Genomic DNA, 107,639 nt, shown 5'->3' with positions numbered 1-107,639 from the left:
CTTCCATATTCTGTTGCTGCATCTCTAAACATTCAGTATTATATCCTTTACATTTAAATAGATTTTAGCCAAAAAATGCAGATTTCCATAGTCCATTCTCCCCAATTTAATGTGTAATAGTGTGAAGGCATGTGATGTAGAGTATCACGGGAAATGCGTTTTAACAATCTTTTATATTTTCTAACAAGCTAGTAAGGGGAAATTAAGAAAGAATTGTCAAAAATAACAAGCTCACAATTCATTTCTGTCTGTTGTATGGAGTCTTAAGGGCTGTGGACAACTTGGTTTTGGTTTGAATTTTATAAGATTTGTTTGTAAAAACACAATGTAACTGCTCTGTAACCCCCCCATGCTATTTATGGATGGTTTTGTTCTGTTGAATGCTGTTTTGCAAGAATATGTATGAAAAAAATAAATAAACTTTTTTTAAACTATTGAAACTGCATTCACTGTTTTTTTTTTTTGTTTTTTGTTTTTTCTGTATTTAAGAATTACTATGTTTCAGGGATTATGGCATGGCATGCATTGGGATTATTTTTACATCAGATGATCCCTGTGTATTTCAATGTGTATCTTCCTTCTTGTTCTCTACTCTCAATAACAGCGATAAATGTAGCCATGTTTTGCTCAGGGAATCCAGTTCAATATGGTGCACAATAATTAAAGTTTCAGCCTTTAACTTAAAACCATGACATATGGACTTACAGTGCCATCTAGTGACCATAATCCAGAATGAAAGAGGAAAAACTGAAAGAAGCTTTCCTACCGTGCCTGATCGTCCATCATACTGACAATGTCTCTTAAACGGCACTGTCACAGCCCCCCAAATCTTTATGAAATACTTATACTGACTTTGTTTGTTTGAAATTTCACTGATATTCCAATCCAGTCAAAAGATACACTGAGACAAAGTTGGGGCTCAGTATTTTTCCTAGGCCTGAGACTTCTAGACACTGGACAGGGCAAGCCGTCTACAAGTGTCAGTCTCTCATGGGATCCTCAATGCATGCATGATAGTACATCAGTATTGTCGATTCCTGGTGCTAAAGCTCCAGGAGCAGAAAAGGACCAGCCAGAAGAAGATGGCATCTCCCATGAAGGACAGGTTCAGGTAAGTAAAACTCACCTTTCCTGCCCGCTGGCCACTGAACCACCAGAGTCGATGTCACCGTTGGGGGGTCTTTGCAATTCATGATGGTGACAATGCTGCTTTAACCCCTTAAGGACACATGACATGTCATGATTCCCTTTTATTCCAGAAGATTGGTCCTTAAGGGTCCAAGACTTTTTCACTATTAACTCGCCCCCCCTCCCCCCCCCCCCATTTATTTCACTATTAAATAAGTTAATCCAGCATTTTATTGGCCCGATCTCAAAGGTTCAGAGACCATGTGTGGACGAGGAGAGGAGGTCGTGTGAGATGAACTAGGGTGGTAGTCAAAGGGAGGGGACCATAATCCAAAAAAACAAGTTAAATATGTATTGCATGAAGAAGGGGGGAGATAAATTTCATACACAGGGAGAGAGTGCAAGAAAAAAAGGATTGAAAGAGTATATAGGGAGGTGGGTAGGGTTAGGACAGGGGTAGGCAACCTTCGGCTCTACAGATGTTGTGGACTACATCTCCCTTGATGCTTTGCCAGCAATATGGCTGTAAAAGCATTATGGGAGATGTAGTCCAAAACATCTGTAGAGCCGAAGGTTGCCTACCCCTGGGTTAGGAGGACGCTTGATGAGGGAATGGGCAACATTTATTATAGAAATGCAGTCTTATACTTGTAGGCATGTTCATATTGCTGTCTGGAAGTGTGGAAGCTGATTATGTATGCCGCCAGTGTGCAGCACATACTAACATCAGACGTAATTTTTTACACACTATTCATCTTAGTTAGTCCGAAACAGAGTTCCAGGCTGCTTAAATCACTTGTTCCGAGATGACAGACCTCAGCACAAAATCATAGATTTCTCTGTATAGACAGTCTCAAGCTGATACGCTGCACGTACAGATGGTTTGCTCAATTACGAATTCTAATAGCAGAAGTGATCATGGTGGTTGGAGTAACCCTTTAACCCCTTAAGGACACATGGCATGTGTGACATCATGATTCCCTTTTATTCCAGACGTTTGGTCCTTAAGGGGTTAAGTTAGGAGTAAAATATAGGTGCCTGCTAAAGAAGAGGATATATTGCTTGCACAAATGACAATCTTTATAGAACAAATAATAAAAGTAGAAGAAATATTTCAGAACAATAATGATTCATCTGATGTAATACATATCCAGGGGTACCATTGACAACAGTCATCAGATAAGCTACATACAGTCAAAGGAAAAAAGAAAATACAGGTAGTACTCGAAAAATTCGAATATCGTGCAAAAGTTCATTTATTTCAGTAATGCAACGTTAAAGGGGAAACTGATATATGAGATAGACGCATTACATGCAAAGCCAAGATAGTTCAAGCCATGATTGGTCATAAGTGCGATGATTATGGCTTACAGGTCATGAAAACCACAATCTCAGTAAATTAGAATATTACATGCAATCAAAAAAACAAGGAGTGTACATAGAATAATATCAGACCTCTGAAAAGTATAAGCATGTATATGGACTCAGTACTTGGTTTGGGTCCCTTTTGCTACAATTACTGCCTCAATGCGGCGTGGCATGGAAGCTATCAGCCTGTGGCACTGCTGAGCTGTTATGGAAGACCAGGATGCTTCAATAGCGGCCTTCAGCTCTTCTGCATTGTTTGGTCTCATGTATTTTATCTTTCTCTTGGAAATGCCCTATAGATTCTCTATGGGGTTCAGGTCAGGCGAGTTTGCTGGCCAATCAAGCACAGTAATCACATGGTCATTGAATCAGGCTTTGGTGCTTTTGGCACTGTGGGCAGGTGCCACGTCCTGCTGGAAAATGAAGTCAGCATCCCCATAAAGCTAGTCTGGGGAAGGAAGCAATCTCCTGGTAGACGGCTGCGTTGACCCTGGACTTAATGAAGTTCCCCAAATCAACACAGACTGTGGAAACTTCACACTTGACTTCAAGCATCTTGCAGTGTGTGCCTCTCCATTCTTCCTCCAGACTCTGGGTCCTTGGTTTCCAAATGAGATGCAAAAGTTGCTCTAATCAGAAAAGAGGACTGGACCACTGAGCAACAGACCAGGTCAGTTTTTCTTTAGCCCAGGTAAGACGCTTCTGACGTTGTTTGTTGTCCATGAGCGGCTTGATAAGATGAATACGACATCTGAAGCCCATGTCCAGGATCCATTTGTGTGTGGTGGCTCTTGATGCACTGACTCCAGCCTCAGTCCACTCCTTGTGAAAGTCCCTACACTGTGTAATTTGACTCATAACTCTCTGATTGGTTACTTGGTTACTTAAGTAACCAATCAGAGAGTTATGCGTCAAATTACACAGCGTGGGAAAATTCCAAAGAACAATGACACAGAGCACTCTGATTGGTGGATTTCAAACCAAACCAATCAGAGTGCTGTGACAGGTAAATGTAGAGACTTACCCGTCAGTCTCTTCATTTACCTGTCAGAGCACTCTGATTAGATGACTTAAACCCACCAATCAGAGTGCTCTGAGCCTAATTGCAGGGCGGGGCAAGGCTTTATAAGCCTACCCCCGCCCTGCAGAGCTCAGTCTGCGCGGAGACCTCCATGGGTGAAGAAGGATTTTTTTTTTTGCGCTCTTTTTTTTTTTTTTTTATTGCGTCGGTTATTATGTTTTTTTATTTTGCCTTTTTTGGGGCTGCAAAAAAGAAGATTTTAGAAGAAAGAAAACATCGAGTGGTAAGTTTTATTTTTTTTTTACAGGTACTTAGTTAAAGGTCCCCCCCTCATTTTTAGGGTGAGGGGGGTAGGTAGGGGGTTAATTTTTTTGGGGGGGGGAGGGGGTGACTTGGGGTTTGGTGACCCCTAGTCACCTGGGAGGGGGGGTTAACTTTTTTTAGGGCCCCCACCCGCCGCTCAGTAGTGGGGGCCGGGGGGGAGGACAATAGGTTCCCCCCCTATTGGTATTTAGGCCCCCACCCGCCGCTCAGGGGTGGGGGCCAGGGGGGGGAGGACATTAGGTCCTCTCTCCTTATTTTACTGTAGGGCCCCACCCACTGCTCAGGGGTGGGGGCCAGGGGGAGGACATTAGGTCCCCCCTATTAGTATTTAGTGCCCACTGCTCAGGGGTGGGGGCCAGGGGAGAAGACATTAGGTCCCCCCCTTATTTTACCGTAGGGCCCCCACCCACCACTCAGGGGTGGGGGCCAGGGGGGAGGACATTAGGTCCCCCCATTAGTATTTAGGGCCCCCACCCACCGCTCACGGGTGGGGGCCAGGGGGGAGGACATTAGGTTCCCCCCCCTTATTTTACTGTAGGGCCCCCACCCACCGCTCAGTGGTGGGGGCCAGGGGGAGGATATTAGGTCCCCTATTGGTATTTAGGGCCCCCACCCGCCGCTCAGAGGTGGGGGCCAGGGGGGAGGACATTAGGTCCTTCCCCCTTATTTTACTGTAGGGCCCCCACCCACCGCTCAGGGGTGGGGGCCAGGGGGAGGACATTAGGTCCCCCCACCCACCGCTCAGGGGTGGGGGCCAGAGGGGAGGACATTAGGTCCCCCCCTTATTTTACTGTAGGGCCCCCACCCACCGCTCAGCGGTGGGGGCCATGGGGGAGGACATTAGGTCCCCCCCCCCATTAGTATTTAGGGTCCTCACCCACCGCTCAGGGGTGGGGGCCAGAGGGAGGACATTAGGTCCCCCCCCTATTCTGATTTAGGGCCCCCACCCGCCGCTCAGGGGTGGGGGCACAGGGGGAGGACAATAGTTCCCCCCCCCATTATTTTACATTAGGGCCCCCACCCGCCGCTCAGGGGTGGGGGGCAATTGGTCCCCCCTTTAGTTTAAAAGCGTGGGTGGGGGCTCGGGAAGGGGAACCTTTTTTTTATTTATTTTTTACCAGTGAGCAGCCACAGGCTGCTCACTGTTTAATAGACATGCCCCTACTCGCGGTATAATCTTTACTTAGTATTAGTAGATTTGGCTGAAAGACCAATTTAGGTCTTTCAGCCTTTTAGTAGATAGCTCCCTAATACCGTGGGAATTAGGGAGTTATCTACTTATTCATTCCTGTCATTACACTGACTGGCCAAGTAACTTACATTTTATATGAATGTATGTTACTTGATTGTTGTAAGTGTTGCAAATGCTTACAGCTGAATCCTGGCTTTGTATGTTTGTATACTTTTTATTTAAAATTGTATACAGTGTAACATTCTTCTTCTTTCACTGGGTAAGTATATTAGTACTTAGACAATACTGTACTTTGGAACTTCGGTAATTTTGGAACTTCGGGACCTTGGCAATTCGGCAATTCGGACATAGAGTATCACCTGTATACCCCCTTTGAATTCTATGGTTTTACATATCAGAACAAGATAAAAAAAATCATCATCTGTTCAATCATCATAGCAGGTCTTGAAATTAGGTAAATACAACCTCAGATTTACAACAACACATGACATATTACACCGTGTCATGGTTTATTTTACAAAAATAAAGCAAAAATAGAGAAGCCATGTGTGAAAAATTAAGTAAACCCTTACTGCTCCCATAGGAATTAAGAGGCTAAGTAGCAATGTTCATAGAAATTAAAAAAAAACAAGATTTGCATATCAGACTCTACAGGCCTTAGTTAAATGTTATAAGTCATGAAAATGTTATGGTACTTTTTTAGTAAACCAAAATGTTTAAGTGTCTATCTGTTCCTGTCCAAATTAAAGAGAATTGAATTGCGTATATACGCTGAAGTAATTCAGTCTGACACACGGAGTTCAGGTTAAAATAACTTCGAGGAAATTTATTGGCAAGTGCAGAATCAGAGGGCGCGCAGGCCCTTTTAAGAGACATTTTCGTCATCATTGATTATCAAGATATCAGTGAATAAACATCATTAATTGGATTAATTGTTAAGTGTCTGGATTAGTGTCCACCTATCAATATAATTAATTGGATCAAAAACTAAGTGGTTAGTTCCGTGTCCACCCACCAAGAGGTGGTACTTTTTGGACACGGGTGGGGGACAAGGGGTCTTGAGCGTCATTTTACTCGGTCGGTGATGTCAAATCTCGTGGTGAGGTGCAAGGTCTCTTATGAATAGAACATTTCATTACTACTGTGTTCTCATGGCCTTTAAATTATACTATGTTGCGAGTTAGGGGAAATTCAACAGTTCCTGGGTTAGTCATATCCTTATGGAGAATACAGTCTTTGTCTATTGTATTAGATGTGCTGAGAAATACTGTCATGTAATGTAGTTTTCATATGGAGAAGTCAGGTTATGAGGACAAAATGGAGGATTTGTCACAGTATCAGGTTAATACAGAGTTAGAGCAGCAATTCAATATAAGTACAATAAGATTTTTTAATAATTCTACATCAGTCCCCCCTATGAAATGTTAGATTCTAAGAGATAAAAACTTTATTTGTTAATACCAGAAGACGTGTTAGCCCAAAGGCACAGAAACCCCGTGGCCGCTAGCTAGGTGTTAATGCAAAGTGCAAGTCTGTCCCTATTTTCTGACCCTACTAGGCTAACTCATCTGTCAGTATGGCTCTCGAACACTTCACACCCATGGGTGTCCCACGGCAGCTAACCCACCGCTTCTCCACACGGGGCCTTTACCATTCACTGACAGATGCTGTCCCTAAGGTGGTCCCTTCCTAGAACTCTCGCACTTTATCATCAAAAGGGATAGATTGCAGCGGCAAACAGGGTGAGTTGAGATCCTGGAAATCTTGGTCATCAACATCAAGAAGTGTGAAAGTGGGTGCCGCTTGGTCAACAGTCTTCGTGAGAGCTTTCCTCAGACAGGGGAAGACACAACAAAAGAGAAGAGCAAAGATAAAAAGAGAAATTAGTATTGCCATACCAATATGCATTAAAGCCTTTTTCCAACCCGTCATCCAACCAAACCATCTGTCCCAGGGATCTTTTATCCCAGAATTCCTTTTTAATTCCTCTGAGAGGTCATTTAATTTTGCTATGGCTAATGTAACTTTACCATTAGGACCTGTGTTTTCTGGGATGTAGGTACAACATGTCATGGTGTCGGGCAAAATTTTACATACCCCTCCTTTTTCGGCTAGGATCATATCCAGGGCTATCCTATTTTGGAAGGCCATTTGGGATGTTGCCTGCAACTGTTCGGCTAATCCCTGGAGGGCATCTCTGGTGTAATTAACGAAACGCTGTTGATTGTAATAAATGTAGTTTATCCAGTTTAAGTTCTTGTTTGCGGTAACTATGGTAAAAATTGATTCAAATCCTGCAGCAACTTCATCTCTCGCTTTAAATTCATTGGGTACCCCCCTAGGCACCCCAATGGCATCAATGTAAATGTGAGGGTCAAAACTTCCTTTTACTGGGGCTTCACGCTTAGCCTTAGTGTGGCTGGACTCATGGGTGTTGGTGTGTGTGTCAGAAATAATGTGTATAGGCATAATGGCCTTGGCCAATGTACACTCCCCCCACCACTCTGTGTCCATTCTGGATCTTAGCTGTAAATCCCCACACAACCAGTAAATATCCCCCAGTGACCTAATGTGCTGCTGCAGCAAACGTACAGGAACAGTTCTATATGTAGTACAATAACCTGCGGGAAAGTTACCCACAAATTTACCAATCCCATCATGTTTGACATAGCAAGTGTAATTACCTTTATATACGGTAACACCATGAGGAGGTCTTACATTTTTGGCTATAAGAGGATACTCCGCTGTCCATGCTTGACATAGAGACCTGTTGAAATTATATTGGTAGGCAAAAAGACTTAAAATACAATTTTCTTCATCTACTGGCAGGGTTAAAGGTACAGTGCCCAGATGAGGCCGGGCACCTCCACACACATAGCATGCGGTTCGGTTATGTTTGTTGGCATTATATTTCATCCATTCTAACCATAGGTTAACATCATTAAAACCTGTTTCAGCGGCCATGGTATCTTCAAAGGTGGGGTTAGCAATGGCCATCATGTCCTTAAAGGACTGGATGTGTGGTTTTAATGGGTTTGTGACCATGTGAGTAGCTCCTTGCCACTCAGGGGAATTACACATATCTTTAAGGTAGAAATGCCCTAATTTAGTATAGGAACCCTTTTTCCAGTACATTCCCAATACATACTGGTCTGCATCTGTTGGGCTTGGATGCTCAACATTAAGAATTAATTTCATTGGTGTGCCTCCTCCAGGCTTTCTCAGAGTCATTCTTTGAAGGAGGGACCTACCATGATCATCTACTTTAGATAAGGCACTTTTTGGCTTGTAGCCCCAGGAAGGCCCGGCATTCCATCCCGCCGCCCCCCAATGGCCACAATTGTGCCCCCATTGTTTGTCAACTACACAAACATATGGATCTTTTACATGAGGGATATCTCTATAGATATTCTGGATTTGTGTTGTAGAGAATGGGCATTCTACGATGTCACAATAATCAAAGGTATAGGTAGCCACACGGGTACATGATGAATTATACCAGAAGGTGTACCCACTAACATCTTTAGTGATGGCTACTTGCTGGGCCTTAATTAGACTAATTAAGGAGACAATGTACCAGAGGTACATGGTTGTGCGGTATCTGCTTCCTCTGGGGCAGGAGACTTCTTGCAGTGGGAAGCGTGGATCCAATGTGGCCTGCCGGCCAATTTGACGGAGGTTGCGGTGATCAGGAGAACTTGGAATGGCCCGTCAAATCTTGGTTCCAGGGTACTTTTCCGCACGAACTTCTTGACCAGAACCCAATCTCCGGGAAGCAGGTTATGGGTACCTGTGTCCAAATCAGGATCTGGAATTGAAGAGAAAACTTGGGCATGTATTTTGTTCAAGACACTTGCAAGTTCAGTTACATAGTCTACTAAAACATCAGATTGCAGCTGTAACTGTTGCGGATAATAACAACCTAGTCTGGGTGCTGTCCCAAATAGAATTTCATATGGGGATAACGAGTGCTTCCCTCTAGGTGTGTGTCTAACGCTGAATAAAGCTATTGGCAGGCTTTCTGGCCAGGGCATCTTTGTTTCTTGTGACATTTTTAACATTCTGGCTTTTAGAGTGCCGTTCATGCGCTCTACTTTACCACTACTTTGTGGGTGGTAAGGGGTGTGAAAGGCTAGGGTCACCCCCAGAGCAGTCCAAATGTCTTTAGTCACTGTTGCTGTAAAGGCTGGACCCTGATCACTTTCAATGACTTCTGGAAGTCCAAATCTACATACTATGTCTGTAAGTAGGCGTTTTGCGGTTGTTTTTGCAGTGATATTGGTCACAGGGTAGGCTTCTGGCCAGCCTGAGAACATGTCCACTATTACTAGTGCATATTCATGAGGCCCACTCTTGGGCATTTGAATGTGGTCAATTTGAATTCTCTGGAATGGGTACATGGGTTTTGCTAGGTGCTTTGCAGGCACCCTGATTGGTCTTCCTGGATTGCATTTTGCACAAATGACACAGGCCTTACAGAAATTGCTGATCAAAGTTGTGATTCCAGGGGCTTCATAATACTTTTGAATGAGGGCGGCCATTAGGTCTTTTGACAGATGTGCAGGCCCATGTGCCCATTGGACAACTGCTGGATATAAATTCTTCGGAAGGCAAAATTTAGAGTTGTTGTAGTAAATTCCATCTTTTAGGACAGCTCCCTTCTTTTTCCATTTCTGGATTTCTTCAGGAGTAATTGCAGCTTGTTGTTCTCGCAAAATTCTTAGGTCAGTAGGAAGAGTTTGCAAGGTAAAGATAGGAACTTCTTCTTCTTGACCGGACACTTCTTCATCCACTTCCTGCAAATCTCTGGCCGCTTGCTTAGCAGCTTGATCAGCTAAATGGTTGCCCTTAGCTTCATCTGAATCCAATTTCCCATGTGCCTTTACTTTCAAAACGGCCACTTCTTCAGGGAGTAGGAGGGCATCCATTAGCTCCTTGATTGCAGAGTTGTGTTTGACTGGTGTACCGGCAGTGGTAAGAAATCCTCTTGTCTTCCAAATGAGGCCGAAGTCATGTGCCACACCCAGAGCATATCTTGAATCTGTATAGATGTTGGCACGCTTTCCCTCGGAGATCTTGCATGCTGTAGTCAGGGCTTGCAATTCAGCTTCTTGCGCAGACATTGCTGGCGGTAAAGATGATGACTTGAGAACTTCCTCTGTTGTGGTTACGGCATATCCTGTGTGGTATTTTCCTTCTTCATCAGCATATCTTGAACCATCCACAAACAGAGTAAAATCCGGATCCGGTAATGGATTCTCATGCACGGTTGGTAAGTGCACTGTTTCCATTTTCATCTGTTCGAAACAGTCATGAGGAGTTTCTGGGTCATAGTCATTTGTTATAACTAGGTCTTTGAATTCTTTTTCTAGGAAATGGCGTGGCCATGCTTCAAGAAGGTCAGTTGCTGGGTATTTGGCAATGCCATTTTCCTGTAGTTGTGATTCATCCATGGTGGCCCATAATTTTGCCATGGGCCCAAGGTCATTCCATGATCTTGTCTTCAACTTGGTAACAGGAATATGTGGAATAGCAGTATCCCAATGGCGGTATAGGTAATTGAGCTCTGGAGGCAGTTGGATCAGGATCACGCTGTTGCCTTCCGAATCACAATAGAAATCTTGGGCAGTGAGCTTTACTTCAAACCAGTGGTAGAGCTCATCTTCATAGCAAGGTTCAGGAGTAATGTCCGGCTTGTACCACATGGTACAGAAGGCATAATCCGGACCTTCACACAGAGGTGTCTTGTCTTTGTGAAAAGTTAAATGTGGATGCATTTTCTTGATACATCCACAGAGAAGGTAGATGTAGGTTTCATCTGTGACAAACCCATAGTAGATACCCCCCTCAGGGAGTGGAAGAAGAGTGGATGGGTTAAGAACTTGACATCTTTGTATGGAAATGTTGTCAGGCAGAAGAAGATGACATTGCAGACGCAGGTGTCTAGCGGGGGACACGTGCTTGAGCTGGACTTGGTTAACAATGGCAGAGATGTCATGAGGGGCCAAAACAACCAAAGGGTGGCCAAGGACCAGGTCTGAGGTTCTTTCAATGAGTTCTCTTGCAGCAAAAACAGCCCTAAGGCAGGAAGGGGTCCCTCTAGCCACAATGTCCAGTTGGCATGAAAAGTATCCAATAGGCCTCTGGCGGCCTTTTAAGTCATTAGTTTGGGTAAGAACTCCTGTGGCATGGCCTAGTCTTTCAGAAACAAATAATTTGAAAGGTTTGGTGTAGTCTGGTAGGCCCAAGGCAGGAGCAGAGACAATGGCACGTTTGAGAGATTTGAAATTGTCCAAAGCTTCGTTGGTCAGGCCGAATGGGTCTGACTTGAGTGCATCATAGAGAGGTTGCATAAGCAGAGAGGCTTCTGGGATCCATGCTCTGCAATAGGAAATGAGGCCTAAGAAGGCATGAAGAGATTTTGAAGTCCTTGGGGGTGGAATGTCCAGAATTGCTCTGACTCGGTCCCGAGTGAGATGTCTGGTACCTTGAGATAGGCAATGTCCAAGGAAAATCACTGAAGGTTGACAGAACTGCAGTTTGAGAAGTGAAGCTTTGCATCCTTGTTCTGCCAAATAGCAAAGCAGACTAATTGAACTCTTTTCAGTAGTGGGTATATCATCTCCACAGAGCAGCAAATCATCCACATACTGGAGTAAAACAACTTCTGGGTGATCAGCTTGCCATGGGTCAAGGATAGTACACATGGCTTTGGCAAATTGACTTGGAGAATTTTGAGCCCCTTGGGGCATGACAGTCCATGTATACTGTTGCATTTCATGGGTGAAAGCAAACAGGTATTGACAGGATGGATCCAGTGGAACACTGAAGAAAGCATTAGCTAGGTCAATGACTGTAAAATACTTTGCAGAAGGTGGGACGCCAGAGAGCAGAGTGTGGGGGTTTGGTACAAGAGGGGTGTCCAGGACAGTGGCTTCATTGACAGCACGGAGATCCTGAACCATCCTGTATTTCACTGGCTCTCCTTTTAGAGTCTTTTTCTTTACAGGAAATAATGGAGTGTTACATTCTGATTTACACTTCACTAGAGCACCCTTTTCCAGGAGTGCTTTGATGTGAATAGAAATGGCTGCAGCCTGTGCTGGTTTTAGAGGATATTGTGGCTTCCTTGGTAACTTAGCTCCTGGAATAAGCTTAACCACCACAGGTGGGACATTTAGGTGACCTATATCCTCTGGGCCCGAGGACCATAACTTAGTAGGCACCTGAGTTTTTAACTCATCTGGGAAATTGGACCTAGGTTCTGCTGCTTCCTTATTGGATTTTTCTAAATGCAGCATCAAAGGTAAGGAGCACAGGGCTGAAGTGTCAGAAACAGATAGAGGTGTAAACATTTCTACCTGTCCTTCTGGAGTGAAGGTTATAGATGCCTGCAGGCGTGAGAGGACATCAGCGCCTAACAGGTTAATTGGGCATGTGGAGGAAACTACAAAACGAGCAAGTAAGCTTGTGCCAACCCGCAGAGGGGTTGTTAGAGGACTGTGTCTCGGTTGGCCATCCACTCCAACACAGGAGACATCAATACTTGACAAGAAAGATGGGTCTGGCAGGTCTTGTTCTCTGAGAACACTTCGGGCTGCGCCTGTGTCAATAAGAAATGTGGTAGGTTGGCCTTCAATGGGTAAAGTCACTGTGGCAAGTGCCCCCCCCCCCCTTTATCCCCTGTAGACACTGCCATGACAGGGGTTAATGACACAGGTTTGCCAATTTCCTAATCATCATCTGGTTCCTCAACAATTGGAACCGTTTTCTCGGCCTTAGGGGCCGGGGCAGGCTTGGGAAACTTTTTGGGCTCCCCTGAGGAAAACTTTTTGGGCTCCCCCGGTTCCCTTTTGGGTTCTGGACAGTCACTTCTGTAGTGTCCCTTAGCCCCACAATTAAAACATGTTACGTCCTCTAACTTGACACCCTTGGTGCCAGGGGTGATGGGGGCGGCACGGGCCACCATGAGAGGAGCTGGATTGGGTCTTCTGGGGGTTTGGGCAGATTCCAAACCTCTAGCAACTAGGAGTAACGTATCTAGGGGAACAACCTTGTATTCAGGGCGTGCAGCAATGATTCCCTTGCGTATGGAATCTTTAACACCTTGGACAAACGCACCTGATAGCATTTGTGAATGAATTTTGTCAGTGAGATCAAATCCCAAATCTGTAAACATTTGATATAGTCTTGCATGAAACCTTTCCACTGATTCTCCTTTGTCTTGCACAACATCAGTAAGGCCAGCAGCTTGATCTGCAAGTTTATCCTTAGCCCAATCTCTTAATTGATTGCAAAAGGTTACTCCGGAGGGGTAATCAACATCACTTGTAAGCAGATCTGTACTGAGGTGGCGGGCCATGCTAGGCCAATATGCATCCCCTGCTTTAATAGCACAAATGCTCAGTAGGTCACGCCAGGCGGCGGAATAAGTCTTTTGTATCTGAACTATCCCTCGGTAAAAAGGCATAGGCTGCTTCTCTGGGTCAGGGAGAGATTTCATTAAAGCACTAGCTTGTGTGGGATTGAAAGCAACATATTTAGGAGGGGCCCGCTCTCCCCGACCCTTGTGGCCGAAGGGATCTTCAATAGAACGGTGGGTCGAGACTCTTGCAGCCTCTAATGAATCCTGGGACAGCCTGTCATCCCTGTCATCCTCTTCCTCATCTAATTCTATGATCTGGGCCCTTCTGCGTGAGGGGATCACCTGAGGTGACAGGGCCGGGGGATGAGAGGGAGTCCCGGAGGCGGGAGTCGCCATTGGGTCATAATCATGGGACCGGTAATCACCGGGAAGCACCGGCATCAGGGGTGCTGAATGACTGGGGGCCGCCATATTGGAGGCGGGGAAGGAAGTTGCATTGGGGTTAAGGGAAGAAGTGGCAGCCATGTTGGATGTGGGCACATCCGGGGCAGACTGTATCGGACTGGGCATGACCGGAACCTGGGGAGTGGCTTGGGGAAAGGGGTATGGATAATTAGGATAGGGCATGGACATGGGGTATGGGTAGGGGTATGGCCAAGCCATCTGGGTGGGTGCTGGGGCGGAACCTGGAGTGGGCAGGAAGGTTGGGTAGGGGTTGGCAAAGGGGGTGGGAACCTGGGCTGTGGTAGGGACGGACAAGGGAGAGGATGGAGATGAATCAGTAGAGGCGGGTGAAGAAGGAGGAGCTGGAGTGGGATCAGCAAGATTGACAGTGGCAGGGGAGGAGGGGTTAGTGAACTGGGCAGATGCAGATGGGAGGGTAGGATTATCAACGGAGACAAAGTGTGGGGAAGGAATAGCAGATGAGATGTTAGCATTAGACATAGAGGGTGGTTTAGGGATGGATGAGGATGATGGGAGTGTTAGGGAAGGAGAAGGGGAAAAGTAAGATCCATCAGAATTCAGGACCGGGCAAACGGGAGAGGTAACGGGATGGGGGTTGGGAGGATTGGGAGTGGGATACATAGTCAGCTGGCAATCTCTCATTGTTGACTGAACCTTGGGGATAGACATTCCCTGGGCGCCATTTTGGGGCGCTGGCTGAGGACAAGCCCCAGCGACACAATCATTATGGTACACAAACATTTTCACACCCTTGTGAATTATTTCTTCCTCAACCCAACCTTCCTGCTGAATAGCCTTCGCTACTCTGTACCATGCTTCAGCTGTTTTTAATAAATCATAATTTGCAAGCTTGCCTTTCTTCTCCATCAACAATCTACGCCAACTTTCTGGTTGTAATCTACCACATGTCGGCACAGCAATTTTACAAACTTTTGCAATCTTTTCAACACCTTTAACCATCTCCTCACCCTCTCTGTCATCAACTAAATCACATGCTAACCAGCCCTTACTGGGCTTACTTAAATCCTGCCCCATAATCCCTTTTCCCCTACACCAGCGTCCTAGATATAGGGAAAGACAAGGAAAATTGAACCGGAACGTCTACAATGCTCGACTGCCACCTGAGAATCGTGGGTCTTTCTCAAGTGCGTCTTCCCAAAACGTAGACTAGTCACTGTATCCGCCTACCCGGGGTGGTAGACACGGATTGCAGCGAGGTGAGAAGTGTGTGACCAATCACTTCTCTATTAAGAGGAATGGGAGTGGATAGTATAATAGTACAGGAAGTGTAGAAAAGGTAAAGGGTAAGGAAAAAAATCCTTAGAAACAGACACAGGAGTTTAAATGACTCCACATTAAACAAACAACAGTACAGTTGAAATACAGTGCATGCATCACAGTTCAAATGAAATCAACAGTAATCCCTTTCCTTTAATCATGTGCTTACTCCAAAGTCACCTTTCTCAACCCCGTAGTGTCCCCGCTCGGAAGAACGACTTTCGTAAGTCTCACTACCAGCGGCCAAGGATAACAGCTAACACCGGTCCGAAATCCTTTCTAGCCTCCCTCGTTACAGCAGTCCACTTAAAGTGGCCGCGCCACCCTCATTCCCGTAGTGCCCCTATAAAACCCACTTTATAAGTCTCACTACCACGTGATGCGAAAAACAAGCAATGCCTGCCTGAATCCCCCCAGGAAACAGAGTCCCCTGCCACAAGGCTAAGTCTCCTACCACAATTAAATAATCAGTGGACCTTCAACTCAACTAGAGCCGAAGGGTCCGGGTCAGGACGTCCCCAACTCAACTAGAGCTAGATGGTCCGGTTCAGGACGTCCCCAACTCAACTAGAGCTGGATGGTCCGGGTCAGGACGTCCCCAACTCAACTAGAGCTGGATGGTCCGAAAGCGCACAGTGAAGCTAGCTAGGCTATCAAAGTGACACAAAATTGGATCACAGGAAACTATGATTCTACACAGATCCCACAGTTCCACAAACTTCTTTTTCCATACAGCCACAGCCACGAGGCTCCTAAAAGAAGTAAACAGGCAAAGAAGACCCCCAGGAACACATCCACAGGTCAACCCCCCTTTTTCCCTACAACCACAGCACCGTGGTTCCTAAAAGGAGTAAAACAGACAACAGGACTCCAGGCAAATCCCCCGGGTCCACCCCCCCCTTTATCCCAAAAAGGGGAAAACAGACAAACACAGGACCCTCAGGCAAACTACCACGGGTCCACCCCCCCTTTATCCAAAAAAGGGAAACAAATAAACATTCAGCCCGGGCAACCAAACTAGACACACCCAGGCAACAGATAGACTAAATGCAGGTAACAAATGGGTAATAAGACTCCGGGCAAGATATTACCTGTCTTTGATGTCCTCCCGGGAAGCAGTCACAGACACGTGGACGGGTCAATCAAAGGGGCCGGAACATACCGGTGGCTCTGCAGAAGTCTCTACCGTGTACCTGGAGGTGATCAATCTCCTTTCCTTCCCCCTGGATTCCTCCGTCCACCCTTGTCTTCCTTAGGACGGCTCACCGGCCAGACATAGCCCGGAGTCCCTGTTCGGGCGCCAAAGTTGTTATGGTACTTTTTTAGTAAACCAAAATGTTTAAGTGTCTATCTGTTCCTGTCCAAATTAAAGAGAATTGAATTGCGTATATACGCTGAAGTAATTCAGTCTGACACACGGAGTTCAGTTTAAAATAACTTCGAGGAAATTTATTGGCAAGTGCAGAATCAGAGGGCGCGCAGGCCCTTTTAAGAGACATTTTCGTCATCATTGATTATCAAGATATCAGTGAATAAACATCATTAATTGGATTAATTGTTAAGTGTCTGGATTAGTGTCCACCTATCAATATAATTAATTGGATCAAAAACTAAGTGGTTAGTTCCGTGTCCACCCACCAAGAGGTGGTACTTTTTGGACACGGGTGGGGGACAAGGGGTCTTGAGCGTCATTTTACTCGGTCGGTGATGTCAAATCTCGTGGTGAGGTGCAAGGTCTCTTATGAATAGAACATTTCATTACTACTGTGTTCTCATGGCCTTTAAATTATACTATGTTGCGAGTTAGGGGAAATTCAACAGTTCCTGGGTTAGTCATATCCTTATGGAGAATACAGTCTTTGTCTATTGTATTAGATGTGCTGAGAAATACTGTCATGTAATGTAGTTTTCATATGGAGAAGTCAGGTTATGAGGACAAAATTGAGGATTTGTCACAGTATCAGGTTAATACAGAGTTAGAGCAGCAATTCAATATAAGTACAATAAGATTTTTTAATAATTCTACATCAATAATACAATTAGAAAAGACTGAGCAAGTATAGTTTGTTTAGAAGTGCTGCCTGAAGAAAGTCTCTTCTCTCTAAAATTAACATGGCAGCATTACTTACAGGTAGGTTTGTAAAGTAGCATCTGAACAAACCACAAGACTTCTTGAACAATGTCCTTTGGACAGACGAGACCAAAGTGGAGATGTTTGGCCATAATGCACAGAGACACGTTCAGACACTGTTTAAATTTTATCCTCTCTATAGTCCGCTCAATAAAGTTACAGTGTATTACTGTTTATGCTAGGATACATACTTCTTCAGTGTCTCTAATACCTCTATGCTTAACTTTTAGATACCTAGTTTTTTGGACCTACCTACAGGCATATCTCTAAATTATTCATCGTTCTACTTCTCCAACATACCAGGTTGATTGATAGCTTTTCTCTCCCTTTGCTTTGTTTTGCAAGAGGGGGGGGGGGGGGGGGGGGGGGGAGCTTTCTAATCTGTACAGTCTTTTCTAATTGCAAATTATAGATTAGTGTCACTAATAATATACTAGATTTCCTACTTACAACCAGATGAAGATGGTGATGGTCACTGGCTGCAGTTTGGCTCCACTGATCTGGTGTAGAACCGGATCTCTGGAGGCTGTTTGTAACTGCGGTCACAAAATTAAATGTTCTGGGAGAACAGGAAGCAGCTCCATTTTTTGAGGCCCCTTACACAGCTCAAGGTCTGGGCCCCAGGGCCTGATGGTGAGTATGCCCATAAGGCCAACCCATAAGTTCACCTATATGTTCCACCCATTAAATTCGCTCACAGGGAGTGTAGTGTGTAGGGGATGTGTTATGTGTTATTGTAGAGGATCTAATGTGTGTGCTTATGGAATGTAGTGTATAGGCATACCAGTTTGTGTAGGTGATGCAGTGTGTTTGTGTGTAGTGGAAGCAGTGTGTGTTTGTAGTTGTGTGTAAGGGATCCATTGTGTGAATCTGTGTTTGTATGCATAAGGGATGCAAGGTGTGTCTGTAAGTGTGTGCATTTAGTGTGTGAAGGAAATGCATTGTATTTCTGTGTGTATGTAAGAGAAGCAGTGTGTGTGTAAGGGATGCATTGTGTGTTTCTGTGTATGTATATGGATGCATTTTGTGTGTGTGCGCGTAGTGTGAAAGAGCTCTCCCTTCTGTCCCTTAGAGCTCTCCCCTGCCCCTTAGTGGTCTCTCCTCTCCCCTCTCCACCCACCCTCACCTAGGGGTCTCTTCTCACACACACCCACCCTCCCTGTGTTCTCCTCACCTCCCCTTCTCCTCATCTCCCCTTCTCCTCACCCCCTCTCCTGTGTTCTTCTCACCTCCCCCCGTGTCTTCTCACCCCCCGTGTTCTCCTCACCTCCCCCCGTGTTCTCCTCACCTCCCCTTCTCCTCACCCCCTCTCCCTGTGTTCTTCTCACTCCCCTCTCCCTGTGTTCTTCTCACTCTCCCCTCCCTGTGTTGTTCTCACCTCCCCCTCTCCTCAACCCCCTCCCTGTGTTCTTCTTACTCCCCCTCTTCCCTGTGTTCTTCTTACTCCCCCCTCTTCTTCTTACTCCCCCTCCTCCTTTATTCTTACTCCCCCCTCCCCCTTTCTTATTACTCCCCCTCCCCTCTTCTTACTCCCCCTCCCCTCTTCTTACTCCCCCCCACCCCTCTTCTTCTTACTCCCCCCCCACCACTCTTCTTCTTTCTCCTCTCCACCCCTCTTCTTCTTACTCCCCCCACCCCTCTTCTTCTTACTCCCCCACCCTCTTCTTCTTACTCCCCCACCCCTCTTCTTCCCTCTCTCTCCACCCCTCTTCTTACTCTCCCTCCCCCCTTCTTACTCCCCCTCCACTTGTCTTCTTCTTACTCCCCCCTTTCTTCTTACTCCCCCCTCTCCTCTTCTTCTTACTCCCCCTCCCTTCTTCTTCTTACTCCCCCACCCCTCTTCTTACTCCCTCCCACCTTCTTACTCCCCCCTCCACTTGTCTTCTTCTTACTTCCCCCTTTCTTCTTATTCCCCCCTCCCATCTTCTTCTTACCACCCCCACCCCTCTTCTTCTTACTCCCCCCACCCCTCTTCTTACTCCCCCTCCCCCTTCTTACTCCCCTCTCCCCTTGTTTTCTTCTTACTCCCCCACCTACCCTCTTCTTCTTACCCCCCCTCCCCTCCCCCAGTTCTTCATACTCCCCTCCCCCAGTTCTTTATACCCCCCCCTCCCCCAGTTCTCTTCCTAACCTCACCTCCCCTGTAGCGTGGCAGAGCTCCTCTCCGGTCCACGGTACAGGAGTTTGTTTCCTGTACCTGGCAGGACTAAGAGGAAGTGCACACTACCGTCACTTTTACTGGCGATATCATCGTTGTAATACACTTTACTGTTTTGAAACACTAATATTTTAATACTTATGGTGGCTACGCAGTAGTTATGGTGTCTACGGTGCTGATGATCCTTTGGTGAGCGCTAGGAGCATCCTTTCTACAGTCCAACTTCCAGCCAGCCTGGAGGCAACCGTAACATACCCCATTTGCAATACTAAGTGTGCACTTCCTGTCAGTCCGGCCGGGTCGCGGACCGGAGCTCGGCCATGCTACAGGAAAGGGGAGGTGAGGCAGTGCAGCAGCCACCTGAGCGCTCTCTATAGAGCGCTCAGGCGGCTGCAGCATTTAAAGGGCCGGCGATGGGGGCGCAGGGTGCCCCCTCCTATATGGCGCCCTAGGCGGCTGGCTAGTTCGCCTTATAGGAAGCGCCGGCACTGATTTTATATATATATATATCTTTGTGTTTAGTGAAGTCTCCCGAGAATAACAGTACCCCCCATGTACAGGTTTTATGGTGTTTTGGAAAGTTAGAGAGTCACATATAAGGCTTGCATTTCATTTTTTTCACATTGAAATTTGCCAGATTGGTTATGTTGCCTTTGAGAGCGTATGGTAGCCCAGGAATGAGAATTACCCCCATGATGGCATACCATTTGCAAAAGTAGACAACCAGAGGTATTGCAAGTGGGGTATGTCCAGTCTTTCTTAGTAGCCACTTAGTCACAAACACTGGCCAAATTTTCGTTTTTTGCTTTTTTCACACAAAAACAAATATGAACGCTAACTTTGGCCAGCGTTTGTGACTAAGTGGCTACTAAAAAAGACTAAACATACCCCACTTTCAATACCTTGGCTTGTCTACTTTTTCAAATGCTATGCCATTATGGGGGTAATTCTCATTCCTGGCTACCACACCGTCTCAAAGGTAACATTACTAATCTGGAAAATTTCAATTTGAAAATGGAATGTTCTATATTTGACCCTGTAACTTTCCAAAACAAAATAAAACCTGTCAATGGGGGGTACTGTTGTACTCGTGACACATCGCTGATTACAAATATGTGCATTTTTTTGCAGTAAAACCTAACAGTATTATGACATTCACAGTTAAAATGTCAGACGGAAATGCAAATTTAAAAAAAACTTATTTTCTCACATTTTTTTAAAATGTTATTCATAATGATACTGATACCGGAGAAACTGACGGAAGCCAAGCACAGAGAGATGGACACAGGTTTCTTCAGGAAGGAAGAGATTCTTTATTGGATCACCGATCGGGACTCAGAGGGACTAGCGTCACCAAAATACAGCAAAGTCTGAGTACTGAATACATAGAGTACATTCCTTATATAGCACTGTAGCTCCTCCCACAATTAACTACACCCACACATACCCTTAACCTATTTAATGAATAGAGTCTAAACTCATCCATCCGGTCTAACCACGTGGCTCATCTGATACAAAGGAGAGGGACGCGTAATTCCAGTTCTTACATTCCTGCACCTGGTCAGTACAGTGATGACAGTATCTTAGCTACGTGTAATTAACCAACTGATACTACAAACACAAATACATACATATGCCTTGTGGCAATCTTAGCCTGCTAAACTTGTATTTTACTGGAATTACATCACATTCCCCCCTTTGATGCCTCTGATATTTCACAATTACTTGAGGCATCACTTAACCTTGGTTTGCATATACCTCAGGTTACCATGAACCAGACCAGACTTTTCTTATGATGTGAATCTTTTCAACACTCATCTTCCTGCATAGTTTCTCCCTGATCTAAAGCCTTATACTTATATATGGCCATTATCTGTGCAGCAGCCTTCCTCTCTGCTATAGTTCCTATCAGGCTTTGCACAGACCTAACTACTAAGGGTATAAGACACGGCAGGAGTAGACACAACATTAAAATTAGTAGGACTCCACCTACCACTGCCTTAAGCCCTCCAAACCACTCATACCAGCTACCAAACCAACTACTTGGATTGTACCCTTTCCATACCTGAGTAGGCACATGCGCTAGTTTAACCATATGGCTAGTAAGCTCAGCTATTGCTTGCCCTTCGTCATCTATTTGAAGACAGCAATTACTTAGGTTAAACTTCCCACATACACCTCCCTCTACTGCCAAAAGGTAATCCAAGGCTAATCTATTTTGGTAGACTGCTGTCCTCATCCTGGTGTTATGCTTCGCTAGAAGATTGAGCGCTTGTGATGTCTCATTTGTGATAATCTCAACCACCGCCTGTAATCTTATAATACGGTTGAGCATATAAATAGGGGTTCTATAACCAAAGGTACCATCCTCAGCCCACGTGGCTGGCCCATAATAATCTATGATACGCTGGGGAGGCCATTCATCATCTTCCCAGGTGCCTATCTCTATGGGTCCCCTTTTCTTCCTATGATTCACATCATACACTTTAACACCTAAAGTCTCACCTGTTTCAATCGGTAACAAGAAGAAGGATGGTTTGAGCATACCCAACACACATGCCCCTTCCCAGTCCTGTGGCAGCTCCGAATAGGCTTTCTTACCACAGATCCAGTACAAATTTGCTGGGGCTCTCCAAGTAGATGTGATGGATAGATCAAACCACACATCCTTTAAATTGGCATATCTAGCAAACGGGTTAGATGGTTCTGAGACATTTGAAGCCGACCACCAAGTTGTATTCTTTGTATCATCATCATAAGCTTTTTGCCCTAGACAAGTTAATTCTCCTACAGAAGTATTATACATCATTCCTTTCCTTGCTATGCAAACATAACCTATGATGGAGGTCTTTAATCTCCACTCAGATTTACCTCTAACACTCATCTGATAATCGGCTTGTGAAGATATTAATTGGTCAACTGCCTCAGAACCGGACATTACCTCCTTTGCTTCCCAAGGCCATTGGTCTCCCATGTTAGTACCTCCACACACATAGCAGTTGGTAACATTAAGACTACCGGCAATACTTTCAGCTAGATCAATGAACAGGTTTTTAGCATTATGGGGGATCTTATTATCTATACTCATCTCTTCGTAAAAGGAATGGTATACTTGATGAGTCTGGGAGGATACCGTATCAGTCTCTATTCCTATAAACAATAATGTCCCAGGATCTAAACCCGTCCCGTATATTTGAAACCCAAATAAATTTCCATACTTATCTAAGAACTTGTCGGGGTTATTAATGAGTATATGGACTGGGTTGCATTCCATAGACTTACAATAAGGGCTAGTCGGCAACTTAGTCACTATCATGTCTTTGTCTACTGTCTGTCCCCAAGTTGCCCACCCCACACAAGACCAATATGGGCAAAAGTTATAATCTCTATTTGGGCTAGGACTTACATATTTATTTTTGCTACTGGGACAAATATATTTATCGTTAGACCCATACGTCCTCTCCCATCTAAGATCCCCACATACATTCCACGGCTTTCTACCACTCGATATCGCTTTACACGCATCAAATAGCAGAACACCCGAAGAATGTACGGATTCTAACACCGTTTTATTAATTAGGGTCCCCTGAGGATCTCCATTCCTGAGAGTCAACCAAATTGTACGAGGTTGATACTCCGGACTGAAGCACTTAGGTTCTCCTACTCCTAAATGGCACACACTATAATCTATATTTAAGTATCTACATCTCGATACATCTCCTTTACACTCGTATTGTGAATGCCAAATTAGGGTTTGGGAAATATGGTTACCTGTTCTCGTAGTCTTAATGCATACCTCACAGCTAGGAGTGTCGGTACCTCTACCTTCCTGAATATAAAAACACATATAAATAAACACTATCAAAAGCACATCTTTCGCCGTCATCCTCAGTCTTCGTCCGTGCGATGGCGCCTCAGCTTCCAGGATGTGAGGGGCTGCAGGGAATGGAGTTCTGCTCATCTTCACAGGTGTCCCTTCGAGACTTTCCTGGCTTATACACTATGTGATGGTAAGCGGACAGGCTTTATTATGGCCTTCTCACTCACACCTGTAACAATAAAATTTGTAATCCACAATAATTCCTCGTTACTCCGACTGAGTAGTGCGTTTTAACCGGATCTTGCAGGGATTCTCTGGATCTGCTGTAACTTGCCAAGAATCGACTGCTGCTGGTTTAACCCTGGAGTGATGTATCCACGGAGTCACTTCTGCTACTTTTATTGCTGTAGGGGTAGACAAGAGAACAACATAAGGACCTCTCCACTTGGGCCCTAACGGTACAGTATTCCACTCTTTAATCCACACTTGGTCTCCTGGATGATAACTATGAACAGGGGGATAAATATTCACAGGTAATCTATCTTGTACCCATTTCTGTACCTCCTCCATAGTCTTACCCAACTCTACAACCTGCTGCCGGGTAATTCCTTCTCCCAACTGACTCAAGTCCCCCCTTAAGTTACCAAGTACGGGAGGTGGTCGCCCATACATGATTTCAAAAGGAGAGAGGCCCATCCTTCTGGTAGGGGTACTGCGGATTCGCAATAAAGCTATGGGTAAGAGAACGTTCCACTTAAGTTGGGTTTCCTGACACATTTTAGCCAACTGGTTCTTTATAGTTCTATTCATTCTCTCTACCTTACCAGAACTCTGGGGTCTATATGCAGTATGAAGCCTCCACTTTATACCAAGCATATGAGTCAGTTGTTGTAGGCACTGGTGAACAAAAGCTGGACCATTGTCCGATCCTATAGAACAGGGTAGTCCATATCGGGGTATTATTTCTCGTAGCAGGAATCTCACAACTTCTCCTGCTTTCTCTGTACGAGTAGGACATGCTTCTACCCAGCCTGAATAGGTGCACACAATTACCAGCAGGTAACGATGTCCACCCGATTTAGGCATCACTGTAAAGTCTATTTGTAGATCGGACATGGGGAGTCCCCCCATAAACTGAACTCCTGGTGGCTTTACTGGTCCTTGTCTTGCATTATTCTTAGCACACGTTACACATCTGCGTACAATGGCCTGAGTCAAGTTGGGCAATCTTGGTATGTAGAAATGTTTTCTAAGAGATTCTTCAGTACTGTCTCTCCCAGAATGTGTCCCGTTGTGATAATTTTGGACAATTTCTACCGCTAGCGATGCTGGTATAACTATTCTTCCATCTTCTAGCTGATACCACTTGTTCTCCAGATACTTTCCCGGTTCAGTCTTTAACCACTCCTCTTCTTGAGCTGTATAAACTGGAGTCCATTGGGACAGTGGAGTTGGTATAAGAGCAGCTATATGCCCTACATACTCCTGTCTTCCTGATTCAGCAGCACGCTTAGCTGCACTATCTGCCATCCGATTTCCCTTGGTTACATCACCATCTCCTCTCAGATGCGCTCGACAATGTATGATACCGACTTCTTTCGGCTCCCACACTGCTTCCAATAGTTGTAGGATTTCAGCTGCGTACTTGATTTCTTTGCCTTCTGAATTCAGTAGTCCTCTTTCTTTATACAAAGCTCCGTGGGCATGAGTGGTTAAAAACGCATACTTAGAGTCCGTATAGATATTTACTCTTAAACCTTCAGCCAATTGTAACGCTCGTGTTAGTGCTATTAATTCTGCCTTTTGTGCTGATGTTCCTTTCGCCAGTGGCCGAGCTTCTATCACCTTGTCTATTGTTGTCACTGCATATCCTGCATAGCGGATCCCTTCTTTCACATAACTACTGCCGTCGGTGTAATATTGAACATCGGGGTTCTGGATGGGAAAATCACGAAGATCTGGTCTACTTGAGAATACTTCATCCATTACTTCCAAACAATCATGTTGACTTTCAGTAGGTTGTGGCAAAAGGGTAGCTGGATTTAAGGTGTTTACAGTCTCTAAATGCACTCTTGGGTTTTCACACAACATTGCTTGATACTTGGTCATACGGCTATTACTAAACCAATGATTTCCTTTGTAATCCAACAACGTCTGTACTGCATGTGGGACTCGTACATAAAGTTCTTGACCCAGAGTGAGTTTATCGGCTTCAGCTACTAGCAGGGCGGCTGCAGCTACGGCTCTTAGACAAGGTGGAAGTCCGCTGGCCACTGCATCCAATTGTTTAGACATGTAGGCAACAGGTCTTTGCCATGATCCCAAGTACTGTGTCAATACTCCCACAGCCATTCTTCTTTGCTCGTGTACATACAGGTAGAATGGTCGTGTGTGATCAGGTAGACCTAATGCTGGGGCACTCATCAAAGCCTTCTTCACATCTTCAAATGCCGTTTGCTGTTCTTGGGTCCATAGGAAGGGGTCGTGCTCTGTACCTTTGATAGCTGCGTACAGAGGTTTTGCTAGTATCGCATAACTGGGAATCCATATCCTACAGAAGCCTGCTGCCCCCAAGAATTCTCGCACTTGTCTTCTATTCTTGGGTATTGGTATTTGGCAGACAGCTTCTTTTCTCTCTGGCCCCATAATTCTTTGACCTTCAGAGATATGGAATCCTAGATACTTGACAGTTGGCAAACACAACTGAGCCTTCTTTCTAGACACCTTGTATCCTGCCTTCCAGAGAATGTGTAGTAGATCGTGCGTTGCTTGCTGACAGATTTCTTTTGTAACTGCTGCTATCAACAAGTCATCTACATATTGTAACAATACACACTCTCCTGGGATGGACTCGAAATCCAATAGATCTTGACTTAGGGCTGAACCAAATAGGGTAGGTGAATTTTTAAACCCTTGGGGCAGTCTTGTCCAAGTCATTTGGCGTTTTGAGCCCGTTACAGCGTTCTCCCATTGGAAAGCGAAAATACATTGACTTTCTGCGGCAATTCGGAGGCAAAAGAAGGCATCTTTGAGATCTAAGACTGTGAAGTAAGTAGCCCCGCCCGGAATTAAAGCAAGCAGGTTATATGGATTGGGTACAACTGGATGTATGCTAACAACCGCATCATTGACTGCTCTTAAGTCCTGCACAGGTCGATACTCATCTGTGCCGGGCTTTTGAACAGGCAGCAATGGGGTGTTCCAGGGGGAAGTACAGAATTTTAGGATACCATACCGTATGAACTTATCCAGATAGGATTGGATGTTCTTCTTAGCCTTCTGCGGAATGTGATATTGTCTTAGGCTCACTGGATAAACCCCATGTTTCAGTTCAATTTTTATTGGTGGAATATTGCGGGCCAGTCCTGGTGGGTTGTTCTCTGCCCAAACTCCTGGTATGTTAAACAATGTCTCATCACTCCTAGGGTTTTGGCTAGTCAACACTGTATAAAGTCGCCACTCTTCTTCCTTTGGTACGGATAAAGTCATAATACCTGAAGGTCCATTAAACTTTAAAGATGTTGTTCCATCTGGTAGGAACGTAATCTGCGCTTGTAATTTGGATAGCATATCACGTCCCAGCAATTGGACTGGACATTCAGGCATATAAAGGAATTGGTGTTTTACTACGTGGCCTCCCAATGTACAGAGTCGACTTTTAAGAACCGGTCTTTCAGCACTTCTTCCAGTTGCTCCTATCACAGTAATAGTCCTTCCAGATGGAGGAGCAACTAGATTAGTCACCACTGAATGTTCAGCACCAGTGTCGATCATGAACGCACTCCTTTTCCCCCCTATTGATACATCGACCATAGGCTCCGCTCGACCAAGGGGGATGGAGCCCGGTCGGTATCAATAGTCCTCCATGACCGTGTCAGCCAATCCTACAAAGTCCCTACCTTCTCTATCGCGAGACCTTTGCGCTGCTGGAATATACCTGTCTTCCCTAACACTTCCTCTGTTCCCATTACTCCCTCTATAACCATTACTCCCTCCGGGACCTCCTCTACCTCTCGCTCTGCCTCTAAAGTTTCCGTAGCCTGCCCTGGGTTGGTCTCTCTCGTACTGCTCTCTTTGCGGACATTCGTTCCTCCAATGCCCTTCTTCCTTGCAATACGCACACTGATCCCTACTCAAAGGCTCCCTACTCCATCTATTATTGCCTCTATCTGGGCCCCGTTTATCTACGCCTGCGATCGCTACCGCTAGCATATCAGCCTTTTTACGCATCTTGCGCTCCTCCTCTTTCTTGCTTTCTGTTTCCCTATTCATATAGACCTTATTAGCTACCTCCATTAGTTGGGAGATTGACATACCTGCAAACCCTTCTAACTTTTGTAGCTTGCGCTTAATATCTCCGTAAGCTTGGCTGACAAAGGCGGAGTTAACCATTCGGGAATTGTCTGCGTCTTCCGGATTAAAGGGGGTGTACAAGCGGTACGCCTCCAATAATCGGTCATAAAAGACACTGGGCGCTTCATCGCTTTTCTGGATCACCTCAACTGTCTTCGACATGTTAATGGCTTTCTTTCCTCCGGCTTTCATGCCAGCAATTATAGCGTCTCTATAGGCTCTGAGTTGAACCATATCAGCACCATTTACGTTCCAATCGGGATCAGTGTTGGGATAATGTGTTGCGGCCCATGCTGCTGGATTAGCTTGGTTCAAAGCACGGGCTCTATCCTCTAATGCTTTAATGGCTGCTTGATTTATTCTTGTCCTTTCCTCATTGTTAAATAAAGTCATTAATAACTGCTGGCAATCAGCCCATGTCGGATTATGTGTCTGTACTATTGAGGTGAACAGATCAGTCATGGCTTGTGGTTTCTCAGTATACGAGGAATTATGGGTCTTCCAGTTTAAAAGGTCGGTAGTGGTGAAAGGGACATATACGAAGACAGGGTCAGCGTGTGCCATTTGACCTGCGGCATCGATATAAGCTGACCCGGGATTTAAGCGAAGAGGCATCTGATAGTGCTTTAATTGTTGGGCACCAGTCAACTGTCGGGTTTGGATGGGGCTACGTAGGGAAGCGTCAGTCATGGGTTCCGGTCGGGGAGATATAGGGTATGGGGATGTGGGAGGTTGGTTTTGGGAAAAGGTAGTGAATAGAACACTTCGGGCCGAGCTAGATGAAGCTTGACCGGAAGTCTGAAGTGGCGCCAAATCAGGATATTCGTTTCTAATGGGGGTGGGTTCTGGTTCCGGAAGGGGAGATTTAGTACGAGGGGGGGTGGATCCTGTACTGGAGGAGGAAGCGGAAGTGGATGAGGGTAATGAGGGAAGGGTTACAGGACTTCCTGTATTTGCGTCACTTCCTCTTACCGGAAAGTAAGGGGGCGGCAAAGGGATCTCGGACTCAGGGGGCGTGTCCAAAATGGGCCTAACACCAGCCCTAGTGGACGAACAAGTCCTAGCTACCATGAGGCGACACTGTTCCTCGTGGCATGTCCGGAGCCATTTTGGCGAGTCATTTACGGCCTGTCTCCAACAATCAATATAAGGAAACTGGCCGTAAAGTTCAGGCCTACCTGATACAGCCACGTGTAAGCGCTGTACCAGAGTTGGATCCAAACTGCCACGTGGCGGCCATGCCGCAACCAAAGTAGGCCACTCCCTAGTGCACAAAGTGACCAAACGTACAGGGGACATCTTAACCCCAAAATCACAAACTTTGAATCCCTTTTTAAAATTCTTAACCATACATCCTAAGGGATCCGGAATCGTTGACTGCGACGCGCCCATATTTAACAGTGGAACGTCGTCGACAACGATTACTATACACGCGTACTATTCAACAGTCACACCCGTTTCCTCTGGCAACAGCACCACGTGGTATGGTTACCAAGTGAAACGTACACCATAACAATAAACACTCAGGGAATTCCCGTACACACACAGCTGCTACACCAGTCACTATATAATCAATATTATGCCCTTTGGCGTAACTACACAGTCACCCATGCTATAATTCTCTATATACGAATTACCCGTCTATAACACACCCAGTAACATCGTCTTTTACAAATAGCGGTTACAGTACGGTTAGCATAGGTCAAAGCACAAGTTAAGGTCACAATACAATTATTAGTGGTTATGGTGTTAAAACATGCAATGGACGACAATGATTAGTACTTATTATACAATGTCAGTAAATATACAGGGTTATGGTACCGTGCACTATAATACAGCAACACACTATTAACACTCTCGCTAGACGGCTGAGCTCGCGCTATCTAACAAGATATACACTTTACTAAAACAATCGTTAACACATTTACAATTCCCAACTAAACTATTGGCCAGTACCTTGAATGGACTACCTAAAACTATATACACCCGTTTTGGTTAGCCACACTGCCCAATCACCACATATACATAGCGAGCTAGAGATCCGAATTTACACAGGCGCCTCTTAGTCGCACTATACAACGAGCTAGAGATCCGAATTTACACAGGCGCCTCTTAGTCGTACTATCAAAAGTCTAGTGGGTTCCAAATTTACACGCCTTCCCACTTAGCCCAGATAGGATGAGAACTAGCGAACCGAATTTACACAGGCGCCGCTTAGTCTCCCGGTCCCTCCGACCTAGCGAACGTAATATACACCCTAGAACGCTAGTCTAGACAAGACACCGGTGTCCGGCTAGGGCTATCTTACACCAGGACCCCGCCTGACTAACCAAATCAAACGGTCTGACTAAAGAGCGTTCGATCGAGCGGTGCGCCTTCGCTCCTTCCCTCCGACAGAGGGGGCAGATACAGATTCAAAAACCCCTTTGGGCCTACCGCACAATCGGTATACCCCTAGCGGGTCCTGCCGTCTAAAACAGCAGTTATCTTACCTCCTCGTTCCTGAACCTGAGTTCACACTCATCGACGGGGACACCCCAGCACTTCTCACGTAGAGGCCGATGATCTCCTGGACAACAGACCAGTGGCGCCGAGACGAAGGGAGGTCCACGCAGAAGTTCAGGGGTGCAGCCGTAGAGAACGTGGGCAAAGATAGACCGTCTCACGCCTCTGCCTCTCAGCTACCGTTGAACGATGAGCTTCCCGGCCAATGCACCAAATGATACCGGAGAAACTGACGGAAGCCAAGCACAGAGAGATGGACACAGGTTTCTTCAGGAAGGAAGAGATTCTTTATTGGATCACCGATCGGGACTCAGAGGGACTAGCGTCACCAAAATACAGCAAAGTCTGAGTACTGAATACATAGAGTACATTCCTTATATAGCACTGTAGCTCCTCCCACAATTAACTACACCCACACATACCCTTAACCTATTTAATGAATAGAGTCTAAACTCATCCATCCGGTCTAACCACGTGGCTCATCTGATACAAAGGAGAGGGACGCGTAATTCCAGTTCTTACATTCCTGCACCTGGTCAGTACAGTTATGACAGTATCTTAGCTACGTGTAATTAACCAACTGATACTACAAACACATATACATACATATGCCTTGTGGCAATCTTAGCCTGCTAAACTTGTATTTTACTGGAATTACATCACAATACCGGAGAAACTGACGGAAGCCAAGCACAGAGAGATGGACACAGGTTTCTTCAGGAAGGAAGAGATTCTTTATTGGATCACCGATCGGGACTCAGAGGGACTAGCGTCACCAAAATACAGCAAATTCTGAGCCCCGGACAATAGTGCAGGCTCCTTATATAGGCATATAACTCCTCCCATATTAAGCTCCACCCGCACATTCTCTTAACCAATCAATACAAATAAGAATTAACTTCCTGTTTGACCGCATGGCTTGTCCAGCACAATGGAGGAGGGGGAATACTATATCCTGTATTCTTGCACATGCTCCGTACACTACTGATCGTATCTTGCCTCGTGCAACCAACTGATCGATACGTCAGCATATGCACGTACACATGCCACGTGGTAATCTCGGCCTACTAAATTTATTTTTACCGAGATTCCACCACATTCCCCCCTTTGATGCCTCTTGATATTTTACAATTACTTGAGGCATCACATAACCTTAGTTTTGCTTACACCGCAAGTTACCTTGAACCAGACCAGACTTATCTTATGATGTGAATCTTCAACATTCATCTTCTTGCATTGGTTCTCCCTGATCTAGAGCCTTATATTTATATATCGCCATTATCTGTGCAGCAGCCTTCCTCTCTGCTATACTTCCTATCAGGCTTTGCACAGACCTAACTACTAAGGGTATAAGACACGGTAGGAGTAGACACAACAGTAAAATCAGTAGGACTCCACCTACCACTGCCTTAAGCCCTCCAAACCACTCATACCAGCTACCAAACCAACTACTTGGATTGTACCCTTTCCATACCTGAGTAGGCACATGCGCTAGTTTAACCATATGGCTAGTAAGCTCAGCTATTGCTTGCCCTTCGTCGTCTATTTGAAGACAGCAATTGCTTAGGTTAAACTTCCCACATACACCTCCCTCTACTGCCAAAAGGTAATCCAAGGCTAATCTATTCTGGTATACTGCTGTCCTCATCCTGGTATTATGTTTCACTAGAAGATTGAGCGCTTGTGATGTCTTATTTGTGATAATCTCAACCACCGCCTGTAATCTTATAATACGGTTGAGCATATAAATAGGGGTTCTATAACCAAAGGTACCATCCTCAGCCCACGTGGCTGGCCCATAATAATCTATGATACGCTGGGGAGGCCATTCATTATCTTCCCAGGTGCCTATCTCTAAGGGTCCCCTTTTCTTCCTATGATTCACATCATACACTTTAACACCTAAAGTCTCACCTGTTTCAATCGGTAACAAGAAGAAGGATGGTTTGAGCATACCCAACACACATGCCCCTTCCCAGTCCTGTGGCAGCTCCGAATAGGCTTTCTTACCACAGATCCAGTACAAATTTGCTGGGGCTCTCCAGGTAGATGTGATGGATAAATCAAACCACACATCCTTTAAATTGGCATATCTAGCAAACGGGTTAGATGGTTCTGAGACATTTGAAGCCGACCACCAAGTTGTATTTTTAGTATCATCATCATAAGCTTTTTGCCCTAGACAAGTTAATTCTCCTACAGAAGTATTATACATTATTCCTTTCCTTGCTATGCAAACATAACCTATGATGGAGGTCTTTAATCTCCACTCAGATTTACCTCTAACACTCAAATGATAATCGGCTGGTGCAGATATTAGTTGGTCAACTGCCTCAGAACCGGACATTACCTCCTTTGCTTCCCAAGGCCATTGGTCTCCCATGTTAGTACCTCCACACACATAGCAGTTGGTAACATTAAGACTACCGGCAATACTTTCAGCTAAATCGATGAACAGGTTTTTAGCATTATGGGGGATCTTATTATCTATACTCATCTCTTCATAAAAGGAGTGGTATACTTGATGAGTCTGGGAGGATACCGTATCAGTCTCTATTCCTATAAACAATAATGTCCCAGGATCTAAACCCGTCCCGTATATCTGAAACCCAAATAAATTGCCATACTTATCTAAGAACTTGTCGGGGTTATTAATAAGTATATGGACTGGGTTACATTCCATAGACTTACAATATGGGCTAGTCGGCAACTTAGTCACTATCATGTCTTTATCTACTGTCTGTCCCCAAGTCGCCCACCCCACACAAGACCAATATGGGCAAAAGTTATAGTCTTTATTTGGGCATCTAGGACTCACATATTTATTTTTACTACTGGGACAAATATATTTATCGTTAGATCCATACGTCCTCTCCCATCTAAGATCCCCACATACATTCCACGGCTTTCTACCACTTGATATCGCCTTACATGCATCAAATAGCAGAACACCCGAAGAATATACGGATTCTAACACCGTCTTATTAATTAGGGTCCCCTGAGGATCTCCATTCCTGAGAGTCAACCAAATTGTACGAGGCTGATACTCCGGACTGAAGCACTTAGGTTCTCCTACTCCTAAATGGCATACACTATAGTCTATATTTAAGTATCTACATCTTGATACATCTCCTTTACATTCGTATTGTGAATGCCAAATTAGGGTTTGGGAAATATGGTTACCTGTTCTCGTAGTCTTAATGCATACCTCACAGCTAGGAGTGTCGGTACCTCTACCTTCCTGAATATAAAAACACATATAAATAAACACAATCAAAAGCACATCTTTCGCCGTCATCCTCAGTCTTCGTCCGTGCGATGGAACCTCAGCTTCCAGGATGTGAGGGCTGCAGGGAATGGAGTTCTGCTCGTCTTCACAGGTGTCCCTTCGGGACTTTCCTGGCTTATACACTATGTGATGGTAAGAGGACAGGCTTTATTATGGCCTTCTCACTTACACCTGTAACAATAAAATTTGTAATCCACAATAATTCCTCGTTACTCCGACTGAGTAGTGCGTTTCAACCGGATCTTGCAGGGATTCTCTGGATCTGCTGTAACTTGCCAAGAATCGACTGCTGCTGGTTTAACCCTGGAGTGATGTATCCACGGAGTCACTTCGGCTACTTTTATCGCTGTAGGGGTAGACAAAAGAACAACATAAGGACCTCTCCACTTGGGCCCTAACGGTACATTATTCCACTCTTTAATCCACACTTGGTCTCCTGGATGATAATTATGAACAGGGGGATAAATATTCACAGGTAATCTATCTTGTACCCATTTCTGTACCTCCTCCATAGTCTTACCCAACTCTACAACCTGCTGCCGGGTAATTCCTTCTCCCAACTGACTCAAGTCCCCCCTTAAGTTACCAAGTACGGGAGGTGGTCGCCCATACATAATTTCAAAAGGAGAGAGGCCCATCCTTCTGGTAGGGGTACTGCGGATTCGCAATAGAGCTATAGGTAAGAGAACGTTCCACTTAAGTTGGGTTTCCTGACACATTTTAGCCAACTGGTTCTTAATAGTTCTATTCATTCTCTCTACCTTACCAGAACTCTGGGGTCTATATGCAGTATGAAGCCTCCCCTTTATACCAAGCATATGAGTCAGTTGTTGTAGGCACTGGTGAACAAAAGCTGGACCATTGTCCGATCCTATAGAACAGGGTAGTCCATATCGGGGTATTATTTCTCGTAGCAGGAATCTCACAACTTCTCCTGCTTTCTCTGTACGAGTAGGACATGCTTCTACCCAACCTGAATAGGTGCACACAATTACCAGCAGGTAACGATGTCCACCCGATTTAGGCATCACTGTAAAGTCTATTTGTAGATCGGACATGGGGAGTCCCCCCATAAACTGGACTCCTGGTGGCTTTACTGGTCCTTGTCTTGCATTATTCTTAGCACACGTTACACATCTGCGTACAATGGCCTGAGTCAAGTTGGACAATCTTGGTATGTAGAAATGTTTTCTAAGAGATTCTTCAGTACTGTCTCTCCCAGAATGTGTCCCGTTATGATAATTTTGGACAATTTCTACCGCTAGCGATGCTGGTATAACTATTCTTCCATCTTCTAGCTGATACCACTTGTTCTCCAAATACTTTCCCGGTTCAGTCTTTAACCACTCCTCTTCTTGAGTTGTATAAACTGGAGTCCATTGAGACAGTGGGGTTGGTATTAGAGCAGCTATATGCCCCACATACTCCTGTCTTCCTGATTCAGCAGCACGCTTAGCTGCACTATCTGCCATCCGATTTCCCTTAGTTACATCACCATCTCCTCTCAGATGCGCTCGACAATGTATGATACCGACTTCTTTCGGCTCCCACACTGCTTCCAATAGTTGTAGGATTTCAGCTGCGTACTTGATTTCTTTGCCTTCTGAATTCAGTAGTCCTCTTTCTTTATACAGAGCTCCGTGGGCATGAGTGGTTAAAAACGCATACTTAGAGTCCGTATAGATATTTACTCTTAAACCTTCAGCCAATTGTAACGCTCGTGTTAGTGCTATTAATTCTGCCTTTTGTGCTGATGCTCCTTTCGCCAGTGGCCGAGCTTCTATCACCTTGTCTATTGTTGTTACTGCATATCCTGCATAGCGGATCCCTTCTTTCACATAACTACTGCCATCGGTATAATATTGAACATCGGGGTTCTGGATGGGAAAATCACGAAGATCTGGTCTACTTGAGAATACTTCATCCATTACTTCCAAACAATCATGTTGACTTTCAGTAGGTTGTGGCAAAAGGGTAGCTGGATTTAAGGTGTTTACAGTCTCTAAATGCACTCTTGGGTTTTCACACAACATTGCTTGATACTTGGTCATACGGCTGTTACTAAACCAATGATTTCCTTTGTAATCCAACAACGTCTGTACTGCATGTGGGACTCGTACATAAAGTTCTTGACCCAGAGTGAGTTTATCGGCTTCAGCTACTAGCAGGGCGGCTGCAGCTACGGCTCTTAGACAAGGTGGAAGTCCGCTGGCCACTGCATCCAGTTGCTTAGACATGTAGGCAACAGGTCTTTGCCATGATCCCAAGTACTGTGTCAATACTCCCACAGCCATTCTTCTTTGCTCGTGTACATATAAGTAGAATGGTCGTGTGTGATCAGGTAGACCTAATGCTGGGGCACTCATCAAAGCCTTCTTCACATCTTCAAATGCCGTTTGCTGTTCTTGGGTCCATAAGAAGGGGTCGTGCTCTGTACCTTTGATGGCTGCGTACAGAGGTTTTGCTAGTATCGCATAGCTGGGAATCCATATCCTACAGAAGCCTGCTGCCCCCAAGAATTCTCGCACTTGTCTTCTATTCTTGGGTATTGGTATTTGGCAGACAGCTTCTTTTCTCTCTGGCCCCATAATCCTTTGACCTTCAGAGATATGGAATCCCAGATACTTGACAGTTGGCAAACACAACTGAGCCTTCTTTCTAGACACCTTGTATCCTGCCTTCCAGAGAATATGTAGTAGATCGTGCGTTGCTTGCTGACATTTTTCTTTTGTAACTGCTGCTATCAACAAGTCATCTACATATTGTAACAAGACACACTCTCCTGGGATGGACTCGAAATCCAGTAGATCTTGACTTAGGGCTGAGCCAAATAGGGTAGGTGAATTTTTAAACCCTTGGGGCAGTCTTGTCCAAGTCATTTGGCGTTTTGAGCCCGTTACAGCGTTCTCCCATTGAAAAGCGAAAATACATTGACTTTCTGCGGCAATTCGGAGGCAAAAGAAGGCATCTTTGAGATCTAAGACTGTGAAGTAAGTAGCCCCGCCCGGAATTAAAGCAAGCAGGTTATATGGATTGGGTACAACTGGATGTATACTAACAACCGCATCATTGACTGCTCTTAAGTCCTGTACAGGTCGATACTCATCTGTACCGGGCTTTTGAACAGGCAGCAATGGGGTGTTCCAGGGGGAAGTACAGAATTTTAGGATACCATACCGTATGAACTTATCCAGATAGGATTGGATGTTCTTCTTAGCCTTCTGTGGGATGTGGTATTGTCTTAGGCTTACTGGATAAACCCCAAGTTTCAGTTCAATTTTTATGGGTGGAATATTGCGGGCCAGTCCTGGTGGGTTGTTCTCTGCCCAAACTCCTGGTATGTTAAACAATGTCTCATCACTCCTAGGGTTTTGGCTAGTCAACACTGTATAAAGTCGCCACTCTTCTTCCTTTGGTACGGATAAAGTCATAATACCTGAAGGTCCATTAAACTTCAAAGATGTTGTTCCATTTGGTAGGAACGTAATCTGCGCTTGTAATTTTGATAGCATATCACGTCCCAGCAATTGGACTGGACATTCAGGCATATAAAGGAATTGGTGTTTTACTACGTGGCCTCCCAATGTACAGAGTCGACTTTTAAGAACCGGTCTTTCAGCACTTCTTCCAGTTGCTCCTATCACAGTAATAGTCCTTCCAGATGGAGGAGCAACTAGATTAGTCACCACTGAATGTTCGGCACCAGTGTCGATCATGAATGCACTCCTTTTCCCCCCTATTGATACATCGACCATAGGCTCCGCTCGACCAAGGGGGATGGAGCCCGGTCGGTATCAATAGTCCTCCATGACCGTGTCAGCCAATCCTACGAAGTCCCTACCTTCTCTATCGCGGGACCTTTGCGCTGCTGGAATATATCTATCTTCCCTAACACTTCCTCTGTTCCCATTACTCCCTCTATAACCATTACTCCCTCCGGGACCTCCTCTACCTCTCGCTCTGCCTCTAAAGTTTCCGTAGCCTGCCCTGGGTTGGTCTCTCTCGTACTGCTCTCTTTGCGGACATTCGTTCCTCCAATGCCCTTCTTCCTTGCAATACGCGCACTGATCCCTACTCAAAGGCTCCCTACTCCATCTATTATTGCCTCTATCTGGGCCCCGTTTATCTACGCCTGCGATTGCTACCGCTAGCATATCAGCCTTTTTACGCATCTTGCGCTCCTCCTCTTTCTTACTTTCTGTATCCCTGTTCATATAGACCTTATTTGCTACCTCCATTAGTTGGGTGATGGACATACCTGCAAACCCTTCTAACTTTTGTAGCTTGCGCTTAATATCTCCGTATGCTTGGCTGACAAAGGCGGAGTTAACCATTCGGGAATTGTCTGCGTCTTCCGGATTAAAGGGGGTATACAAGCGGTATGCCTCCAATAATCGGTCATAAAAGACACTGGGCGCTTCATCGCTTTTCTGGATCACCTCAACTGTCTTCGACATGTTAATGGCTTTCTTTCCTCCTGCTTTCATGCCAGCAATTATAGCGTCTCTATAGGCTCTGAGTTGAACCATATCAGCACCATTTACATTCCAATCGGGATCAGTGTTGGGATAATGTGTTGCGGCCCATGCTGCTGGATTAGCTTGGTTCAAAGCACGGGCTCTATCCTCTAGTGCTTTAATGGCTGCTTGATTAATCCTTGTCCTTTCCTCATTGTTAAATAAAGTCATTAGTAACTGCTGGCAATCAGCCCATGTCGGATTATGCGTCTGTACTATTGAGGTGAACAGATCAGTCATGGCTTGTGGTTTCTCAGTATACGAGGAATTATGGGTCTTCCAGTTTAAAAGGTCGGTAGTGGTAAATGGGACATATACGAAGACTGGGTCAGCGTGTGCCATTTGACCTGCGGCATCGATATAAGCTGACCCGGGATTCAGACGAAGAGGCATCTGATAGTGCTTTAATTGTTGGGCACCAGTCAACTGTCGGGTTTGGATGGGGCTACGTAGGGAGGCGTCAGTCATGGGTTCCGGTCGGGGAGAGATAGGGTATGGGGATGTGGGAGGTTGGTTTTGGGAAAAGGTGGTAAATAGAACACTTCGAGCCGAGCTAGATGAAGCTTGACCGGAAGTCTGAAGTGGCGCCAAATCAGGATATTCGTTTCTAATGGGGGTGGGTTCTGGTTCCGGAAGGGGAGATTTAGTACGAGGGGGGGTGGATCCTGTACTGGAGGAGGAAGCGGAAGTGGATAGGGGTAATGAGGGGAGGGCTGCAGGTCTTCCTGCGTTTGCGTCACTTCCTCTTAACGGAAAGTAAGGGGGCGGCAAAGGGATCTCGGACTCAGGGGGCGTGTCCAAAATGGGCCTAACACCAGTCCTAGTGGACGAACAAGTCCTAGCTACCATGAGGCGACACTGCTCCTCGTGGCATGTCTGGAGCCATTTTGGCGAGTCATTTACGGCCTGTCTCCAACAGTCAATATAAGGAAACTGGCCGTAAAGTTCAGGCCTACCTGATACAGCCACGTGTAAGCGCTGTACCAGAGTTAGATCCAAACTGCCACGTGGCGGCCATGCCGCAACCAAAGTAGGCCACTCCCTAGTGCACAAAGTAACTAAACGCACAGAAGACATCTTAACCCCAAAATCACAGGTTTTGAATCCCTTTTTAAAATTCTTAACCATACATCCTAAGGGATCCGGAATCGTTGACTGCGACGCACCCATTTTTAACAATGGAACGTCGTCGACAACGATTACTATACACGCGTACTATTCAACAGTCACACCCGTTTCCTTTGGCAACAGCACCACGTGGTACGGTTACCAAGTGAAACGTACACAATAACACAATAAACACTCAGGGAATTCCCGTACACACACAGCTGTTACACCAGTCACTATATAATCAATATTATGCCCTTTGGCGTAACTATACAGTCACCCACGCTATAATTCTCTATATACGAATTACACGTCTATAACACACCCCAGTAACATCGTCTTTTACAAATAGCGGTTACAGTACGGTTAGCATAGGTCAAAGCACAAGTTAAGGTCACAATACAATTATTAGTGGTTATGGTGTTAAAACATGCAATTGACGACAATGATTAGTACTTATTATACAATGTCAGTAAATATACAGGGTTATGGTACCGTGCACTATAATACAGCAACACACTATTAACACTCTCGCTAGACGGCTGAGCTCGCGCTATCTAACAAGATATACACTTTACTAAAACAATCGTTAACACATTTACAATTCCCAACTAAACTATTGGCCAGTACCTTGAATGGACTACCTAAAACTATATACACCCGTTTTGGTTAGCCACACTGCCCAATCACCACATATATAGCGAGCTAGAGAACCGAATTTACACAGGCGCCTCTTAGTCGTACTATCAAAAGTCTAGTGGGTTCCAAATTTACACGCCTTCCCACTTAGCCCAGATAGGATGAGAACTAGCGAACCGAATTTACACAGGCGCCGCTTAGTCTCCCGGTCCCTCCGACCTAGCGAACGTAATATACACCCTAGAACGCTAGTCTAGACAAGACACCGGTGTCCGGCTAGGGCTATTTACACCAGGACCCCGCCTGACTAACCAAATCAAACGGTCTGACTAAAGAGCGTTCGATCGAGCGGTGCGCCTTCGCTCCTTCCCTCCGACAGAGGGGGCAGATACAGATTCAAAAACCCCTTTGGGCCTACCGCACAATCGGTATACCCCTAGCGGGTCCTGCCGTCTAAAACAGCAGTTGTCTTACCTCCTCGTTCCTGAACCTGAGTTCACACTCATCGACGGGGACACCCCAGCACTTCTCACGTAGAGGCCGATGATCTCCTGGACAACAGACCAGTGGCGCCGAGACGAAGGGAGGTCCACGCAGAAGTTCAGGGGTGCAGCCGTAGAGAACGTGGGCAAAGATAGACCGTCTCACGCCTCTGCCTCTCAGCTACCGTTGAACGATGAGCTTCCCGGCCAATGCACCAAATGATACCGGAGAAACTGACGGAAGCCAAGCACAGAGAGATGGACACAGGTTTCTTCAGGAAGGAAGAGATTCTTTATTGGATCACCGATCGGGACTCAGAGGGACTAGCGTCACCAAAATACAGCAAATTCTGAGCCCCGGACAATAGTGCAGGCTCCTTATATAGGCATATAACTCCTCCCATATTAAGCTCCACCCGCACATTCTCTTAACCAATCAATACAAATAAGAATTAACTTCCTGTTTGACCGCATGGCTTGTCCAGCACAATGGAGGAGGGGGAATACTATATCCTGTATTCTTGCACATGCTCCGTACACTACTGATCGTATCTTGCCTCGTGCAACCAACTGATCGATACGTCAGCATATGCACGTACACATGCCACGTGGTAATCTCGGCCTACTAAATTTATTTTTACCGAGATTCCACCGCAATAATAAATTATGTTCCATATATGAATAGTTAATGATATATTAAAGCCCTGTTTCTCCTGAACAAAATGATATATAATAAGTCTGGGTGCATATAATTTGAAAGAGGGGAACTACGGGTGAACAGACATATAGCGCAAATTCCAGTTTTTGTTTTGATCAGAACGTGCACTATTGACTCCGTCCTGAAGGGGTTAACCAACCCCTAACTGCAAACATATCCCTTTAGACTTCAAAGGCATTGTTTACAAATATTTAGAATAAGTGCTCACTAAACATTTTAACAAACAATCGCTTTGAAGGACTATTTGGCCCAATAAAGAACTCTAGCGGCCAAAGCGTGCTTTATAATGCGGGCTCCTGGCTAAGATAGGCGACTACAGCTCGCTGCCCTCTGTTTGACAGCAACCAAGATGGCGAACCGAGGGCTGCTGCCTCTTGACGTCACACGCCCGAGCCGCTAATATTTACACAAAGGCGCAGGCACCTACGCACGTGGGACACAGCGAGAGACGAGGGGGAGACGCTTTCTTGCTAGGGAATCGATTCGATAGGCGCTCTACTCTCCGCCTGCACACCGATCGCCGCAGACAGTGCCTCCTCCTCTATAGACACAAAGCTGAGGCCGGGGATCAGAGCAGACCCGAGATTTGCTTTCTAGAATTCCTATTGGTCACGTGTTCTCCCCCCCACTCGCGTGGGTCCTTCCCTGCACATTGCTGGGTGAGCAGTACATTACTAAAAGTCTGGGGGTGGAAGTAGCACCATCATATACAGTCGTGCAGGAAAGAGTGATAACTCTCCCCCAGTGCCCCAGGGTTGCAGTGCTCTGGGTATCTGATGAATGGAGGAGTAAATGTGCTAGTGTCAACAATTGGGAGACATAATACATGTGCTATGTATGTTTGACTTCTAATGCATTTATTGCCTGCAGTGTTATTAAAATGCATGGCATAAAATTCACATATTCAGCCAGGCCATTAAATTGTGATCCCACGTAGGCATGTTTGCGTATGTTCTAGATAAAACTGGATATGTACAATAAAAGAACTGACTGTGGTTCTGACAGCGCTTAATTTAAAAAAAAAAAAATTACATATTTGGTTGCCTATAGTTTGTGCGTTCATCAAATTTTTTTTACATTTTTTTTTACAGTGCAGTTATCAAATTCAAGAGAAAATGTCGGGAGTGAAAAGAACAATTCAGGATAAAGATCCAGATTACGAAGATATCAACATTGTGCATCAGAATAAGCGCCACAAAGCCATCGAAACCTCAGGTATATGGGAAAATTAAAACTTCCTTTATCCCCTTTTTTCTGAGTTTAAACACCACTGCATCTTGCTAAAGTGTTAATTATGCAAGGGATCTGCATTTAAAAGGATTCCGCATAAAACTTGGGCAATTCTTAAAAATAAAATGGGTACATTTTTGTTCTGTGTTGGACTGCAACTTTAATCTGTCAAACAGCTGGAAACAGCTCGGTATATTAACTTTGTAAAAGTGTTGTGATGCAGTTCACAACATGGCTGCAAATAAGGCAATGTTAAAGGGACACTATAGTCACCAGAACAACTACAGCTCCTTTCAGGCATTTTCATGTAAACACTGCCTTTTCACAGAGGAGTGGCCTCTTCATCTAAGGAGTGGCCGCTTGGAGGTGCTTCCTGGGTCAATGCTGCCGAAAAAGCAGTCCTGACGTTCAGCGTCCCCACGCTCTGCATGGAGACGCAGAATTTTCCTCATATAGATGCAATGATTCAATGCATCTCTATGAGGAGGTCCTGATTGGCTAAAACGGCATTTGGCTGATTTTCGCCAATCCAATGCTTTCCCCATTTTGATGATGTCACAAAGGGGGCAGAAGGGGAGTTTTAAACTTTTATAGGGTGGCGGCGGGGGGGCGCAAGCTTTCTAAATGGTGGGTTAAACACTATAGGGTCAGTAATACATGTTTGTGTTCCTGGCCTTATAGTGTTCCTTTAACTTCAGTGTGCCCACGTGGCTCATATACACACACTATTTATCCCATATATTCTAGTTTTTTATTTTGCTAAATAGAAATGTCAACAGCAGAGGCATAATTCTGTAATCTTCTGTAATCTTTAATGCATTTCACCAGATATCTACATCATGTAGCACTAAAAAGATAAGTGTGACGCGTTTCGTAGTACGTGTTTGTTTCATACTTGTATTTACAGTATGGTTTTAACATAAATGGTAAAATTGCAGAAATATCAACTGCTGTACAAATGTGTCATAACTCCGTATCCAGATTCATAGTTGTATCGTAAAAAGGACTCTAGGCCAGCCTTTCACATATCTCACTTTCTCCAAAATAAGACCACAAAAACACAATTTAAAGCAATTTTTGTTTGTGCCTCAACATTAAGTGGGGTTCCATCTTAACAATCAGAGTTTCCATTGGGTCAACATGTGCAGTACCTTATTTCTTTTTTTTTTTTTTTTCTTTTTTTTTATTTTTTTTTTTATGTTTTTAGTTTGACACACACTAGTTCATAATGATCAGGACTGGAATTTTCTGTAGCTTTTTTTGAAATTTTTATTCATTTTTGTGTCCCCAACAAATAGATTTGGTATCTCAAACTTATTGACGATCATTAAATATATTTTATCTTACGGTTGTTAACAAGATTTAATAAATTTAAAGTACCATTATAGGGCCAGGAACACAAACATGCATTCCTGACACTATAGTGTTAAAAACACCATTTAGCACCCTCTTGCCCTCCCTAAATATAGTAAAATCTTACCTTTACCAGTCTGTTGCTGCTGGCTCTGTCCCTGATCTGCCTGCTTGGCTGACATCATCAGATGTGATTCTCTGAGCCAATCACAATACTTTCCCATAGGAAAGCATTGGATTGGCTGAAACTGTCAAGGATGCAGATCCAACACAAACCAAACACAGCCCTGGCCAATCAGCATCTCCACATAGAGATGCGTTAAATCAATGCATCTGTATGAGTCAAGTTCAGTGTCTCCATGCATAGGGCAGAGACACTGAATGGTAGTTCTGCACACTGTACAGCACTGCCCTAGGAAGCACTTCTAGTTGCCATCTGAGGAGTGGCCAGTGGAGGTGTCCCTGGGCTGTAATGTAAACACTGCATTTTCTCTGAAAAGACAGTGTTTACAGCAAAAAGCCTGAAGGTAATGATTCTACTCCTCAGACAAAACACAATAAGCTGTAGTTCTAGTGACTATAGTGTCCATTACATTAAGTGGATTAAATATCCTGAGATGGAATTTTTTTGTTTCTTTGAAACAATACTTTTTTATTTTTTTTTTCATGTTGGATGTATAGCTCGTGATGCTGCTGTCCAGAAGATCGAGTCAATTGTCAAAGAACAGTTTGCGGTTGAGTTGAAGAATAAAGAACATGAAATTGAAGTGATTGATCAGGTATATAAACGCGTTCTTGAGCTAGAACTAAAACGATAACCACTTATTTTTTCCCGTCATATTTTCTGGTTGCATTGCAGCAGCTTTTTCAGCCAGTGAGCTAAGCCCTGCATGTGGTGGTTGAAATGAGCCGTTATGTAAAGATTGAAATGAGCCGTTATGGTTAGATGGTATGACAGAATTCCACGTTGAGAAGTATTTTATTTCTGATTGGTGGGTCTATGGTGAAGGAGGGAGGTTGTGCACTTCTATGAAAAGTAACTTCTTTATTGTTTTATTAATTGCAAGATTCATGTAAATATAGTGAGGGTTTCTTCTGTAGGGTCTGGTGGGTGATTGGGAGAAGCTTGTTGGATCATTGGATGCCAGCGTAGATTCCTCAGTTCTGTTGATATATCTCAAGATAGATTTCTAGCTGCAGATGTTGTGAATCAGCACCCGTGAATGGGACAGACAACAGGGCACTTATTTTATTCTTGGTACACAAGAAAATATTTAGACTTTTTAGAGTTCCAACCTCCGTAAAGATTATTTGCCAGACGGGGGGTTCGGAACACTACTATTGATTCTTAATCTCCAAAAAAAAAAAAAAAACGATTGTGGTAGCTAATTCAAAACCAGGATGGGAATCTGAATAAAAGGAGCAAATTACAGGTAAAAGAACAAGGAAAAAAAAAAATATATATAATATATATATATATATATATATATATATATACTCCTATAGATGTCACAATCCAATCCAGTAAAACCCCACTGAATCTATTTTAGACTCCTCTTCTCCTGACTCGTAAGCATGCCTGTCGGTTAGCAGAGGTGAAGTCAACACCTTTCCTAGTTTGTGGCAAAATTGGAAGCACTTCAGACTTTTTTTTTTTTCCTTCTTTTGGATCAACAGCAACAACATATGTGAGGAAGGCTGAACTTGATGGACGCAAGCCTCTTCTCAGCTATGTAACTATGTAATACATTTTAAGCAGGTTTGTACCAGCTGGATCTGGGCATTTAAAAAAAAAAAAAAATGAACCTTTTTTGATGGCTAAGAGCCAGGTACAAACTACATTTTAGCATTTAGTGAGGTGGGTCCAGTTTTTCAACGCAGTGTTTGTTTTGGGATTACAACGTCTGTTCTTTCAGCTTCCAGGAGCTTCTCACGGGGGAGAGTTCTCTCCTGTGTATTGCTTTAAATGTGTGTTTTGTCTCCTGCATTGCTTTGACTTTCCGATTCAAAAATAAACAAACAGAAGACGTTCTATGTCTTTGCCAAGATTCAGAAAATATACACAGTATAAACCTATCAAGATTCACATTAAAGCCCTACACTGAAATTGTGCAGTACCAGTTAACACAATTAAGACACTCTGTATACACTTGTAGTTCCTTGTGGACTTATTTTTGTCCGTATATATAGGTCAGGAATATCTGGCTTTGTGGTGATGATCGATTTTTATTTTTTATTTTTATTTATTTTTTTTCTCTCCCTTTACAGCGCCTCAATGAAGCCAGACGCATGATGGATAAACTACGCGCTTGTATTGTTGCTAATTACTATGCGTCTGCTGCCCTCAGTAAAGGCCAGGAGGTAATTCATGTTTTGTGGGAAATGGAACACTTCTTGTAATTGGCTTTAAATCTGTAATGTATCTGTCTTAAAACAATCCAGTCACCCACAAATTATGGGAGATAATCTGTTCACCTCCAGGAAGATATAGATTTAAACTATATATAGCGTTTGCAAAATCTCCAGCAAACCTATAGCTGAAAAGGTCTACTTACCCAAAGATTACTCACTTTGCTTCTCAGATGGCATCTGAATATGGATAGAGCAGCTTCCGACTTGCCCATGTTATCCTGGCTTATTGGTGTACTCGGTTAATTGAGGGATGTGGCTGCAATTGGTAGTATACTCGTATGTTTACCACTGTTCTGATCTTATAAAGAACCCAACTAACCTAATAACTGTTAACCACTGAAGGACCACGTGAAGGTCTATGCCGTCATGCAGCGCAGAGCTTTACTGTCCAGTGACAGTATAGACCGTCATGCCTTAAAGGCACCTACCAGCTGGGGTTTAATCCCTGCTGGTACCAAGGAACTCCTATCGTTTGATACTTGGGGGTCCCCTTTGTTAGCTGGGGCTACAGTTGGTGGCCTCAGACTGACTGATGAGCTAAAAGCAGCCCTTCAAGTAAGAGCTTGACATTCACTGCCAAACAGAGCGACCGCGCTACCTTTCCAATTGTAGAAATTAGTTTGTGTTCTTTCAACTGTGTTCATTGTCTTATAAAACTTAATCCCATATCTGTTGCTTCTTCAGGCTGCTGCTGGTTGTGATGCGACTATTCTAAACCATCCTTCAATCAAGAAGTTTCTGGAATCTCCTTCTAGAGCTTCATCTCCTGCTAATAACCGATCCGAGACCCCATCTGCAAATAATTCAGAAACTGATTCTGTCTGTGCTCAGAATGAATACTCTGAAAAAGATGGCAACATCGATGGAAAGGGGATAGCGGCAAACAAGGGAGCACAGAGAGCAGACGCCAAGCTTGGGAAGGTACACTGCAGTAAAATGTTAAAATATTTTTTTTTGTATAACTCTGTTGGTTAATGCACACACTGTAGTACAGGGATAGGCAACCTTCGGCACCCCAGATGTTGTAGACTACATCTCCCTTGATGCTTTGCCAGCATTGTGGCTGTGAGAGCATTATGGGAGATATAGTCCAACACATCTGGAGTATCGAAGGTTGCCTACCCCTGCTGTAGTACCTGTTCAAACCTGTGACATTGACTTGATTTATATCAACATCAGCTAGACTGTTTTAACCCTTTTTAAAATCTGTAAAATAACTCCCATTGGTTTTGGCAAAGCAAGAAGTAAATTGTAATTATAATCCATTATTCAATTCCATGAAACCATTGTTCACTTCAAGTGGAATTCAGCCTTTCTGAATTTGATAATCGCAAGAAAATGTCTGGTTTAATGTAAAAATTGTTACACGTGAAATTTAATTTGAAGGAACCGTGCCCCCCACTACCACAATGATCTATGTAGATTGTCTCTTTAAATGTTCTGCTGATTGAAGCATATTTTGAACAAACAACACAGGAAAACTGTCTGTCTGTCTGTTTAAGTACGTGACATTTCAGGAACTTCATATATGTAAATTTGATGACCGTTGTCCTTTTAATAGAAGACTGGAATCCTACAGCTGCTTCCACTGCAATAAGATGGTGTAAATTATTAGTAGCTTTTGGTGATGCATACACACAGTTGTGTTTTTGTTTTTTAAAGTATGTAGCCATAAAGACATTGATTTTTAGTTATATTATCAAGCACAAAGATCTTTGCCCTCACAGTAAACCCGTTCTAATAGTCAAGTCTTTTGTGTGCACTTGTTCTAATATACTTATTGTGTCTTTTGCCTATATGTAGGATTCATTGACAGCTGCCAACCTAAACCATCAAACCTCACGGTTTGCAAGAGCTGAGGATGACAATCGTCGTTTTGTGAAGAAGACCATTGTTGTTGGAAACGTCTCAAAGTAAGTTTTCATATTGTATGTGTAAAAAGGTGGCATCTAATCACAGACTTATGCGTCTTTCCAAGCCGGGTGTCTGTGAACAATGAAATACTAATGACGTAATGGACCGATCTATAAAAAAACCGAAAACATTGCAATTTAATTTTAAAAAAAATAATGTGATTGTTTGTTTATTTTGAAAAGGAATGCTGTGTCAGACTTCTTGTGAATTTAATTTCACGTTATTGGGTAATTGTATAACTGTCGATGTTTTGACTCAAATAAACTCCATACAAATAAATGATTGTGTTTATGTGACCTAAATACAAGATAGGGTATTGTTGAAATGATCGAAATAGCTTACAAATATCTTATTCAGGGTGTTAAAGATGGTGCCTGGGTCGTCTTACACCGTGAGACTGTTTCTTATTATTTAAATATGTTTATTGTACATTTTCTTCTACTCTAGGTATATTCCTCCTGACAAAAGGGAGGAGAATGACCAGTCAACCCACAAGTGGATGGTGTATGTAAGAGGTTCTAGAAAGGAACCCAGTATTGACCACTTTGTAAAGAAAGTTTGGTTTTTCCTACACCCAAGCTACAAACCTAATGATCTGGTGGAAGTCAGGTGAGTACTGCGAGCAGCATTTTCTGTTTTAACTCAATTGGCTAATTGACGTACATTAATAATCTGCTCCCCTCTGTCACCTCTGAGCAGGTTTTTATTTATTTTTTTCTCCACTTCCTGTGAGGTCACCACCTCACTCATTGAACATTCTCACCGTGCTTACTACTCCCTTATGATGCCAATTCTAATAAAAACTATCATTACAAAAAAAAGTTGTCATTAGCCTCATTTTGATGGCTAAATCCTTTTGGGGAGTCCAATATGTCCCGATAACTAAGACTTATTTAGGATATTCTATTTTATATAACTTACTAAATTCATAATTTTATATATTTTTTTATTTTATTTTAACCATTTTACCGTTGGCTGCTTGTGCTGCCGGGGGACAAAATACTGAGGATTTCTTTAGGTCTGGCTGCAAAAAGCAGGTGAATTAATTTAATTATATGAATTTCTACTGGAATTTGCCTTCAGGCACTGTAGTCAAATTCTCTGTTTTGGTAAATATTCTGTCATTGTAACTACATTTTGGATAACCTCATAGTCTTACAAATGCTCTGAAAATAAGTTTGGTTTTTAAACTGTCACTTGTCACCAGTGTATTTATTTATTTCTAATTCTAGAGAACCTCCATTCCATTTAACACGACGAGGCTGGGGAGAATTTCCTGTGAGAGTTCAAATTCATTTCAAAGACAGCCAGAACAAGAGGATAGATATAATCCACAATTTAAAGGTATCATGTTTTTGACTTGATTTTTAGATGTTTTTTTTTTTTTTTTAATTTTTGTTTTCTGCGAAAACGTATACTTTTCACTAAACCTCTTACATTTTGTCAGTAATCAAGTTAACACACCCAGCCTTACAGACAACCCTCCCAGTACGTAGCACTTACAGACTCTGCATTCCAGAGTTAAGGGATGTGACCTATATTCTACACGGGCACAATTTTAAGATTTTTGTTTTTATTACATTATTATTATTTTTTTTTACCAAGTCTGTGCTTGACAAGGAATCAAAGTCTGTCTTTTTCTGTTTTGTTTTTCTTTTTGTTCGGTTTGGAACCATGGACCCAGCAAACTCCCTTTTGCACTCCCCAGTTCCAAACAAATGCCGTGTTCAAAGGTTACTTCTGTGAAGAAGATATGTTATCACATTGCAAATCCAATAAAAGATGGTCTGCATATGTTTAATGTAATGATATAATTATTAGTAAAATTGTTCTGTTTAAAAAAAAATTTAATTTAATGTTTTTGTAAAAATATTACATAGTGGCTACCAATGACTTTACTCAATTTCTGTTAAAGCAAGAGAATACAAATACACATTGGCCTGGATGCCAATCTTTCCATATGGAAAGGGCACAAGGCACTCCTCGAAGACCTCTGGATATGGCGTTTTCTCATACCCTACTATAACGTGACGTCATGGTCTTCCATAGAAAATCAGCATCCAATGATTATCTATGGCAGAATCGCAGGCGTATAGCGGTGAGCGCCACACGTGTGTCCGCGTTCCCAAATTCTTCTCTATGAAGAGCTTTGGATTGGACAGTTACATGATGGGAGGAAGTTGCGGCAGCACAGCGTCAGTTATTTTTTTTTTTTATTTTATGGCAGGGCAGCTGAATAAGAAGGGGCATCAGGACTGTACTGTTAGGAATACAGATTATGCTCTCCTAATGCTAAATTGTTTAAAAAAAAAATTATCTCACAAAATTGCTGGATTCTAACTTCATTGCTAAAAGCAAAACATGCAACATATTTATAATGTATAAATTGCAACAAAACTATAACAAAAAGTTGTGGGTTACTGTTATTTTTGTTGATCAACAACATACTGTCTGAAATCTGCTGGCTGTCAGAGGATTATAAGAATTATAGTCCGCTAGATGGCCAATTTCTAGACTCTGTAAATTTTTTGTTGTTGTTGGGTTTCGCAAATGAAGTGTTGCTTAGACCTTTATGTTAACCCTCTTTCACTTCCCTATCACAGCTGGACAGAACATACACCGGTCTGCAGACTCTGGGAGCTGAGACGGTAGGACTTTTTATGATTATTACTAATGTATAGTGTTATTTTAAATGGTTTTTTTTTGCCCTTCTCTGCGTTAGTCAGGTCTTGTATTGAACCCCTACAATACCAGAATCGAGTACAAATGTTTTTATTTTCATGTATTTTACAGTATAAAATCTAGAACATAAAGCCTCACTCACCCTCATTTATACTCTAGTTATGATAACCAGTGTGTAGAGGAACGGATTTCTCTGCCAGAAACTACCAGTCACTGGTATAATACATGTAAAGTTGTTGAAAATATCAGCTCACCTCTTTCATTAGAACAGGAAGTTTCACTGGGTCATAGCATTGTTACACTCCGGAAGGGAGGAGTGAGCTGTCAGTATTACATTAGCAGTCCAGAGATTGATAAAGATTGCTCTGGCAGGTTTAAATACCTTTATTTTAGAAATATATGATTTAACTGTATTTAGTGCATGTGGGCAATGTACTCAAATGCAGGCATTCTTTTTAAAATATGTTGCCATATTCAGTAAGTTGCACTGCTAGGCATGCCTTCACTGTCCTTACAAATACAAGTAAGCAAGGTTTTTGTACAATTTTTTTTTTTCTTCACACTTACTGTACGTGAGAATTTTTTTTGCATTTATACTAATATTTCTGATCCTATGTGAAATATTGCAAGATAATGGACACTGGATACTGTTTAAAAGAAATTTCATTTTTCAAATATTTTTTTATAAAGGATAAACAAACAAGTGAAATATAAAAACGGTACATTTACAAATGTTTGTTTGTAGGCCAAGCAATCTATGCACAAACCTGTTGTTATATGATTATATGCTAACTATGCATCCCTTGCTTCAAATAAATGGCATGCTAATATTTTTTTCAATCCAAATGTGTTTAGTAGTGAAGGGGTTAAACATTATAAAATAATTAAGGAGGGGAGGTTTATTTTCTCTGTAGTATAAAGTTTTTATAAAAGGCGTTTTCTCAAACTAAGCTCTCTTTAACACTACATAGCTTCTCTTGAATCAGGCATATTGTAGTAAACATTGTTCAGTGAGCAGAATTAATTTAAATCCAACCCTGTTAAAATATTTATTTTTTATGTATTGTCAACCGTCATGCATAAAATGTCTTGTCATACAAAATACAAGTAATGCAGCTTCCCAGCCCACACATGCCTAAATGCAAAATACATTTAATCACTGTTTAGTAGATATACCCTCGAAAGCTCGCATGCATTTAATTATGCATTTTTCCATTGGGTTTGCATATAAAAACACAATGCCAAAGCTGCAGTTCACTTGTCTGTATCATTTGCAATCCCTCCCTTCTAAACCTGTCTAGACTTCCAATGCCAATCTTTGCAAGGCAGGTGCTCTGAGCAATTGCTGCCTTTTGAGTTTAGCTTCACTGAGCTAACCAAACCAGGCAGTAACAGGACTGGTTATCTGCTTGACAGCCAGAGGGGTGTAACAAGATTAATACAAAAAAAAAAATGGTCAAGTTCTATTTTAAATCTGCACTTTTTAGAAAATTAAAAAAAAGAGGACATGCTCTTCAGCAAGTTAGATTGCTTTAGAAATATAGTGTGTCCCTTTTAAACTCTGTATATAGAGCATTCCATAGTGAAAGGCTGCACATAGTCTTCAAGCACCATGGCCTCTCCACTGATTCGGAGTAACCGTTTAATTTTACCATCTATTACGAATTATAACCTTTCCTAATACCGTATATACTCGAGTATAAGCAGAGTTTTTCAGCCCATTTTTTGGGCTGAAAAACCCCAACTCGGCTTATACTCGAGTCAGAGTCTGTATTATGGCAATTTGCATTGCCATAATACAGACTGGGGGGCGAGGGGGGCTGGCAGAGCTGTAACTTACCTTTCCTGCAGCTCCTGTCAGCTCTCTCCTCCTCCGCCGCTCCGTTCAGCACCTCGGTCAGCTCCCAGTGTAAGTCTCGCGAGAGCCGCGGCTCTCGCGAGATTTACACTGGGAGCTGACAGAAGAGCAGAACGGACGGCGCAGAGGAGGAGAGAGCTGACAGGAGCTGCAGGACAGGTAAGTTACAGCTCTGCCAGCCCCCCTCTCCCCCCCACTGAACTGCCACTGGACCACCAGGGAAGGAGAGCCCCCCTCCCTGCCATATATCAAGCAGGGAGGGGGGACGAAAAAAAATATATAAATAAAATAAGAAATAAAATAATAAAAAAAAATTAATAATAAAAAAAAGGGGTATAAGGACCACTATGGGAGGGAGGGGGGGTATAAGGACCACTATGGGAGGGAGGGGGGGGGATAAGGACCACTATGGGAGGGAGGGGGGGGATAAGGACCACTATGGGAGGGAGGGGGGGGATAAGGACCACTATGGGAGGGAGGGGGGGGGATAAGGACCACTATGGGAGGGAGGGGGGGGGGATAAGGACCACTATGGGAGGAAGGGGGGGGATAAGGACCACTATGGGAGGAAGGGGGGGGATAAGGACCACTATGGGAGGGAGGGGGGGATAAGGACCACTATGGGAGGGAGGGGGGGATAAGGACCACTATGGGAGGGAGGGGGGGGGGGATAAGGACCACTATGGGAGGGAGGGGGGGGGGATAAGGACCACTATGGGAGGGAGGGGGGGGGATAAGGACCACTATGGGAGGGAGGGGGGGGGGATAAGGACCACTATGGGAGGGAGGGGGGGGGGATAAGGACCACTATGGGAGGGAGGGGGGGGGATAAGGACCACTATGGGAGGGAGGGGGGGGGGATAAGGACCACTATGGGAGGGAGGGGGGGGGATAAGGACCACTATGGGAGGGAGGGGGGGGGGATAAGGACCACTATGGGAGGGAGGGGGGTATAAGGACCACTATGGGAGGGAGGGGGGTATAAGGACCACTATGGGAGGGAGGGGGGTATAAGGACCACTATGGGAGGGAGGGGGGGGGTATAAGGACCACTATGGGAGGGGGTGGGGGGGTATAAGGACCACTATGGGAGGGGGTGGGATAAGGACCACTATGGGAGGGAGGGGGGGTATAAGGACCATTATGGGAGGGAGGGATGGGGGGGTATATGGACCACTATGGGAGGGATGGGGGGGGATAAGGACCACTATGGGAGGGGAGGGGGAAGTAAGGACCACTAGGGGAGGGGAGGGTAAGGACCACTGGGGGGGGGGAGTGAAGGAACACGGGGGTGGGGAGGTAAGGACCACTGAGGGAGGAGGAGGGGAAGTCAGGACATATGGGGGGGGGGAGGGGGCGGCAAAAAATGTTTTGCCTACGGCGGCAAATATCCTTGCACCGGCCCTGCACACACTGCATTCACACACTGCATTCATGCACACACACACTGCACTCACGCACACACACACTGCACTCACGCACACACACACTGCACTCACGCACACACACACTGCACTCACGCACACACACACTGCACTCACGCACACACACACTGCACTCACGCATACACACACTGCACTCACGCACACACACACTGCACTCACGCACACACACACTGCACTCACACACACACTGCACTCACACACACACTGCACTCATACACACACTGCACTCATACACACACACTGCATTCATTATACACACACTGTAAATAAATATTCAATTAATATATTTTTTTTAGGATCTAATTTTATTTAGAAATTTACCAGTAGCTGCTGCATTTCCCACCCTAGTCTTATACTCGAGTCAATAAGTTTTCCCAGTTTTTTGGGATAAAATTAGGGGCCTCGGCTTATATTCGGGTCGGCTTATACTCGAGTATATACGGTAAATGACGATATAAATGTAAAAAAATAAAAATGCAGTGTTTGCATTCCTACCTAGTTCCTAGCACCTCTGTTCAGCGTCTTCACGCACTGCACGGAGACGCTGAATGTTCCTCATAGAGTTGCATTGATTCAACTAATCTCGATGAGGAGATACTGATTGGTGCAGCATGGCGTTTTGCCACACATGCACAATAGCCTCCCAATGCTTTTCTATAGGAAAGCATTAGATTGGCTGAAATCATCAAGATTGATATCCGCCATGGAGGTGGAGCCAGGCCCGTGCAGTGTGGGAGAAAAAGTGCGTAAAATCACCTCTTCAACATGGTCGGAGCAGGGCTGGTCACCTAAAATGCAACTTCAGGACTAGTCAGGAACACGTATACTATAGGAATACATATACTATAATGTTCCTAAATCTCTGAGTTTTCGTTATCCGCAGGTTGTGGAGGTTGAGCTTCATAGACACTCCTTCATTGATGATGCTCTCTGCTCCCAGTCTTCTAATGAATCCAGTCTATCAGACATGGGTATTCCTTCACCTTCCCTGATTAAAACCTCTTCTCCAAACAAAGGGGCACACGAGTCTGCAGAAAAAGGTAATATTGTTATTAATATCTTCATATTTTCTGTTCCTTCTAATATTTTAATATATATCTCTATATCTGTAACAATTAGTCAGTACAGCACATATACAACTAGAGTGCATGTGCATATTGTGTAGTATATATGACCTATTAAATAATCAATATCTTTTATTATGTAAAAGCGTGTTCCCTTCTTATGTTTTCCATACAGTGTAAGAAAAGAGCCCTGGTTAAACGACCACTATAGGCACCCAGACCACTTCAGCTCAATAAAGCGGTCTGGGTGCCAGGTCCCCCTAATTTTAACCCTGCCGCTGAAAACATAGTTTCAGAGAAACTGCTATGTTTACACTGCAGGGTTAATCCAGTCTTTAGTGGCTGTCTCCCTGACAGCCACTAGATGCGCTTCCGTGATTTACAGAGAGTAAATCACACTTATTTGACGCTGGACGTCCTCACGAAGTCCAGCGTCAAATAAGATCCCCATAGGAATGCATTAAGTAATGCTCTCCTACGGGCGGGTTTGAATGCGCATGTGCCTCTGGTTGCGCATTTCGGCTCCACTCGGGAGCTGAGGTCGGCGGGGGAGGAGAGGTCACCAGTGCCGAGGGAGCCTGGCGCTGGATTAAGGTAATCAGCTGGAGGGGTTTTAACCCCTTCAGTGCCAAGGGAGGGGGGCAATCCAAGGACCTGTAGTGCCAGTAAAAGAAAGATTCTTAAAATTAAAGTTGAATTTCTATTCTGTCTTATTTTTTTTTATTTATGTTTTTTATTGCTAGAGCACTCTTTTAATTTTGTTTGAAAAAATATGTTGAGAGCATTTCCAAAATGTAGATTGTGAACAGTTATGCATGCAGATCATTTCTGCGTGTATTATGACAATGGCACATGAGAGGATCTGTGTTTGTTTGTTTATTTTTTTAATGCAAACATGTGAGTGATGTGCTTTCTATTACTTAGTAAGGCATACAACTATCACAGTCTTGGCCAGAATGACTTGGTAAATAAAATCCGTTGATATTTTGAGTAGGAGGAAATGTTTGTTAAATCTTAGTGCACTGTCCCAATACCTGATTATTTGGCAGTTTTATGTTGGCACAAGCTAGGTGTAGGTACTATAACCAAATGTAAGCCTTCCAGTTTAGCTGCACCTAATCGATATGGCACCACATGGATCAAACCGTCTTCTGTGATAATATTTACTAATTGTTATCAAGTTACAGAATGTGTTCTATTCACTAAACACCAAATTTTAGTGAATTGAAAACCGAGTTGCATGTTAAAATGTGACTGCTACGAGTTTTACAAATCCGCTACGTTTGCTTGAAATTAGCATTGCGGTTTAATGTGGTCTTCCTTCTCCCTTTTTTTTTTTTTTTTTTTTTTTAAAAAAGATCGGGCAAATAGTTACATTGTTACACCTCATGCTAGTATTCAACATCCTGCTACTTAAGTTTATTTGTGTCAATTGATTTCGATCGTTTCCATATGGAAATAGTGTGTGTGTGTGTGTGTGTGTGTGTGTGTGTGCATGCATGCATATTATATATTTTTTTTAAACATAACCATTCAAAGGACATAAAAACTTCCCATATATTTTTTTTGTTTGTTTGTTTTTTTCTTTTCATGGAACATCTTTCTGTTTTTACTAGGATTCAACATGGCCCCTGAATCAACCTTTTGTCCCCATCCTTCATCACTTGAGCGCACACCAACCAAAATGACCCAGAGGTTCACGTTTGGTGCTCATGGCAGCACGGCTTTCCAGCCTATCACGGCTAGTTGCAAGATTGTGGCACAGGGGCAGGCATCTAGTTTAGCAGAGTCACCTGGGAAATCATTCCAGCCAATCACCATGAGCTGCAAGATTGTGTCAGGTAGTGCTTTCATATAGCATCACCAGTCTGACTGTATGATTGTTGACATTTCAAAACATCAGTGTTCTGTCCCTTTTGTTGCACACACATGTTTTCACATCATATCATGCGTAGGTAGTGATTTCATACACATTACATTTTATGTTATTATTGTAACACCATCAACATTCTTTGTATAGATCCCTACAGTTAATTTGTCTCATCCAGGAGGTTCTCATCTGGAATTAAAGAAAAACTATAGGCACACAGACCATTACTTCTCAATGAAGCGGTCTGTGTGTTACGTCACGGTCTGTTTAACCCTACAATGAAAAACATTGCTGTTTCGTATGAACGATAATGTTTACATTGCCGGGCTTAAATGCCTCTAAAGGATGTTACTCTTACAGCCACTAAAGGCGCTTCCTCCAAAAGAGTCAAGTAAAAATCTATTTGTAGAGACCAAACAATCCAGAAAAATACACACAGTGCTCTGTGAAAATATAGGCGCTTAAAGGAACACTATAGTAACCTAAATTACTTTAACTAAATAAAGCAGTTTTAGTGTATAGATCATTCCACTGCAATTTCACTGCTCAATTCACTGTCATTTAGGAGTTAAATCACTTTGTTTCTGTTTATACAGCCCTAGCCACACCTCCCCTGGCTATGATTGACAGAGCCTGCATGAAAAAAAAAATCTGGTTTCACTTTCAAAAAGATGTAATTTACCTTAAATAATTGTATCTCAATCTCTAAATTGCACTTTAATCACATACAGGAGGCTCTTGCAGGGTCTAGCAAGCTATTAACATAGCAGGGGATAAGAAAATCTTAATTAAACAGAACTTGCAATAAAGAAAGCCTAAATAGGGCTCTCTTTACAGGAAGTGTTTATGGAAGGCTGTGCAAGTCACATTCAAGGAGGTGTGACTAGGGTTCATAAACAAAGGGATTTAACTCCTAAATGGCAGAGGATTGAGCAGTGAGGCTGCAGGGGCATGTTCTATACACCAAAACTGCTTCATTAAGCTAAAGTTGTTCAGGTGACTATAGTGTCCCTTTAAATATAATTGCTCTAATACTGTAAATGCACACGCTGCTTCACTTGGGATGGATACCTCCATACTCCACCCCAAAGTGAAAACAAACAATCAAACACAGGTGTACTAGACACCAACCAAAGCAGTGGAGCATGTAAGGCGTACTACAAAATACACCTACCCTTGTTCAGGGACGTGGGAATGTAGCTAGGAAAGGGAGAGAAAATGAGGCTAATAGTGTAAATTTGTAGTCTAAAGTTATCCAATGGTCCAACTCACATGGAAATGAGCCTTCCAGGACAGGCTTAGATCGTATGGGCGGAAGTGTACTGAGTGACACAATCCCTTCTCCTGTTCATTCAGATGGTGTATATTAAATAAATAAAAGGGAAACCAGTGGACTTCTGGTGTAGTATATTAGTATTATTAATATAATTACTTGCACAAAACGTTAGCTTTTTTTTTTTTAATTATTTTTTTTAATTTTAGTTATGTTTTATATATATTAGATCTGCACATATGCTAATCAATAGACCAATAGGTTAGAACTTAATCACAGGCCTGGGTTTCTACATTCTAAAAATTGATTTTTATTTGAGTCTCAATACCACATTACTCGAATGTTCATCTACTGTAGGTACATCAATATCCTTTGACTCTCTCACAAAATATTGACACACACACACACACTCTTTAGTTTAGAACATCTCCTTGCCATTGTTTCTCCTAACCATTTCCATTTGAACAGCAGGACTTACAGTTGACTGGGAATACTCTGGTAGGGCAGACATTTGATAAACTTACTTGGAAAGATGGCATCCTATGATTGTCACTGTGCTCTGCAGGGTGTACCCTTCTCCTGCCAATGTTTGTGAAAACAAAAGGGAATTGGGGGCACACCCGGAACATGCATCTTGCAGTAATGGTGCTGCCATAGTGACCAAAATGTATACACAATACAGATCAAGGAACAGCGCACACAAAAAATACATTTCTAAATTCTAAAAAGATACTTAAAACCGGCTATCTCAGCAAACAAACATGGAGATTCAGTTCCACCATATGGCATATTGTGTTAAGCCCACCACTACTTCACAGTACCCCAATATCATTGGGTCCTACACTTATTCAAAATGTGGGAGACAAATCAATTAGTGCTAAATAAGCGGAAGTGTATTTAAATCTGTTTGTAAGAGCATTGTGAATATGTACAATACAAAATTATGTGATTAATGCAAAAATATTCAGTGTCCAAACTAGACCGTTAAAGTGAGTGCGTTTATGTATATACTCACAATCCAAGTTATATTTCTACTCAATGAAAATTGTAATTAAAGTGACATTACTATCAAAACCTCCTTAGATATATACCTGTGGTCACCTCCAAAGGGGCCTCTGAAGCTGGGTGCTTATTCCCAAAGAGTCATAGTAAAAACCAAAGGGAATTGGATATTTGTCACATCATTGTAATAGAATGGAGTTTGTACATATTTAACAAAATGGCAATGCTTTACTTGACTTACAGGAAGTCCTACACGTAAACACTCCAATGTATCGCAGTCTGCTAGCGGCACACGCTCGCCGCTTCTTAAGGTTCATGGGGGAAGTTTACTGCAATCGTCAATAAAGGTAAGATGTTACAGCGTTTTTCTGCCAATAGTTTGATAGTAGATAGTTAAAGCAAAATAATTAATTAAATCAGACGTGAATTTTAGGTCTATAAATGATCAAATGGGTGAAAAGGCATATGCCTGAGTGTGCATGTACTGGAAATGGTAATAACATTTTATATAATGCGTTCACTTGTATGGTGTGTATGAGGTGCAAATGCTCATTCTTATATTTTTTTTTTTTTTTTTTCTTCTCTAAAATTTCAACCAGCTTCCATTGTTGGAAATGAAACAGTTTCATACTTATCGATATTTTCTTTACCCGGTAATGGGCCGTGGCAGCACTTCTCCTGGGTTAACTCCTCCCACCGCTTGGTTTCCTGCAGTGAAATAGACCAGCCAGGGCTGTCAGTGGCTGATCTATCTACATACTCTATTGAAGGAACACTATAGTAACAGCAATACAAACATGAATTCCTGCCACTATAGCTGTTAAAAACACAGTTTAGATTCCCAGCCCTCCTGTAAGAAATGTAAAAGGGGATTTTACTCACCTTTATTCTAGCACTGCGCAGGTGTTTCGCACCTGGCTCCGCCCCTACTTTGCCTCTTTGGCTGAGATTATCAAAATTGGCAATGCTTTTTTTTTTTTTTTGACTTTTTTTTTAAATTTCTCATAAAGATACATTGACTCAGACTGTGGAGACGCTGAATACCAGTGCAGGAAGTACTTCTAGTGGCCATCTGAGTGACTGTCACTAGAGGTGTTACAAAGCAGTAATTTAAAGACACTGTAAATGTCAGCAAGGACAGACGCATACACACCAGAATGACTACATTAAGCTGTATTTGTTTTGGTGACTATAGTGTCCCTTTAGAATGGTAAGGCCTGGCAATAGGGTTGTGTTTGTTTCTTGTGTTTTTTTGTTTAATTGCGGTGTTCCTGTTAGCAGGAGGAGTCTATGTTTGCTGCAATGCCACCGCTTTGCCCCATTGGAAGTCATGCTAAGGCACAGAGTCCTAAGACGGTCACTGGAGGACTTGGAGCTTTTACAAAGGTAAATATATGATGTGCATTATAAAACAGAACCTAACACTTGAGATTTTTGAATAAACCAAATGCAAAAAGTTAGGTGTGGATTGGTTTTATTGTGTTTGTTTTATCATGCCATTAAAAGAGTGTCCAAGCACACAGCATATCAAATGGCATGTATTATCAAATGGTATTATCAGCTACACAAGTATGGGGCGATGATGTTGGGATTGCATGCTGTGAAAGACAGTGCAGTGTACACTTTTCTCTACTGCACTTCTCATCCTAGTAGGCATTTCAGTCATATTTATTCAGGTTGTGGAATGAGGAAGTGGCAATTCCGCTTAAATTAAAAGAATATATGCACGATTTTGTTTCGTATGTAACGTAAATGCCAAATTTGATGTCGTTCACAGGATCTGTAAATGAAAAGGCTGTGATTTCAATATTTGTGTCATTTTTCTCTTTTACTGGAAACATTTTATGACTTTGGAGCTTACATATAATCATACAGAACATAGAATATGATCTTAGCAGTATTGCATTATTAGGAAAAACATTAAATATATTGTCACATCTGTATCAGAGTTATTGCTGGAGCCTCCGCTATTGTGTGCTCCCTGTAAATCTGAGACCGTATGTGGGAGTAACAATGTGCCTATTTCTGACGGTTTCCTCACATCAGCACTGCTGCAACACTTTTTTTGAACTCCTTATCAAAGCAATTCTGCTTGAAAACCTTCACAAAATTCATGGAAATGTCCCTTCTAACATAGAAAATGTCCTATTCAGGTGATCATAAAACAAGAACCCATTGATCCTTCTCAGCAGCAGCAAGAGACCCCTTCAACATCTCAACCGTCTCTGCAGCAGGTCGTAACTGTGAAGGGCAATCATATGATTGCAGTGTCCCCCCAGAAGAACATAAGCACCCCAGAGGGTTCCAAGGTAACTACACACAATGACAAAGCAGGCCTCAACTGTTTTGATCCATATATGAATTCCCATTCAGAACATTCCGCATCTTCCCATTTGTTTCAGATTGTTGGAATCCCAGTGGGCTCGACAGTTCAGGCAGCCATTAAGCCATCTGTAACTATTAGTGGTGGCCAAATCCTAGTTGCCAAGACCAATCCATCTGCCTCCAAAGTGGTTGGGCAGAAGCAGATGGTTGCTCAGGGAGTGGCAAAGGCTGTGGTAAGCGGTGGGAGTGTTACAGCCCAAGCCCTTGGAAGCCTATCAAAAGCACAGGTGTCGTCGGCTGCATCGGCAAAACCTGGATCCCAAGGCTCTGGTAATAAAACACAAAATATCTTATACTTGTAATAGGTGATGATGGTAAAAAGCACCGATTAATCTCTCTCTAGCGCTGCCTCGACTCCTCTGCACTCTCATTAGAACACTATTGCTTATTGACCACATTTAGCGCGCCGTATTACCAGCTGATTATTTTGGTCCATAACACTCATTGACTATGTTTGACTGGCAAAACTGTAGAATTACCCTGATATCCTGTATATTTTGTGTCCATGCACTGGACAGATAATGCATTAAAATGCTAAAAAAAATAAAAATGAAGTTGCTCACCTACAGATTCCCTTGCCTGCAGTAGCCCCCTCATAAGGAAGAGTAACAAAACCCCATAAACCCCATGCACAGCATAAGCTATAGGATAAGTAGTTTATCCCCAAGAGCAGTTCCACTGAACACAGAAAGCTTGGAGAAAATGAGTCTCGTTCCTGTCTGCCTGATTGGCTCTGAGAGACTAGCTTAGATATGTTATTTTTACAAATCACCGCAGTGCTGAGAAGAGGCTCAGGGTGCTCTATGCTCCTTTTTTTTCTCAATTATGTAAAGTGTCGCTGGAACTTTTACGTTAAAATAAAGTGTATATTTAAGAACTTTTTTAGCCTTTCATGACAAGTGACCAGACACCTTCTATCTGAATTTTTCTCCATTTCTAATTTTGCCAATGATGATATTATTATTATTGTTGTTGTTATTATTTTTATGGTCCTCCATCTTCCACAAAATACTGATGGCACTGAGCTGCCTACAGCTTCAACTATTGTGCTCTTACACCCCCTGTGCCCCTCCAGGACAAAATGGAATGAATGACTTTTCACATCATATGTGTTTCATTTTTGTTGTGTTAAACAATCATTCCCTTTGTATATTCTATACATATCAAACCTGTAGAATACTTAGGATTTACATAAAGGAGAGCTTATATTGCTTAGAGTCCATGGGTCTCTATAAGTGAACAGGTGATAAAATAAATGTCCTTTATATCAATAGAATCCTCCCAAACAGCATGGTGAAGGTTTGTTGTATTCGGGATGTGAAGGCTGTCCACCTTGTGGTGTTCAATTTTTGCAGAGATTAGTCTTTAAAATTAGTTAGAAAAGGTTGAGATCTGCATTTTCATTAATTTTACCACTGAAGAACTAAAATGGATTTTTCATAAAACAGCCATGTGTGGCAAATTGACCAGTCGTTTCTAAAGAATGTCCGAATTGGGGGTGGGAGGGCTTGTCATCATAAATTCTAATGAAATTGCTAAGCAGATGATGATTTTTTTTTTGTTGTTGTTTATTTTAAGTAATGGCGACTCTACAACTGCCAGCCACAAACATTGCAAACCTTGCTAATCTACCTCCTGGCACCAAACTGTACCTCACAACAAACAGCAAGAATCCATCAGGCAAAGGAAAATTGCTGCTTATCCCCCAGGGGGCGATCCTGAGAGCTGCAAGCACAGCAAGTAAGTGGAACCGGGATACTACAAGAACCGTTATTAACCTACGTACAGTTACCTATTCCAACATAAAGATTTTAGGGAAATGGTAACTGTTGTAATTTGTTAAAACTGGTAGTATTTAAAATGGAGTCTTCAGAGACTTAATTCCTCTACTTGATCAGTTGTTATATACAAACCATTTGGAACTTTAATACGAATCACAATGAAATACTGTTATTGATAATGATAATGATTGTGTTATTAAACTAGCAACTGAAAAGATGTGCAATGGGCTTACGCTAACATAAATAGTGACTTTGCTTTGCGGAGTATAGTGGTTCTGAACTCCTGTGTTGGACATAGAAGACTCTCGTCTTTGTTTGTTGGACAGGGACGTTATAATCCTTAGAGGATAGATTGTTTAGTGTAGCAGCACTGCTTCCCAAGTTTTACACTGGAAGATACCGAATGGGGGTGTCTTGTAAGATTTGTTATGGTTTTATTACTATCTTACAAATGGAAAAAATGGGTCACAGCTAATTTTAAAACTGAAAAATGAGTCCCATTCAGTGTCTTATATGTAAAGATTAGTGTTGTGTATATAATTCCTTATAACTTTAGATTTTCGTTGTGTTTCTCTTTTTCCGGTTTAAAACTTTATTCATTGGCTCAGGCACCAAGTGTAGTGGTGTTGTGGAGACAGGCTCAGGCACCAAGTGTAGTGGTGTTGTGGAGACAGGCTCAGGCACCAAGTGTAGTGGTGTTGTGGAGACAGGCTCAGGCACAGAGTGTAGTGGTGTTGTGGAGACAGGCTTTGGCACAGAGTATAGTGGTGTTGTGGAGACGAGCTTTGGCACAGAGTATAGTGGTGTTGTGGAGACAGGCTCAGACACGGAGGGTAGTGGTGTTGTGGAGACGAGCTTTGGCACAGAGTATAGTGGTGTTGTGGAGACAGGCTTGGAGACTATGGTGAGGCCTGATAGAAAGCAGTTGTTGTTGGGGGATTCTATCATAAGAGGTGTGGAGCTTAATGTGGATAAGTATACAATACAAAATATCACCCTTATAATTCACAAGTGGAAGGACGTGTAGTGGAGAGGTAAAAACAAACACATATGCTTTACCTATATAGTATTCCCCACACTGTAGAATCAGACAAAATAGGACTCCTTCCAGTCCTCTCAACAAATATATTCAAAATATTTGATCTACAGTAGGAAGAAAATAAAGATCATAGTGTACTACCTAAAATATATCCTTAAGTGGTGTTCAAGGTTACACTCACAAAGTTTGATTGAAGGCACATCAATGGTTAAAGTTGACAGGAAATCTTCCCCACGTTAATGGGCATGTAGGAGAGAGAAAGTGAATACTAATAAGTGCAGACTAATAATATCCTGGCAGTGCGCTTATAATTGTTTTTAATTAAAATAAACCTAGAACAAACATAAATTTTATTTTTTGGAGAGATATAGATCTATATATATCATCTATCTATCTATTTTTTTTTTGTGTGTGTGTGTGCGCGCACACACAGAATATTTGATAGAGGGGTGATTATTTCAGATGACTTAAAGGTAGGCAGACAATGTAATGGAGCAGCAGGAAATGCTAGCAGAATGCTTGGTTGTATAGGGAGAGGTATTAGCAGTAGCAAGAGGGAAGTGCTCATGCCATTGTAGAGAACACTGGTGAGACCTCACTTGGAGTATTGTACGCAGTACTGTAGACCGTATCTTCAGAAGGATATTGAAACCTTAGAGAGAGTTCAGAGAACGGCGACTAAACTGGTTCATGGATTGCAGGATAAAACTTACAAGGAAAGGTTAAAGGATCTTAACATGTATAGCTTGGAGGAAAGACGAGACAGGGGGGATATGATAGAAACATTTAAATACATAAAGGGAATCAACACAGTAAAGGAGGAGACTATATTTAAAAGAAGAAAAACTACCACAACAAGAGGACATAGTCTTAAATTAGAGGGGCAAGGGTTTAAAAATATCACTTTGCTGGGAAATATACAAAACAAAGGAAACGGTGCTAGAGAAACCAATACTAAAAACCTAAGGTAGGGTTCCCTCTAAGCCCTACTAGAATGAATAATACAGAATGTAAAGAAAAGGTTGCGCCAAAGACAAAAGTAGGTATTTAGAAGTATATCTAAAAAAAAGAGTCCAATATTGATGTCAAATTCAAAACACAAATAATACCAAAAAGAGTCCAAGAGCAAGTCTTGCCAGGGGGATAGCCAACAGTCTCACGGGGAGAATGTTCTCTGTAGAAGTCGGATGGAAACAACTTGAGGGATCCGTGTGGGAAAACAGAAAAAAGGTGAAAGTGCAGTAAGTTCAATACAAAAGTGGTCTAAAGGCAACACGGTCTAATGTAGTCCTACTCACGTTTAATAGAGCTATAAACCAGCTCTAGTATGAATGACATACAGCGGTACAATCCTCATTCATAGGATGCGTGATGAAATGTAAATATACAGAAGTTCGTGGACCATAAGGGTAAAAAAAGGAGACAACTAATAGTGCTCACAGTATAAAAAGATATAATAGGAGTATAATTTTCAAAGTGTGTACTCACATTTAATTGAGCAGGCGGACTGCTCAATGAGTCAGGCGAGAGTGGTATAATCCCCACCTATGATTTCTTTGGAGTAATACTGAACTGGAATAATAAAATCCGGATACCAAGCAGAGGCAGTAAAAAAATAAAATCGTAAAAAACAGTGATGAATAAAGTATAATGGCACAATTAGTGTAGTTAAAAGTAGCCAAAGTACCTTTATTAAACACAATATTAAAATATTTACATTACATTACTGAGAGGGTAGTGGATGTATAGAATAGCCTTCCAGCAGAAGTGGTAAAGATTAACACAGTGAAGGAGTTTAAGCATGGGTGGGATAGGCAAAAGGCTATCCTACCTATATGGTAAGGCCAGGGACTAATGAAAGTATTTAGAAAATTGGGCAGACTAGCTTGGCCGAATGGTTCTTATCTGCCGTCACTTTCTATGTTTCTATGATATTCTGGAAATCTTAGTGGTGTTTGCTATACAGTGAATACTTCTGATGTAACGTACAATGTCTGGAAGAAATCATGTCTCCAGTGTGTGCTATCTGTTGTGAAATATGCCCTTGTATTCTTTTAGATCTCCAGTCAGGGATGTCTTCTGGAAGCACGTCTGGAACTGGGACTGGTAGCAGTGGGCTACCTCAGCACCTTACCTACACGTCCTATATTCTCAAACAAACACCACAGGTAAGCAGTGTGTCTGATCTCTGACACTGGTCCTTCTTGTAAGAAAAGCTGTAATATTAACTACTGAAAATAATGGCTTCCTTTTTTAATTTTTTTATATATATAACTTTTGATTGCAGAGGAACATAGTTCTCTACAACATATTACTCTAAGCTTTTGTCCGTTCTCAGAATTCTCATTCTTTCTTTTTTGCTTTAGAACATATTTCTCTGCCAAATACTCATCTGACCCATTTAATACCTGCAAATGGGCTGAAAATGATAGCCACCCCTTTCTCTTCAAAACAGTAAAGGAAGCTTCAAAGTTCTCTCACATGCCGCTTAGCGCTATATTAGCAATACAGAGGTTGCTATAAAACATTTTAAAAAAGTGATATAACTAGTATCTAGAGTGCATTATGCTCTAATGCAAACATTCGGTTTATTCTTTTGATATTTTCAGTAAGCTATACTGCTAGTATTGCCATCAGGGTCCTTACAAATACCTATGAAGCAAGGTATTAACCAATTTTATTTATCGGTGGTCACCGCATGTGATATAAATTGTATTATTTCTTTTATACTATTTGAAATACGGAATACTGTATATTGCATTTCATTCCCCAAATATTTCTATAAAGGATGAATGACTAGATGAAAAATAAAAATTGTGTACATTTTCATAGTTGTTTTGTATTGTTTTTTTTTTTTTTTGGTCTGAAAAGCACGTGATTGCAATGAAAATAGGTATTTACTTAAAGGAAAACTCCAGTTCCAGGAAAACAATCCGTTTTCCTGGCACTGCAGGTTCCCTCTCCATCCCACCCCCCAATCCCCAGTTGCTGAAGGGGTGAAAACCCCTTCAGTCACTTACCTGAGGCAGCGTCGATGTCCCTCGGCGCTGATTCCTCCTCCGCGCCGCTCCTCCTTCTGACTCCGTCGGCCGGTGGGCAAGACTGATCCCGCCCACCGGCCGAGGAGACCTAATGCGCATGCGCGGCAATGCCACACATTAGCGCTCCCCATAGGAAAGAATTGAAAAATAATTTCAATGCTTTCCTATAGGGAATTGAACGACGCTGGAGGTCCTCACACAGCGTGAGGACGTCCAGCGACGCTCTAGCAAATAAAATCTATCTATTAGTCAGGAAGTTCCCTCTAGTGGCTGTCTGGTAGACAGCCACTAGAGGTGGAGTTAACCCTGCAAGGTAATTATTGCAGTTTATAAAAAACTGCAATAATTACACTTGCAGGGTTAAGGGTAGTGGGAGCTGGCACCCAGACCACTCCAATGGGCAGAAGTGGCCCGGGTGCCTGGAGTGTCCCTTTAAATAAATGCATTACAAAATAATGCACTCAGAGGCTACACTACACGCAGTATTTTATTAAATAGTAAGCAAAAATGTAAATATATCTAGGACATTGCATAACTTTCGAAGGAGAATTGTCATCCTTATTTTTTTTTTATTTAAATTTTTTTTTTTTTTTTATGTTTATTGATTTTTTTTGTTGATTTTTTTCCCACTTTATTTGCTGAGCAGCCATGTTGGGTCATATTCTACTGTTATCTGGCCAACTTCTTTTGAACCTATCTTCCCTGCTGTGTGTGAACCTACAGCAGAAGGCAAGTTAGGCCATGTATAGCTTGAAGTATGAATATTTCTCAGTTTCGTTCCATTATTAAACTTATCAGGAGTGTATGCTCCGTAATAATTGCTTAACTTGCAAGAAAACTAGAGGAACAATGTTGAGGTCAGTTGCATCTTTAAAGGAACTCTGGAGATAAATATCGAAAACAGGGCAAAGTGCAAACTAATTATATTAGTTTGCATTTTACCAGAAGGCATGTGGGAGACGACTAAGTGGGTCAAAACATCTCCTTTAACCCCTTAAGGATACATGATTTAAATATTCCGTCATGATTCCCTTTTATTCCAAAAGTTGTGTCCTTAAGGGGTTAAACAGTAGAAGTACAGCATTGTAGAATTGTGTTTCATGGAAGTTTTTTTTTTTTTCTTTTTTCTTTTTCTTCATCGCCAGGTCCTTTAAACTGGCCAACTTGAGGACCTAGTTCTGAAAAGGTCTCACCTTGCAATGGGACAATAATTGTAAACATATATTGCCATGCAATGGTTTTAAAAACAAGATGAGTGTCTTAGTGTGTCCCTTTTATCAAAGAATGGACCTCAACCCAGTTCTAGAACTGTAGTAAAACTTCAAAATGGCTGGCTGTTTACCAGCTTAAAGAGCTTTTAAAGAATGAAGCATATTAGGGACCAGATTTGCCCAGAAACACTCACAGCGGTGATTACTATCAGAAAGACCCCTCCCAGACTGACGAGCCTCCGTCAGTCAAGATCATTCTAGGAGTTTTTCTCTTATTTCATAATTCTCTGCCGAGCTGAAGTTTATTGAATACGGAAGTAGTTCAAACAGTTCCACTTATCACAAATGGGTTGGGTAGAACTGCGGAATAAGCCGATCGCAGTTTTGTGAATGGGTCTTTGTGGTGTGATCTCCTGAACTGCTTATCAATACGTTTGCACAGCCATGAGGAATGGTAAATTCTTGTGCAAAAGCACTACCCAATTTGGACAAATATTGGACAGCAATACATGCAACGAATCCCTGCTTTTGACAACATTCATTCAGAGGACCGGCTTTAATATCAGTTTATTTTGCCTGAAACACATTGTATTTACTCACACTGCTTCATTTGTTAAATTTATCATTGTTTATATTACTCAGTGTTGCTTTGATTTTGTTTTCAGGGAACGTTTTTGGTTGGACAACCATCCTCTCAGGCATCTGGGAAGCAGGTGGCCACCAACATGGTAGTTCAAGGTAACGTGGCATCAACCTCCCAGGGGCAAGTCTTAAAAGTAACCACAGGACAGAAAAGCAGTTTACTTGCACAGGTAAGCTCCTGCCAGTGTTTGTTTCCACCGCTACTGTGTGGGACATCTAACCAGTTGCATTTTTCAAAAGAGAGCGTGCGGCACTCTCCAAATTAGACCAAAACATCTACTATGGTGTTACTTCTCATACTGCAGTTTACACACAACCCGTTTAACTGAGCAAATTGGTGCAGTTCTAAGCTACGCTCGCTTGTGAGAGTGGGTTAAGAATACTGTACCATCAACTCTGCAATGTCGCAGAACTGCTGTTGTGTTTAGCGCGACCCTTTAAATCTACCTCCTTTTTTAGACGATCTTCCTTATTTTACAAAAACGTTCACATGTAATGCTGCCATCTCTCGATCACTGTCAGGTATACTTGGAATAAGACTGGCCCACATCACAACATAAGCAATACATTTACACAGGCAGCTATTTCTTGGGCTGCCAATCCTCCATTTTGCAGCCAATATTGTTACTGTTTTCTTTTATTTGCTGCAAGATGATTGTATGGCTTCATGACTGCTACTGTCTTCTCACTGGGCCAGTGAATAATAAGATTCTAACACTGGTGTAACGATAATAGTAAGGATGGGAGCACAACATTAGTACCGATCGTGTGAGATGTTTCTTCAATGCTCTCTATCCATCACAAACTCCACTGTATTACAGAGAAGTATGATGTCACAGCACCATGTCCCTATTTAATACAGTGTGCATTGAACAAGGCAATGGGAAAAAGTAAACAGTTGTACAGACCTCTTGCTTGCTTCTATCTTCTGATACAGCATCATCTCTCCTCCTACACAGAAATATATGAAACCTGGGCAGTCATTTTCCTTTAATCTAACCTCTGCTACATCCAGAAAGATAGGCGTTTTATGGGACTTGTATTAACTTTGCGAAAGTAGTTTAATGGCTCAATATTTTTTGTGTTTCCCCTTATATTAGGGAACCGTTGGATCAGCTGCACAGCAGAAACTGTCAGAAAGTGTGCTAAAGTCCTTACCTGTGGCTGGCCAGACACAGAAACCTGGAACTACTTTACTGAGGGTATCAGGAGGCGTCATAACTGCAGCTAGTTCAGGACTACCAGCTCTGTCTGGCAATGGTCACGGGCAGCAGGTAATATGAACATACATTAATCCAGGCTTAGGCAACCGTCGGCACTCCAGATGTTTAGGACTACACCTCCCTTGATGCTTTGCGAGCATTATGGGGAAGGTAGTCCACAGCATCTGGGGTGCCGAAGGTTGCCTTCCCCTGCTAATCCTTTCTGTAGCTTTTGGAGGGATTGTCACAGACTGTATTCAGAATTATTTTGTTTTGCTTTTTAACCCCTTCATGAAAGGGGGTTGAGTAAAGCCTACGATATCATCACAATCCTGTTACAGTATCTCTCTCATGAAGGGGTTAGTTAAAGCAGCCCCCATTCCAAAATTCATACTAGGGTGCTTGTTCACTAACTTCATATTAAGGAGAATTAAATTATACTTCCACTATGATTGAAAGTACTTTATAAATTGATAGCGCCATACTGTGGCCAATATACGTTTAAGCATTCGGCATGCACACCTTGAGTGAAATTGACAGACAGATCAAAAGATTGACAATTGTGGGCTACGTTGTAGCAGCATCGTTTCTATATATTCATTTATTTATTTTTTAAACCAATCACAGTATTTGTTGGGTGTGTGCAGGGTACTGTATACACCATCTGCTTTGCAAAAATGCATAGTTCTTATTGTATGTACAGTGACCTTTAAATAACAATAAGAAAAAAAAAACATTACCGTTTTAATTCCCTTTTACAGTCTTCTGAAGCCTCTAGTTCCCCAGTGTCCAATGTTAATGCATCAAGCAAGGCCTCCTTGCAACAGCAGCAAGCAGTAACCAGTGCATCTCATGGCAAATTATTGGTCACCAGTAAACCCAACACATTGTCTGCTGCCGTTTCTTCATCTAGAGCTACTCCAAGTCCTGCACACACTGCTTCAATGCTGACAGGTAAACCACAAGAACGTCAACAAGGCTCTGTTTAGGTTTTAGTCATATATATTACTGTCACAGAATATACGTGGCTTTAAACATCCACATGTAATTTGCACATTTTTTATTTTTATATATGGAAATCTATATTAAAACTTTATAGAATTCGATAGATCTAGTAAGACAAAACAATACACCAATGCAAGGTTTTAAAACATGTACCCAGGGGCGGAGCCAACTAGCTAAGGGAGCTGTCACATGCACCCTGAGCTTCGATACAGAAAAATCTTAAAACTTAAAATTACCCCAATCAGGGAAACCGATCAGCACCCCAAAAGCCTCAACCGGCGCAGGAGACCATGGGCAAGCATTCCCGCAAATCCCGGGGCTTGGGTGAGAGCTACACCCGGGATATCAGCTTCTTACTCACCCAGCCATCCAGGCCTAAAATGGCGGATCGATTGGCAGAAACACCACGCGGATCCACATCGTCCTCAGAGGAGGAAGATCCAGAACCGGAAGACCATCAGCCACATAACCGAAGTGGCAGAGTGGCTCCCCAGCGGCAGCTCGAGCCGCAACTGGACACAAAATATACACAATCGCTCCCCCAACGAAACACCCCCCCCGAGCTCCGCGGTTATGGAGCTTATTTAATTCTCCCTTGAGCTCATCTACTATCCTGCTGAAATCACACTCAACACAGCCCAACAAAGCCAGTTGATAATCATTATGGACTATAACTCCCCGCAACAGGAACCCTAGACTCTAATCTCCATTATCACCCGCCTGCCACTAAGCACAACCCTCCCTACCTCGATATAGCTCATTTGCAGAGCTATTATAGGGAAGCCCCGCTGCTTGTCCCTTCCTGTGTGACAGATCGGCTTGCGGCTGACACTAGGGGGTACGCCTACACATGTAAATCTCGTGATGATTTCTAGCTGGTCTATCATATTCTGGCCACTTACCTTGCCTAAGCTTGTCAACATAGTTGACCAACAAGAGCAGTGCCTAGGATGTGTAAATACTTTACTATGACTTCATTCACTAGCACTCCTGTGCAATGTACAGTTTCCCCAATATCTCTTATAAACAAAAAAGGTGCTGTATCTCTGACTTTTGTTGACAAACCTACTATTAACCTCACTGTATTTCGCTTTTCTTATTAAATGTCATTACAAACTTAACTTACCTACAGAAATAAAGAATTATAAAATAAAATAAAAACATGTACCCATCCCACTGTTTAACAATTCATTTATGTATGCATGACAATTGCCAGGAGCGTTTTTGTTTTGTCTCATCTCTGAATAGTAAAATTATTAGACCGGTTTGATAAAAAAAAAAGTGTGTGTGTGTATATTATATATTTTTTTAAAAATTGCAGAGTTTAAAGCGGCACGGTCATGCCGAACTTACCTTTCTTTAATAGATTCCTCTGTCAGGATCTGTTCTTAATTTCTTCCTGTCTGCTCTAGTTTTCTTTAAAACATAAGACAATGTTATGCCTCGAGTAGGGCCATGTCTAGTAAACAGTTGAGCAGTGAGCAACCTATCGTGTGTGTGTGTCCTCACCCATGAGCGACGGGTGGGGACCTATTGTCCCAATAGGTCCTTCCCCCCCCACAGGCCTCTCACAGTTTACTAGACATGCCCCTACTCGCGGCATAGCAAGTAGGGGCGGAATTTACTAATACTAAGTAATCTTTACTTAGTATTAGTAAATTTGGATGAAAGACCAATTTAGGTCTTTCAGCCTTTTGGTAGATAGCTCCCTGATACTGTGGGAATTGGGGAGTTATCTACTAAGCGGCTGCAAGATGCAGTCACGGCACAAATAGGATCGGAGTTTCATTCATTCGAATGAAATTCAGATCCGAACAAAGTCCCGAATTGCGTCCTAACACGAATGGAGAAACTGTTAGTAGTAGTTGGTTTCACCAGCGTTCTCTCTAAGGGACAGGACGTTCTGGAATACTGACCGTAAGTATCGCAAGATCACGGATTAAAGGTGAGAAAACTAGAGCAGACAGGAAGAAATGAAGAACAGATCATGACAGAGGGAAAGAAGAGGAATCGATTAAAGAAAGGTAAGTTCGGCATGACAGTGTTGCTTTAAGCTCTGGATCACACCTGTAAATGCTCAGGTAAGGCCATCTTTCTCATCCCCATGCTCCAAGGCTGTCTGAAAAGTTCTTGCCCAAGGGTGTGAACAATTAAAACAGGGTTCTGAGGCAAACTTGTTGGTAGTTTATTTTTAGTAGATACAGAGTAGAACTGGTTAGGAATGTTCTCCTTTTGGTTCTAAGAAATTTCTTGGTGCCTACATTTATTAAATAATGTCCAACTTGTACCTCTCAGAAAGCAGTCCATTTAAATTACAATTTACCAGGAAAGTGCAAGGTTAAAGACGAAGGAGGTTATCTTCAAAATTGAGAATTGACCTGGGGATTACAAGTTTTAAACCAGAATATCCGAGTGGCGTTACCATTTTTGTCAGTTCAGCTCTTTTTGCCTTAAAGGAACAATATATAGTCAGGAACACAAATGTGTATTCCAGACCTTATAGTGCTATAAACACTATTTACGCCCTGGCTTCACCTTACCCCCCTTAAGTAATGTTAAAGGTCATCTATAATCCAGCACCGCACAGGTCTAATGCTTTACCATAGGAAAGCATTGGATTGGCTGAGATTGGCAATTCTGATGTCAGCCAAGGAGATGGGGGCGGAGCCAAATGCCATACTGGCCAATAAGAATCTCCTCATAGAGATGCATTTCATTAATACATCTCTATCGGCAAGTTCAGCATCTCCATACAGAGCACTTCCCCAATAAACATCTCTAGTGACAGTTTAAGTGACGGCCACTGGAGGTATCCCTAGGCAGCAATATAAATACTGCCTTTTCTCTGAAAAAAAAACCCCAGTGTTTACAGCAAAAGGCCTGCAGGCACTGACTATACTCACCAGAACAACTACATTAATCTGTAGTTGTTCTGGTGACTATAGCATCCCTTTAAATTTGCAATTTCCTTTTGTCAATTCCCCACATACTTCCCTAAGTCGTTCTGTCTCGTATAATACCTGACACCTCAAATTAACAACTGATTATACTGGGAATTAAGTCCTGGCCAGCTAGTTTTGGGTTGTGATTTTTTTTTTTTTTTTTTTTGTTCTTTTCAGTGGGAATTGTGTTATTGTGTACAAGTATCACTGTGGGTGAATTATCTAGATATGTTTACAACTAAAATGTCTGTATTCATTTTCTTCTTTAGTTAAAACTGAGCCAGACACTACAGTCTCATCCAGTCACATACTCCCATTTAGCGTTCTTAATGCACCGGTGAAGATGGAGGATACTATGGATGCAGGATCCTGTTCTGTCAAGTAATTTCCTTTTACTAATTGAGTGAGATTTTAGGTAACATGACGTGTGTCCCAGAGGCTGGATTCCCTGGCTGCTTTAGACTGTGTCCCCAATGATTGGTTGGATTCCCTAACATTCTGTACCCTGGCTGCTTTAGACTGTGTCCCCAATGATTTGTTGGATTCCCTAATATTCTGTACCCTGGCTGCTTTAGACTGTGTTCCCAATGATTGGTTGGATTCCCTAACATTCTGTACCCTGGCTGCTTTAGACTGTGTTCCCAATGATTTGTTGGATTCCCTAATATTCTGTACCCTGGCTGCTTTAGACTGTGTTCCCAATGATTGGTTGGATTCCCTAACATTCTGTACCCTGGCTGCTTTAGACTGTGTCCCCAATGATTGGTTGGATTCCCTAACATTCTGTACCCTGGCTGCTTTAGACTGTGTCCCCAATGATTGGTTGGATTCCCTAACATTCTGTACCCTGGCTGCTTTAGACTGTGTCCCCAGTGATTTGTTGGATTCCCTAATATTCTGTACCCTGGCTGCTTTAGACTGTGTTCCCAATGATTGGTTGGATTCCCTAACATTCTGTACCCTGGCTGCTTTAGACTGTGTCCCCAATGATTGGTTGGATTCCCTAACATTCTGTACCCTGGCTGCTTTAGACTGTGTCTCCAATGATTGGTTGGATTCCCTAATATTCTGTACCCTGGCTGCTTTAGACTGTGTTCCCAATGATTGGTTGGATTCCCTAACATTCTGTACCCTGGCTGCTTTAGACTGTGTTCCCAATGATTTGTTGGATTCCCTAATATTCTGTACCCTGGCTGCTTTAGACTGTGTTCCCAATGATTGGTTGGATTCCCTAACATTCTGTACCCTGGCTGCTTTAGACTGTGTCCCCAATGATTGGTTGGATTCCCTAACATTCTGTACCCTGGCTGCTTTAGACTGTGTCCCCAATGATTGGTTGGATTCCCTAACATTCTGTACCCTGGCTGCTTTAGACTGTGTCCCCAATGATTGGTTGGATTCCCTAACATTCTGTACCCTGGCTGCTTTAGACTGTGTCCCCAATGATTGGTTGGATTCCCTAACATTCTGTACCCTGGCTGCTTTAGACTGTGTCTCCAATGATTGGTTGGATTCCCTAACATTCTGTACCCTGGCTGCTTTAGACTGTGTTCCCAATGATTGGTTGGATTCCCTAACATTCTGTACCCTGGCTGCTTTAGACTGTGTCCCCAATGATTGGTTGGATTCCCTAACATTCTGTACCCTGGCTGCTTTAGACTGTGTTCCCAATGATTGGTTGGATTCCCTAACATTCTGTACCCTGGCTGCTTAAGACTGTGTTCCCAATGATTGGTTGGATTCCCTAACATTCTGTACCCTGGCTGCTGTAGACTGTGTCCCCAATGATGCTTTACCCTCTAACAAGCAGCAGCAACTCAAAGGATTTTATCTCTCCTTACTTTTTTCTTAGGTTTGCCCACAGCAAGTCCATATGAATATTGGCGATGACACTGAGTTTATTCAGTTAGTTGAGATGAGCAAGGAACCATGGGAACTAAATGCTTTGTCTAGTGCCTGTCTGTGATCCGATTTGTGGGGGCGCACAAGGAGGGGGGGGGGGTGGAATATAAATGTGTTACTCTGAATGCATACACACTGTCTGATTGTATTAGACATACATTTATTAGAATACATTGAATTACAATAGATAAAGAACATTTTCTATAAGTCTGCCAGCAGCACGTTAATACAATATGGCAGATGTGCTTTAAGTTCAGGATGGCTCTTAAAATGTACCTGTGCTCTCTCTGTTTCAGGACTGAGCATTTGCAAAACTTCAAGCAATTGTTAACGGCCACCGTGAAGAAGGTTCCTCTTATAGTTGAAAAAAGTAAGATGAACAAATGGTGTGAAAAGATAAATCTGTCCTGTTTTGCATGTGTGCTAGTAGATGTACTAAATTTTATCAGATCGTAATATATTGCTATTGAGGATCTAATCAGGAGGTTCACTCTTTGTCTTCAGCACTTGCCATGATTTCATAAAAGTCCTATGATGGCAATGACCATCACGGTCGCTTTCAGGGCCAGTAACTATCGATGCAGTGACACTCACTGACATTTTAAGTATTGGCAGGTATTTAGTACAGGGACAATCTAGGTATTCCAGCTGTTAGTCAGGCTGCTAAGTTTTAAAATTCCATCTGCCTTGGAGAATGGTTAAGGGGTTGTTATATTTATAAAGCCCAAACATATGCTGCATCACTGTCTCCTGTGGAGATGCAATAGAACCTTGCCTAGTACCCGGGATCTCTGTTGGCACGGCAATAAAGTAAATTATATGTTTCTAGTAACGGTTTGATTTTTTTTTTTATTCCCACTTCATAGCTGAAGACGGTTATCCTTTTTGTGCAAGTTCTTTGGAGCAATACTACACCTGGAATATTGGGAAAAGAAGAGCCGCTGAGGTACAGATTACAATGGATATATAATGATCTATTCACTAAACTAAACATGAGTGGAAAACCAGATTGTACATTTTTGGCCATAGATTTCTCCAAATTTGCTATAGTTATAGCTTGGCCATTTAAGCCTGAATTTTGCGCTTTTGTTTTCATTTTACTCAATGATTAAACCCCGTAGAGTTCTTTCATTGATTTAAAAGTCACACCGTATTTCCCATACTGAACAAGAACTAGTTGGAAGGGAGCTACAGCTCTTTTTGAGACCCCAAATTACTAAATAATAGTGATAATATAACCTATTTTCATCTGAAAATGTTTTATTTGCTTTCAGTTCACTTTCCACTCCCAAAATGTCACTCTTTAGCAAATAAACCTGATTCTCTTCTTTGTCATTTTTCTCTCCTCCTATGTTATATCATTTGCTAGTTCCTCCTGGTTACTGGAGCTGCCAGGTTTCCCACATATGTCATCTATTTTTTTTTTAATGTGTTTTGAAATTATTAGCCAGTTTGTATCAGGTAGCTTTTTCTTTACCAAATTTCCTAATTATGAGACATGCCATGATGTTTGTTGTTCTGAGATTATTTTTGTTGTTGGCTCAATACAATTATGCTTTAATTTATCATGCAACAGATGTGTTCCTATATAATTCAATGTTCTATGTAATATCTCTACGTAAAGGCACTGGTTTACTTGCTGTTCTATTGTTCTCACTTTTATAGTGGCAGCGAGCTGTAACGATGCGGAAAATGTTACAAGAAATAATCGAAAAGCAGCCAAAGTTCAGTAATATCTCTCCACTGAAAACGAAGCAGATTGTACTTTGGTGCCGGGTTCATGGTTACACTCCTACTGATCCTGAAAATGCAGGAGATGAGTCCATCGAGGATGTGTTGACTCGTATAGACAATGAATCAGGTAATTTTATTGGGGTTTAAATTAAACACCCTCTCATCCTGCAGAGCTATTGTAAAATACCTGTGATAATAACTTGCCTCTATAGAGCCAACACTAATGGGAATCAATAAGCTACCCAGTTTTATAATCGCAGGCTATTGGATCATGTTACGGCAAAATGTATGGATCACAGTGACTAAACTAGAATAAACTGAGATTTTTTTCAAGTTCCCTGAACAGCACATATTGTACTTGTATGTGTTTCTTTCATAACCGCATCGCTTACCCATGTATTCTTTGTTGTAGCTTTACCCACAACCTATTCTTCTCCTGAGGCCCTGTGTCAAAAAGTTGATGAATTAGAAAAGCTTTTAAAGAAGGAAGGAGACTCTGAGGAAGAGGTGGATGTCCTGGGTATGGATGAAGAGGAGAAGCCTCAAAGTAAAAAAGAGAATGAAACCATTGACAATGTGAAGCTTTACATGATGCCAAGTCCGGCCTGCGAGTTTGTCAGAGATACTGCGCAGGAGGTAAGGTCAAACGGTAGCTCGTGTTTGCATCCCGAACCTAAAACACATGACAGGAAATTAGGGATCACAATTTAAAGTTCTATATTTTATTGGTTCATGTTAAAATTAAAAAATATCTAAACCGTTCATTGTCCATTTCTGCTGTCAATGTATGCTGAATGGAATTTGCACTGCTGAACCTATATTTAGTTTGTATTCCTGATGCTATGGTGTTAAAAACACATTTTAGGCTCCCGGCCCCCCCCTGTCCCTTTAAATAGTGTTAGAACTTGCCTTTTTTTCCAGTTCTGCGTGCATCCGTCTGCACTGGGTCTGCCTGTGACTATCTCAGCCAATCCAATGGAAAACATTAGGAGACTATTGCACATGTGTGGGTCAATCTGCATCTCCTCATAGAGATGCATTGATTCAGTGCATCTCTATGGGGTAAGTTCAGCGCCTACAGGCAGAGGGTGGAGACGCTGAACGTCCGTGCTGCACCCCTAGTGGCCGTATGAGTGACTGTTTATTTTTCTACCTTAGATCGGAATTTCATTGCAACCAATCGAAGTCCAAAAGAATGTTTACTCTTCTCCAGTTGAAGAGATGATTTTAAAGGTAAGTTCTCTTCAAACCGATGTCTCTGGAAGATTTACGGCAGTAATATGGATGTTTGAAAGGATGAACTTTACAGGATCAAGTCTATTCTCAGCCTTTTACTAGGTATATATATTATATATCTAGCTATTTTGGTCTTTAATCTAAAATTCACTTTAATGAATGACCCTGATTGTATGCACAAAGTAAAAATAACAGTGAAATATAATATATATTGTGAAGAATTCCTAGGTTGAATAAAATTTTAATTTTCACGTATTGTAAATTTTTGGGATACCTTGTTACGGATGAAACCAGAGTAAAGAATTCTAAAAAAAAAAAAAAAAATCCATTATTTCTTCCTGAACAAACTACAATACAAATAAATATGGATGCTAGTAATTGGGAATATTTTGTATAATTGTATTAACATCAGTTCTTTTCGTGTAGGCTACGGAGCAGTTTGTGAGTGATGTCCTGCGAGACGCTTTAGCTGCTGGATACCAAATGAGTGCTCGCAATCGGTATGTCATATTTACATTGCAGAGGTTATTTTACAAACCTGTGTTACAAAAAAGTTTTTTAACATTTTGACAGTAGGATGAGTTTTTGTAGAGTCCTTGATCCCTTTTGATTACTAAAACTTCAGAGTTGTTAATCTCTTTAACCCCTTAAGGACACATGACATGTCTGACACGTCATGATTCCCTTTTATTCCAGAAGTTTGGTCCTTAAGGGGTTAAACAACTTGCGAGCAGTTTGACACCGTAACTGGGGTCTGCTGTTCACACCTTACTTTAGCTCCCTTGAGCTACATCCTATGGTGCAAGGCTGGCTCAACTGGCTGAGAGTGTCATCTGATCACTCTCAGCCTATGAACTAAGCTCTACAACACCTTCTGGCTGCACCAGTGAATGTGACTGGCACCCGGCAAACCCCTAGGCAAGTTTTTAAACCATTCACAAATTATTTGAGTGTTTGCCCTGAAATGACACCTGGGCACTCCTAGAACCAAAAACACTAGAGCCTACTGTAGTGGTTACAGAAGAAGAAGAAAAAAAGGTACCCCATTTAATATGTGATGTCATGAGTGCAAAACTGCATCCGTTATCTTGACGTTGTTTTTGAATCCTTTTGAAAAGGGCATTTTCTTGTTCTAAAACCTCAAATAATTACATCTTTGTGTGCCCACTTTCAATGTCATATTTGATTTTATGTGGGGTTAGAGTACACCTAAATCTGTCTCCCGAAAGTGTTTTTAACTTATAACTATAAAAATGCATGTGTTAGTTTATGTGGTTTTATTGCTATTTTAAGATTTGCTTTTATTTTAATTCCCTTGTTCTTACACAGAGTGCCTCGAGAGATAACGATGTCTAATATCCAGCAAGCAATCTGCAGTATTCCATTATTTGACTTTCTCACCAACCGGCACATGGGTGCCTTAAAGGTGGATGATGACATCCCCTTAAAATAAATGATCTGTGTCCGTATCATGAACTTATTCTTCAATGAAACCGGAACGATCTGAGCCACCTTCAAACCTCCATGCCAACCACACGACCTGGTGGAACAAAATATCCCTACAACTTCTCCACTCTAACTTCTTTTACTGTAAATACTTTTCAACACGTCTGTGACCAATGTATATGTGTATGTATTATATGTGTATGTACTATAAGTGTAGTTTTGTCTGTTTTAAAACCGAAACATTGAATAAACCATATTTCGTCTATAACTGACAAAGTCAGCCTCAATTTCTTCAATTTTATTTTGAAAGTTGAGTTTCAGTTGATAGATGTCCAACTCTGACCCATCATTTGTTCCCTGTCTACACATCCTCACCTTGCTCAGCTGAGGACTGTATTAACCTTGGAATGGCTGACATGTTTGTTCCTCGTGTATAACGTCCCTGTCAATGAATGGTAAGAAGGGAATGCAATAATCTGAGGCCCAGAAGGAAGATTGAATTAGATAGCCATAGCATTTTATATTTATAGTGGCACTATCCCTTACAGGGCCACCCAAAAGTGACATGTCTTCACACATTCTAGAATGTCTCACATCTGTTTGTAGAATTAGTTTATTCTGCTAATGGAATATACAAATGTTGATTGCTTTGAAGAAGAAGATAAAAATCCTACATTTGGTGCATTGTTGACCCTCTGACGGTAGACCTCATAGTCCTGGACGATAAGACTTCCTGTGCCTGCTGTTTACATTACATTGCCTTACTGTCCCTCGGGTCTGAAGAAAGATTGATGTAAATATTTGGTCCTTAGGTGCACACTGGCTTTTAAGGAAACCATTTGATGCATTTCTCAAATGACAATTACAGTATCTCTGAATGGTGCAGATCCTTGGAGTAGATGTAGAGACTGTATGTAGCAGGAATGTTTAAAGCTTTTCATCACGTTGGTTCTGCCTGCCAGCAGCATGTGGTATATACAGTACATAGTATTTTGTTTTTGTTTTTTAACTGTCAAACAGGATTTTAAAAGCACCAAAATGTCATTAAATTGACACTCGAAGTGCCATAACTACAACTGCTTATTGTAGTTATGGAACAAGGAGCACGAGTGTTCTGTGTTTTCGTCGACTTTTTTTTACGAGTGGTATAATTGTCCGCTAAGGTCGCCACCAAGGCGGTTTGAGTATTAGGGGCTATATACAGCTGGATGCTGAAAGAGTTGGACAAGATACCTCCTTGCAGTATAACACCTAAAGTGAGAACCGGTTTAATGCCCTTGGTTATTTTTTTTTTTTTTTTTTTTAATGAGCACTTTCAAACCTTGAAGTGGGTATATGGGGTCCGTTGGTTGTAGCTCTCTAGAAATCTGACCATCTTTGCTCTTCCTAGCCAAATATCTAAAGCCATCTTTAGCTGAAGTGTTAACCAACATAAAGCAAATCTACTGATGGCTATTTATGTGGGTATTTCACGTCTTTGTATAATCGCTTCTGCTGTTAATGGTTCATTATCTCCACAGCTTTATGTTGAGGATTAAACGAACTGTCCTTCAGTGAGAGATTAGGCCGGGCAACAAGAGCTTCTGGCCAAAGACTTTTTAAAAATTCTGTGTAATAACATCCAATTAAAAAACATTTAATATGTGCAATAAATTAAATTATGACTTTTCTATGAAATCATAGTTTAATGACTGACATAGGTGCTGAGTAGTAACATGTGTGCTCCAGAACTCTTAGATAGAAAACGGTGTACCTTCTGTGAATAGCAAATTGTCTGAAAATTGTCTTTTTTTCCCAATGTTAAATGATAAGATCATTGTTAAAGAATGGGAGGAATTTATCATAAAAATGTGACTTGTTTAATATAGAATCCTATCTCACACATATATATATATATATATAACTGCACACCATTCCAAAACCTCTCCAATAATGTGCCTTTCTTGTTTTTAAATCTTCCATCAAACCCTTCTATGATGTGGACCTCCTTCAAGATAGAAGCTTTCTCTGTATGTATTTACGGATTAGCTCTCAACTATTCAAACCAAACTCTTAAACTCCAACTCCTCTATAGTGTAAACTCAGTGAAAGCTGAGTGGCGTAGCATGGGAGGGGGCCACAGGGGGTAGTTGCCCTGGTTGCTAAATTTAAAAAGAGGGGGGGGGGAAAAGTAGTAATCATCATTTTAAAAAAATCCCGCTATTAATAGGTATTATGTAAATGAGTATTAAATGGTATTATAGCGTTACTCCCGTAGTGGATGTCTAGATAGCCTTACCGCTCCTTCCCTACCTGCCTCCGTGATGTGTGACACTGCTAGTTGCGTAGTGTAATTTCTATAATTATCATCAAACCTAAAGTATTGTGTATAGACAATACACATTAATTGGTGGATTTTAAGAATTATGCAACAGTCAGTGTAACAGTGTCAAGTGCCTATCTAGTTGTCCAATAAGGGGCTCAGGGAGTGCTAACGGTCTACAAATTAGAGGGCGCTAAACTTGCCTGGCCCCGTGCGCTGGCAACCCATGCCCCTGACTGCACGATCACAAGTAAGATCCTCAAGTTATAGCACGCATGCAACTTTTTACAAAAAATACTGGCTTGCTGCATAGATTTAATATTCAGCCTCATTAAATCTGCAAATCTAAATACATGTAAACAACCCCCACTTCCCATCACAATTCCCAATTCAATTAATCATGTCATTCAAAATAAGCCGAGATAAGGGAAAACAATATAATTTGGGAACTTTTTGAATGTCGGCAATTAAGCCTTAAAACTACGGTGCAACACAGGTCTATGTTTGGGGAATAATCACTGCTTTCCAAACACAGCAGACTTTATTCACAACTACACGTAGAGATTTACTCTTAATACTTCCAGCGTCCAATCGCCCAGCACGGTCAAAGTTGTTCCTTATTGATGAAATTCGTATTCTAATGTTTGTTGATTTTATGCATGATCGTTTATCTTTATGCATTTATAAGAAAAGAAAAACATGTTTCAAATTGTCTGTTAAAACATACTTTAATACTGACCCAGATATTTCTTTACCTGTTATTTATCACTAAATATCGCTAGTCTACCCATTATTAACATTTGAATGATCAGTGGAATGCCGGTATTCCACAGACACACTTTAACAGATGTCCACGGAAATGGAATGCTAGGGGATTCTGGGTAGTTGTCATCATAACTCTGGAATTCCACAATTTCATTTTTCATCATCGTCCTCTTCCTCCTTGTCTTCTGTTTGCAACTCATCCTTGAGATTTTCCCGGGCAAAATCTTCGAAAACCATGTCTTCTTCCTGCTCACTGCTCAACAAAGGAAAATGAAGGAAATGCATAGGACTGTAATAAATTGTCATTCCCAACTACTCATTGAGATGTGTTACTACCTCACAGCTCCTCCTTTTTTTTTTTTTTATTATTTTATTCTTAGTAGTAACATATTCTGCTGCTCTTTACAATTATGGAAAAGGGAAGAGTTGAAGAAGGCTCTACTAAAACAAGCTTAGAAACTATGATGATCCCTATACTTTACTCATTGCTCCCATTCAATTCAATGAAATGTATAGTCTGTGTGCTCGGTTATAAAAAGTTTAGTTCTTGTAAAACTACATTGCATTTGGCAGTAACTAACACCAGTATTACCATAGGAGGTAGAACCATTAAAAGAAGGAATGTTGGTGACATTTACATTTTTACCATACTAAAACATTTACATGGATGAGGTACCTGAGCAATGTTTCATTCATGCTGTTAATTCACACACACACACATTCACTGTTCAGGGCTTGCAATGGCCTAGGCCCCTAGTCCGCTTGGGGGGGTGCCCACGGTGGGTCAGTGGCTATAATGTCTGGGTGACTGGACCACCTATGCATAACCAGTAATGGACGGTAAAACTGGACTGAAACCCAGTAAAGTGAAGGATGGGAATGGATCAGGATGGCAGCCAGGCGCCAATGGCCGCAGCACGGCCATTACTCACACAGTGCTGCGCTATCTCCATCTTCTGGCTGCCGGCGCCCAGTGCACATCACACTACATCTGACCCATTCCACTAGTTAGCGTGAGGGCACATTGTCCATCCACTCCCTGCTTTCTTTGTGAGGACATATATGTGAGAGGGAAGGATCAAGGATGAAGAAAGGATGTGGTAGGCTGGAGTATATGCCCTACTAGTCCCTTCACTGCACTTTGACTGCAGTCTACTTTCTGAAACAATGGTAAACTTGTTGATTCTCTAAACAGCCTGCGGCGAGTGTCAGTGAATGTATGCATGCCAGTGAGATTGTCTGTAGTTACCTTGTCTATGCACACATAAGTGAGTTTGTAGTGAGCTTTTGTGTGTCTGTGAAGTTGTGCGTAGTGAGCCTGTATGTGTAATAACTTGCGTGTGTGCCAGTGAGATTGTGTGTTGGATCATATGGGTGGGACATTATAATGCCTCACCATAGTGTAGCGAGGAGGGGGGGAGGGGAGGCCTGGTTTGTTTGATGTCACACCATTAGCAAAGCACATGGGGCAGCAAAATATGTTTTGCCTATGCTAACAGGAACTGAAAAATAGCACAATACAAGTGTTACCTTTAATAGAATTACATTAAATTAGAATTCATAGCTTGCTACTGGTCTTTTTAGAATTTCTAATGTGACCGGTTATCTTTAAAAGGCTCTAAAATATAGATTGGGGTTACCATCAAACACACTTATAAAGTCATTCCAAAGCTGTGAATGTCTACCATACTGCCATACACACAGAATTCAGAGTTACTATAGACAAAGGAATATAAGCATCTGAGTCCCTAAGAGGCATGCTTGTAAGGTATACCAAAACAAGGCAAAACGGTCGTGCCACCATAATCTCGGTACACTGCGCTCAGAACTGCCATTTGCATTTAATTCTCACCTTTCCTTAGCTGTCATCATACCAAGGCAGTACAGGTAATGGGGAAAAGAAAAAGAAAATCAGTTTTAACTCCATATGTCTATATGCAGCAGAATCTCTATAAATAAGCATAAATATCATTGGTAATTAATTATGGGTTATATTGGGGGATAATTAATTTAAATCATGATGGCTTATGTTGTATATATGCACGGTATTTCATATAAAATTGTCTATTATATTGTCATTGTATTGTGATGGCTAATGTAGATCAGCCCCAGTTTAAAGAAAGAAAATAGGTTTACTGTTATTGCACCCCACTGTATGGAGTAGGAAATGTGAACATTGTTTTTCCATGTTATAAACAGTTGCTGTATTTAGATCAGTATTGTTGAAAGTAATTGTTTAATAACTATTCTTATATAATGCCCAAAGCCAGGGCAGCATAAATTGGTACTGGTATATGTATCAATGAGTATATTTGCAAGATAATAAGAGTATATAGGCTGTTGGAATATTAGTGGGATCTCTACACCTCCTAGGTGGTTCCTGAATATGCATACTACCAATGGGCCCTACACATATGCCCACATTGCCCAAATAACAATATGTTGTATGGTCCTAGCGTACCATACAGACTTCAAATTATGGTAAAACACATAAAGTTTAGAGTGTGACATATTTTGCCCAATTTCTTACTACCTCCATCTGGCTTAGGATGCATAAGGATGAAAGGAAGTTCTGTAGACACCTCACTGTGGAGAAGAAATGACATGTTAAAAAGACATCTTAATACGGTGAGGAAAAACACTAGACAATTATCGATCCTATGGTGAAATAAGCAGAAATGGGTTTAACAAGTTTGTAACTTAACCACAGTGGGACAATCCAAACTGCTCACTTACTGTACCTAGAGGGGAATCAGCTCTGATGAGGGATATCACGGATCGCCCTGTATGTGGAACAAGTCTAATGTGATAATGGTATAGGTAGCCTTTCTAATGGACAATCCTTTTGGGCAAGCTACCAAGCCTATTTCCATGGCTGCTGTGTACCTCTTCCAGGTTGTTTTGGGGATTATAAGAAGTATTTAAATCTACTTCTTTAAAATAAATACATCAGTCAACATCTGATGCCGCCAGATGTTTGGCTACCATAAACCTTAGTGATTTAGAACATATTGTGAGATTGACTTACTATACTTTATAATATATAATTGTGATCAGATGTATGATACTAGTTTTACAAACTGGGAAATCTACACAGTTCTCCCCACAGTTGGTTTAAATGATCCATTCATTTCTGACCTACATACATACTGTAATATAACACACATACAAGTTCTAAACATACCTGGAAGTCATATCACCCAGCAGGCTGTCATGAATGACAAAAGAATAAATATTAAATTAAACTTCAACTACACAGAAACATTGTCATTTAAAAAAAAAAAAATCTGCGTACCTGGATTCCTGCCATTACTCATACAATGAATATAGAAATCTTTGCTATGAAATCATTTCATACATAACACATATATTTATAAATATTTTATTACAGCGTTCTTTTAAAACAATAATTGCACATTTTAATATGATTCTGTGAATAGTAGATTAATTGGATAATATATAAGGAACACATTGTACGACTTGCTGCCCACAGTCACACCATATTGGGTGCAAACCTTAATCTCTTAATGCACATTAATTCAGATTAACTCATGCAATGCTGATTCTTATTGTAACAATTGCTGTAAAAGTCATAGAGTGAATCATTAATTTTCACATCTCATATAGAATTGGAACCTACCCAGAAACAGTGAGAGTGACTTTAATCTTGTAGTCTACCAGGATGCCCATGACAGTGCGATCAATCCCCTCCTTCAAGCTGTTGAGAGAAACATAGAAATTAAATAAAAACATTTTTAATCTTCATTTCCACTAGAAAAGCCAGACCTTGGGAGACTGACTCCCTCAGATTAGATCACATAAACCCATATTTAACGGACTCCGAAGGTCTATGTAATTAGTTACTGCAGTTGGGTGCACATAGATGTATCGTACATTTCTGAAACACTGTGAGCACAAGTGAAAAGTTCTCAACCTTAAGATAATGGAAGATCGCATACTTTGAAATGTACTGAAATTTAAAAAAAAATATTTTATTCAATGTAACAAATTCGGAATAACTCCTTCTTGTCCAATATAATGCCTTTATTCACATTTGCATTACCATTGCTCTAGTTCTGATCAATCTGATTGGCTGCGTAAAATCAGGCAATACCCAAGTTTACTGCTAAAAGCTAAGCATCTGTAAATAATGAACAACTTTAACTAAATTCAAAAATATGCCCCTCCGCCTACGAACATTCTCATGCATGGTACGTTGGAGTGGTGTGGAGTATTCTCATGCATGGTACGTTGGAGTGGTGTGGAGTATTCTCATGCATGGTACGTTGGAGTGGTGTGGAGTATTTTCAATCATGGTACGTTGGAGTGGTGTGGAGTATTCTCATGCATGGTATGTTGGAGTGGTGTGGAGTCATTTCAATCATGGTACGTTGGAGTGGTGTGGAGTATTCTCATGCATGGTACGTTGGAGTGGTGTGGAGTATTCTCATGCATGGTATGTTGGAGTGGTGTGGAGTATTCTCAATCATCGTATGTTGGAGTGGTGTGGAGTATTCTCATGCATGGTACGTTGGAGTGGTGTGGAGTATTCTCATGCATGGTATGTTGGAGTGGTGTGGAGTATTCTCAATCATCATATGTTGGAGTGGTGTGGAGTATTCTCATGCATGGTACGTTGGAGTAGTGTGGAGTATTCTCATGCATGGCATGTCTGAGTGGTGTGGAGTATTCTCATGCATGGCATGTTGGAGGGGGGATAGCTATGAATAATTAGTGACAGGGGAGTAGGCTTCCAAGCATGGTACTTGGTGGGTTGGGATGGAGGGCCTCTAAATAATACTAAATGAAATTGATATTGCCCTCCATTGGCATGGTACTTTGGGATGATGGAAGGGCATTGTCCCTGTATGTGTCCATGACCCAATTTTTAAAGTCTATGCCCCTTCTAAAATATAATGCTTCACCTCTTTAATGCAAGGAAGGCCATATCTATTCTAGTACAACTCTGTTCTTGTCCTTTGAAATGTATGCTATAGAATTTACCACCTCACTGCACGATAAATTTCATTACTACCCACTCACAGCGTGCTGGAGGCCAGGTTGGTGTCTTCATGTTTGAGTTTTCCATCCAGGGCTATTTCTCGTTTCTCTCGATTATAGGCCAGTATTGGAAGCAGAGAGAAGGTGTGCGTGTAGGTGCCCTTGGATGCCACTCTTTTGCTGAAAATAAAGTAATAGTAAACAAAATTATATGTCAATGAACGTAGTTAAATCCATGCTAATACAATCTTTAATGGAACTGAAAGAGTGTTTCTACGGTGGCAATGTGGCAATTAAAACTATAAGAGTATTTTTGTATTTGTGATGCACTTCCTCTATGTATCTCAGTTCTTAATATAGAAAGCTACAGCTTATTGCACCCAGTAATTGCAGAGAATAAGATCCATCAAGTGCTGGCTAAATTGGTCTAAAAATCAGATCAGACTCCCCCCTTCTTTAAGAAACTGGATCCAGAAATAAGAACAAATCAGGGTTATGGAAGAATTCCACCACTCCCTCACAAACAAATATCACCACTACACTCCCACTTGGGACCCTTGAATTTTATTCATGAATTGAAAGTCCAAATTATCAGGGGATCCTGAGATCGCATAATGTCACACCACACAAGAGGCTCACCACCCGAGGTGGCTACATGTAACTCCCACCGACGAGCCTCTAAGAGCTCAGTCACCCTATCAATGACGATTCTTTAGGCATACTACTCCATGTAACAGTTATTATTGTCACATTGGTTTATCGAACTAAGCACACCGTTTAATACTCTCTCAGCTATTATGATTAATAGGCCATTACCTTAACTATCACCCCGACTCCCGCATCGCAGCACTGACGGACATCACCCCCCTAGTATCCAGCTTTACTTAGACTCATTTAAAGGTACTGAGTTATAAATCCACTGCCGTGACCTATACCTCAAGATGGTATTTCAACGACACATAACTAAATAGTGTAATAACCTACTGTTGTACTCTGAATACTATGTCTCTATTGCACTGACACCTGTATTGTCTAAACTCTTCAATAAACATTAAAAAAAAAGTCAGATCAGACCAAATATGGGTTTGAGAAAGACTTTGCTGAATCTTCTTGTGTCCAATAACAATCTGCACTTGATGTAACCTTGTGTTTCCAGTCCTTTCTTTTTATTTATTCAGATATGGGAACGCAGTAAAGTATGGCAGAGATGTTAATTTTTAAAGCACACATGCTCAGTGTAACCAGGAGGAGAGGACAAGGATTTTAAAGATAAATGTGAAAAATGTTAAGCATCATGAACGTGACCCTTGAGTGGAGCCATATTCACTTGTTTTGTACTCCACAGCAATGCTGAAATAAGTTGAGTAAAGGAGTCAAAGCTGTGCAAAATAAGTAAAGAATTTATGAAGACGAAATACATTTATGTTTTACCCTCCAAGTGTGGACAGGTGGGTTCTCCACTCTCTAATAATAGATGTCCAGACTCAGGTAAGCAGGTAAGTAAAAGTCCAAGCTTGTTTTCTTCTCGTCATAAAATTAACAATGCAGCAAAGAAGCAATAGCCAGACTGGGGTAAAGAGAAAGATATTTATGCAAGTGAAAAGGTCTCTGAGCAAGTGCCTTGCAAGCACAACATGCCTGTATCTCCTTCTCTGGTCCCCTCTGTAAACTGGCTACTGTCACTATGCTGTTCTGACAATTTTATTATCAGAAGAAATAAAGTTTGAACTTTTCCTCACCTGCTCAATTCTGGATGTCCATTCCCTCTAGGGATCTGGTGTTTCTGTATTCACCATTGTACTCCACAGCATCTCCAGACTGAGAATGCTAGATTTTAGTAACCATGGCATCCTCAGTGCAGGTACCGCCAAAACCAGTGATTCTTAATGCAGTATCTCCTAACAGTCCAGGATTTAGGGATTACCCAGTTGTGCCTAAGGTGTTTTTTAAAAAAAAAAGAAAAAAACACTTTGACAAAACAGGGTAATCCCTAAATCCTGTGCTGTTATGGGGTACTTGAGGACTGGTTTGGGAACCCCTGGCCTAAATTAACAGTCCCCTAATCCTAACTTCCCATGAACATTAGCAACATCGAACCCAGCAGGTATTATGGAAAGCATCTTGATAAAAGGCTCCACCATATGCAAAGCCATAACAACAACTCTTACAAAGCTCAACATTTTTGACTGTGCTGTTTTTAATGGTTGCCATAACATTTAACCCGTGACTTTAAAAAAAAAACTTAAACCTGCAATGAAAATCCCAGTCCGGAGATGCTGTGAAGTTTAACATAAGAGAGTGCAGCTCTTCTATAGCATCACTGTTATGATGCTCAACGTTGTAAAATCAATCAATCATATATATATTATAATCTAGGACCATCCACGAAAATCTGCTAAAATATGGAATCAGAACACAGGGCATAGTTTATTCATTTATTGCTATGTCTCATACTAAGAATACTCACTCTGATTCATCCAAAGCTACAGTCTTGACGTAATAATCACTGGAATACAGCACCACATTGCTAACTTGTTCCACTGTACGGAAGAGAGAGACACGTCTTAATGAGTGTTACAGACTTCAAAAGAAAATAATTGCTACAAACATGCGGTCTTCTTAATTTGCACTAATAACTGTGGATACATCCTTAAATCTTATCCGTTAAATAATAATCATTTCCAAAAATCACTAAGACAGACATTGACTCTGGCAAGCCAAACACATCCATCTCCAGACAGGCTTTATAAGAGTTTCCACCTATCTAGCAGGACAGTCACTTAGATCAGGATCAATAATAAGTAATTGAATAACGTAATAAATTCCAGATGGATGACAATTCTCCATCGAGCCTTGTGATGTCACATATGAGAGACAATGTAACCATATTGAAATCAATTTGTTTCTCCAGCTTTACGTACAAATGCTTTTCTTTAGGTCTGTGTAAATATTTTGACCCCGTATATTCTCACGGTAGGATAATCGCAGAGACTGGTACACTGAGAATTTATAGTACATTGTTCTGCACAAGAATTCTCTGTGTCAGTGTTGCTCACCTTTTCATTGTGGAAGGGAGAAGGCTAAATACCGTTTTGAATTCTAGAACATTATGCCAGAAGCCTGAAAACTCTGAAGACTCTTTTTTTTAGCCAATACAAGTTTAGTATTTCTCTTAAAACCTATTCATTTCATTTCTTTTTTTGTAATATTTCTGTTTGCATGTAGATGATAGAACAATGACACTTGTACACATCATATAGTACCTGATGCAGCTATTTTCTTGACTGTCTTGTCAGAGTTGTTGGTCACCGTGACAGCCACTGATATAGGTTCTCCATGGTAGAACACCTGAACCACGAGCAATGCATTAGTGTGCAATTATGAATGAACTGCAAGTCATCCACGACCATCACTACTTTAGAGACTCTCTCACCTCCTTAGTCAGGCTCGCAGTCAGGTGAAGAGGCTTGTCAGACATAAAGAACTGCCAAGATGTCTCTGCTCTGGGGCTGGGTCCTGGCTGGTCAGGAGCATATTGGATCTTGCGGATCAACAGACGGACAGAATTTCTGGAAATACAAAAATATATATCTGAGGGAATCTAAGGGCCTAGACAGGCTTTACTCAGTACATGTATCTATAATGTGTGCCTGGATCATTAATTATTACTAGATCTGTCATTTGTTCTTTTGTCATAACTCTCCTACAAATTCTTTCCATTTTCATTTGAAAACCAATACATTTCATGTACCCCCACTCTATCAAGGTAAGCAACCCCGTACTTACTGGTTTGTATGCAAAAGAATGCACTTTCATATATTAATTAATTTACATTTTTAATTAATGAATGAATTAACTAATCTCAGGACGCAGAATTGGGTCCCGGTTCCATAATCTTCCCTCACTGGGAAAATTTGCATGTAGAAGTAAAGGAGACCCAATGTAATGTATTGACATTATTATTATTATTATTATTATTATATTTACAAGTGATGCTCATGGCTTGCTGTCAAAAAAAATGTTAAAGGAACACCCCAAGCACTTTAGCTTGCTGAAATGTTTTATAAGTGAGGAGTATGTCCTCTTTTTCATTTGACACAAAGTGCAGATTTCCACAGAAATTGGCACTTTTATAAACTAACCTTGTTATACCCTGTGGCTGTCAGACAACTGTTCCTGATGCTTCCTGGTTGTTTAGCTCAGTGGAGCTAAACTCAAGAGGCTGAAATTGCCCAGAGCATCTGCCTTGCAAAGACTTCTCATTGAGCTGCATTGGGAAGGCTGTGATTGGACCACAGAATGTCTGAGTTGGGGAAGAAGGTGAGGGATTGTAGAGGCGGCAAGCAAGAGATCTGCAGCTATTGCTAGCTGTTTTACATATACCCTCAATGTAAAAATACACAATTAAATGCATGCATGTTTTTATTGGAGGTATATCTAGTAAATAGTGATGTATTTTATTATTTTAACTTATTTATATTTGTATTTGGCAATGGAGTTTCCTTTTAAGAAAGAGTGTTACTGCAGCCTGTAACTTAAAAGGACATTGAAGGCATTGCTTTTTTAGTGTGTTGCTTTTATGTCCTCACTTTTTGCGAAGTCTTTCTTCCAAGTTGGTTGTAGAAAAAGCTTTGATTTCAAAATCCACACCGCAGGCCTGGGCGAAACAGATAAATGCAATTGAACAGTATTAAGTCGGGCAAATGGCTTCTGTTCTTTCCATAGCCACATGCCAGCCTGTAATTGGCTTTAGAATTTCCATTGTGATTATCCGAAGGCTACAACAGGCACTTGCCCAATTACCACATTCAGTGTCATCCTTAAACCAATGCAGGACTGGCTGTGCTTCTGCATGATGTGTTATTTTATCAATTATCAGCGAAGGTTCTAATTGAAATGTGGATAGAATGAGAGAGAATGAAGTCTAACAAAGATGTTGTCCAGATTCTGACTCCCATTGTTTAAATTTCCATGGAACGAGCAGGGATTAGCCAACATCTAAATCGTCAAGCCAAAGGTTTATGCAGGGTTAAGCAACCTTCGGCACTCCTGATGTGGACTACATCTACTTTGCCAGCATTACAGCTTTAAGGGCATTAATGGAGATTTGGTCCACATCTGGAGTCCCAAAGTTTGCCTACCCCTTATTGCATGCAATTTCTGTACAACGTGGAGCATACAATTTATGAGGCACTATTACAGCAAAAAGTGTTGATGAATTTTATAACCCTACTTGATTTCAAGGTGTAGAGAAAAAAAAAAATTAAAAAAATGAAAAGATAAATCTCACCTTTCCCACATCAGTGGGAGCTGGCTGGAGAGCCACCGAACATGGAAGGTAATCAGGGAACTGAAAAAGAGATACAGTGCATAAGAGAGGTATATTCAAAAACAGTTAAAAAAAAAAAGTCAATGTTGCAGCTCAGTGACAGGGAGGGAATATGATAAGAAGGCCAATTTGGCCAAACAAGGACTTTTATTATTTGGAATATCTGAGATTGGTGATGATGTACCATTACCAAGACTATGGAAATTACGTGATAACCTACTGATAACTGTGGATTTGGAATAGCAATTTAGAAAAAAAAAGTCCTCTAAGGGGTGTACTGTTATGTCAGAGCTCTTAGAACAGTGGAAACTCTCGAAAAACTCAGTTCCCTTTCAATATTTGCCCAAATTATCCATTGTGCAGGAAGGATAACGGCTTACAGTGAGACAACACTCATATAGAGACCTGGACTTCAAAAGTCAGCATTTGAAGCCCATGTTCTGCCTTAAATCCTCACAGTTCTATATATATTCCTGCGCTTTCCCCTTCTCACGAGGCAGCGAATATGGTGAATGTGTCTAATGAAGTATAAATGGATTTTAATTCTTCATATTTTAGTAGTTGACTATGAAACCACCACTACCAACATTCTATTCTATTCATTGCACAGTAAGGGGAGCCAGGAGAGGTCTATTTTGTAGGACAGAATCAGTGATGCAGGTTTAATGGATCAGTAATTATATCTTTATGATTTTATTAGTAAAAAGTTTTACTGTTTCCTTAATATTGCTATCCTTGCAGTATTTCATAAATTCTAATGTACACCAATGTGTTTGTAGTCTGCATGTCTATATTTTGAAATGAATAGAAACCATACCGGTGCACACTGTATATCTCTGTTAGTTGTAAAACTGTGGAGCTCGGTGGCTTAATAAACACGGTGCATTACTTACAGCCTGTTAATGTAAGTTTTTTTCCCGTAAGTATACCCCTTGTAAAAAAGGACATTACCTGCATCAAGAAGGGATAGGCATTGTTCCCCAGCTTCTTCATTAGCCGCTCCTGAACCTTGGTGATAGTTTTGGGGTCTTCTACAGGTGGATAAACCTGAGTTCGAGCAAAGTAGAGGTCTTTGCGAAAGGTCAGCCCAATGACATCAATATCTTCTTGACCATAGCGAAATGCGCAGGTCACAGTGACATACACTGAAAATATATACATAATAAAAAGGTTTAATAAGCAGAACATGCAAAATTGTGTAGCTCAGGTTTTGCAAATTCAGTGACTACAAGCAAAGTAAATATTGTTTTGACATAAGACACCATCACACTCTAAAAGCTATATATTAAACATGGTGTTATCCAATTAAGGCCCTAATTTAATAAAGCTTTCCACGTGGTTCAATAATGTTCGAATAACTTTCCAAATGATTTATCTACAGAAGTCACCATTAAAATCTTTTAGAATATAGAACACAAATCATTTGGAACGTTACTAACAGTATTGAATTATTTTAAAAGCTTATCAAATTGAGACCTGAATGTGTATCACTTGATCATATAATGACCCCATATGCCAGCGTTAACACAATGGTAAATAAGGCAAAACATCAATTTGACTGTATGCATCATTTTAATTTAGTTTGTTTTTTTGCTTTTCAATATTTTTACAACATGTACCTTTTTTTCCCTTGAGAAGGTCAGGATCCACTAGAACAACACCATCTATGAAAAATAACATACATTTTTAAAAAGATGAACATTAAAGGAAAGAAGTGTAACACAACATATTTAAAATCTGTTTCGTACTTCTACATGTTAGAAGATAAATGTTTCATTTATGGTCTGACATGTTGTTCTTATTGGAACTTAGCAAGAAATATAATCCCAACTGTATCACTAAGATAAAAAGATATGTGACAGGCTAAACGTGCTGGGCTTGGGTCTTTTTAAACCTAAATTGTTTGTTATCAGTATTATTGTATATTATTATATAAGGCTATGTATGTGGAGGTTTTATTGGCTTATAAATAATATTTATTCCTGTGACATTTAGCACTGATTGACATTATACTGCAGAATGTATATGTATATATGACATGCCCATCAAATTAAATATCACTCGTATAGCGCATGTACCTTTAGTACCTGGTCTTACTTTTATGGTGAAGCTATGCTTGTTTGGGAGTTGCCTTAAACGTGCTAAAAGTAAACATGGCTACAGCACAGTAAAAATGGAAAAGCTATGGTAGAAAGAAAAATAATTCTATTGCAAAATACAAAAAAAAAAATTTGATTCACAGTCACGATGTATCTGTATTATAACCCTCATTATGCTTGTGAAAATTTCCCACAGTAACATTGTCACAACAACATATTCAGCCTAATGGAAAGTAATATATTCTAACACCGCTGTTCTCATCCTGGGGAAGCAGGTTAATTCACAGAGGGCCCCAATTTGGGCCTACACTACCATAAGACAAATTAGGCAATCATACTCTGTCACTTTACCATACCGGCTAGGAGGGAGTTCCAAAGATCACCCTGACTTGTCCTGTGAACCCTCCCTTTAATGGGAGAAGCTTATAGTATGGGTGCAAGTTACTTTTAGCGCTCCCTCTCGTTTATGGTGATGGCACTATCATAAAAATGATTTGGCCATTACTTGATACTCACCTACTGGTTCCACTGATTCAACGTGATCGATATAATCTCGTTTACCCAGGTATACACTCACCTGTGTAGACAAAGAAGAACAAAAGTGAACATCTGTGTATAATGCGGACTGGATTAAGACTGGTGCAGAAGTAATTACATTTATCCAGAAGTAGATCTGATATGCATTTACATTAAATGTAGAAAATATGTTCAACCCCCCCAAAAAATACACATAAACCTAATCAGAATCTAAAGGTTTAAAACAATTCCGGGTTATTTATCAATCCATCAGTTGTTAGAAATATGTCAGGAATTGCAAATTGTAGGACAAAATACTTTATTTCGCTAAAAAATGTAAACTTGGCTATTTTGGCCTCAATTTCCAATCCTTTTGTGAATTCCTGATATTTTATTAATTGGTGAACAACTGTGATTTTCTGCCAAAGTAGAATTTCGAAGAGTACATACACCACGTATTTGAAGGCAGTTTAAATAGGAAGTGGCATGTTTCCTCTACAGGAGTCATAGAAGCAGCCAAGATCTATGTTATGGCCTCTCCGTAGGTGGTATCTTTCTTGGCATTGCAAGAAAACCATAGATGGAATCCAACTAACACACAACATACAGCATGCTCAAATCAGTATGTATAAAGTATGGATAAAGCTTGTCCTTTTCCTCTACAACAAACTGGTAGATTTAGTTTTTCTTTTATAAATTGCCACATGTTCATATTTACTGTAAGAGCCATACCGCTTTATCACGGGACGTTTTCTTATAGATAACATGTCTGGATTTTTTGTCACTCATGATGCTACACTCCAATTACTGGTACCTGTTTATCTGAAAAGACATGAAAATAGATTAAAGGTGGTCAATAAAACACAAACAATGAGGAAGTTCATGAGTTTTATCAAGGAAGATGCCTTTAAGTTATCTATAATATTGTCATGTATTGCTAAAGATATTGTGTGGTTTATTTTCTTTGAAAGGTATCGTACATGGTAACAATATCCGTAAGGTCACACTTAAAAATACATGGTTATATTTCAATCAATACAAGCCGGAAATGTGCGTTTTATGTAGGCATCCTTCAATGATATCAGAAATATAACTGGAGACCAAGATCACAAAATCATAAAGTGACTTCTGCCCAAAGCGACTATATATAACTAGCCTGCAAGGGTCAACATACATACGTCCCAGTCTGATTTGATTTAAATGTAAATATACACGAACATTTACAGACTACAAAACCCATGTTCTATCCCAACTACTGATTTCTATACTGACAAAACCCATGTTCTATCCCAACCATTGATTTCTATACTAACAAAACCCATGTTCTATCCCAACTACTGATTGCTATACTAACAAAACCCATGTCTATCCCAACTACTGATTTCTATACTGACAAAACCCATGTTCTATCCCAACCATTGATTTCTATACTAACAAAACCCATGTTCTACACCAACTACTGATTTCTATACTGACAGGAAGCCGTGTTCTTAAAGCTGATACACTGCTTTTGTCATCACAAGTAGATAGGTCATGAAAAGGTAGGTGTGAACAAAAGAGGCATTTTATACAGCCAAGTGTGGATTAGACAACATGGTTTGGGATTTAGATGGATTAGTCTGTGGTTTACTGTTTGAACCAGACTTGGCAAGGGCATGCATTCTTCTTTAGTTTAGAAACAAAGGTTTGTAAGTGTAAGCATCCAGTGGCATTATAATGACAGGTATGTCTGGTACCACACCAAACACACAGTATACTGTAACACTTGTTTCTAAAGAAACACAGCGACACAAACTGTGGCAACCCAACAAATATGGCACCGCTTTAATCAGGATTTGCAAACCTTCAGATTATGTACCCAAAGGAACTTGTCCAGCACAAAATTCTACAAATATCTCTATAACAATAGATTATTTTGACCTTAAGGATATCAAGGATATTATATTTGTTACACATGTGGTGAAAGAATGAACGGTCAAGTTAAAATGACATTATTTGGCAAGGCTGAGTTGCGTTATGTTCACATACATATCATTGCATTGTGATACAAAAACATATAAAGTAGATTATTTTATTCCTCTCTGGAAACAATGAGCGGTTTTGTGTTGGTGAACTTGTGGTGCCTGAATCATCCTTCTCCCCTACGTATTGCGTCATATGTATTCAACGGCCTTGTAGATTCATATGTAAAGCAAAAATATATGAAAACAGGGTATTGGCAGCTCTTTTTTTTTACAAAAATGTACGGATATCACACTCCGGCAGTAACTTTCAGAAATTGCCATTAAGGCATTTCTAATCCATTCATTCATTTTCATCACCATTCAGTGGAAGATCACAAAATCAGCATAGCTACGGCAATCCAAGCGTTCTGTGTATCGATGGTGATTTTTCCACAAAGGTCGCAATTTATTATGTAAAACAAAACTATGAATGAACTACAAAGCAGCTGGTCAATATGAAAAGTAGCTAATGATATGCAAACCTCACCCCAACATTAGTGGGAATAAACAAAGAAAATAATGTATTTTAGTACTCTGGGACTAGAGCAGCCTGTAACCTTCTAGTTCAGGAAAGTAAGTAAGACCCAGTCTTTATCCTAAGGGTAAATTAAGGCCCTACCAAAACCCTCCCTTATACTACGCACACACTATGGACCACCACATGTTCTATTAGCCACGCCCACATTGAGACATAACACCTCTGAGTGAATACAGATTATTATATAAAACTAAATTTATGAACCCCGCCCAATGTTGTATTAAACCTTATTATTTCTCTATATATATATCACAGGAGACTTGGGCTAACAATTAAATGATTCAAAAGTCTGAAAACTCGTGCACCTATTAGCCCCCTCTACCAATGTCCCTGTTTGCAAGGAGTCTATCTGGTTTTGGGGTCTGGTTGTAGTTGGTTGTTGGAATGGATTCACATGAACTACTTTGCATTTGAAATAAAATTCTTTTTCTAGGTACAAGGGAATGTGATTGAGTTGACTATGGCCCTATCACATGTCCGCTTACTTATGCAGCTTCCAAAGAATGCTTTTGTGCACTGATTTTAATTGTTCAATAAATACGGTATGTGCTAGTTTGGCTAAGGTACATTAATGATGCATACAATGTGACAACACTGCGGAGCTTTCAGGAGATACTCATCTGGAGACTGTCTCCTTGTTGGAGTACAGCAATGATGAAGTCCACTTTGTATATGTGACCTTGAATAAAGTCACCGTTTTGACAGCTGGCTCTTTTCACTAACTGCTCTTTGTCTAGGGATATCTTTCCCAGGGGATATGATGAGGCTATTCTTAACTTAAGCAAATAAAAAGCAATTAAATTGTCAAAGAATACATTGACACACAGAGAAAATAAAGAATAACTATTATTTTTTATACAGTGTCAACATATGCCGCAGCGCTTTACAATTATAAAAAGGGGATATCTGACACCAAGTAATTGATGAAGGCCCTTTTGTACAAGCTTACAATCTATGAGAATTTGAAGTAGGTGGATATATATTGTTAGAGGTCTTGCCCAATGACACTTACTGGTGAGGTAATCTGGCATTGGAACCTGGGTTTTCTATTGAGGAGGACCTTTGCTGACATGATTTCCTGAACCAATTTATGGTCTAAAAAGAAATTGTTGTTCAACTGCCATTCCAAAGGTTGACTGAACAGAAGTGCCAGTGTCAATCTGACCACGTCATAGAGGCAAAGTCGTGGCGATGGTGTTGGGTAAAGCATTATTCCAGTCTAGAGTAACTGTTGTGTGCTGACAAGAAGAATGCGAAGTCCCTCATGCAATATTGATGGCCATCCAACAATCAACAGTCAATAAATAGCTTTCATAATATAGAGCAGTGTTCACCAACCCAGTCCTCATGGACCTCCAACAGTCCAGGATTCATGGATTTCCCTGTTTTATTCCAATGGAGATACTGACAAAGCCTGAACTGTTGGTGGTCCATGAGGACTGGGTTGGGAAACACTGATTATAGAGAACTTTGCCGGTTGGGTTCTCAACCTCCCCAATGTACTATTACAATATGATTCTACATATATATTACAGTCCTCCCCAGATACCATTCATTTAATGGTACAGAACAAAGAAGACATTTTTTAAAACGGATACGGTCTACTACAGCATTATTCCATTTATGGTTAAAACCACTGTCTGGCCCATATCTTGTCCCAGATGTACCTGGCTGTCTTTTTGCTGATACTCTATGTGATAATTATAATACAGAAAATGAAATTCTAATACCTAAAGCGGTCTAGTTCAATAGAAGGAGTAGGCACTCCAATCTCTAAATCTAGAAATGGCCCGTATACATGCATGCGATCAATTTCTATGAAATAGAGACATGGGATAGATAGACAGACAGATAGACAGATAGATACACACAAAATACTAACTTGTTACAGAATGAAGCCTGCACGGGAATCCAATAATCTGATAAGTGGACAATGTGTAGATGGCACACTCTGACCTAAAAAGATTGTGCACCGAAATAAGTAGGAGCAGCAGGAGGGTGGGGAGGAGAAAACGTCCCATATAATCTCCAACCTAGGGGTGTGAAGATAGCAGGATTAGGAGATGAGCCAGGAGTATCTGTGTCAGCATTGAGCAGTATTAACAAGAGGTTACAGGACAGAGCACAAGGGGGAAAGGTGAAGTGAAAACAATAGTACAAGATCTACTCACATCCTTATAAATATCAACAGTAAAGGTCATTCTCTACAGAGTGTTCAGGGATGTAAGAAGATGTTATCAAAGTGTGTCTACTCTGACAACTCTCAGAACAAACCCTGGTGCAGTATTCAGGCTGTGCTATTTGACACTCTAGAGAGTACGCAGTTGCATCAAGGTTCCATAAATGTTAGTGCATTCGCATTTTATTAATATACTTTTCTGACAAAACAGACAGCTGGAATATACAGTTGTAATTAAAATTATTCAACACCCATTGCAAATCAGGTTTATTGTCAAAATGTACAGACTTTCAGCTGTTTACAATGAACAAATCAAGCAAAAGTAATTGAAATAGCTCAACAAAACGAATGCTGCAAGTGGTTTCCCTAAATTCAACTGAAAATGCAACTTATAATGACTTTTCCAGTCTCAAAATTATTCAATCCACTGAACAGAATTCCTTACAACAGCACAAATAAACAAAACAGGTGTTGTCTCAAGAACACCTAATTAAGGGCTACATTAGTTGCACCAGGTGTGCTTGAGCTGGGAGACTTGAAATATCTGAACTAACTGACAAGGGGTTTGTTGAGTCACATTTGACTGCATGTTAGAAATACAGCTAAGTCAATAGAATGGTCCACAAAGTTAAGAGAAGAGTTCACTGCCCTTCACACACAAGGAATAGAATACAAAAAGATAGCGAAGGCACTGAATGCTCCTACTGGCCCCACAGGAAGCATAGTTCACAAGTTCAAGTTAAAGGAACGGTGGTTACACTACCTGGGCAGAAAATATAAGTTATAAATGGCTGCAATTAGATTTCTGAGAAGGCAGGTTGTGAGAAACCCTTGAGTGACTGCAAAAGACCTGCAGCAAGACTTGGTGGAGGTTTCAGTGAGCACAGTTAGGTGCACACTAAAGGCAGAAGGTTTCCATGCCAGAACTTTAAGATGCACACCACTACTGACCCACACACTACTGACCCAAAAACACAGGAAATGTTGGCTCCAATATGCTCAAAATCATATAAATAACCCACAGATGTTTTGGGATTCTGTTCTGTGGAGTGATAAAACAAAAGTAGGGGTTAGGGGTAGGGGTAGGTTAGGGTTAACGTTAGGGGTAGGCTTAGGGAATTGCTGAAGTCCCGAATTTCGGATTGCCAAACTGAACCGAAGTGCCGAACTAAAGTGCTGGATTCCCGAATTTCGGAAGTGCAGAACCGAACCAAATTTTTTGCCCATGCTCATCCCTATTATACACCGATTCTTTTATCATTTTTTTCTATGGCATCTTAATCCTACTGGAACTTGAAAGGATAAGTTACTATGAGAAAGTAAATACCTTCCCTGTGAAAAGTCCACAAAGAATAAATCTAAACATGTAAACGTGCTCATACACATAACAGCCTTTCGCTTTACAGTTTATAGATCTTAACAATGAATTTTAAGCCTCTCCTGATCCCAGCACATCTGACCTCATTGCCAGCTTTAAACAGGAAGCTGCACATAATCTCAGTGTAATCTTCGTGATTAAAAAAGGATAGTGGCACTGAGAAACAAAACACATAGGATGGAGATTGCAGGGTTGTGTAACGTATTACATGGGAAATCCCATTGTTGTGATATAATCATCAATGAGTTGCAGATCTACAGTCATGTATAAAACTAAATGGAAAAAGATATTAGCAAAAACTTTAACAGCCAATAAGACAAACGCTGGAAATGTTAACACATACAAGAGGTTTACAATGTGTGTCATATATAGTCACTGTTATAATATATATTGACTAAAGTGGACAAACGAGCATGGCGAGATCACATATGTTCATTGCGACACTTATATGTCTGTCTCTACAATTTCCGCACTACAAATATACAGTCTTTGGCATTCACCTGTTTAATATTTAAAAGATCCATCCTCTACGTCTGTAAAAAAAAAACACTCATCCATTCCTTTATCTTCACCAGACTTGATTACTGTAACTCCCTTCTATTGCACCATCCACAACACTCAATTTTTAGTTTAATGAAGGAGTTTTGCTGTATAGACCTCCCCTTGCTGAGACTCATACAGCCTCCCTACATATTCTCAAAAAAAAAAAAAAGTTGCATTTAAAAAAATTCCTTTATTGCGCAGATGGTTTAATTTAGAAGTTTTTAATCTACTGTTATTTTAATTCCCTGATAGGACCTGCAGCTGCCTCATGCGTGTGATTAACCCCTTAGTGACCAGACCGTTTTTACATTTTCTTACCGTTTGGGACCTGGGCTTTTTTTGCATTTCTGTGGTGTTTGTATTTAGCTGTAATTTTCCTCTTACTCATTCACTATACCCACACATATTATATACCGTTTTTGTAGCCATTAAATGGTCTTTCACAATTATTTTCATCATATCATATAATTTACAATAAAATATGATGAAAAAAACACTTCTTCCAACTTTGACCCCCAACCCCCATCTACAACTGCCAAAAAACACACATGCTAAATAGTTCTAAATTTTGTCTTGAGTTTAGAAATACCCAATGTTAACATGTTCATAGCTTGTTTTTTTTGTGTGCAAGTTAGAGCGCTATTAGTAAAAGTAGGACATTGCTGTTTCAAAATATATATTTTAAAAAATGTATCAATAGTGACATGGTAACACTGTTATCTGTCTCCTTTCGCCATTTACAAATGTCCTGTCATGTAGACTAAGGAACCGCTGAAATGATGGAATTTCGTCTGAACCGAATGTTGACGGCTTGTCAATTAGTTTTCTAACTAAATTCGGTCATTATTTTTGGTTCGGAATTTCATTCTGGAGAATAAAATTCCAATTCGGGCCACGGCTGAATCTTGCAGCAGTTTAGTAGATAACTACCTAAATTGGTACCTTGTGGAATTGCCATATAATGGCAACCCCACAGATATTAGGGAGCTATCTATTGAAAAAAATGAAAGCCCAAAATACTCCGAATACTAAGAAAAAAAAAAACCTCCCCACAAAAAAAACAGACAAACAAAAAAGTAGTATTAGTAAATAAGAGGTAAAATTCTCGCTCCTGCCCCTGCCCCTGTTTGCTGTGCCGCAAGTAGAAGCAGGTCTACTATACAGTGAGCAGTCAGTGTCTGCTGTAAAAAAAAAAAAAAGATACCCCCAATCCAATAAAGGGGGAACCAGCACAGTTCCACCATGCCCCGATGGCGAGGTATCTATAAAATAATTAAAGCGGGATAATAATGTCCCCCTTCAGACCTGCATGTGAGGGCTATTAAACTTAATGGGGGTTCTAGTGTCCCCCTACCAGCCCCAACCAATTAGCAGAAAGTGGGGGTGATTTAGCAATTACACAGAGGGCCACAACCAGATACCTCACTCCCTGAAATAAACTAAACAAACGAAGACTGAATTGCAATTCGGTCTTCCTTTGTTCTTTGTAATTTCTATTAGTTAGTTTGGCTTTCTGACGAATGGACAAATTGCCGAAATTAATTCAGAAATTGGATAAATGGATAAAAGTGGTGGCCCAAGTCTACAGTGGGCGTGCGCGGAAATTTCACAATGTGAAATAGCATGGGCAGATGAAGACCCTGCTGTACACGTCATCTAGGAACACTAAGATGGTGGAGGCTAGTACATAGATCCAGAGAAGAAATGAAGCAGTAATACAATATAAAAACGAAAACAAAAAAAGGTGACATTTGGGTATGACTATGTGGACAATAAAACCAAAACAGATACGGCCCTGACATTGCAACTTTAAACAAAGTAAACTTAATGAAGTATTTTTTTTATTTTATTTGTAGAGTGCATGATAATAATAACAGGCCTGATATGCCACGACAGCATAGACAAGCATATTAACCCCTCAAGGACCAAACTTCTGGAATGAAAGGGAATCATGACATGTCACACGTCATGTGTCTTTAAGGGGTTAAATAAATCCACATAGTTACATTTTCATTAGACATGTGCAATTCATTTCGGATGCTTCCGAATGTCTGAATTGCCAAAGTGCCGAATTTCGGAAGTGCAGAACTGAATTGCCAAAGTGCCGAATTTCGGAAGTGCCGAAGTGCTTCGGATTTCTGAAAAGTGGCAAAACAAGAGAGGGAGGGAAAATTCAGGGAATGATGACCGGAATCTAACCCAACCCATAACCCCAACACCACCCCTACTAGGGTTAGGGGTAGAGTTGGGGTTAGGGTAGGGTTAGGGGTAAGGTTAGGGAATTGCCGAAGTCCCGAATTTCGATTGCTGAACCGAAGTGCCGAATTGCCAGAGTCCCAAATTTCGTAAGTGCCGTACCGAACCGAAGACCCGAATTTCGGAAGTGCCGTACCGAACCACATTTTTGCCCATGCACATCCCTACTTTTCATGGCACATAAGAAAAACTGAACATTTTATATTAAAGGTAAGCAAGCAACCTAAGTTTTTTTTTGAGTAATAAACAGGCAAGGTATGTCAGTTGGTGCTAAGCCAGTTGGCTTATAAGGAACATCTCGTGTAGGCTGACATTAACCTATCTATGCTGAAAAGTGAGTAGAACATGCAAAAATAAAATTAAGATTAGTTCTGGAGCTTGGTAGCTGCTGGGTACTTAAGTTTACAGCAATGGGAGGTAGCCCTTTTGAAACTGGGGACAGTTATATAACATGTTACAGAACATGTATATGTAGGTTGTCTGGCTTAGAGGCTTATTGCCGGTTTCATTAGGTATCTCTGGGTAGCAGGTCGGGCAAATGGAATATTGGGGGTAAGCTGTGCATTAGACGGCTTGTAGCCATAGGCTGAGGCAGCTTAACCAATGCCCACTAGTGGCAGCCTGCCAAACCCGGGAAACCTGTGTCCGTCTTGCTGTAGGTGAGAGCACCACCAGTTCCAAGTGCCTGTGTGGTCGTGTACTTCACTGACCACTTCGCCACAGAGTCCAGTAACTGGGTCATGGCCTCCAGGCCGTCTCAGTGCCCGTAAGTTGTAGTGCCATATGTTAGCTCTCCGACTGAGCGGCATGCCAGCTTGGAGTCGGCTACCTTGTGAGTGCCGTGCAGAGTTGCAGCTGCAAGGTGGTAAAGTGGGTGGGGAGGGTTTTCTTATTGCAGGGGTTGGTGCTTGGCGGCCATCTTGGGCCCGACATGCGGTCTGCATTCTGGCCGAGGGATTTCAGGATGTAAGCCTGTGGGCTTTCCCCAGTGGGGCCCGGGATAACCCCCACCGGTCCAGAGGGAAGGATTCAGGTCGTCAGAAGAGCTACTGCTTTTTGCGGTCCACATGGTGGGAGATTGGCCGCATTCCACGTTAGGCCTCATTTGTGGAGTGTGGAGCCTTCACTACAGATTTTCACAATGCGGGTGTCCACGGGTCTCCACGGGTCTCCACGGGTCTCCACGGGTCTCCACTCAGTTCAGCACTGCTCTGTTGCTGAGCTGGGCTGCTTTTGTTGAGATCGTGGGATATATTTGCCAATATAATGCTGCATTTATGCCAGAGCTCTCTGCAAGCACGTCTGGCTAGCTTGGCTGTCAGGCCCCCGCTCCCTTAATGAAGTAGCTTTTGTGTATAGGTCCTGCCCCTGCAGTCTCACTGCTCAATTCTCTGCCATTTAGGAATTAAATGACTTTTGTTCCTGTTTATGCAGCCCTAGTCACACTTCCCTTGATATAGTGGCTGTGACGGACATAGTCTTCTTAGAAACAATGCTTTCCTTTTCAATCAGATCTTTCATAATAGCATAGGCGTGCGCAGCCTATTGCATTAGGGTGTGCACCCTAAAGCACAAACACACGCCGCATGTATATGTATGTATATATATGTATATATATATATACATACACACACACACACACACACACACACATACATACACTGCTGTGTGTGTGTGTGCTGTTAGTGTGCTGTGTGAGGGTGGTGTATGTAAGGGTGCTGCTGTGTGTGTGTATGTGTGAGGGTGCTGGTAGTGTGCTATGTGGGTGAGGGTGTTTGTGTGTGTGTGTGTTTGTGAGGGTGCTGTTTGTGTGTGAGGGTGTTTGTGTGTGTGTTTGTTAGGGTCCTGTTAGTGTGCTGTGTGTGTGATGGTGCTGTGTGTGTGAGGGTGCTGTTTGTGTGATGTGTGTGGGTGTCGTGTATTTCTGAGGGTGTTGTTAGTGTGCTGTGTGTGAGGGTGTTGTGTGTTTGTAAAGGTGCTGTGTGTGTTTGTGAGGGTGCGGTTAGTGTACTGTGTGTGTGAGGGTGCTGTATGTGTACTGTATGTGTGTGGGTGCTGTTTTGGTGCTGTGTGTGTGAGGGTGCTGTGTTTGTGCTTTTTGTGTGAGAGTGCTGTATGTCTGTAGGTGCTTTTTGTGTGTGGGTGCTGTATGTGCTGTATGTTTGGACAGATTGTGGAGGTGGGGGCAGATTAGTAAATAC

General features: G+C 41.7%; 2 protein-coding genes across 5 annotated transcripts; one reads left to right on the top strand and one right to left on the bottom strand.

The window, feature by feature from the left end:
- Positions 1 to 41,286: 41,286 nt before the first annotated feature.
- On the top strand, positions 41,287 to 80,797 carry YEATS2 (YEATS domain containing 2). Of its 3 annotated transcripts, none has more exons than XM_063442356.1 (28): positions 41,287 to 41,519; positions 41,952 to 42,075; positions 44,125 to 44,222; positions 45,712 to 45,804; positions 46,540 to 46,776; positions 47,659 to 47,768; positions 48,217 to 48,378; positions 49,002 to 49,113; positions 50,373 to 50,417; positions 54,638 to 54,794; positions 56,435 to 56,659; positions 59,207 to 59,310; positions 60,245 to 60,349; positions 61,117 to 61,272; positions 61,366 to 61,618; positions 62,927 to 63,088; positions 66,227 to 66,336; positions 69,086 to 69,232; positions 70,163 to 70,336; positions 71,026 to 71,218; positions 74,481 to 74,592; positions 76,410 to 76,483; positions 76,980 to 77,059; positions 77,779 to 77,974; positions 78,260 to 78,483; positions 79,006 to 79,080; positions 79,510 to 79,583; positions 80,413 to 80,797. In XM_063442356.1, exons 2-28 carry the CDS (start codon positions 41,976 to 41,978, stop codon positions 80,534 to 80,536), a joined length of 3,702 nt encoding a protein of 1,233 aa, XP_063298426.1. In that variant the 5' UTR covers positions 41,287 to 41,519; positions 41,952 to 41,975; the 3' UTR covers positions 80,537 to 80,797. The 3 variants fall into 3 exon arrangements, with proteins under 3 accessions (XP_063298426.1, XP_063298425.1, XP_063298427.1); XM_063442355.1 differs by having other exon boundaries at positions 60,242 to 60,349; XM_063442357.1 differs by lacking the exon at positions 56,435 to 56,659 and having other exon boundaries at positions 60,242 to 60,349.
- Positions 80,798 to 83,551: 2,754 nt separating this feature from the next.
- On the bottom strand, positions 83,552 to 101,073 carry SAG (S-antigen visual arrestin). 2 transcript variants are annotated; one of them, XM_063442354.1, is made up of 16 exons: positions 100,965 to 101,073; positions 97,274 to 97,363; positions 96,542 to 96,602; positions 95,546 to 95,590; positions 94,878 to 95,071; positions 93,888 to 93,947; positions 93,187 to 93,254; positions 92,031 to 92,166; positions 91,861 to 91,945; positions 91,065 to 91,137; positions 88,640 to 88,777; positions 87,237 to 87,314; positions 86,781 to 86,804; positions 86,127 to 86,182; positions 85,449 to 85,458; positions 83,552 to 83,849 (listed from the first exon to the last, which is right to left on the bottom strand). In XM_063442354.1, the coding sequence occupies exons 2-16, from the start codon at positions 97,328 to 97,330 to the stop codon at positions 83,747 to 83,749; spliced, it is 1,188 nt and encodes a 395-aa protein (XP_063298424.1). In that variant the 5' UTR covers positions 97,331 to 97,363; positions 100,965 to 101,073; the 3' UTR covers positions 83,552 to 83,746. The 2 variants fall into 2 exon arrangements, with proteins under 2 accessions (XP_063298424.1, XP_063298423.1); XM_063442353.1 differs by lacking the exons at positions 83,552 to 83,849; positions 85,449 to 85,458 and having other exon boundaries at positions 85,873 to 86,182; positions 100,954 to 101,064.
- Positions 101,074 to 107,639: the final 6,566 nt, after the last annotated feature.

This window comes from Pelobates fuscus, chromosome 2 (assembly GCF_036172605.1).
Source record: "Pelobates fuscus isolate aPelFus1 chromosome 2, aPelFus1.pri, whole genome shotgun sequence".
Lineage (NCBI taxonomy): Eukaryota > Metazoa > Chordata > Amphibia > Anura > Pelobatidae > Pelobates > Pelobates fuscus.
The sequence above is the reverse complement of the archived record's forward strand: the minus strand, read 5'-3'. Positions and strand labels throughout refer to the sequence as shown.

Coding starts and splice junctions, on each gene's coding strand:
- YEATS2 (XM_063442355.1), top strand. CDS start 41,976: ATGTCGGGAGTGAAAAGAACAATTCAGGATAAAGATCCAGATTACGAA. Junction 47,769..48,216: donor GTTGTTGGAAACGTCTCAAA/GTAAGTTTTCAT, acceptor CTTCTACTCTAG/GTATATTCCTCCTGACAAAA. Junction 60,350..61,116: donor GACTTGGAGCTTTTACAAAG/GTAAATATATGA, acceptor TGTCCTATTCAG/GTGATCATAAAACAAGAACC.
- SAG (XM_063442354.1), bottom strand. CDS start 97,330: ATGAGTGACAAAAAATCCAGACATGTTATCTATAAGAAAACGTCCCGT. Junction 95,072..95,545: donor CCTTCTCAAGGGAAAAAAAG/GTACATGTTGTA, acceptor ATATATTTTCAG/TGTATGTCACTGTGACCTGC. Junction 93,948..94,877: donor CCTATCCCTTCTTGATGCAG/GTAATGTCCTTT, acceptor TCTCTTTTTCAG/TTCCCTGATTACCTTCCATG.